The sequence below is a fragment of the Stegostoma tigrinum genome, chromosome 4, assembly GCF_030684315.1.
Source record: "Stegostoma tigrinum isolate sSteTig4 chromosome 4, sSteTig4.hap1, whole genome shotgun sequence".
Classification (NCBI taxonomy): Eukaryota; Metazoa; Chordata; class Chondrichthyes; order Orectolobiformes; family Stegostomatidae; genus Stegostoma; species Stegostoma tigrinum.
The window spans coordinates 131,606,474-131,737,167 of NC_081357.1; the positions used below are offsets into that span (position 1 = coordinate 131,606,474).

General features: G+C 43.1%; 2 protein-coding genes across 5 annotated transcripts in view; both read left to right on the top strand.

Annotated features, from left to right (window-relative positions):
- The first annotated feature begins 62,961 nt into the window (after window positions 1-62,961).
- Window positions 62,962-113,210, top strand: rab10 (RAB10, member RAS oncogene family). Of its 2 annotated transcripts, XM_048531695.2 has the most exons (6): window positions 62,962-63,405; window positions 94,242-94,302; window positions 98,673-98,811; window positions 103,534-103,623; window positions 108,246-108,347; window positions 112,132-113,204. In XM_048531695.2, the coding sequence occupies exons 1-6, from the start codon at window positions 63,279-63,281 to the stop codon at window positions 112,213-112,215; spliced, it is 603 nt and encodes a 200-aa protein (XP_048387652.1). In that variant the 5' UTR covers window positions 62,962-63,278; the 3' UTR covers window positions 112,216-113,204. The 2 variants fall into 2 exon arrangements, with proteins under 2 accessions (XP_048387652.1, XP_048387653.1); XM_048531696.2 differs by lacking the exon at window positions 103,534-103,623 and having other exon boundaries at window positions 112,132-113,210.
- A 16,414-nt stretch (window positions 113,211-129,624) lies between these two features.
- Window positions 129,625-130,694, top strand: part of gareml (GRB2 associated, regulator of MAPK1-like) — a 224,310-nt gene continuing 223,240 nt past the window's right edge. For 2 of the 3 annotated variants that reach the window (XM_059645679.1, XM_059645680.1), the window contains exon 1: window positions 129,625-129,864. In XM_059645679.1, coding sequence (XP_059501662.1) covers window positions 129,756-129,864 — 109 coding nt within the window. In that variant the 5' untranslated portion in view covers window positions 129,625-129,755. The remainder of the gene's footprint in view (window positions 129,865-130,694) is intronic. The other variant, XM_059645681.1, reaches the window with a different exon arrangement.

Genomic DNA, 130,694 nt, shown 5'->3' on the forward strand with positions numbered 1-130,694 from the left:
TTTTTTTACCAAAATGATAGCATTCAACAGCATTTTTTCTAAAAAAAATCTTATCAGACCATAACTACACAGTCATGAAGTAAGTTGGGGCCAAGGCATCATAAACCATAGATTATCAGTATGGAGATTCCAGCATCGAGCCCTGAACTGCAGGAGTTAAAATTATTGAGTAGCTCTGACAATTTTGTAATAAAAAGTGAACTAAGCTATGGACGAACAGCTTCTTCAAAGAGTTCTGACTTTAAAATGTTGTGATGTTAAATGATATCAAGGCCTCCCCATATACAATACTACCAATTGCAATTTCACTTCTCCTCATGGAACATGTTTATCAAAATGCTGTATTTCACTTCAGTCATGTTGAAAAACTTTACATGCAGAGGACCTTTCAAACTTTGAGGATGTGCATTATAAATTGCCATTTTAGCAGTTTCATTTCATTTCAATAATGAGAAGAAAACATATCATTGCAAAATAGTGCAAAGTTATGAAACATGATGCAACTAAAACAAAAGTTAAAAAACGATTTAAGTGGTCTTCAACATATAGTTTGAAGCTTAGATAATTGGTACTGTAAAGATTTATATCCTCATATGTTGCTTTTAACAATCTTCTTTGAAGTTGTAAACTTTTAAATCCTCTGACGTTCTGCTTCTCCCTCAAGTCATTGTGCTTTTACATTTGTTAAAATTTGATTATAGTTGGAAAATAATAAAGCTTTCCCTTCGGCCCAGAAATTAACAACAAAATATATACTTCATATTTTATGTAATAGCAGTAAAATAATTCAATCATTTATTAGGAGTAAATGGCTTCTGCACAGTGAACAAATGCTAAAGGCAAAACTTCAGATTTTATGAATGCATGGGACTTGGATTTGTGTAGGATTGCTAAATTTGTGTTTGTCATGCTACATACTTTGTGAAGGAATAATTGAGACATATTTCTGATCTAGGTTTTTAAAAAATTATTATTACTGCATACTCAGCATTTAAAAGCATTCCAAAGCCATTTAATTAGGTCTACTGCTAATAGGTTTTATTACAATCCCTCAGGTATATGGCTGTAAGTCACATGAGAGCGTGGTCAGTCCCACAGTTGAATCTATACAGTAATGCTACTGTCCCATGCAATATCATGATTTGGTTTGATGGTAATTTTATTATTTACAAAACAATACGTGCTGAGATAATGTCAAAAGCAGACACCTTTATTTGAACGCCTTAAAAACTAATGCTATGTTATGTAAGTCCTGATTCTTTGTTTCCTTTGGATCTTCTCCTACTCTGTTCCATCCTGGTCGGGTCTTCTTCTCTGCGAATTGGTCCTTTTCTCAAATACATAAGGCACTTCAATTTACACGCTACCATTTTCCTACATATCCTGTAATGTTACTTGTAATGCCTATCTCCCAAGCAGTTACATTATCTAGTGCAACAACAGCAAATAACTAATTCCCCTAAAGTTCTAGTGATAAATTCCATCAATTAGAATATGTAACACAACAAAATATTTCATCTTCTGTGTTGCAAATGTGTTATTGCCAGAAACCAGAAGTAAAATAAATGGGTTATTCAGAATAATTAGAGTTAAAGACTGATGAGAAAAAAAGTTGGTACACATTCAGAGGAGATCAAAAGTAAAGTGCATTCAGGAGCATACAGCAAGTTCAATCTATTTTATCTTGGAGTGAGAACAATAAAGATAAGCAACTAATTCTGTTCCAATTGATAAAAGAATCTGAAATCAGAGACTAATTGAGGAATAAACTACACATGCCGACTAAGAGAAGGCATCACGAGTTACTTGCTATTTAGTCTGCGCTACTTGAGGTAACTACAGCGGTACTGCAGCTAACAAACTTACATATGCTCAAAGTCACTCAACGCGTACAACCACGGCATACTGAGCTAGTACAATACAAAAATATTAATGTTGGACAACAAATATGCAAATATTGACTTCTATGTTGAGAATGGTAATAGTTATCTTACTGGAATGGCAATTTGGGGCAAGGATTTGATCTCTCGTTTATTGTTAGTCATAGAACATAGAACAGTACAGCACAGTACAGGCCCTTTGGCCCACAATGTTGCGTTGAACTTTTACCCTAATCCTAAGGTCTGTCTATCCTGCACCCCTACTTTATACTATCATCCACACGCCTAACTAATAGCCGCTTAAATGCCCCTAATGAGGCCGACTTCACTACTGTCTCCGGCAATGCATTCCGTGTCCCGACCGCTCTCTGAGTAAAGAACCTACCTCTGACGTCTCCCCTATATCTACCTCCACTCACTTTAAAACTATGTCCCCTCCCTCGTAATAGCTACATCCACCCCAGGGAAAGTTTCTAGCTGTCCACTCTATCTATACATCTGGTAATTTTGTACACTTCATGTTGTGGAACTTAATTTCAATGAATTTAGTAAACATGGAATGAAAAGTTAATATCAGTAATGATGATCACAGAACTACCAACTGTTGTAAAAAACCAACTGATTCACTGGAATGTTTCAGAGAAGGATATCTTCTGTTCTTACCTGGTCTGGTCTTTCCATGACTCCAGACCCACAACAATGAACTGACTCTTAACCGCCCTTTGTAGTGCTCTGGCTGATCACTCAGCTGTGTCAATCGGCAAAAAAAAGTGATTTTTCAAAGAAAATGTAGGAATAAAACTATACAAGTCGCCTGACATTGAGTTCAGAGACAGAAACAACTAAGGTACACTATGATCAGTCAACCCTGAAATATTTTCCTCACTACCATTTGAAAGTTGGACCAAACTGGGAGAGCTGTCCCACAGAGTAGCCAAGCAATATTTGCGTACTGTCATACTTAGAATAATACCTTTTAACCAAGATGTCTTGTCTTGAGATTATAGTTGTCAACCCAGCACTGACACATTTTCAATGATCTTTCCATGGCCTAACAACTAGTTAGACAAGGCTGTTGCCGTCCATGTTGAGATAGACCAATTCAAAGCTGGTCCTTTATAATCTAAAGCAGCTCAAGTTGCCATGGCCCTCCAATGTCTCACGCACCATAATTCTGCAGCATTCTATCAGCGATGTTATAGCCACTGGATCATCATTGCACAGGTGTTGTACGATAGGCAAAAGCATGAAGAAAACACATTCTAAGGACTTAGCTAACAGCAATTAATTGATTTATGAATGCAGCATGGCACAGTTAGGTTTAGAAATCTACAATCATGGAATGTTTATTTTGTGCTGGGGGGTCTTTCAGTTTTGCATTATGGCCAAAGGAGGGTATTGACAGATGATGAAGGAAAAGTAAAGTATGGAATTGTTGGAGAATTTGAGTTGTTGTTACCGGTATCGGAGTTAGGTTAGTCGATGATTAACAAGTTAAAAACAGGTTATGTTTGTTATTTCCAAACTTAGTGTTTTGCCAGTCCCTGCTCCTGCTGTGGAGCTAGTGGCAGGGTCTGTGCCCTGAGTTGGTGAGGTTGCGTAGCAGGTGACATGCATTCTGCCTGGTATTGCAGGGCTACTGCAGAGTGGTCCTTGAACTGGAGCACTGTCTGTGCAGGCCATTGGCCTGCTGCATCACATTTTGAGTGACAGTTTGGTTGCCATTAAAGGCAGGTTGCCATGTGTCCACGCATGTACACTCTAATTATCCACCATGTCATCAAAGAGCTGCTTTTATCACCCAGATGACAGCTTCGTTTTTTTTTGTGGTGACTCCATTGCAGATGGCAGAGTGGACTGTTGTGTCAATGCTGCCAAGGTATTTATGTACATGCTTTATCACATACAATAGCGTACCAGTCTTGCCTTAAGGGAGCAAATACAATGCATTTTCTTTGGAGTTGGTATGCCGCAAATAAAGCAATTGGCATTCAATTATTTGGACCTGGCACAATGGGGAAGTCAACAAACCTCATGAAGCTCCATACCCATGGTACCGAATTCTTATTTAAGGGCAAAATTAAATGTTTACAGCCATCTCAGAATACTGTGTCCTTCTTTATGGGGTGGATAAACAGGGACATGTTGCAAATCAAGATAACAAAGTGTGGAGTTGGATGAACACAGCAGACCAAGCAGCATCTCAGGAGCACAAAAGCTGACGTTTCGGGCCTAGACCCTTCATCAGAGAGGTGCTCCTGAGATGCTACTTGGCCTGCTGTGTTCATACAGCTCCACACTTTTGTTATCTTGAATTCTCCAGCACCTGCATCTGTAAATGTCAATGAATATAACTTTTACATCTGTGAAGCACTTATTCACTTAGAAGATTGGCTAACACCTTTGAGTGAGGACCAATCTGTAATAACAAAGTGGATAAATGATGTGGAAAGGCATTATTACCTATAAAGCATGTTAACATTGCAAGTAATAAAGAATTTCAATTTATAACTTGTAAAACCTCAGGACATTCTTTACCACTTCACAAGCAATGAAATATAAAAAGAAGGGATAACACAGTGTGGAGCTGGAGGATTACAGCAGGCCAAGAAGCATCAGAGAAACTGGAAGGAAAGAGAAGCGTCAGCTTTCGTGCTCCTTGGATGCTGCCTGGTCTGCTGTGTTCCCCAGCTCCACACTGTGTTATCCCTGACTCCAGCATTGGCAATTCTTACAATTTCCAAACCTAAACAGAACTTTGTTTTGCTTCTGACTTATTCCGACAAAACAAAAAAAAAGAAAAATTTGAAGTAGGAGCAGATCAATGTTTTCTCAATGTTGTACAGTCACATGGCAGATTGAATGCTCCCGTGCAAGTTGTGTGGCAACAATTGCAAGTAACCACCTGTGGTACAATTAAACAAAGAACCATACGACAAAAGAAATTAACAGAACATTGCAGCAGAAAAATAGAGATGAACAAGTACACATTCAACATTCTAATTGCTCTTCTTGCTTTCAGGCCCCCATGATCGTGCACTGACAGCAACTGGATTGTCAAATTGTTCCCAGGCCTGTGTAAATTCCATTGTTGAGCCTAATAAACAGTTTCCAAGTGAAAGGTGGTCAATAATCATCCACTAATTGCCCGGTCCATTTGAGGAATTATCTTTCCTCTGCCTAATACCTCCCTATGACAGTGTGACAGACGAGCAGCTCAGTAATATTCATGGATATAAAGACATTCCACAACTTATGGTGTCATGTTGGAGCTATAATTTACAGCACCATATGATCCAGGCATAAAACAAAACACAGAACTGCAGATGCTGGAAATATGAAACACAAACTGAAAACAGGTCTGGCAGCATCTGTAGGGAGAGAAGCAGAGCTAATGTTTCAAGTCCAGTTACACTTCATCAGATGAAGTGTTACATATTATGCTGGCACTTCTTTAAAAGAGTGCCTTTTTTGCATTTCCACATGCAACGTAAGAGCTTTGCTAGAACATGTGTTTGCGATTATATAAAGAAAAGCCTAAAAGCTAATAACAGTTTATATCCAAGGATACAAGAAAGAGAAAGAAGTACAACAGAAGAAATGATGGGCAGCATTAAATGAATGTGACAGAGCTTTTGTCTGCCAGTTGGCAGCCAACAATAGACTTTGTGTCCCCTCCTTTCGGGAATTAAGTTCCTTCCCCAAAACCAAAACAATCCCAATCCTTCCTCTTTCTCGTCCAATCAGAGGCCAGCAGATGTAGGAGGAGTGGCTGCTGCTGGAGATGACACAGAAGAGGCCTAGGGCATTTCAGTGCCACTTCCACATGGCAAACCCAAACTTCATCCAAAATCAAACTTCATGGAAACTGAAATATGACTTTGTGCAAGAAGTAATTTTGGAGGTAGTGTGCCCACAGTAAACCTTTGCCCAATCTACCACAAAGGAATGCATTGGAAATACTTCGGACTGGGTTTTACTTTCATCAGAGGGGCGAGAGTGAGTGGTCAGCTGTCTACACCCCAATCTCCTCCACTCATTTTGATCAATATACCCTTTAAATGACAGTGAAATGACAAGGACCCACATGAATGCTGGGAAGTTATGTATTGTTAATGTCCAGTTTATCCATCAAATTGGATATTCAAAGATTATTCCACTCATTCTTGTTCTAAAATTGTAAATGAACAGATTTTCCTGAAAATTCTTGATGTGGAGTGAAAATTGTATCCTGTTTTGGTCTAAAGTTGAAACTGGAACAAGTTTCTGAAAATGATTTTGTGCAATGAGACTTAGCTGTGAGTTGCAGACGCAGGAGGGCTGTCCAAGAAACTTTCCTCATTTAGCTCTACACTGATTGCACAAAGTAGGTCTAATACTGAGAATTTGAGCAGGTCAAGAACGATATTGATAGTTGTCCGAGATACTTATTTAGCAAGCTACCTAGGCAGGGTCTCATACAAAACCTTTGACATGGGAACCATATTAGTAAAGTTCTGTAATTTTCCAAACACAAAGAAATGCACAATTTTCCCTGGAGGCACTTGAAAATGTTTATATTATTGACAAGATATGAACTCTTGTGAAGAATTATTAAGACCAAGATGTCGAGACTGGATCTGTCTGAAGTGACCCTGGCAATAATAATGTGCAATTAACTGCATCCTTTTTTGATGGTTGCTTGTTTCCACAATCTTTGTGACAAGCCAACACTTACCATGCTGTTTATCAACACAGGGTCAATATAATGAGTGATTAGTACCACTTAAAGATGACACGTACTCCTCAAAACTAGCCTATGAGGTCCAATATCAGCTGGACCAGGTGCTGGGAGTTGTTGAAAATGCGCTGACCTGGGAAAAATGTGTCATTGCACAACATTAGAAAGCAAGTATCCAAGATTTCCAAATTCTGGACTGATGGTGTTGGTGAAGGAGGTGGAAGGGAGGAGAGATCTCCTGTAACTGTAGAAGGTAATATATCCTTCAGCCGTAGAGGCAACAGTCAGCAGTCAATATGGTGGGCCAAATCCCAAAGACTGAGATGCAGTGCCACAAGACGTTCCATTGTCTCACCTCAGTAAACAAGGTCAGGAAATGGATCTTCAAATGCTGCAACCTATCAACTGCCCTGCTCTGAATGAATGAATGTTCAGTGAACAGTGAGCCTCAGTGACCTTCTTTCCACAAAAGTGAACATAAAACTGCAAAATATTGCAAATATCTCCAGTCTGGAAGGAACAGGTGCATAATTGTTCATCACAGCAGTCACTGCCAATGTCAGTAGTGACCACAGCAATTTCAGTTATAGTGTCCTTACTGAAATGTGAACAGATCATTGGTCATTTCTCAACGAGGTTCTGTAAGGAGAACTGCTTGCTGAATATTCAGCGGCTGATAATGACTCTTGTTGAGTGTCCTTCTTGGCTTGTAGCCCCAACACCACCTGCTCCCTAACTCCTCCCTACTCCTCTCTAATAGCAGCGTTTGTGTTCATTGTTGATTTGCCAAGTTGTGTTAAGTTCCAAAGGAAATCTCCAGCTGAGTACTATAGTCTGGGAGGAATTGAATGCTGCAAAAACCCTTAAATCAGCAAAAGCTTATTGAACACTGCAACAACACTTCCTGTAGACCTCTAAAAATTGAAGTAATTATAGAAATCACAACTTGAAGAATTACAGCAACATGCATAATGAACCAATCAGCAACCAGCTGCAACTGGTTTATGAGAGATAATGGGAACTGCAGATGCTGGAGATTCCAAGATAATAAAATGTGAGGCTGGATGAACACAGCAGGCCAAGCAGCATCTCAGGAGCACAAAAGCTGACGTTTCGGGCCTAGACCCTTCATCAGAGAGGGGGATGGGGGGAGGGAACTGGAATAAATAGGGAGAGAGGGGGAGGCGGACCGAAGATGGAGAGCAAAGAAGATAGGTGGAGAGGGTGTAGGTGGGGAGGTAGGGAGGGGATAGGTCAGTCCAGGGAAGACGGACAGGTCAAGGAGGTGGGATGAGGTTAGTAGGTAGCTGGGGGTGCGGCTGGGGTTAGTAGGTAGCTGGGGGTGCGGCTGGGGTTAGTAGGTAGCTGGGGGTGCGGCTGGGGTCTTTCTTGCAGCTGAATGTGTGCAATGTGGAGAGTGGGTGCGAGTAGAAAATCAGCATTGCTCACTCATTGATACTATGTTCTGATGCTCCTTATATGATGGTGAATGTTGACTACATGTGTGCAAATACTAATCCCAGTGCAGTGCCCAGCATCACTCTCCTCCTAAGCAGATGTGTGCCCTGCAGATAACAAAGTGTGGAGCTGGATGAACACAGCAGGCCAAGCAGCAGCTTAGGAGCACAAAAGCTGACGTTTCGGGCCTAGACCCTTCCATGCTACTTTGTACCTCAAAGGGCACTCATGTGAAACACATGTAACAATAATCCTAATTTCTCACTTTTCCTGACTTCAAAGAAAGCAGATCACTAATCCACCACATGCAAGACATGTTGCACTCTGTCAGGAAGGATGTACTGGCCTTGGAATGGGTTCAGAGGAGGTTCATGAGAATGGTCCCAGGAATGAAAAGCTTAACATATGAGGAACATTTGAGGACTCTGGGGCTATAATCATTGGCGTTTAGAAGGATGAGGAGGAATCTAATTGAAACTTAGAGAATACTAAATGGTGTGTACAGAGTGGATGTTGGGAAGATGCTTCCATTGGAAGGAGTGACTAGGACCCATGGGCACAGCCTCAGAGTAAAGGGAAGACCTTTTAGAACAGAGATAAGGAGAAACGTCTTCAGCCAGAGAGTGGTGAATTCCCTGCCACAGAAGGCTGTGGAGGCCAGGTCATTGAATACATTTTAGACTGAGATAGATAGGTTCTTGATTATCAAGGGAATCAAGGGCTACAGGGAGAAAGCAGGAGAATGGGGTTGAGGAACTTATCAACCATGATTGAATGGCAGAGCAGATTCGATGGGCTGAATGGCCTAATTTCCCATCCTATGTGTTATGGTCTTATGCACTAAGTTATTTGCCAGCAGAGTTGCTTGTGTCATGATAATAGCATCATAAAGGTACCATCCAAATAATCCTGCTCACTTTTCCAAAATGAAGCCTATGCTTACTGAGTATACTTGGGTTTCCAAGACAGATGGAGAAGCACACTGAAAAAGGGAATTAAGAGTGAAACTGTCTTGTGTTGTAAGCAATGGGGACTTCTGCCTTTAAAATTTCAGCTTTTACATAAAGCTTTAGATTTGCTGCAATGTTGTTCAAGATTTTTCTTCAATTTACCTTGATATGTCTCTTTATTCTTCAGACTTCAAAGAGATTGGAATCAACACTATGGTTGAAATCTTAAAGTGCCCTGGACAACGCGGGCTGTACTGAGAAATCCGTGCAAATTATGTGAGAAGTTTAATGAGGCTTTTCTTAATGTCAGAAGCAACTTATTGCATTTTCCAACACAGTTCAGGCTGTCAACGAGGCTTTTGTTGGAGAGTGGCAAGATGCCTATTAATGGAGATCATTGCTTGTTATCACACTTATTAACACTAAATCTCACCTTAAAAGTATGCACTTTCCTATCGTACAATAGAACAAATCGTAACTAGATGCCAAGAATTCCCATTACAGCCATGCACATTGGCATCTGCTACATGCCTTCCTCTGTTTACCCTCATGCCATATCTCTGACCCAATTCCAGTATGTTTCTTATTTCAGTGCTACTCCTTGGAATGCACCAGCCCCTCTCATTGTAATGCTTGACGCAAGGGAAAACTGCACACAGACTGGGCCTGGCTGCATCTCAGGGCTGCTTGCTTAGTCTCCTAATGCTCATCTAACTTGCACCTCCTTGGATGCTCTCAGCCTTCTGCCTTCCCCTGCCTTGCCTTTTGGTGTAGGCCCAAAGCCAGACTGCTTGTCACAGTTGTCAGCAATCACCAGTCGGGGGGGGGGGGGGGGGCATGTTGCTGACAACGACATGACATCACCATCTTGTCTCTTTCTCCTCCTGCACCGAAAGGAAGTGAGGGATTAAGGGGGGATACAGGTTGAGGGAAAGGCGATGAAGTATTTTGAATGAGTGAGTAGGCCACATAGGGTTAGTAATTTGGGTGGTCTGGGTTGGGGGGTTAGGAACAGCAAGTGAGGGAAGATATTGCATGCAATTCTGAGAGTGGTACACCACATGCCTTGGTAGGAGGTGAATGCATTAGCAGAGACAGAGTGTTGAGATAACAGATAGAAGTTAGTGGCACCCGCTCTATCATTGACCTGTTTCCTACACTGCTAGGCATTCCTCCAAATAGATGAAACTGCAGGGATCCAGGTGGTAACTTTGGACCATCTGGTAGGGTCTGATGTTGTGGACACACTACCAGGTCTAGGGCTAATCAATAATGCCCCTCCACAACACCCTGTTCACCAGGATATTCTTTCTCTGTCTGAAAAGCAGGGCACCAATTTCCCCTTCTATTCTGAGTTTGTAGCAAATGTCACAAACTATGTAGGGCAGCCCTGGATTGCTTCACTGGATGTGTAACAGCCATTTAAAATTGTTCCAGTGTTGAGGAAGCCAGTTTATTCTGGCATAGCCCAGCAGTTACAGACTTCTTCTGGTCGCTGTGAGTCGTATAATCAAGCTAGCACCAGATGAGAGGGTCTTCACAATAGGTAGTTTGTAAGGTCAGTTGGAGACAATTGCATGAGAAAACTCATGAGGTCTCATGGAGAGAAATTTTCAAGCAACCCAACAAAGATGGCACTTAGCTAAAAAATGGTAAGATTCAACCCAATAGTTTCCAGTCCGTGACACCACCCACGCCCTCCACCACCTCCAGAACTTCCAACTCCCCGGTCCCCAACACCTCATTTTCACCATGGACGTCCAGTCCCTACACACTTGCATTCCTCATGCAGATGTCCTTAAGGCCTTCCGCTTCTTCCTGTCCCGCAGACCCGATCAGTCCCCCTCCACCGACACCCTCTTCCGCCTAGTTGAACACGTCCTCACCATCAACAACTTCTCTTTCATTTCCTCCCACTTCCTACAGACTAAGGGGGTGGCCATGGGTACCCGCATGGGCCCAAGCTATGCCTGCCTCTTTGTAGGTTATGTGGAACAGTCCCTCTTTCACACCTACACTGGCCCAAAACCCCGCCACTTCCTCCATTACATTGATGACTGTATCAGCGCCACCTCATGCACCCAAGAGGAGTTTGAACAGTTCATCCATTTCACCAACACCTTCCACCCCAACCTCAAGTTCACCTGGACCATCTTCAACACATCCCTTACTTTCCTAGACCTTTCTGTCTCCATCTCAGGCAACTACCTACAAACCGATGTCCATTTCAAGCCCACCAACTCCCACAGCTACCTGGAATACACCTCCTCCCACCCACCTTCCTGCAAAAATTCCATCCCCTATTCCTAATTCCTCCGCCTCCGCCGCACCTGCTCCCAGGATGAGGCATTCCACTCCTGCATATCCCAGGTGTCCACGTTCTTCAAGGGCCGCAACTTTCCACGTCAAGCAGATGTTCACCTGGACATCCGCCAATGTGGTATACTGCATCCGCTGTACATGGTGTGGCTTCCTCTACATTGGGGAAACCAAGCGGAGGCTTGGGGACCGCTTTGCAGAACACCTACGCTTGGTTCGCAGCAAACAACTGCACCTCCCCGTCGCGAACCATTTGAACTCCCCCTACCATTCCTTAGACGATATGTCCATCCTGGGCCTCCTGCAGTGCCACAACGATGCCACCCGTAGGTTGGAGGAACAGCAACTCATATTCCGCTTGGGAACCCTGCAGCCCAATGGTATCAATATGGATTTCACCAGCTTCAAAATCTCCCCTCCCCCCACTGCATCCCAAAACCAGCCCAGCTCGTCCCCGCCTGCCTAACCTGTTCTTCCTCTCACCTATCCCCTCCTCCCACCTCAAACCGCACATCCATTACCTACCTACTAGCCCCATCCCGTCCCCTTGGCCTGTCCATCCTCCCCCTACTGACCTATCCACTCCCTACCTCCCTACCCATACTCCCCTCTCCACCTATCTTCTCCTCTATCCATCTTCAGTCCGCCTCCCCCTCTCTCCCTATTTATTTCACAACCCTCTCCCCATCCCCCTCTCTGATGAAGGGTCTAGGCCCAAAACATCAGCTTTTGTGCTCCTAAGATGCTGCTTGGCCTGCTGTGTTCATCCAGCCCCACACTTTGTTATCTTAGTTTCCATTCTGTGATTTTTTTTGAAAAGGGAAACACTTCATAGGCTTGGTAAAATTTAACCTCGATATATTGCAATGTCTATAAAGTGTGTTTGGCACAAGATATAATTTGTCGCTAAAAGTTTATTAACCAGAATTAATGGGCCAGATGTTGCTGAAAAATGATGCTGCATTAATGATGCATATCATTATTAATGCGAAAATTGACCAGTACCTTCTCACAGTTAAGCCATGAGTTTTACCACATTTTAACATTAAACAAGCATTATCTTTCCCTTCGATTCCCTATTATTTTTACATTGCATTTTCACATTAACTACTTTTAAAACTTGCACTGAAAGTTAGGTCTGTTGAGTAACCAATCCATCTTTCTTGCTCTAAAGGGAACAGTGAAAACGGTTTCTCTCATTCCTATATGCAGGCACAACTGTTAAAGGGAACAGTGAAAACGGTTTCTCTCATTCCTATATGCAGGTACGACTGTTAAAGGGAACAGTGAAAACGGTTTCTCTCATTCCTATATGCAGGCACGACTGTTAAAGATTTTTAAAAATGCTTTATACTCTTTTCTTACCTTTCCTTTCACCTCCACACTTTCTCATAATTACATTTTCAATTTTATTTCTTTTTGTGATTTGACTTGCCCTCTTTCGCTGTTGCTTTCCTGGCTGTTTCTTACTGTCCTTAGGTATCATTGGTTAAGGTGCTGTACTGGTTACCCTTCTCTTCACTGTCATCCCTAATGCCCCACTGCCCGCCACTCTGTTCCAGCTGGTACTTTCAACCAAATCTCTCCGAGCTGAAGGATGCACTAAACCTCCAGTACAATAGAACATAGAACATAGAAAAGTACAGCACAGTACAGGCCCTTCGGCCCACGATGTTGTGCCATGGAATATTCCTAATCCAAAAATAAAATAACCTAACCTACATTCCCCTCAATTCACTGCTGTCCATGTGCATGTCCAGCAGTCGCTTAAATGTCACTAATGACTCCGCTTCCACGACTAATGACTCCGCTTCCACAACTACCCATCACAGAAAGTTATGCTGCACTCCAGCAATATCTGGCCCAATGTAAACAGCAATCCAATGCAGCAAAAGGCTGAAATGCAGCTGACGCACTGACTACTTGGCAGAAACAGAAAACAAGCCTTTGCCAAAGTGAAGTTTCAAATGGGCCATTCCAGTGATAGTTTATTTCCTTGCAATTGACAAATCATAAAAAATATTCTTATTGTAAAATAAAAGCAAAATCAACTGCTTGAAGCAGACAATTTGTTGGAAGGCATGTTGATAAAATAAAGAGATTCTTGAATCAGTGAATAAACTTGTAAAAAACAGGGTAGGTGGGACTTAGAGTCATACAGCACAGATACAAACTCTTCAGTCCAACTCAACCATGCTGACCAAACATCTCAATCTGACCTAGTCCCGTTTGCCAGCATTTGGTCCATATCTTTCTAAACCCTTCCTATTCATATACCCAGATTCCTTTTAAATATTGTTAATGTACCAACCTCCACTACTTCCTCTGGCGGCTCATTCCGTATACATACCACCCATCTTGGTGGTTAGCAGAACTGCCTCACAGTGTCAGGGACCCAGGTTCTATTCCACCCTCAGTTGTCTATCTGTGTGGAGTTTGTGTGTTTCCTCCCACACTCCAAAGATGTGCAGGTTAGATGGATTGGCCATGTTAAGTTGCCCATAATATCCAGGGATGTGCAGGCTTGGTGAATTTTTTTTTCGATTCATTTGTGGGATATTGGCTGTGCCAACATTTCTTGTCCATCCCTATGTGCCCCTGAGAAGGTGGTGGTGAGCTGCCTTCTTGAACCACTGCCATCCTCCTGCTGTGGGTTGACCCACAACGCTATTAGGGAGGGATTTCCAGGATTTTGACCCAATGATAATGAAGGCACAGCGATGGTGAGTGGCTTGGAAGGGAACTTAGAGGTGATGGTGTCCCTATGTAACTGCATTCGTCCTTTCAGATGCAAATGGTCATGGTTTGGAAGGTGCTATCTGAGGATCTTTGGTGAATTTCTGCAGTGCATCTTGTAGATTGTACATACTGCTGCTACTGAGTGTTGGTGGGGGAGGGAATGGATGCTTGTGGGTTAGCCATAGGAAATGCAAGATCTTAGGGATAGAGTGCAGGTCTGGGTAAAACGCTCTTTGGAGGGCCAACAAGGACTCAATGGGTCAAATGGCCTGCTTCCACACTGAGTGTCAGTGGGGGAGGGAATGGATGCTTGTGGGTTAGCCATAGGAAATGCAAGATCTTAGGGATAGAGTGCAGGTCTGGGTAAAACGCTCTTTGGAGGGCCAACAAGGACTCAATGGGTCAAATGGCCTGCTTCCACACTGAGTGTCAGTGGGGGAGGGAATGGATGCTTGTGGGTTAGCCATAGGAAATGCAAGATCTTAGGGATAGAGTGCAGGTCTGGGTAAGATGCTCTTTGGAGGGCCAACAAGGACTCAATGGGTCAAATGGCCTGCTTCCACACTGAGTGTCGGTGGGGGAGGGAATGGGATTCTATTTTCTATGAAAAAATTACCCCTCAGGTCCTTTTTAAATCAGTCGCCTCTCATCTTAAAACTATGCCCTCTAGTTTTGGATTCCACCACCCTAGGAAAAAGGAACTCAGACTTTTTGTCCAAAGGACAACCACTGAGCCACAATATATACTTTATTCCTGCTATTTATAATTGCTAATTATGAATTTGAATCTTAAGTTTTGTCTGCTAATTCAATACCACAATGCATAAACTCTCAGTGAGTTTGTAGTAATGAGTTCACTCTAATTAATTTAACTACACATCAGTGCATTGGAAGGTAGACTGAGCTATTTTAGGCAAAATAATCCCATACATTGTTAGAACTTGAAATGGGTAATTACCACCTGAAACCCTCTTGCTCCTAGTGATGGCGAGCCAGTTGATCTCTCAGAAGAAATTGAAAGGGCTGCAATATGTTTAGAACCACAAACCCTTAAGTCTTGTGGAAGTAAAAACTTTCTAAAGATTTAGAAAGCATATCACAGTGTTGTAAACACAGAATCATGTAATATGTTAGGGATTCTGCATGCTGGATGTAAATTTTCTGAAAATGACTTTGACATTGAAACATATAAAATAATCAGAGGGTTAGATAGGGTGGATAGGGATTGTCTTTTTCCTAGGATGGTGACGGCAAGCACGAGGGGGCATAGCTTTAAATTGAGGGGTGAAAGATATAGGACAGATGTCAGAGGTAGTTTCTTTACTCAGAGAGTAGTAAGGGAATGGAACGCTTTGCCTGCAACGGTAGTAGATTCGCCAACTTTAGGTACATTTAAGTCGTCATTGGACAAGCATATGGACGTACATGGAATAGTGTAAGTTAGATGGGCTTGAGGTTGGTATGACAGGTGGGCACAACATCGAGGGCCGAAGGGCCTGTACTGTGCTGTAATGTTCTATGTTCTATAACAGCATAACAATTGCTTTAATACGAACTTTTGTAGTGCATGCCATAACTTTTCTATTCTTCAACTATTAGTGTTTGGTGTAGGGTCAGTGTTTAAATCTAGTTAAAACCAAGACGATTAAAGCCTTTTGTTGGCTGGAATTCAGTTTGCACTACATCAGAATATCCATGAAATAACCAGGTGTAGAGCTGGATGAACACAGCAGCCCAAGCAGCATCAGAGGAGCAGGAAAGCTGATGTTTCGGGTCTGGACCCTTCTGCAGAAATGGGGGAGGGGAAGAGGGTTCTTAAATAAATGGGGGGGAGGTAGATGAAAGATGAGTAAAGGAGCAGGGAGGTGGAGAGGAGATTGACAGGTCAGGGAGGTGGGGATGGAGCCAGTAAAGGTGAGTATAGATGGAGAGTTGGGATGGGGGTTAGTCAGTCGAGGGAAGATAGACAGATCAAGGAGGCGGGAATGAGGCTGGTAGGTAGGAAGTAGGGATAGGGGTTGAGGTGGGAGCAACGATGTACAGGTCAGGGAGGTGGGAATGAGCTGGGCTGGTTTTGGGATGAGGTCGGGGGCAGGGAGAATTTGAAGCTGGACGACATGTCCATCCTGGGTCTCCTGCAGTGCCACAACGATGCCACCTGAAGGTTGCAGGAACAGCACGTCATATTTTGCTTGGGAACCCTGCAGCCCAATAGTATCAATGTGGACTTCACAAGCTTCAAAATCTCCCCTCCCCCGACTGCATCCCAAAACCAGCCCAGCTTTTCCCCGCCTCCCTGACCCGCCCATCTTTTCTCTCATCTATATGTTCCTCCCACCTCAACCCCCACCCCCACCTCCTACGTACCAGCCTCATCCCCACCTCCTTGACCTGACTTTCTCCTCTAGACTGAACAACTCCATCTTAACTCCCCACCTACACTCACCTTCACTGGCTCCATCCCCACCTCCCTGGTCTGTCCATCTCCTCTCCACCTATCTGCTCCTTTATCCATCTTCCATCCACCTCCCTCTCTCCCCAATTATTTCAGAATCTCCTTCCCCTCCCCGCTTTCTGAAGAAGGGTCCAGGCCCGAAATGTCAGCTTTCCTGCTCCTCTGATGCTGCTTCGCCTGCTGTGTTCATTCAGCTCTACACTTTGTTATCAGATTCTTCAGCACCGGCAGTTCTACTATTTTTGAATGTTCATTAATTATATTTTGTGAGTATCCAAACTCTCAGAATAAATGTTGACTATTTATTGAAGAGGGCAGAATGAGGTCTGTGTGGGAAATTAACAAAAAATTACTTTTGTTTCAGTGATGAAGAAAGATTGGACAGACGGGGGTTGTTTTTATCAAAGCAGAGCAGTTTGAGAGAGGACGTGATTGAGATATACAAAATTATAAGCAGCATAGACAGGGTCAACAGGAAGGAATTTTTCCTCTTGGTGGATGGATCAATGACCAGGGGATTGATTTAAGGTAAAAGGCAGAAGGTTAAGAGATGTGAGGAAAAACTTTTTCATCCAGAGGATGGTGGGAATCTGAAACTCACTGTCTTTAAGGGTGGTAGAGGCATAAACCCTCGTTACAATTTAAGAAATATTTAGATATGTACTTGTGATGCCAAGGCATGCCAGGTTTTGGGCTGAGTGCTGGAAAATGGGATTACAATAGTGAGATGATTGTTTTGACTGGTGTGGACATGATGGGCCCATAAACTGTTTTCTGTGCTGTCTACCTTTTTTTTGGCAAACCTTCAAATCAAGTGTCCTTTATCAGCTCGTGTATTTGTGGGTCTTCAGATGGCTGAAGAGGCCAATCTGGGATTCACAGAATCTATTGTGGGCATTGGTAAGGGGTAATGGTAGTTAGAGGTGGTGGTGGGTGGGCCTTCCAGATGTTTGACCTTGTGCAAGACTCCCTTCTGTTCAGCGGCGTGGTGGAGATTGTTTCTATGGTGTATAACTCACTGCTATATGATGTTTCCACAGTGATGGCGGTTTGTAGCCATGGCCTCTCAGTTATTGATGTTGACATGGAATTGCTTGAGATTAATCTGGATGTTATCTTGTATTTCTTTTGGTGATGAAGGACATGCTTGACTTTCCTTCATCTGGGCCTACATGATCTGTGGTGTGAGTTGGGCATTCGGAGACATGGCCATTCCATTGGAGTTGCTGGTGAATGATGATGCTAGTGATACCTCCTCCAAGACACTGGTGTTAGTGCGCTTGTCTTCCCAGGTGATTTGAGGGATGTTTTGTGTAGGGATCTCTAGTGGTGGTGTCTCAGTAGTTTAAGGTTCCCTCTGTAGGTAGCCCATGTTTCAGCTCCATATAACAGTGTGGGAAAGACAATGGCTTTGTAGACCAGAATTTTTGTCTGGGCCTGTAGTTCACGGTTTTCAAACATCCTTCTTCTGAATTGGGCACTGGCACAGCTCAGACTCTGTTGTATTTCTGCATTAATGTGGGACTTTGGGGAGAGAAGGCTATTGAGGTCTGGGAAGTGAACCATGTTTTCAAGGGGATGGTTATTGACCCTACGAGGGTTGATGGGGTTGCTGGGTGGTGGTTGATGGAGTATTAGAATCTTTTCCTTGTTAAGGGTCGGGCCTAGGAGCTCGTACACCTCGGCAAAGCCATTTGAGATGAACTGGAGATCTTCCATAGAGTGTGCCGCAATGGCTTTGTCGTCAGCATATTGAAGCTCCAAGATGGAGGCGTTGGAAACCTTGCCCTTGGCCTCGAACCTACTAAATGTCGAACAGCCTGCTGTCCATAAGTTAAATATTTGAATTCCCTTGTGCAAGTTTTAACCAGTAAGATGGGGGATGGCAGCAATGAAGATGGTGAACAGGGTGGGTACGAAGATGCAGCCCTGCTTGACCTCCATCTCCATGGTGGAAGCCTCAGGCTCCAATTCATAGTTGCTAAATGCTGTCGCGGATATGTCATCATCTTGCTCAACTTAATGGAGTAACCACATCATGACAGTATCCACCAGGGAGCCTGGCGATTAACTGCATCGAAGGATTTAGTTAGGCCAATGAAGGCTATGTAAAGCAGTTGCTTCTCTTCCTGACATTTTTCTTGTAATTGATTTGCTGGGAAGATCATCTCTGTTGTTCCTCTGAACCAGTGAAAGCCAAACGGTGATTCGGGGAGTATTTCCTCAGATAATGGCAGAAATCTACTGGCGATGACACAGGCAAGTACTTTGCCAGTAGTGACAGAAGGGAGAAGCCTCTGTAATTCCTACAGTCAGCCTTGTCGCCCTTTTTGAATAAGGTCAGAATCAGAACATCCCTGAGCTCCAACTGAGTTCTTCTTTGAGCCAAACCCTCAAGGACTAAACATGTATATATCCATGGAGCTGTGAGCCACCCTCTATTCTGACCTCTGCAGGAATCACATCAGTATGAGCAGTGTTGTTGTTTCTTAGGCTCCTGGCATTTGGTCATGCTTGGGGGTTCTTACATGTCATGTTGCATGGATTTCTGGGGGACTTGGTCGATAATTTTCAAGTTATGGTTGAGGTGTTCTGGGAAGTGCATTCTTCCCAGCAGGTGTTTATTGCCTCATTGTCCTTGAGAAGTTTTTGTCTGTCTTTAGAGTGCAAGAGGTTTAGACCATGGTAGCTTGGACTGTACACTGCCTTGGTGTGCTGAAGAAGCGTCTTTTGTCATTGGCTTCTGCCAAATGTTGGATTTCCAAGGCCTTATCACCCCACCATTTATTTTTGAGTTCCCTTACCCTCTTCTTGTCATCAATCTTAGTTTTGTCCCTTCTTTTGGTCTTGTAGTTGATGAAATTGTCTAGTCACAGAAAGTTGTTCTTTTCTTAGAGATCAGCTGTTCAAATTCTGTCTCATAGAACCAGTGCTGATGGTTTCTCACCTTGTACCTGAGAGTGTTGTTGCAGGCTCAGAGAATGGTTGATTTTAAGCAGACTCCAGTGTCCTCCTATGTCCTCTGGGGATTCCTGAGGTGGGGTTTTAGCAAGTGAGGCCTGTAGATTCTGCATGGTGACTGCATCTCCCAGGCTCTCGTTGTTGAACCTTGGCTGGGTCTGCTTTTCTGAACCCTCCTCTTTCTGTGTAGTCTGATGGATATCGTGGACTGGATAAGGCAGTGATCAGTCCTGAAGTCATCTGAGCCAATCATAATCCTGGTGACATTCATATCCCAATAGTCCCTGGAGAGAACAATGCCATAATCAATGAGATGCCATTGTTTTGAGTTTGGCTGCCTCCAAGATGCCTTGATTTTGCTTTTCTGATGGAAGAGTGTGTTTATGATGGTGAGGTTGTACTCAGCACATATTGTGAGATGGAAGGTCCGTTGGAGTTGATGTTGCCAATACATTCCCTCCTATGGTACCATTCCAAAGGTTGTGGTCTTAACCAAACCTGACATTGAAGTCTCTAAGAAGAATTTCCTTTTCCTCCTTGGGAATTCCTGACAACAGTGTGTCAAGGTTGGCATAGAAAAGTCTCCTTTACTTCCTCCTCAGCGTCAAGGGTTGAGGCATAAGTGATTTCAACTGCAGCCTTCTGGTCGTTTGTCAGCATCAGGTGGATGGTCATTGGTCAGTCGTTGATCAACATAGGACATTCAGACAGACAACTGATGGGCTGGTTCTTAACTGTGAATCCAACACCATGTATTCCAGGTTCATCAGCAGCCTTCCCTTTCCAGAAGAAGTTGTAACCACCTTTCACTTCCTCAGTTGCCCTTTGTTTACAAGGTTAGTTTCGGAAAGAGTAGCTAGGTTGATCTGGCATCTCTGTGCTGTAGATCTTCATGGCTCTATGACCAATTTTCTGAGATTCTGGTTACAACACATTGCATCTGTGTTGAGTTATATTTTACTTGATGTTTGATACTGACAGTGGGAGGCCAAAGATCTGAACCATTCCAGCAATAATTTCCTTTATCCTTTATGAAGACTAAAAATATCCACTCCTTTCATAAGAAAATTACAAAGTTTAGTACAAACAGATTAACATGTTGCTTCACAATACCAATATACTTACAGCCGCTCAATACTGCATATGTATTGGCATTGCTACATTTCCTTGTGTACTGTGATTACATTCTACAGAGTGGAACATCCTTTTGCATTCTAGTTTTCCCACGGCTGCCCTCCTTGCAAATATTTTAGACAGCAATTAAACAATGTGCGCTCAGGAATGAGGGGCTCTACTGTAGCCATGATTCATTATATTCATTGTATTGGAACTTCAACCAGCCCCATCCAAAATGGTCCTTCATCTGGTCCCAAACTGTCAGCCCTTTCTATTTTTGTTTAGAATTATACATGCATTTTTGTTAAAGAATACTGAACAACAACATTTCACAACATTCAGCTATATGTGCAGATATTTCTCACCACATGCTGTAATTTAAGAACAATGCAGAAGTGTAAGTCTAATCCCAAGCTAGGTCCTCCTTCATCGAAAGAATGCAATATCTGGGACTAAGTGCAGTCCAATCCCAGCCTTGATTGTTCTGTCTACAACTAATGTATACATTTTCTCATTTCAATGTCTATCAATTTTCTTTGTCTTCATTAAGAATTCTCACCTCAGGAATACAGGAATATTGCTGGTGCTTAAGTCAGAGATCCCAGATAAGACCATAGACCTTAAGGTAAAAGAGCAGAATTAGGCCATTCAGCCCACTGAGTCTGCTCTGCCATTCAATCATTTCACTTATGTTTCTCAACTCCATTGTCCTGCCTTCTCCCTGTAACCCTCAATCCCCTTACTAATCAAGAATCTATTTGTCTATCTCCATCTTAAATACACTCAATGATTCTCCGTAACCCTCTGTAGCAATGAGTTCCACAGATTCGCCACCATCCAGCTGAAGAAACCTCCTCATCTCAGTTCTAAAGGGTCGTCCCTTCATTTTGAGGCTGTGTCCTCAGGTTCTCTTCTCTCCTATTAGTGGAAACATCTTCTCCACATCCGCTCGTTCCAGGCCTCTCAGTAATCTGTAAGTTTCAATCAGATCACTCCTCATCCTTCCACACTCCATCGAGTACAGACTCAGAGTCCTCAACCACTTCTCGTATGACAAGACCTTCGTACCAAGATCATTCTTTTAATCCTCCTCTGGATTCCCTCCAATGTCAGCATATTGTTCCTTATATATGGGGCCCAAAAAGTAGAACATAGAACAGTACAGTACAGTACAGGCCCTTCAGCCCACAATGTTGTGCCAACCTATTATCGTACTAAGATCACTCTACCTTGCATATCCTATATTTTACAATCCTCCACGTGCCTATCCAAGAGTCGTTAAAAGTCTCTAAAGTATCTGACTCCACTACCACTCCTAGCAGCACATTCCACATGCCCACCACTCTCGGAGTGAAGAACCTACCTCTGACATCTCCCCTATACCTTCCTCCAATCACTTTAAAATCATGCACCCTCACAATAGTCATTTCCGCCCTGGGAAAAAGTCTCTGCTGTTCACTCTATTTATGCCTCTCATCATCTTGTATGCCTCTAACAAGTCACCTCTCATCCTTCTTCACTCCAATGAAAAAAGCCCTAGCTCCCTCAACCTTTCCTCATAAGACCTGCCCTCCAGTCCAGGCAGCATCGTGGTAAATCTCCTCTGCACCCTCTCTAAAGGTTCCATATCGTTTCTATAATGAAGTGACCAGAACTGAACACAATATTTCAAGTGTGGTCTAACCAGAGTTTTATAGAGCTGCAGCATAACCTCGTGGCTCGTAAACTCAATTCCCCTGCCAATGAAAGCAACACACCACAAAACCTTCTTCACAACTCTATCAACTAGGGTAGTAACTTTGATGATCTATGGACATGGACCCCAAGATCCCTCTGTTCCCTCCATACTGCTGAGAATCTTGCCATTAACCCTGTGTTCAATTTTGACCTTCTAAATGAATCACTTCACACTTTTCTGGATTGAATTCCATCTGCCACTTCTTCACCCAGCTCTGCATCCTGAAAATGTGCCGTTGCAATCTACAACAGCTTTCCATGCTGTCTACAACTCCACCAAACTTCATGCCATCGGCAAACTTACTAACCCACCCTTCCACTTCCTCATCCAAGTCATTTATAAAGATCACAAAAAGCAGAGGTCCTAGAGCAGATCCCTGCAGAACACCACTGGTCACTAAGCTCCAGGCTGAAGACTTTCCATCTACTACTATCCTCTGTCTTCTACTGGACAGCCACAATACTCCAAACAGCTCACATTACTCCAAATGTGATCTGACCAGAGCTTATATATTCTCAGCAGTATTCTTCACAGTGAGAACAGGAGTTCAGTATCTCAAAACAGAACTGTGGGAAAAATAACAAACGTTGACTTACCCAGAAACAACACCATGAAAATATAATCTGTCAGACAATTAAAATGTCCATCCTTTCAAAAAGATCTTACACAAGAGATCATGTAAGATCCCAGTTGCTGAATAAATACACAGAGAAATACACTGCAGAAATCGAGTTTATTGACGCTAACTGATCAGGAACATAAAAAAAAGTGATGAAGCAACTGATGATTTTCTGCTGTGTACCAGAGTGGGAGGATTCATGTTTTCAACTTGCAATTCTTTTAAGGCATTTACAATCTCAATTTATATAGGTGCTGCATTGACAGTAAGTATGCCCTGTAGGGAGGAAGTGAAGGATCAAAGATAAAGTCAGCTTTCATCTGTTTTACGCATCATTTAGTTTGTGGTATGAAGTCACAAAAACTAACCCTTGGGGCATCTTGTCTGTTGATTTAGTGATAACACAGTGTGGAGCTGAAGGAGCACAGCAGGCCAGGCAGCATCAGAGGAGCAGGAAAGTTGATGTTTTGGATTAGGAAAGGGTCCCAACGCAAAACGTCAACTTTCCTCCTTCCTCCCTTAGCAGAACCTCTTTCTCCTTTCTACCTATATCATGGACCACAACAACTAGATCTTCCCCTCCCACTCTAAGTTTCTCTGCAGCCCAGATGAAATAACCTGAACCCAGGCACCAGGCAGGCAACATAGTTTTTGGGACTTTTGACAATGGCCACAGGAACCATGTGTGGGGGGAAGGCTCAGCAAAGGTTAAAGTTTCTACAACTAGTACTAGGACAGAGTATGGAAAAGGTCAGGAATCTAACTTCAAGCATAGTAGATAAAGGGACAACTATAGGGACTATAGCAGAACTTCAAGAGAGTTGGGGGCAAGGGTGAGTGTATTGGCCATCATTAAGGAGAAGGTTCTGGGGAAAGTGAAAGGTCTGAAGGTGGACAAAACACTCAGACTGGATGGGTTATACCCAGAATGCTGAAGGAGATAACCAAAGAGATTGTAGAGGCACCTTTCATGAATTTCTGGAATGAGGGAGGGTCATAGAGGACTGGGAAATGTTGAAGGATAATACCCGTGCTTAAGAAGGAAGGGAGGCAGAAGACAGGAAGTTATAGGCCAGTTAGCCCGATCTCAATCATTGGTAAGATTTTAGAGTCCTGTATTAAGGATGAGATTGTGGAGTGCATGGTAAAATAGAGCAGAGTCAGCAGGGACCTTCAGCCTGAAAAACACCCTTCCACCACTACCTTCTGTCTTCTATGGGCAAGGCAATTCTGAATCCACACAGGCAAGTAACTGTGCTTCCCATGATCTTAATTTTCTGCATGAGCCTACCATGAGGAACCTTGTCGAAAGCCTTACAGAATTCCATGTGGGCAATATCCACCGCTCTACCCTCATCAATCACCTTCGTCACCTCCTTGAAAAATTCTATCAAGTTAGTAAAACATGACGTGCCCTGCCCAAAGCCACCCTGACTGTCCTTAATTAGGCCATACTTTTCCAAATGTGCATAAATCGTATCTCTGAGAATTCTCTCCAGTAGCTTCCCAACCACCAATGCGAGACTCACTGGTCTGTAGTTTCCTGGATTATGTCAATTTCCCTTCTTGAACTGAGGAACAACATTAGCTACTCGCCAGTTCTCCAGGGCCTCTCCTGTGGCTAGCGAGGATACAAAGATCTTGGTCAATGTCCCAACAATCTCCTCTCTTACGTCTTTCAAGAGCCTGAGGTAGATACCATCTCTACCTTAGGAACTTATCCACCTTAATGCTCCTTAAGAGACCCGACAACACTTCTTTCTTGATTTCAAAATGCCCAAGCATATTAGCACATGCCACATAAATCTTACTATGCTCCATTTCCTTTTTTTGGGTGAGAATAGATGCAAAGTATTCATTTAGGATCTCACCCACATCCTCTGCCTCTAAGCACATGTTCCTTCCTTTATCTTTGACTGGTCCTACATTCTCTATAGTTATCCTCCTGTTTTTAAAAGTATGTATCGAATGCCTTGGGATTCTCTCCAATCCTACTTGCTAAGGTCATTTTATGATCCCTTCTTGCTCTCCTAATTCCCTGCTTGAGTTCTTTCCTGCTTTCATTATATGCTTCAAGTGCCCTGTCTGATTTTAGCTTCCTAAACTTTTTGTATGCTTCTTTTTCCCTTTTGACTAAATTCATAACCTCTCCCATTATCCAATGGTCCCTTAATTTGCCATTCTTGTCACCAATCTGCCTACATATTTATTCCACAATCACTTGGCGGCTGTTGTGAAGCCTACGGTATAAACATATCAGAGTGATTACATCCACCTTATTTTTGAGCTCTACCCATATTGCCTCAGTAGATGAGGCCTCCAGCATGTCCTCTCAGAGTACAGATGTGACATTATCCCTGTTTAGCAATGCAACTCCTCCACCACTTTTACCTTCCTCTCTACCTGATCTAAAACAACAAAACCCTAGAACATTGAGCAGCCAGTCCTGTCCCCCTCTCAACCAAGTCTCTGTAATGGCCACAACATCATAGTCCCATGTACTGATCCAGGCTCTAAGCTCATCTACTTTACCTTTAATTGTCCCTGCATTGAAAGAAACACACTTTAACACATTAGTATAATCATGTTCCTTTACCAGTCTCTGCCTGTTCTTTCTTTCTGAGTTAATGGTCCTAGCATCTACCTTCCCCGTAATCCCTCCACTTTGTGACCTGCTGCTCTGGTTCCCAGCCCCCTGCCCCTCTAGTTTAAACCCTCCTGAGTAACATAGCAAACGTCCCTCTGAGGAAATTGGTTCTCCTCCAGTTCAGATGCAACCTTTCCCCCTAGTACAGGTCACCCCTACTCCAGAAGAGATCCCAATGATACGAGAATCTGAAACCCTGAAACCTGCACTAGCTCCTCTGCCACATGTTCATCTGACCTATCTTTCTATTCTTTGCCTCACTAGCACTTGGCACTGATAACAACCCAGAGATTACTATCCTCAAGGTCCTGCTATTCAGCCTCTTTCCTAACTACCTGTACTTGGTCTGCAGGACCTCATCCCTCTTTCGACCTATGTTGTTGGTACCAATGTGAACTATGACCTCTGGCAGCTCACCATCCCCCTAAAGAATTCTGTGCATCTGCAGTATTTTACATTTTGTCTTTCTTGTTGGTATATTTTACATGATTAGAATATGATTTGGGCACCAGACATCTTGTGTGTAAACAAAAGTATGTTGAGTGTCCCATCATTATTTGTGCATCGAGCAAATAATATATCATTCAACAGCACATGATAAGATCTGTGAAAGCATCTGAAGAATGCTCCAGCATTTCATGACAACAAAGTGTGGAGCTAGATGAACACAGCAGGCCAAGCAGCACCTGAGGAGCACAAAAGCACTTCATGTTGACTACTGTGATTATCTTAAACTTCTGGAAACCACAAGATGCACTTGATGGCAGATATCGTGTGATCTGAACCCATGCCTAGAAGAGGTTGTGTAAGTGAAAAAGATCACAATTGCCATCTACATGAAGCACCACAAGAGTGTTGAAGAAATTTCCAAAACAGTGTGGTTTTCAATTTGTCACCTTTATCACCACATTACTCTTGGAAAACACATCTAGACATATAAAAGAACCTTCATAAAAAGCTGAAAAACAAAGGAAGACCAAACATTGCCTCAATGTCACTCCAAGCTGTAACTTTTGAGGCTGAAATGAAATCATCTGCAGGGCTACACAATGGGAGAAAGTACAAAAGAAGCAAGAAACACTGTGGCCAGGAGGCAGTAAGACAACTTACTCACTGGCACACAGGTAGGAGGTGGCCAAGACTTTAACAAGCACATCCAATCCTTGTCTGAGTCATTGCAAGGATAAACTGTACTTGTAAGGGATCTAATCTTAGAAACCCTGAACGCAGCAAAAGTTGTTGGTGAAGCAAAGACTCCGAGGTCATTCATTTGTCACTGAGACCCAAATGTATAAGCAAGTGAAAAGGAGCGGAATCCAAATCTGATATACACCTAAGCTGTAAAACCAGAAAAGGTCATTGATAATACACCAATAACTTCACTAATAAGTGAGACACCACCAATATCATCATCAACTTGTGGTTTAAATGTAAAATGAAAACAATTCAATTCTTTGAGCCTATTCTGACATTCAAGGGTGCAATTACTTAGATGGGGTTGTACTATAGACCTCCCTATAGCCTGCAAGTAATAGAGGAACAGAGACATGGACAGTCTCAGAAAAATATAAAAACAACAGGGTTGTTGGAGTTTTGGGTGATTTTAACTTACCCCGTATTGACTGGGACTACCTTAGTGCCAGGAGCTTCAATGGGTGTTTGGGGGGGGAATAGTTTTGTTTTAAGGAGTGTCCAGAAAGGTTTCTCAAAGCAATATGTAAAAGTCCAACAAGGGAAGGGGCTGTACTAGTCCTGGTATTGGGGAATAATCCTGGCCAAGTGATTGAAGTTTCAATGAGGGAACATTTTGGGAACAGTGACCATAAACCATAAGTTTTAAATAACATATGGATCAGGATATGAGTAGTCCTTGGGTGAAAGTACTAAACTGGGGTGAAGTTTAACCACAATATTAAGTAGAAACTGGGGAATGCAGATTGGGTACAGCTGTTTGAGAGTAAATCCTGACATGTCACATGGGAATCTTTTGAAGGTCAGTTGATTAGAGTTCAGGACCAGCATATTTCTGCAAAAATGGAAGATGTGGATGGCACGATTTGGGAACCTTGGATGACAAGAGAAATTGTGAGCTCAGTCAAAATGAAAAGGAGGCATATGTAAGGGTTAAGAAATGGGAGACGGAGTCCATGAATAATATAAAGAAAGTAGGAATGAGGAGGGCTAAAAGGTGTAAAATGCACTTGCAAACAGGATTAATGAAAATGCACCATTCCCTGTGGAACACAATGAGACACAGATCTCCAGTTAGAAAAACACCTACCACTACACCCTGTCTTCTAATGACTAAGCTGGTTCTGTTTCCATCTCTGAGGTGGTAAGCAGGATTAACAAAGGGGAAGCAGTAGATATATTTGAATGTTCAGAAGGCATTTAGTAAGGTATCACACATTAGGCCACTTAACAATGCACTGTGTTGGATATAGTAGATTAGCTGGATAGAGGTTTGGCTAACTATTAGAAGACAGAGAGCTGGTTTAAGGGCAACATTTTCAGGCTGTCAACCTGTAACTAGTAGAGTGTCACAGGAATCAGTGCTGGGGCCACAATTATTTATGATTTATGCTGATGACTTGGATGAGGAAAGTGTCGGCAGATTTAGACAACAGACAATAGGTGCAGGAGTAGGCCAATCGGCCCTTCGAGCCAGCACCACCATTCATTATGATAGAGAACATAGAAAAGTACAGCACAGTACAGGCCCTTTGGCCCACAATGCTGTGTCGTGGAATAATCCTAATCCAAAAATAAAATAACCTAACCTACATTCCCCTCAATTCACTGCTGTCCATGTGCATGTCCAGCAGTCGCTTAAATGTCACTAATGACTCTGCTTCCACAACTTCCACTGGTAAACCATTCCATGCACTCACAACTCTCTGGGTGAAGAACCTCCTTCTGATGTCTCCTCTATACCTTCCTCCTAACACCTTAAAACTATGACCCCTCGTGGCAGTCAATCCTGCCCTGGGGAAAGGTCTCTGGCTATCGACTCTATCAATGCCTCTCATTACCTTGTACACCTCGATCAGGTCACCTCTCTCCCTCCTTCTCTCCAGAGAGAAAAGTCCGACCTCAGTCAACCTCTCCTCGTAAGACAAGCCCTCCAGTCCAGGCAGCATCCTGGTAAACCTCCTTTGCACCCTCTCCAAAGCCTCCACATCTTTCCTATAATAGGGCGACCAGAACTGGACACAATATTCCAAGTGTGGTCTCACCAGGGTTTTGTAGAGCTGCAGCATAACCTCGCGGCTCTTAAGCTCGATCCCCCTGTTAATGAAAGCCAAAACACCATATGCTTTCTTAACAACCTTATCCACTTGGGTGGCAACTTTGAGGGAGCTATGCACTTGAACACCAAGATCCCGCTGTTCCTCCACACTGCCGAGAATCCTGCCTTTAATCCTATATTCAGCATTTAAGTTCGACCTTCCAAAATGCATCACTTCACATTTATCCACGTTGAACTCCATCTGCCATTTCTCAGCCCAGTTCTGCATACTGTCAATGTCTCGCTGAAGCCTGCAATAGCCCTCGATACTATCAACGGCACCTCCAACCTTTGTGTCATCAGCAAACATACTAACCTACTCCTCAACCTCCTCATCAAATTCATTTATAAAAACTACAAAGAGCAGAGGCCCAAGAACAGAGCCCTGCGGGACACCACTCAGCACTGACCTCCAGGCAGAATACTTACCATCTTCAACCACACTCTGCCTCCTGTCAGCCGACCAATTCTGAATCCAGACAGCCAAATCACCCTATATCCCATACCTCCTGACTTTATGAATGAACCTGCCATGGGGAACCTTATCAAATGCCTTGCTGAAGTCCATGTACACTACATCCACTGCTCGACCCTCGTCAACCTGTCTCGTGACTTCCTCAAAGAACTCAATCCTCACAAAGCCATGCTGACTCCCTTTAATCACGCTATGCTTTTCCAAATAGTCATAAATCCTATCCCTCAGAATTCTTTCCAAAACATTGCTGACCACAGACGTAAGACTGACTGGACTGTAATTTCCAGGGATTTCCCTATTACCTTTCTTGAAAAGAACAACAACATTTGCCTCCCTCCAATCTTCCGGGATGACTCCCGTGGAAAGTGAGGAAGCAAAGATCTTCGCCAGCGGCTTAGCAACCTCCTTTCTCGCTTTCCGGAGCAACCAAGGATAAATCTGGTCTGGCCCTGGGGACTTATCAATCTTAATGTTTTCCAAAATTTCCAGCACATCAACTTCCTCAATCTTGATCTGTTCAAGCCTGTTTTCCTGCTCCTCAAAGTTCTTTTTCACAACAAGGTCCCTTTCCTTAGTGAAAACTGAAGCAAAAAACTCATTTAGGGCTTCCCCTATCTGCTCAGACTCCTCGCACAAGTTCCCTACGCTGTCCCTGATTGACCCTACCTTCTCCCTGATCATTCTCTTATTCCTCACGTATGAGTAAAATGCCTTTCGGTTCTCCCTAATCCTTCCTGCCAAGCCATTTTTGTGCCCCCTCCTGGCCCTCCTCAGTCCACTTTTGAGCTCCTTCCAAGCAAGCCTGTAATCCTCTAAAGCTGTGCTCGACCCTTGCTTCCTCTACCTTACGTACGCTGCCTTTTTCTTTTTGACGAGAAGCACCTCTGTTCCCGTCATCCAAGGCTCCTTAATCTTACCCCTTCTTACCTGTCTCAGAGGATCATGGCTGATCATCCACAATCAGTATCCTGTTCCTGCCCTATCCCCATAACCCTTGATTCCACTACCTTTAAGAGCTCTATCCATCTCTTTCTTGAAAGTATCCAGAGAGTTGGCCTCCACTGCCTTCTGGGGCAGAGCATTCCATATATCCACCACTTTCTGGGTGAAGAAGTTTTTCCTCAACTCTGTTCTAAATGGCCTACCCCTTATTTTTAAACTGTGTCCTCTAGTTCTGGACTCACCCATCAGCGGAAACATGCTTCCTGTCTCCAGAGTGTCCAATCCCTTAATAATCTTATACGTCTCAATCAGATCCCCTCTCATCCTTCTAAACTCAAGTGTATACCAGCCCAGTCTCTCCAATCTTTCAACATATGATACTCCCACCATTCCGGGAATTGACCTCGTGAAACTACGCAGCACTCCCTCAATAGCAAGAATATCCTCCCTCAAATTTCGAGACCAAAACTGCACACAATTCTCCAGGTGTGGTCTCACCAGGGACCTGTACAGCTGCAAAAGGACCTCTTTGCTCCTATACTCAATTCCTCTTGTCATGAAGGCCAGCATGCCATTAGCTTTTTTCACTGCCTGCTGTACCTGCATGCTTGCTTTCATTGACTGATGTACAAGAACATCTAGATCTCGTTGTGCTTCCCCTTTACCTAACTTGACTCCATTGAGACAGTAATCTGCCTTCCTGTTCTTGCCACCAAAGTGGGTAACCTCACATTTATCCTCATTAAACTGCATCTGCCATGTATCCGTCCACTCACCTCGCATGTCCAAGTCACTCTGTATTCTCTTAACATCCTCCTTACATTTCACACTGTCACCCAACTTTGTGTGATCAGCAAGTTTGTGAATATTACTTTTAATGCCTTCATCTGTATCATTCATGTATTTTGTAAACAGGTGCGGTCCCAGCAGCGAACCTTGTGGTACCCCACTGGTCACTGCCTGCCATTTTGAAAAGGACCCATTTATCACTACTCTTTGCTTCCTGTCAGCCAGCCAATTTTCAATCCAACTCAGTATTTTGCCGCCAATACCATGTGCCCTAATTTTGCTCACTAATCTCCTCTGTGGGACTTTATCAAAGGCTTTCTGAAAGTCCAGGTACACTACATCCACTGGTTCTTCTGTCCATCCACTGTCCATCTTCACAGATCCATCCTCAAAAAATTCCAGAAGATTAGTCAAGCACGATTTCCCCTTTGTAAATCCATGCTGGCTCTGACCTATCCTATTACTGCTATCCAAATGAGTTGTAATTTCACCTTTTATAATTGACTCCAGCATCTCTGCCACCACTGACGTCAGGCTAACCGGTCTATAATTTCCTGTTTTCTCTCTCCCTCCTTTCTTGAAAAGTGGGACAACATTAGCCACCCTCCAATCCGCAGTAACTGATCCTGAATCTATAGAACATTGGAAAACGATTACCAATGCGTCCACGATTTCTCGAGCATTTGTGGATGACAGAAGAAATGAGGATGACACAAAGAGTCCGCAGAGGGATATAGACAGGTTACACAAGAGCAAAGAACAATACAGCACAAGAACAGGCCGTTTGACCTTCCAAAACCATGCCAACATATTTTGCCCTTCCATACTAAAACTATCTTCACTTACAGGATCCATATCCCTCTGTTCCCTTCCTATTCATGGATTTGTCCAGGCGAGTGTTGAATGCTGCAATTGTGTCTCCCACCACCTCCTCTGGAGGCAAGTTCCAGGCACTCACCACCCTTTGTGTGAAAAACCTGCCTCGCACGTCTCTTTTAAACTTGCCCCATCGCATCTTGAACTTGCGCCCCTTAGTAACTGACCCCTCCACTCTGGGGAAAAAGCCTCATACTTTCCAATCTATCCATGCCATTCACAATCTTAGAAACTTCTTTTCAGTCAACACTCAACCTCGTGTGATCCAGTGAAAACAAACCCAGTCTATCCAACCTTTCTTCATAGCTAATAAACCCCATTCCAGGAACATCTGGGTAAACCTTTTCTATACCCTCTCCAAAGCATCCACATCCTTCCGGCAGTGTGGTGACCAGAATTTTACGCAGTAGTCCAAGCCTGGCCTAACCAAAGATCTACCAACCTGCAGCATAACTTGTCCATCTTTATACTCAATGCCACTTCCAATGAAGACAAGCATGCCATAGACCTTTTCTACTGCCTAATTTGTCTCCCTCAATGATCTATGGACTTGCACACCCAGATCCCTCTGTGTATCAATACTACTAAAGGTTCTGCCTTTAACTGTACAATTTTCACTTGAAATTGACCTTCCAAAATACATCACATGACATTTATCTGGATTAAACTCCATCTGTCATCTTTCTGCCAATGCCTTAAACTGATTTATATCCTCACTATCCACAATTTCACCAATTTGTATCACCTGTAAATTTAGTAATTACAGCAGTTTTGCTTTCTTCCAAATCATTTATGTAGATCATGAACAGCAGAGATCCTGGCACTGATCCAGCCAGAGACTTTTTCCTAGGGTGGAGGTAGCTATTACAAGGGCCATAGTTTTAAAGTGAGTGCAAGTAGACACAGGGGAGATGTCAGAGGAAGGTTCTATACTCAGAGAGTGGTTGGGGTGTGGAATGCATTGCCGGAGAGGGTAGTGGAGTTGGTCTCATTAGGGGCATTTCAGTGGCTATTAGATAGGCATATGGATGATAGTATAAGGTAGGGGTGGAGGTTAGACAGTCCTTAGGTTTAAGGTAAAAGTTCGGCACAACATTGAGGGCCAAAGTGCCAGTACTGTGCTGTGCTGTACTGTTTTATGATCCCTGTGGAACACCACTAATCACAGCACTATATTCCAAAAAAAATCCTTTCACTACCCTCTATCTCCTATGACTAAGACAGTTCTGTATCCATACAGTCAGCTCACCCTGATACCATGTGACTTCATCTTTTGTATCATTCTGCCATGAAGGATCTTGTCAAAGGCTTTACTAAAGTCCATGTAGACAACATCAACTGCTTTTCCCTCAATCATTTTTGTCACCTCCTCAAAAAACTCGATCAAGTTAGTGAGGTACAACCTCCCCTGTAGAAAACCATGCTGTCTATCACTAATAAGTCCATTTGCTTCTAAGTGCATATAGATCTTGTCCCTGAGAATCTTTTCCTATTTAGGGGTGGCACGGTGGCTCCGTGGTTAGCACGCAGCCTCACAGCGCCAGGGACCCGGGTTCGATTCCAGCCTCGGGCGACTGTCTGTGTGGAGTTTGCACATTCTCCCCGTGTCTGCGTAGGTTTCCTCCCACAGTCCAGAGGTGTGCAGACTAGGTGGATCGGCCAAGCTAAATTGCCTACAGTGTTCAGGAGTGTGTGGGTTATAGGGGGATGGGTCTAGGTGGGATGCTTCAAGGGGCGGTGTGGACTTGTTGGGCTGAAGGGGTCTGTTTCCACACTGTAGGGAATCTAATCTAATCTAACTGTCCGACCATTTATGTGAGGGTCACAGGCCAGTAATTTCCTCGATTGTCTCTGCTACCCTTTACAACATTGGCTATTCTCCAGTTCTTGGGTCTTCATCTGTGGCCAACATGGATACAAGAATACCTATCAATGCTCCAGCAATTTGTTCCCTTGCCTACCTCAATATTCTGGGATAGATCCAATCAGGACCTGGGGATTTATCTATATGAATACATTTTTAAGATGTACAATGCAATTTCCTTTTTAACAGCTCAGAAACATGACATTCCCTTCCCTGAGATCATCCTCCGCCAATTCCTTCTCTTGGTGAACATTTACACAAAGTATGCGTTTAGGACCTTACCAATGTCTTCTGGCTACACACATACATTCCTCTTCTTTGTCCTTGAGTGGGCCAACCCTTTCCCTGGCTACCCCCTTGTTTTTTACATATGTATAAAAGTTTTTGGGATTCTCCTTAAGCCTGTTTGCTAATGACTTTTCATGACCCCTTTTAGGCCTTCTAATATTTTTCTTAAGTTCTTTCCTACTGATATACTTCAAAGATTTTATCAGTTTCCGTCCTCCTAGACCTAACGCATGCTTCCTTTTCCTTTTTGACCAAGGTCATAACATCCCTAGTCATCCAAGGTTCATGTAGCTCGCCATGCCCATCTTTCATTATTGCAGGAACGATGCTGCTCCTGAACTCTTACCAACTGCTGTTTGAAATATTGCAATGCGTCCGATGTGATTTACCCTCAAACAGCTGCCTCCAATCAAAATTCTGCTTTTTCTGCCTAATATTGCTGTAGTTTGCCTTCCCCCAATTTAACACCTTCACCCAAGAACTGCTGCTATCCCTATCCATGAGTATATTAAACCTCATGGTATCATGGTCACTGTACCCGAAATACTCCCACACTGAAACTTCACTCAACTGGCCAAGTTAATTTCCCAAAACCAGGTCCAGTGTAACCCCTTTCCAGGTTGTACTGTTTACATATTATGTGAAGAAACCCTCCTGAGTGGTCCTTATAAATTCTGCCCCATCCAAGTCTCTAGCACGCAGTGAGACCCAGTCAATATTGGGGAAGTTAAAATCACGCATTGCAACAATCTTGCTGTTTTTACATCGTTCCAAAATCTGTCTACATATTCTCTCCTCTATTTCCGGCTGGCTGTTGGGAGATCTGTAGTCTCCCTGCAGCATTGTGATTTCACCTTTCCTATTCCTGAGCTCTACCCATATTGCCTCACTGCACGAGTCCTCTGATATATCCTACCTCAGTACAGCTGTGTGATACTCCTTTACCAATAAAGCAACTCCCCCACCCCTTTTAGATCCCCTTCTATCACATCTGAAACATCTAAATTCTGGGACTTTCAGCTGCCAGCCCTGTCCCTCTTTTAGCCAATTCTCTGTAATCGCAATAATGTCATAGTGCCAAATCCTAATCGACACTCTAAGTTCATTTACCTTGCCTATTATACTTCTCACATTGAAACACATGCATTTCAGACCATCTCCCCTGCAATGTTCAGCAGTGTTACCCTGTCTGTTCTTAGTAATGTCTGCCTTGGTTTTTACCTCTCCCTCAATTTCCTTCTCTACTGCCCTGTTCCTCTGTTCCCATTCCCCTGTCACACTAGTTTAAACCTTCCCCAACCATTCTACTAAGTATCCCTGCAAGGATGTCAGTCCCGGTGCTGCCCAGATATGACCCGACTAGTTTGTACAGGTCCAACTTCCCCCAGAACTGGTCCGAATGCCCCACAATCTGGAACCCTCCCCCAATGGAATATAAAGTGGGACTCTGTGAGATTATACACTTTGGCACGAAGAATAGAGGAGCTGAATATCATTTAAATGGTGAAAGACAGCAGAAAGCTACAGAAAAGAATGATTTAGGAGTCCTCATGCATAAATCACACGAAGTTAGCATTTAAGTTCAGCGTGCAATAGGGAAGGCAAATAGCATATTGGCCTTTATTTCAAAGGGAATAGAGTATACAAATAGGGATGAATTGCTAAAACTATACAAGGCAACAGCAAGACCATTGATGAAATACTGTGAGCAATTTTGGTTCCCTTAGTTAAGAAAAGATACAGTGGCACTGGAGGCAGTCTAGAGAAGATTCACTGGGGTGATAGAATATGGAGGAACGTCTTGTGAGAGGAGGTTGAGTAGCTAAGAAGGTTCAGTTCATGAATAAAGAAAACATTTTTACAAAATCTTTCCATTCTGAAGTTATACCAGATTCAAAATGTTAATGCTGCTTCTCTCTCCACACATAATTCTAGACCTGTTTTGTTTTTCCAGTTTTCTCTGTTCGTTTCAAATTTCCAGCAATCACAGTATTTTGCTTTTATTTGCGCACCTTGGGGCTGTACTCACTGTGACTTAGAAGTGTGACTGGTGATTTATTGAAACATGAAAAATTCTTAGGATAAGTGCACCTTGTGATAGAACCTAGGACTAGAAGACATAACTTCAGAGTAAGGCGTGGCACATTTAAGAGGTGAAGAAGAATTTCTTCTTACAGAGAGTAGTGAATCTTTGGAATTCTTTACTGCAGGGAGGCTGCTTCTCTGGGTACATTCAAGACTGAGGCAGATTTTAGTGATTAAGGGAATCAAGGGTTATGGGAAAAGGCAGGGAAGTGGAGTTAAGGATTATCAGGTCAACAATAATCAAATTGAGTGGCACAGCAAGCTCAATGGGTTGCATGGCCTATTTCTGCTCCCATGTCTTGTGGCCCCAAGAGTACACTGAATTCAAAAGAAAATTTAAACCAACTGCTTCATCACTGCAATTGCAGCCAACCAAAATTTTCCATAAATTTCAAACATGAATTATTTCACAGAAATAGTTTGGGCTCGATTTATTAACAAAGGCATTAAAGGGATTAAAAATATGTTGGCTTTCACTTGACTTCATTACAGTCAGGAACTTGTTCCTGGGCCTCCCACACACACAGACAAACATACATAGAGATAATACATATTCACTTTCACACAAACATGTACTTACACAAACACATATGTATTCTCTCTCTCACACACACATAGATATATACATGATGTATAGAATCATCTTCAGAATTCCAACAGTGTTGGATGAGGGCATTCGGCCCATCAGGTCTGCATCAACATCCAAACAGCATACCACCCAGACCCACACCCCTAACCTATCCTCACAACTACACTTTTCCCATTGGCTAACCCACCAAGCCTGCACATCCCTGGACACCACAGGCAATTTCCCATTGCCAATGCATTTAACATGCACATTTTTGGACTGTGGGACGAAACTGGAGGAGATGGAGGAAGCGCATACAGACGAGAAGAATTTACAAACTCCATAGAGACAGAAACCCGAGGCCAGAATCGAATCCAAGTCCCTGGTGCTGTGAGGCAGCAGTGCCAGCCACTGAATTACCATCCCACACGTATATACACACACACACACACACACACACACACACACACACACGTACGCATTCACACACATGTACGCTTTCACACACATGTACGCTTTCACACACACACACGCATGTACGCATTCACACACACACACGCATGTACGCATTCACACACACACACACGTACGCATTCACACACACAAACACACACATGTACGCATTCACACACACACACACGTACGCATTCACACACACACACGCATGTACGCATTCACACACACACACGCACACATTCACGCACACACACACACGTACGCATTCGCACACACATGCACGTACGCATTCACACACACACACGCACGTACGCATTCACACACACACACGCACGTACGCATTCACACACACACACGCATGTACGCATTCACACACACACGCGCACGTACGCATTCACACACACAAACACACACATGTACGCATTCACACACACACACGTACGCATTCACACACACACACGCATGTACGCATTCACACACACACACGCACACACACACGCACACACACGTACGCATTCACACACACACACGCACGTACGCATTCACACACACACATGCACGTACGCACTCACACACACACATGTACGCATTCACACACACACACGCATGTACGCATTCACACACACACACGCACACACACACGCACACATTCACGCACACACACACACGTACGCATTCACACACACACACGCACGTACGCATTCACACACACACATGCACGTACGCACTCACACACACACATGTACGCATTCACACACACACATGTACGCATTCACACACACATGTACGCATTCACACACACACACGCATGTACGCATTCACACACACACACGCATGTACGCATTCACACACACACGCGCACATACGCATTCACACACACAAACACACACATGTACGCATTCACACACACACACGTACGCATTCACACACACACACGCATGTACGCATTCACACACACACACGCACACACACACGCACACATTCACGCACACACACACACGTACGCATTCACACACACACACACACGTACGCATTCACACACACACACGCACGTACGCATTCACACACACACACGCACGTACGCACTCACACACACACACGTACGCACTCACACACACACATGTACGCATTCACACACACACATGTACGCATTCACACACACATGTACGCATTCACACACACACACACGTACGCATTCACACACACACACACGTAAGCAATCACACACACACACACACGTAAGCATTCACACACACACACACACACGTAAGCATTCACACACACACACACGTAAGCATTCACACACACACACACACACACACACACACACACACACACACACGCACGTACGCATTCTCACACACACACACGTACGCAGTCTCACACACACACACGCACGTACGCATTCTCACACACACACGTATGCATTCACACACAGACGCGCATGTACGCATTCACACACACACACGTACGCATTCACACACACACGTACGCATTCACACACACACACGTATGCATTCACACACACACACGTACGCAGTCTCACACACACGTACGCATTCACACACACACACACACACGTATGCATTCACACACACACACGTACGCAGTCTCACACACACACGTACGCAGTCTCACACACACACGCACGTACGCATTCTCACACACACACGTATGCATTCACACACACACACACGTACGCATTCACACACACACATATACACGTATGCATTCACACACACACATATACACGTACGCAGTCTTACACACACACGCACGTACGCATTCTCACACACACGTATGCATTCACACACAGACACGCGCATGTACGCATTCACACACACACACACACGTACGCATTCACACACACACACGCATTCACACACACATACACGTATGCATTCACACACACACACGCACGTACGCATTCACACACACGTAAGCATGCACACACACACACACGCGCACGTACGCATTCTCACACACACACGCACGTACGCATTCTCACACACACACGTACGCATTCACACACACACACGCATGTACGCATTCACACACACACATGCACACACACACGCACACACACACACGTACGCATTCACACACACACACGCACGTACGCACTCACACACACGCACGTACGCACTCACACACACGCACGTACGCATTCACACACACACATGTACGCATTCACACACACATGTACGCATTCACACACACACACACGTACGCATTCACACACACACACACGTGCGCATTCACACACACACACACGCATTCACACACACACGTACGCATTCACACACACACACACACGCATTCACACACACACACACACATTCACACACACGCATGTACGTATTCACTCACACACACATGCATGTACACATTCACACACACGCATGTACGCATTCTCACACACGCACACATTCACACACACACACGCATGTACGCATTCACACACACACATGTACGCATTCACACGTACGCATTCACACACACACACGCATGTACGCATTCATACACACGCACGTACACATTCTCACACACACGCACGTACGCATTCACACACACGCATGTACGCATTCTCACACGCACACACTCACGTAGCATTTTCACACACACACACACACACACGTACACATTCACACACACGCACGCATTCACACACACACACGCACGCATTCACACACACGCACGCATGTACGCATTCACACACACGTACGCATACACACACACGCACGCGTACGCATTCACACACACACGCGTACGCATTCACACACACACGCGTACGCATTCACACACACATACACACGTACGCATTCACACACATACACGTACGCATTCACACACACACATAAACGCATGCATTCACACATAAACACATGTACGCATTCACACACAGACACACACACGTACACATTCACACACACGCATGTTCGCATTCTCACACACGCAAGTACGCATTCTCACACACGCATGTACGCATTCTCACACACACACACTCACGTACGCATTCTCACACACACACACACGCACGTACGCATTCTCACACACACACACGCACGTACGCATTCTCACACACACACACGTACGCATTCTCTCATACACACACGCATGTACGCATTCTCACACACATGCATTCTCACACACGCATACACACGCATGTACGCATTCACACACACACATTCACACACACACATGTACGCATTCATACACATGCACGTACGCATTCTCACACACACATACGCATTCTCACACACACACACGTACGCATTCACACACACACATACACGTATGCATTCACACACACGCATGTACGCATTCACACACACGCACATACGCATTCACACACACGCACGTACGCATTCACACACACGTACGCGTTCACACACACGTACGCATTCACACACACACACGCATGTACGCATTCACACACACACAAGTATGCATTCACACACTCACGTACGCATTCACACACACACACACACATACAAGTACACATTCACACACACACGCACTCACACACAAACATGCACGTATACATTCACACACACACGCATGTACGCATTCACACACACACACATACACACACACACGCATGTGCATTCACACACACACATACACGTACGCATTCACACACACACGCGCGTACGCATTCACACACACGCATGCACGCATTCACACACACACATGTATGCATTCACACACACACACGCATGTGCATTCACACACACACATACATGTACGCATTCACACACACACGCGCGTACGCATTCACACACACACGTATGCATTCACACACACACATACGCATTCACACACACACACGCATTCACACACACACATACACGTACGTACTCACACACACACACAGGTACGCATTCAGACACACACACACACACACACGTACGCATTCACACACACGTACGCATTCACACACACAGGTACGCATTCACACACACGCATGTACGCATTCACACACACGCATGTACACATTCACACACACACACAGACACGCACGTACGCATTCACACACACGTACGCATTCACACACACACACACGTACGTATGCATTCACACACACACGTACGCATTAACACACACGCATGTACACATTCACACACACACACGCACGTACGCATTCACACATGCATGTACGCATTCACACATGCACACGCACGTACGCATTCACACACAAGTACGCATTCACACACACACACGTATGCATTCACACACATGCATGTACGCATTCTCACACACACGCATGTACGCATACACACACACATGTATGCATTCTCACACACACATGTACGCATTCTCACACACACACGTACGCATTCACACTCACACGTACACATTCACACACACACGTACGCATTCACACACACACGTACGCATGCACGCATTCACACACACACACGCACGCATTCACACACACAAATGCATGCATTCAAACACACACATGTACGCATTCACACACACACACATACGCATTCACACACACACATACGCATTCACACACACACCCGCATGTACGCATTCACACACACACACGTACGCATATAAACAGACACGTACGCATACACACACACGCATGTACGCATTCACACACACACACGCGCATGATCGCATTCACACACACACACACGCATGTATGCATTCTCACACAAGCATGTACGCATTCACACACACACACACGCATTCACAAACACACGCATGTACGCATTCACACACACACACGTACGCATTCACACACACACACCCGCATGTACGCATTCACACACACACGTACGCATACAAACACACACATGTACGCATACACACACGCATGTACGCAGTCACACACACACGCGCATGAACGCATTCACACACACACGCGCATGAACGCATTCACACACACACACATACACATGTACACATTCTCACACACACACACACCCGCATGTACGCACCCACACACACACGTACGCATTCACACACACGCATGTACACATTCACACACACACGTACGCATTCTCACACACACACCCGCATGTACGCATTCTCACACGCACCCGCACGTACGCATTCACACACACATGTATGCGTACACACACACGCACGCATGTACGCATTCACACACACACGCACACAGGTACGCATTCACACACACACGCATGTATGCATTCACACACATACACACGCGTGCACGTGAACGCATTCACACACACACGCGTACACATTCACACACACACGCGGGCGCATTCACACACACACACACACACACACACGCACGTACGCATTCACGCATACATACGCATTCACACACACGCGTGTACGCATTCACACACATACGTACGCATTCACACACACGCATGTACGCATTCACACACACACACGTACGCATGTACGCATTCACACACATACACGCACGTATTCACACACGCACGTACGCATCACACACACACACGCATTCACACACACACATGCACGTACGCATTCACACACACACGCACGTACGTACGCATTCACACACACACACACACACACACGCACGTACGCGTTCACACACACGCACGTACGCATTCACACACACGCACGTACGCATTCACACACACACACACACGCACGTACGCATTCACACACACACGCACGTACGCATTCACACACACACGTACGCATTTACACACACACGTACGCATTTACACACACACACACACGTATGTACGCATTCACACACACGTACGCATTCACACACACGCACGTACGCATTCACAAACACGCGTGTACGCATTCACACACATACGTACACATTCACACACACGCGCGTGTACGCATTCACACACACACACATGCATGTACGCATTCACACACACTCACACACATGTACGCATTCACACACATACACGCACGTACGCATTCAGACACACACGTAGGCATTCACACACATACACGCACGTACGCATTCACACACGCACGTACGCATTCACACACACGTACGCATTCACACACACGTACGCATTCACACACACACGTACGCATTCACACACACACACGTACGCATTCACACACACACACGTACGCATTCACACACACACGCATGTACGCATTCACACACACACACACACGTTCGCATTCACACACACACACCCGCATGTACGCATTCACACACACACGTACGCATACAAACACACCCATGTACGCAGTCACACACACGCATGTACGCATTCACACACACACACGCGCGCATGAACGCATTCACACACACATACACAGACGCACGTACGCATTCTCACACACACACCCGCATATACGCATTCACACACACACGCATGTACGCATTCACACACACACACGTACGCATTCTCACACACACACATGTACGCATTCTCACACACACACACCCGCATGTACGCATTCACACCCGCATGTACGCGTACACACACACATGCATGCGTACACACACACATGCATGTACGCATTCACACACACACGCATGTACGCATTCACACACACGCATGTACGCATTCACACACACACGCATGTATGCATTCACACACACATGTACGCATTCACACGTACACATTCACACACACCTACGCATTCACACACACGCACACATGTACGCATTCACACACACATGCACACATGTATGCATTCACACACACATGCATGTATGCATTCACACACACATGCATGTATGCATTCACACACATACGTACGCATTCACACACACACACGCACGTACGCATTCACACACACACACGCACGTACGCATTCACACACACACACGCACGTACGCATTCACACACACACACGTACGCATTCACACACGCATGTACGCATTCACACACATACACGCACGTACGCATTCACACACGCATGTACGCATTCACACACGCACGTACGCATTCACACACACGCATGTATGCATTCACACACACGCATGTATGCATTCACACACGTACGCATTCACACACACACACGTACGCATTCACATACACACGTACGTACGCATTCACACACACACGTACGCATTCACACACACACGTACGCATTCACACACACACACACACACACGTACGCATTCACACACGCACGTACGCATTCACGCACACACATGCACGTACGCATTCACACACACACACGTGCGCATTCGCACACACACACGTGCGCATTCACACACACACGCACGTACGCATTCACACACACACACGTACGCATTCACTCACACACACGTACGCATTCACACACACACGCACGTACGCATTCACACACACACACGTACGCATTCACACACACACACATGTACTCATTCACACACACACACGTACGTACGCATTCACACACACACGTACGCATTCACACACACGTACGCATTCACACACACGTACGCATTCACACACACACACGCACGTACGCATTCACACACACACACGTACGCATTCACGCACACACATGCACGTACGCATTCACACACACACGTGCGCATTCACACACACGTACGCATTCACACACACGCACGTGCGCATTCACACACACATGCACGTACGCATTCACACACACACACGTACGCATTCACACACACACATGTACTCATTCACACACACACGTACGTACGCATTCACACACACACGTACGCATTCACACACACGTACGCATTCACACACACACACATGCACGTACGCATTCACACACACACACGTACGCATTCACGCACACACATGCACGTACGCATTCACACACACGCACGTGCGCATTCACACACACACATGTACGCATTCACACACACACACGTACGCATTCACACACACACATGTACTCATTCACACACACACGTACGCATTCACACACACACACACACACACACGTACGCATTCACGCACACACATGCACGTACGCATTCACACACACACACGTGCGCATTCACACACACGTACGCATTCACACACACGCACGTACGCATTCACACACACGCACGTACGCATTCACACACACGCACGTACGCATTCACACACACACGTACACATTCACACACACACGCACGTACGCATTCACACACACACGCACGTACGCATTCACACACACACATGTACGCATTCACACACACACACGTACTCATTCACACACACACGTACGTACGCATTCACACACACACGTACGCATTCACACACACACACACGTACGCATTCACACACACACACACGCACGTATGCATTCACACACACACGTACGCATTCACGCACACACATGCACGTACGCATTCACACACACGTACGCATTCACACACACACACGTACGCATTCACACACACACACACTTACGCATTCGCACACACACACGTGCGCATTCGCACACACACACGTGCGCATTCACACACGCACGTACGCATTAACACACACATGCACGTACGCATTCACACACACACACGTACGCATTCACACACACACACGTACGCATTCACACACACACATGTACTCATTCACACACACACGTACGTACGCATTCACACACACACGTACGCATTCACACACACGTACGCATACACACACACACACACACACACGCACGTACGCATTCACACACACACACGTACGCATTCACGCACACACATGCACGTACGCATTCACACACACGCACGTGCGCATTCACACACACACACGTACGCATTCACACACACACTCATGTACTCATTCACACACACACGTACGGATTCACACACACACACACACACACACGCACGTACGCATTCACACACACACACGTACGCATTCACGCACACACATGCACGTACGCATTCACACACACACACGTGCACATTCACACACACGTACGCATTCACACACACGCATGTACGCATTCACACACACGCACGTACGCATTCACACACACACATGTACGCATTCACACACACACACGTACTCATTCACACACACACGTACGTACGCATTCACACACACACGTACGCATTCACACACACACGTACGCATTCACGCACACACATGCACGTACGCATTCACACACACGTACGCATTCACACACACACACGTACGCATTCACACACACACACTTACGCATTCGCACACACACACGTGCGCATTCGCACACACACACGTGCGCATTCACACACGCACGTACGCATTAACACACACGCACGTACGCATTCACACACGCACGTACGCATTCACACACACACGCACGTACGCATTCACACACACACGCACGTACGCATTCACACACACGTATGCACTGACGCACACACATGCACGTACGCATTCACACACACACGTACGTACGCATTCGCACACACACATACGTACGTATTCGCACACACACATACGTACGCATTCGCACACACACACGTGCGCATTCGCACACACACACGTGCGCATTCACACACACACACGTACGCATTCACACACACACACACACGTACGCATTCACACACACACGTACGCATTAACACACACGCATGTACGCATTCACACACACACACACACGCACGTACGCATTCACACACACGCACGTACGCATTCACACACACACGTATGCTTTCACTCACACACACGTATGCATTCACACACACACACGTACGCATTGACGCACACACGTACGTACGCATTCACACACACACGTACGCATTCACACACACACGTACGCATTCACACACATGCACGTACGCATTCACAAACACACACTCACGTACGCATTCACACACCCACCTGCACGTACGCATTCACACACACACATGCACGTACGCATTCACACACACACACGTACGCATTCACACACACACACGTACGCACACACAAGCACGTACGCATTCACACACACACACGTACGCACACACAAGCACGTACGCATTCACACACACGCACGTACGCATTCACACACACACGTACGCATTCACACACACACGCACGTACGCATTCACACACACACATGCACGTACGCATTCACACACACACACTCACGTACGCATTCACACACACACATGCACGTACGCATTCACACACACACACACGTACGCATTCACACACACACGTACGCATTCACACACACACACACGTACACATTTACACACACACGTATGCATTCACACACACGTACGCATTCACACACACGCATGTACGCATTCACACACACACGCACGTGTACGCATTCACACACACACGCACGTACGCATTCACACACACACACACGTACGCATTCACACACACACACACGTACGCATTCACACACACACGTACGCATTCACACACACACACGTACACATTTACACACACACGTATGCATTCACACACACGCACGTACGCATTCACACACACACGCACGTGTACGCATTCACACACACACGCACGTACACGCATTCACACACACACACACACACGCATTCACACACACACGCATTCACACACACACGCACGCATTCACACACACACGCATTCACACACACGAACGCATGCATTCACACACACATGCATGTACGCATTCACACACACACTCACGTACGCATTCACACACACACGTACGTACGCATTCACACACACACGTACGTACGCATTCACACACACACGTACGCATTCACACACACACGTACGCATTCACACACACGCATGTACCCATTCACACACATGCACGCACGCATTCACACACACACTCACGTACGCATTCACACACACACATACGCATTCACACACACACATGCACACACACACGTACGCATTCACACACATGCACGTACGCATTCACACACACTCACGTACGCATTCACACACACACATGCACGTACGCATTCACACACACACGTACGCATTCACATACACACACACGCATTCACACACACGAACGCATGCATTCACACACACACGCATGTACGCATTCACACACACACGTACGTACGCATTCACACACATGCACGTACGCATTCACACACACACTCACGTACGCATTCACACACACATGCACGTACGCATTCACACACACTCACACACATGTACGCATTCACACACATACACGCACGTACGCATTCAGACACACACGTAGGCATTCACACACATACACGCACGTACGCATTCACACACGCACGTACGCATTCACACACACGTACGCATTCACACACACGTACGCATTCACACACACGTACGCATTCACACACACACGTACGCATTCACACACACACACGTACGCATTCACACACACACACGTACGCATTCACACACACACACGTACGCATTCACACACACACACACACGTTCGCATTCACACACACACACCCGCATGTACGCATTCACACACACACGTACGCATACAAACACACCCATGTACGCAGTCACACACACGCATGTACGCATTCACACACACACACGCGCGCATGAACGCATTCACACACACATACACAGACGCACGTACGCATTCTCACACACACACCCGCATATACGCATTCACACACACACGCATGTACGCATTCACACACACACGTACGCATTCTCACACACACACATGTACGCATTCTCACACACACACACCCGCATGTACGCATTCACACCCGCATGTACGCGTACACACACACATGCATGCGTACACACACACATGCATGTACGCATTCACACACACACGCATGTACGCATTCACACACACGCATGTACGCATTCACACACACACGCATGTATGCATTCACACACACATGTACGCATTCACACGTACACATTCACACACACCTACGCATTCACACACACGCACACATGTACGCATTCACACACACATGCACACATGTATGCATTCACACACACATGCATGTATGCATTCACACACACATGCATGTATGCATTCACACACATACGTACGCATTCACACACACACACGCACGTACGCATTCACACACACACACGCACGTACGCATTCACACACACACACGCACGTACGCATTCACACACACACACGTACGCATTCACACACGCATGTACGCATTCACACACATACACGCACGTACGCATTCACACACGCATGTACGCATTCACACACGCACGTACGCATTCACACACACGCATGTATGCATTCACACACACGCATGTATGCATTCACACACGTACGCATTCACACACACACACGTACGCATTCACATACACACGTACGTACGCATTCACACACACACGTACGCATTCACACACACACGTACGCATTCACACACACACACACACACACACGTACGCATTCACGCACGCACGTACGCATTCACGCACACACATGCACGTACGCATTCACACACACACACGTGCGCATTCGCACACACACACGTGCGCATTCACACACACACGCACGTACGCATTCACACACACACACGTACGCATTCACTCACACACACGTACGCATTCACACACACATGCACGTACGCATTCACACACACACACGTACGCATTCACACACACACACATGTACTCATTCACACACACACACGTACGTACGCATTCACACACACACGTACGCATTCACACACACGTACGCATTCACACACACGTACGCATTCACACACACACACGCACGTACGCATTCACACACACACACGTACGCATTCACGCACACACATGCACGTACGCATTCACACACACACGTGCGCATTCACACACACGTACGCATTCACACACACGCACGTGCGCATTCACACACACATGCACGTACGCATTCACACACACACACGTACGCATTCACACACACACATGTACTCATTCACACACACACGTACGTACGCATTCACACACACACGTACGCATTCACACACACGTACGCATTCACACACACACACACACGCACGTACGCATTCACACACACACACGTACGCATTCACGCACACACATGCACGTACGCATTCACACACACGCACGTGCGCATTCACACACACACATGTACGCATTCACACACACACACGTACGCATTCACACACACACATGTACTCATTCACACACACACGTACGCATTCACACACACACACACACACACACACACGTACGCATTCACGCACACACATGCACGTACGCATTCACACACACACACGTGCGCATTCACACACACGTACGCATTCACACACACGCACGTACGCATTCACACACACGCACGTACGCATTCACACACACGCACGTACGCATTCACACACACACGCACGTACACATTCACACACACACACACGTACGCATTCACACACACACGCACGTACGCATTCACACACACACATGTACGCATTCACACACACACACGTACTCATTCACACACACACGTACGTACGCATTCACACACACACGTACGCATTCACACACACACACACGTACGCATTCACACACACACACACGCACGTATGCATTCACACACACACGTACGCATTCACGCACACACATGCACGTACGCATTCACACACACGTACGCATTCACACACACACACGTACGCATTCACACACACACACACTTACGCATTCGCACACACACACGTGCGCATTCGCACACACACACGTGCGCATTCACACACGCACGTACGCATTAACACACACATGCACGTACGCATTCACACACACACACGTACGCATTCACACACACACATGTACTCATTCACACACACACGTACGTACGCATTCACACACACACGTACGCATTCACACACACGTACGCATACACACACACACACACACACACGCACGTACGCATTCACACACACACACGTACGCATTCACGCACACACATGCACGTACGCATTCACACACACGCACGTGCGCATTCACACACACACACGTACGCATTCACACACACACTCATGTACTCATTCACACACACACGTACGCATTCACACACACACACACACACACACACGCACGTACGCATTCACACACACACACGTACGCATTCACGCACACACATGCACGTACGCATTCACACACACACACGTGCACATTCACACACACGTACGTACGCATTCACACACACGCACGTACGCATTCACACACACACATGTACGCATTCACACACACACACGTACTCATTCACACACACACGTACGTACGCATTCACACACACACGTACGCATTCACACACACACGTACGCATTCACACACACACGTACGCATTCACACACACACACACGCACGTATGCATTCACACACACACGTACGCATTCACGCACACACATGCACGTACGCATTCACACACACGTACGCATTCACACACACACACGTACGCATTCACACACACACACTTACGCATTCGCACACACACACGTGCGCATTCGCACACACACACGTGCGCATTCACACACGCACGTACGCATTAACACACACGCACGTACGCATTCACACACGCACGTACGCATTCACACACACACGCACGTACGCATTCACACACACACGCACGTACGCATTCACACACACGTATGCACTGACGCACACACATGCACGTACGCATTCACACACACACGTACGTACGCATTCGCACACACACATACGTACGCATTCGCACACACACACGTGCGCATTCGCACACACACACGTGCGCATTCGCACACACACACGTGCGCATTCACACACACGCATGTACGCATTCACACACACACACACACGCACGTACGCATTCACACACACGCACGTACGCATTCACACACACACGTATGCTTTCACTCACACACACGTATGCATTCACACACACACACGTACGCATTGACGCACACACGTACGTACGCATTCACACACACACGTACGCATTCACACACATGCACGTACGCATTCACAAACACACACTCACGTACGCATTCACACACCCACCTGCACGTACGCATTCACACACACACATGCACGTACGCATTCACACACACACACGTACGCATTCACACACACACACGTACGCACACACAAGCACGTACGCATTCACACACACACACGTACGCACACACAAGCACGTACGCATTCACACACACGCACGTACGCATTCACACACACACGTACGCATTCACACACACACGCACGTACGCATTCACACACACACATGCACGTACGCATTCACACACACACACTCACGTACGCATTCACACACACACATGCACGTACGCATTCACACACACACACACGTACGCATTCACACACACACGTACGCATTCACACACACACACACGTACACATTTACACACACACGTATGCATTCACACACACGTACGCATTCACACACACGCATGTACGCATTCACACACACACGCACGTGTACGCATTCACACACACACGCACGTACGCATTCACACACACACACACGTACGCATTCACACACACACACACGTACGCATTCACACACACACGTACGCATTCACACACACACACGTACACATTTACACACACACGTATGCATTCACACACACGCACGTACGCATTCACACACACACGCACGTGTACGCATTCACACACACACGCACGTACACGCATTCACACACACACACACGCACGCATTCACACACACACGCATTCACACACACACGCACGCATTCACACACACACGCATTCACACACACGAACGCATGCATTCACACACACATGCATGTACGCATTCACACACACACTCACGTACGCATTCACACACACACGTACGTACGCATTCACACACACACGTACGTACGCATTCACACACACACGTACGCATTCACACACACACGTACGCATTCACACACACGCATGTACCCATTCACACACATGCACGCACGCATTCACACACACACTCACGTACGCATTCACACACACACGTACGCATTCACACACACACATGCACACACACACGTACGCATTCACACACATGCACGTACGCATTCACACACACTCACGTACGCATTCACACACACACATGCACGTACGCATTCACACACACACGTACGCATTCACATACACACACACGCATTCACACACACGAACGCATGCATTCACACACACACGCATGTACGCATTCACACACACACGTACGTACGCATTCACACACATGCACGTACGCATTCACACACACACTCACGTACGCATTCACACACACACATGCACGTACGCATTCACACACACACTCACGTACGCATTCACACACACACATGCACGTACGCATTCACACACACACGTACGCATTCACACACACACGTACGCATTCACACACATGCACGTACGCATTCACACACACACTCACGTACGCATTCACACACACACGCACGTACGCATTCACACACACACGTACGCATTCACACACACGCACGTACGCATTCACACACACGTACGCATTCACACACACGCATGTACACATTCACACACACACACGCATTCACACACACGTACGCATTCACACACACGCACGCACGTATATGCATTCACACACACACGCGTACGCATTCACACACACGCACGTACGCATTCACACACACACACGCACGTACGCATTCACACACACACGTACGCATTCACACACACACGTACGCATTCACACACACACACGCATGTACGCATACACACACACACACGCATGTACGCATTCACACACACACGTACACATTCACACACACACGCATTCACACACACGAACGCATGCATTCACACACACATGCATGTACGCATTCACACACACACACACACGTACGCATTCACACACACACACGTACGCATTCACACACACACACGTACGCATTCACACACACACACACACGCATGTACACATTCACACACACACGTATGCATTCACACACACGCACGTGTACGCATTCACACACACACGCACGTATACGCATTCACACACACACGCATGCATTCACACACACACGCATTCACACACACACGCACGCATTCACACACACACGCATTCACACACACGAACGCATGCATTCACACACACATGCATGTACGCATTCACACACACACACGTTCGCATTCACACACACACTCACGTACGCATTCACACACACACTCACGTACGCATTCACACACACACATGCACGTACGCATTCACACACACACGTACGTACGCATTCACACACACGTACGTACGCATTCACACACACACGTACGCATTCACACACACACGTACGCATTCACACACACGCATGTACGCATTCACACACATGCACGCACGCATTCACACACACACACGTACGCATTCACACACGCATGTACGCATTCACACACACACGTACGCATTCACACACACACGTACGCATTCACACACACACGTACGTACGCATTCACACACATGCACGTACGCATTCACACACATGCACGTACGCATTCACACACACACTCACGTACGCATTCACACACACACATGCACGTACGCATTCACACACACACGTACGTACGCATTCACACACACACGCACGTACGCATTCACACACACACGTACGCATTCACACACACACGTACGCATTCACACACACACACGTACGCATTCACACACACGCACGTACGCATTCACACACACGCACGTACGCATTCACACACACGTACGCATTCACACACACGCACGTACGCATTCACACACACGCATGTACACATTCACACACACACACACACACGCATTCACACACACGTGTACGCATTCACACACACGCATGTACGCATTCACACACACACGCACGTGTACGCATTCACACACACACGCACGTACGCATTCACACACACACACGTACGCATTCACACACACACACACGTACGCATTCACACACACACGTACGCATTCACACACACACACACGTACACATTTACACACACACGTATGCATTCACACACACGCACGTACGCATTCACACACACACGCACGTGTACGCATTCACACACACACGCACGTACACGCATTCACACACACACGCACGTACACGCATTCACACACACACACACGCACGCATTCACACACACACGCATTCACACACACACGCACGCATTCACACACACACGCATTCACACACACGAACGCATGCATTCACACACACATGCATGTACGCATTCACACACACACTCACGTACGCATTCACACACACACGTACGTACGCATTCACACACACACGTACGTACGCATTCACACACACACGTACGTACGCATTCACACACACACGTACGCATTCACACACACGCATGTACCCATTCACACACATGCACGCACGCATTCACACACACACTCACGTACGCATTCACACACACACGTACGCATTCACACACACACGTACGCATTCACACACACACATGCACACACACACGTACGCATTCACACACATGCACGTACGCATTCACACACACTCACGTACGCATTCACACACACACATGCACGTACGCATTCACACACACACGTACGCATTCACATACACACACACGCATTCACACACACGAACGCATGCATTCACACACACACGCATGTACGCATTCACACACACACGTACGTACGCATTCACACACATGCACGTACGCATTCACACACACACTCACGTACGCATTCACACACACACATGCACGTACGCATTCACACACACACTCACGTACGCATTCACACACACACATGCACGTACGCATTCACACACACACGTACGCATTCACACACACACGTACGCATTCACACACATGCACGTACGCATTCACACACATGCACGTACGCATTCACACACACACTCACGTACGCATTCACACACACACGCACGTACGCATTCACACACACACGTACGCATTCACACACATGCACGTACGCATTCACACACACTCACGTACGCATTCACACACACACATGCACGTACGCATTCACACACACACGTACGCATTCACAGACACACACACGCATTCACACACACGAACGCATGCATTCACACACACACGCATGTACGCATTCACACACACACGTACGTACGCATTCACACACATGCACGTACGCATTCACACACACACGTACGCATTCACACACACACATGCACGTACGCATTCACACACACACTCACGTACGCATTCACACACACACATGCACGTACGCATTCACACACACACGTACGCATTCACACACACACGTACGCATTCACACACATGCACGTACGCATTCACACACATGCACGTACGCATTCACACACACACTCACGTACGCATTCACACACACACGCACGTACGCATTCACACACACACGTACGCATTCACACACACGCACGTACGCATTCACACACACGTACGCATTCACACACACGCATGTACACATTCACACACACACACGCATTCACACACACGTACGCATTCACACACACGCACGCACGTATATGCATTCACACACACACGCGTACGCATTCACACACACGCACGTACGCATTCACACACACACACGCACGTACGCATTCACACACACACGTACGCATTCACACACACACGTACGCATTCACACACACACACGCATGTATGCATACACACACACACACACGCATGTACGCATTCACACACACACGTACACATTCACACACACACGCATTCACACACACGAACGCATGCATTCACACACACATGCATGTACGCATTCACACACACACACACACGTACGCATTCACACACACACACGTACGCATTCACACACACACACACACGCATGTACACATTCACACACACACGTATGCATTCACACACACGCACGTGTACGCATTCACACACACACGCACGTATACGCATTCACACACACACGCATGCATTCACACACACACGCATTCACACACACACGCACGCATTCACACACACACGCATTCACACACACGAACGCATGCATTCACACACACATGCATGTACGCATTCACACACACACACGTTCGCATTCACACACACACTCACGTACGCATTCACACACACACTCACGTACGCATTCACACACACACATGCACGTACGCATTCACACACACACGTACGTACGTATTCACACACACGTACGTACGCATTCACACACACACGTACGCATTCACACACACACGTACGCATTCACACACACGCATGTACGCATTCACACACATGCACGCACGCATTCACACACGCATGTACGCATTCACACACACACGTACGCATTCACACACACACGTACGCATTCACACACACACGTACGTACGCATTCACACACATGCACGTACGCATTCACACACATGCACGTACGCATTCACACACACACTCACGTACGCATTCACACACACACATGCACGTACGCATTCACACACACACGTACGTACGCATTCACACACACACGCACGTACGCATTCACACACACACGTACGCATTCACACACACACGTACGCATTCACACACACACACGTACGCATTCACACACACGCACGTACGCATTCACACACACGCACGTACGCATTCACACACACGTACGCATTCACACACACGCACGTACGCATTCACACACACGCATGTACACATTCACACACACGCACACACGCATTCACACACACGTGTACGCATTCACACACACGTACGCATTCACACACACGCACGCACGCATTCACACACACGCACGTACGCATTCACACACACACGTAAGCATTCACACACACACACGCATGTACGCATACACACACACACGCATGTACGCATTCACACACACACGTACACATTCACACACATGCATGTACAAATTTACACACACACACGCATGTACGCATTCACACACACGTACGCATTCACACACACACACGCATATACGCATTCACACACACACGTATGCATTCAAACGCACGTACGCATTCACACGCACGCACACACGCATGTACGCATTCACACACATGCATGTACAAATTTACACACACACACGCATGTACGCATTCACACACACGTACGCATTCACACACACACACGCATATACGCATTCACACACACACGTATGCATTCACGCACACGTACGCATTCACACACACACGTACGTACGCATTCACACACACACATATGTACACATTCACACACACACATATGTACACATTCACACACACACGTACGTACGCATACACACACACACGCACGCACGTACGCATTCACACACACACATGCACGTACGCATTCACACACACACGTACGCATTCACACACATGCATGTACACATTCACACACACACGCATGTACGCATTCACACACACGCATGTACACATTCACACACACACACATGTACGCATTAACACACACACACGCACGTACGCATTCACACACACACACGCACCTACGCATTCACACACACACACGCACGTACGCATTCACACACACACGTACGCATTCACACACACACGTACGCATTCACACACACACGTACGCATTCACACACACGCATGTACACATTCACGCACACACGCGCATGTACGCATTCATACACACGCATGTACGCATTCACACACACATACGTACGCATTCACACACACACGCACGTACGCATTCACACACACACGTACGCATTCACACACACACGTACGCATTCACACACACACACGTACGCATTCACACACACGCACGTACGCATTCACACACACGCACGTACGCATTCACACACACGCACGTACGCATTCACACACGTACGCATTCACACACGTACGCATTCACACACACGCACGTACGCATTCACACACACGCATGTACACATTCACATACACACACACACGCATTCACACACACATGTACGCATTCACACACACGTACGCATTCACACACACGCACGCACGCATTCACACACACGCACGTACGCATTCACACACACACGTACGCATTCACACACACACGTACGCATTCACACACACACACGCATGTACGCATACACACACACACGTACACATTCACACACATGCATGTACAAATTTACACACACACACGCATGTACGCATTCACACACACGTACGCATTCACACACACACACGCATATACGCATTCACACACACACGTATGCATTCACACGCACGTACGTATTCACACACACGCACACACGCATGTACGCATTCACACACACGTACGCATTCACACACACATGCACGTACGCATTCACACACACGCACGTATGCATTCACACACACATGCACGTATGCATTCACACACACGTACGCATTCACACACACGCATGTACACATTCACACACACACGTACGCATTCACACACATGCATGTACACATTCACACACACACGCATGTACGCATTCACACAGGCACGTACGCATTCACACACACATGCACGTACGCATTCACACACACGCACGTATGCATTCACACACACATGCACGTATGCATTCACACACACGTACGCATTCACACACACGCATGTACACATTCACACACACACACATGTACGCATTAACACACACACACGCACGTACGCATTCACACACACACACGCACGTACGCATTCACACACACACACGCACGTACGCATTCACACACACACGTACGCATTCACACACACACGTACGCATTCACACACACGCATGTACACATTCACGCACACACGCGCATGTACGCATTCATACACACGCATGTACGCATTCACACACACATACGTACGCATTCACACACACACGCACGTACGCATTCACACACACACGTACGCATTCACACACACACGTACGCATTCACACACACACACGTACGCATTCACACACACGCACGTACGCATTCACACACACGCACGTACGCATTCACACACACGCACGTACGCATTCACACACGTACGCATTCACACACACGCACGTACGCATTCACACACACGCATGTACACATTCACATACACACACACACGCATTCACACACACGTGCACGCATTCACACACACGTACGCATTCACACACACGCACGCACGCATTCACACACACGCACGTACGCATTCACACACACGCACGTACGCATTCACACACACACGTACGCATTCACACACACACACGCATGTACGCATACACACACACACGTACACATTCACACACATGCATGTACAAATTTACACACACACACGCATGTACGCATTCACACACACGTACGCATTCACACACACACACGCATATACGCATTCACACACACACGTATGCATTCACACGCACGTACGCATTCACACACACGCATGTACGCATTCACACACACGTACGCATTCACACACACATGCACGTACGCATTCACACACACGCACGTATGCATTCACACACACATGCACGTATGCATTCACACACACGTACGCATTCACACACACGCATGTACACATTCACACACACACGCATGTACGCATTCACACACACACACGCACGTACGCATTCACACACACACACGCACGTACGCATTCACACACACACACGCACGTACGCATTCACACACACACGTACGCATTCACACACACACGTACGCATTCACACACACGCATGTACACATTCACGCACACACGCGCATGTACGCATTCATACACACGCATGTACGCATTCACACACACATACGTACGCATTCACACACACACGCACGTACGCATTCACACACACACGTACGCATTCACACACACACGTACGCATTCACACACACGCACGTACGCATTCACACACACATACGCATTCACACACACGCACGTACGCATTCACACACACGCATGTACACATTCACACACACACACACGCATTCACACACACGTGTACGCATTCACACACACGTACGCATTCACACACACGCACGCACGCATTCACACACACGCACGTACGCATTCACACACACGCACGTACGCATTCACACACACACACGCATGTACGCATACACACACACACGTACACATTCACACACATGCATGTACAAATTTACACACACACACGCATGTACGCATTCACACACACGTACGCATTCACACACACACACGCATATACGCATTCACACACACACGTATGCATTCAAACGCACGTACGCACTCACACGCACGTACACATTCACACACACGCACACACGCATGTACGCATTCACACACACGTACGCATTCACACACACACGTACGTACGCATTCACACACACACATATGTACACATTCACACACACACATATGTACACATTCACACACACACGTACGTACGCACACACACACACGCACGCACGTACGCATTCACACACACACACGTACGCATTCACACACACACATGCACGTACGCATTCACACACACACGTACGCATTCACACACATGCATGTACACATTCACACACACACGCATGTACGCATTCACACAGGCACGTACGCATTCACACACACATGCACGTACGCATTCACACACACGCACGTATGCATTCACACACACATGCACGTATGCATTCACACACACGTACGCATTCACACACACGCATGTACACATTCACACACACACGCATGTACGCATTCACACACACACACGCACGTACGCATTCACACACACACACGCACGTACGTATTCACACACACACGCACGTACGCATTCACACGCACGTACGCATTCACACACACACGTACGCATTCACACACACACGTACGCATTCACACACACGCATGTACACATTCACGCACACATGCGCATGTACGCATTCATACACACGCATGTACGCATTCACACACACATGCATGTACGCATTCACACACGCATATATGCATTCACAAACACACACGTGTGTTTGCACACACGCATGCACGCATTCACAAACACTCACATGCGTTTGCACAAATGCATGTATGCATTCACAAATACACAAATGCATGTGCACACACGCATGTACGCATTCACAAATACACACACATTTGCACACACGCATGTAAGCATTCCACACTCCTACCACTCTTTGAGTAAAGAGCCTACCTCTGACGTCTCCCCTGTATCTACCTCCACTCACCTTAAAACTGTGTCCCCTTGTAAAAGCTACTTACAACCTAGGAAAACATCTCTGGTTGTCTACTCTATTATACCTCTGATCACTTTGTACACCTCTATCTAGTCACCTCTCGTCCTTTGTCGTTGTAAAGAGAAAAGCCCTATCTCTCTCAACCTTTCCTCGTAAGACCTTCCCTCCATTCCAGGCAACATTCTGGTAAATCTACTCAGCAACATTTTGAATGCATCCACATCTTTCCTGTAATGAGGCGACCAGAACTGGACACAATACTCCAGATGTGGCTGAACCAGGCTTTTGTATAGCTGGAGCAAAACTTCATGGCTCTTGAACTCAATCCCTCTGTTAATGAAAGCTAACACACCATACGCCTTCTTAACAACTCTATCCACCTAGGTGGCATTTATATACATACACACACACACACACACACACACACACACTTGCACACATGCATGCATACATATGCACATACATACACATGTACACAGATGCATGCATGTAGAAATGTATATGTATGTAAACGTTCATGCATATATATCACATATACATGCATACACACATATATACATGCATTCATGCACATTTACACGTACACACACGTGCAGACATGCATTCACACATATACATGCTCACACCTGTACATTGACAAACACACAGACATATACACATACATACATAACGTCAGCTATCTCACCAAAGGAACACACAGTCCTGACGCCGCGCCGGCGATCCTCATCACCCCATGACGTCATCCATTCGGGCGGGCTGTCGATCGATGATTGACATGTGGAGACCCCACCCCTCCGTGGTTTGGAGAATGAACGGGCGCTTCGTTCTGAGTGGGCGGGGCGGACTATTCCACTGATGGAGAGTGGTTTTGAGGGGGGGGGGTGTCAGTGTTTTGGGTGGATGCCCTCCATGTGGTTGCGTTTGGTTTGTCCGAAGACTGACGTCGACGTTGAATGAAATTGGTGGTGCTGCTCCCGAATGTCTTAGCGAAGTGAAAAGAAAGGGAGAAAGAAAAAAGAAAGTTTAACTAAGGGCACGGTTACCGGCCCGTGTGCCAATTTTTATTTTGTTTTGAACAAGGCAGATCAATGGAAATTCATGGCATCTAACTTGTTGCGGCCGGAACGCTGTTAAAGTGAAAGAGCTAGAGAGGCGCCATTTTGTTCCTTTTTTTAATTATAAAAATAAGAACACTCCTCGCCCCAGCTCATCAACCTAAGGAAGGGAGGGATTATGGCGAAAAAAACCTACGATTTACTCTTCAAGTTGCTGCTGATCGGAGACTCCGGAGTGGGGAAAACCTGTGTGCTTTTTAGGTTCTCGGATGACGCCTTTAATACCACTTTTATCTCCACAATAGGTAAGTGAGGGAGAGAGGGCGGTCAGTGCCTCCGGCCCAGGCCCAGGCCTGTTCAGCTGCCGCTGTCTTGGGTGGGGGCTCTGGGCGGATGTCCGAACCACAGTTTGGGCCTTGCGCCTGATCTTACAGTTTTTTTTGTTGTATAAATAACAGGATTGTCCAGTGTAATGTAGTGAAGCCTCGGCCAGGGGGAGTTTTAGGTTTTTTGAAAAAAACTGAAAACGTATGTGTCCCTCAACATTTCTTCTGCTCATGGTGGCAGGATGTGCAGTTAAACCTGCTGAGGTTGATATTTGTCCAGAAACACCATTTGGATCATTTCGTTTGTTTTTTTTAGTGTGTATAAACTGTGTTTTGTGCCAGTATGGTTTGTCATTGCTTTCTGAAGCGCCGATTGCATTTTAAAACCAAGCTGCCGTTTTTATGCTAAACTTGGTTAATGGTATCTTGGCCTTTTGGAAATCGTTTTAAATGGTTTTAGGGCTTCTAATTTGAGCGTTTTTCTACTTTACAACAGCACTATACATAAAGCGTTCTGGTTCGAAAATTGGTTACGGGAAGGAGAAACAGTCAGAAAAATCGCCTGTTCTTAGGTTGGGCGGTTGTCACTGGTGTGCTCTATTGCCAGGTCCTAATTGTTCATCATATGTTTCAAGAATTTGGGTGTGGGGACTATATGTAACATTTCCAAGTTTGCAGATACTACAAAACATGATGGGAATGTGTATTGTGACGAGGATGGAAAGATGCAAAAGGGAGATTCAGGCAGGCTATGTGAATGAATAAAAACGTGGTAAATGGAATATAAAATCTCTTAAAATTATGGGAGACTAGGAAGTGCTGATGTGCAAAAGTCACAGAGCACGTTGTTAGGAAGGCAAGTAGTATATTGACCTTAATGTGAGAGCATTTTAGTTCAGGACCAAAAAGATTTTGCTGCCAGTTTTTGGAATCTTGATGGCAGTGCACCTGGAGTAGCATTGTGTACAGTTCTGGTCTCTTCCAAAGGAAGGATGTACTTGCCAGTGAGAGAGAGAGAGAACAAAACTGATTTGCCAAATTAATTGCTGGGATTTTATGATTGTCTAAGTAATGACGAGGCCTATTATCATTAGGTTTAAAGGAATGAAAAGTGACTTAATTGAAGGTTCTTTAAGAACTTGTCAAGATAAATGTAGGAAGGATGTTTCTTTCAGCTGACGTTGTCTAAAACCAGGTGACACAGTCTCAGAATAAGAGGTAGACCAGATAGGGCTGAGATGAGGTGAGATTTCCTAGCTCTGAGTTGTGAATCTTTGAAATTCTCTAGCCAAGAGGATGTGATGATTTATTTGGAGTGTGTTTGAGACTGAGGTCAGTAGATTTTTAGGTTGTTGAAGACAAAGGGATAAGAAGATTCTGTGGGAAAATTGCATTGCTGGAGATCATTAGTTCAGTGATTAAGCAGACTCGAGAGACTGAGTAGTTTATTGCTGATTCTCTTCCTGTTTTTAAATGTGCTTTCATTTTAAACAAAAGGATTAGTTTATTGACAATTAATTTCTTTTAAACCTGTTTAGGACAGTTGGTTGAGAAAAGGTCAGGTAGCTAAAAAGTCATAGTATGACTGGAGATTTAATCTCTGAATCTGTACATATAAATATGAAGGCTGCTGAAAATTTCCCAAGTTGTTATATTTTTTAATAAATATGTTTCATTTAAATATAGTTTGCATTTTAACTTCTCAGTTAACTAACATGGCCTAATCAGAGGAAGTGATAAATTCTTGTTGGATACAGTCTAGTTACCATAGCTCAGTTGTTAATTTGGTTGTGGGTGTGGTCAGTTGCAAACAAAGTACTATAAATCATTTCCACAGTTTGCTATTTAGCTCCTTGTGCCTCTTCGGACTCTGAATGAAATCATGGTTGATCAGGGATCTGGTGCTATGTCCGTTGCTGGACTTTATTAACCTAAGCTTTCAGTCTTAAATTTAGAATTAACAATTGACCTAGAATGGCAGAAGAGAATTTCAAGCATTTGCAAGCTTTTGTGTGAGAAAATATTTCCTAATTTTATTCCTGAAAGGTCTGGTTCTAGTTTTTGATTCTCCCACCTCTTCCTAGGCTCATCAAACAATAGTTTCTTTTAGCTAGTAAATTTTTTTGGGGGTTTAGTGTCCAGATTGCTTGTTGTGCCTCACATGTGATTTAACTAGGGCTTTGTATAGCTGTAGCATGACTTCTGTTCCTTTGTGTTGAAGTTTGCATTAGATTTGAAGGCCAGCATCCTATTAGCCTTTCTAGTTATTTTCTGGACCTGTCAGTGTCTTTAGATCTGTCATTTCTAGCTTTTAACTATTTTTTAAAAAAATGAAGTATGTTTACAGGTCAAAAGTGAGAGTTCATGTTAGGCTATGTTGAAATTTGTTTGCCAACATGAAGTCCATTTGCCACTGTTTTGCCTATTGAATTAATTGATATCCTTTGTAATTTTTACTTATACCCATCCATTTTCTAGCAAGCTTGGATTTCTTCATGTCATTTAAATTACTATTAAAGATGGTGAGACCTCTGAACCAAGACACCCAGGTACAAGTCTCACTGCTCCAGAATTGGGTAATAACATCTGTGTATGGGTGAATGGAAGATGTCCAGTTAGTTCCCAACTTGGATCCTTGCGGGATACCAATAGTCACACCCTGCCGGTTAGGGTTCCTGTCTGTTGTCCCAATTCTGTCTTTTGCTTCCTTTCTGAACGAACCTAGTCAATAATTTGCCTTCATTTCCATGAGTTTCATTAACCATTTTCACTAAATAACTTGTTGGAAGTCCATATAAGTTACATCTGTAGATATTTCCCTTTCTACCTCCGTGTCTTTTTTAGATATTTATTCCAACCACCTCTTTGTACAGTCATCTCCCTTTAATGTTGTCTTGTATGCCTCTGTAAGTCCGGCCTGAAGAGGCTCCTGTGAAATGCTGTGGCTGTTTACAGTATTCAAGGTACTGTACAAATACAGGTTGTTCCAAAAGTCTTTATCCTCAACGTGTTTACCAATTTAATTTAATTTCTAAAAACTTAACCCTCAATTTAGATAAATGTGAAGTGCTGGCGTTTTAGAAAGGCAAATTAGGGCAGGATTTATTAATGGTAAGGTTCTGGGGTGTGCTGCTGAACAGAGAGACCCTGGAGAGTAGGTTTGCAATTCCTTGAAAGTGGAGCTACAGGTAGATAGGATAGTGAAGATGGCGTTTGGTATGTTTGCCTTTATTGGTCAGTGCATTGAGTATAGGAGTTGGGAGGTCATGTTGCACTGTATAGGACATTGGTGAGACCACTATTTGAGATGTCGTATGCAATTCTGTTCTCCCTCCCATGGGAAGGATGTTGTGAAACTAGAAAGGGTTCAGAAAAGATTTACAGGGATATTGCTGGGGTTGAAGGGTTTGAGCTAAAGGAAGAGGCTGAATAAGTGCGAGTTATTTTTCCCGGAGTGCCAGGGACTGAAGATTATAGATTATAAAATTTGAGGGGCATGCATGGGCGTAAATAGACAAATGTTTTTCTCCAGGTTGGGGGGAGTTCAAAATTAGAGGACATAGGTTTAAGCTGACAGGGGGGAAAAAAATTAAAAGGGACCTAAGGGGCAACCTTTTCATGCAGAGGGTGATGCATGTATGGAATGAGCTTCCAGAAGAAGTGGTGAAAACTGGTATAGTTACAACATTTAAAACATTGAGATCAAACTAGATTCATTTAGGTTATCTGGTCGGCATGGATGAGTTGGACTGAAGGGTCGGTTTCTGTGCTGAATATCTCTGTGACTCTATTTGCTCTGAGGAAATTCTCACTAGGTGGTGGTTGAATAAGTGAATTTAAACAGTAGTTACATCTTTGGGACCAAAATGACTCAACTGCTTCATGCAGGTTATTTTCCAAGGGTTTGAATGAAGAGAGGTACTAACCATGGGGTCTGGAGTTTTCTGAAAGTTGCTAAGTGCCAAGCTAATCTGGTTTGGAGTCCTTAATTCTCACAAATGCTAGCATCATTTGCCACAAATCAAATTTGTTTGCAAATCTTGACGGTGACTTCGATTTCATACATAGAAACCACAAAGCAGACAGAAGTACAAAAGGTGTGGAAATCTGAAACAGAAACAAGATGCTGTAAATACTCTGGCACTGTCTGTATGGGGAGAAAGTTTGTTTGAAATTGATGATCTTTGAGCTTTTGCCAAAGTTAAACATGTAACAAGTTTTAAGCAAGTGAAATGGGGGAGGATTTAGTAAAAGAACAATGAGGTCTGATTTAGGAGACAGAATCCTTGGGCATTGCAAAATACAAGGTGATGTAATGTCAATCAGTACACCTGAGTTTCCTTCACCAACATCTATGGTTGCCTCTTCTCACTGTAATCCCACTGCTTAACCCATTGTTTGGGTGAACCTAATGCCAATGGAATACTTGTATGCAAGTGCTGTTAAGTAGCACAAGGGCAGGTTCAATTTATCAAAGGAAAATTTGTAAGAGGGAGAATACTGATTCTCCCATCAAATGATATGTAGACCTGAAAGCTTGAATTTTGTGTCTTTAAATGCTAAACGGGCAGAAGGCTGACTTATGCTCCGTAATCATGCTGCAATAGTGTAATTTGCTAGTCTAGTTCATTTCTTAAATGTTGACATGATGGAATGAGTTTTGAAGAAAGGAAAAATTATTTTTCTGCCTTGGGCCTGGAAGTAGAGATAGTGCCGACTGAGGCCAAATCTGTCCTTTTTGGTGGATGTGAAAAATCCCAAGAGTAGGGAAATTGTGCATCAGGTCCTGACAAATATTTTTGCCTTGTTAATTAACTGGTCTTTATTCCATTACTGTTGTAGCTGCGGTGTACTCTACAATAAAATGGTGACATTTCTTCAGTACTACTTAATTGGCTGCAAAACACTTTGGGTCATTGAGATTGTAAATAGATATAGATAAATTCCTTTATGGGAGTGAGTAACATTGTAAATACTAATGAGTAGTAAAATGAAAGAAAAATTCTCAGTAGGAACTGTTGTCTAGAGTTTAAATTAGTTTATTCTGTTTTATACATGATTTTGACATTTGATGTGGACTGTTAAGGGAACAGTCTAATAGGAATTAGTTATGTAAGTGATTCAATGGTCAAAGTTTATAAAGGTTTTCTCATGACTGGCCAAATGAACTGCAATGTTTTTTCTAGTCACATCTTTCTTTAACATTTTAAGATGAGTGCCAGACTGTTACTGGATGTCTTTCACACCAAATATGATCAGTACAGAAAATTGACTCCCAAATGAAGTGTGTGGTAGAAACTGTGGAATCGTTTTGTTTTAATGGGGTAAGAACACAGCATTTATCTATGGCTGAACGAAAGTGGGCATCAATGGGGAGGCGCTGGTGTAGTGGTACTATCACTGGACTGTTAATCCAGAGACCTAGATAATGTTCTGGAGACCTGGGTTCAAATCCCGCCATGGTAGATGGTGGAATTTGAATTCAATAAATATCATATCCGGAATTAAGAATCTAATGATAACCATGACTCTATTGTCAGGAAAAACCCAAGTTCACTAATGCCCTGTAGGGAAAGAAACTGCCATCCTTACCTTGTCTGGCCTACATGTGACTCCTGACCCCCAGCAATATGGTTGACTCTTAACTGCCCTCTGGGCAATAAATGCTGCCCAGCCAGCAACACGCTCATCTCATGAATGAATAAAGAAAAAAATTGTATTGACTTTTCTAATTCAAAATCCAAGAGTCTGCCAACTATGGGTCTTGATTGGAGCACAGGACAACTTGCATGGAGGCCAACTTGAATACTTTGGCAATCTCAGTTCGGTGAAATTGAGGCTAAAACGCTTGTGTTGCGACTTCCAGCATTACATGTTTGAATGGTGCAAGATTCAAATAACCTGATGAGCAACTACGGATGCCAAGTTCTTTAATGATTTTTAGTCTCAAGAGGATCCCCTTGTGGGTAGAAAAGTATTTGCATTCTAAAATGCATGGAGTCAGCACAGCGGAATGAGATCCCATTAGTCACCTTTTAGAATTGCTTCTTTGCTGATTCTTGGCATCAAATACAATTACCTTTTTAAACTTCTGTTAATGCCACTGTTTAAAAATTGAAACAGCCATACCATTAGTTCAAGAAATGGTGCAATGCACACTGTATTTTGTTAGAACCCGCTTAATTAAAGCATTCTATATCTGAAAAATTGCATTTTAGACCCTTATTTAAGAACAATGTAGCTGATATGTTTTATTTTGGATGCCCTTAGCTCGTTGACTTCTGGACTTGTCCAGCAATGGCTTTGGCCTAGAGGATTCTTTTTGAACCTATTGACTGTAGAATGGTTCCATGCAGTTGTAAACATATGGGGATAAATGCATTTTGGATAAATTTCTGTTGCTGCAAGCCTTTGGCCATTTTGAGATTGACATTTCAGTGTATGATGTGACTAAAAATAGGGCTTTTCCTAGCACATTAAATATAGTGCACAAAAAGAAGATATTTGGCAAAACTTTTAGCATTGGACACAGGTGGGGAGAAGTGGATGTTGTAGACTTGGATGCCTGGAATGAAACATGATGATTTGGGCACTCGGCTCCTGTTTTTAAACTATTACTGCTGTTTCTGATTTGTCTCCCTGAAGTCACTAATGTGACCAAAATTGTCCTTTCAGACAAAGAAACATGTAGCCGAGTTAGTAAATAAGGAAACTTTATTCTGAAAATTTTGACTGGAGAACCACTTTAGGATTTTTTTTTCTCTTGATGCATAGATTATCTGCTGTCTTTACTCATAGTTTCCTTTTGCAATAGTTGTTGATTTTGCTGAATGAGTAGATTAGATTAGGAAAAGCAGATTGAGAATTTTTCAGCTTGAGAGAATTTGAGGCATATTTCAGAACAAATTAGTTTGAGGGTTTGGACAATTGACAAAGTGTGGTCCAAGGTTTTGAACAGTTTCCATAAGAGTAAATAAATAGTTTGAGAGTGAACTACAAAAAAATGGGAAATGATCCCTTTTGTGCAGTATTTTGTTTTTCAGCACACAGTCCCTTTTAAAACTTTATTGTATCACCATTTACCACTTATTTGTCATTGGTCTATATAATGCCTTTCCGGGCTGCAGCAAACATCTATACCTACAATTATTGGCTGTTGCCCAGAGAAAGACAGGTCAGGTTGACAGGCTCGAGGCAGCTTGAGATTGGGTGCGGCTGTCGATGTAAGGTGAAGATTTTCAGCTCCGTTTGGAGACACGAATGTGTAGGAAATTTGTTGAAAGGAATTAGGGAGGCTGGTAAGTCAGACTCGGTGTTGCAGAGGTTTGTCGTTTCAAGGTGACTTCCAAATTCCTCACTGCCTTCGATGTCTAAGAGTTAATGTGTTGATGGTATAGTTACAAAATTTTCTGTATCTACAGTGAAGAAAATACCTTTTGAAAAATATTTTGTCATGCTGCAGTTTGGATACCTTCTTAAGCTCTGCCTGAAACGAGCTGGTATGGCTTGCTTAAACTGGGTTTGCATTTTTTTTGGGAAACATAGGACACAATTGAAAATCAAAGAAATTTTGTTATTAAAATTTACGCCATTTATCAATGTTGTCAGTGTATAAACTGAATAAACCATTTTCGAGTTGAAAATGATTGTATTGCAACTGACTATTTTGACTAAGAGCTAAAATATATTGGTTTGGCTAGCTTAGTTCATGAGGCAGTCGTGAAGAGCCATGGCCAACAGCATAGAATTCATTGATAATGGGAACTGCAGATGCTGGAGAATCCAAGATAATAAAATGTGAGGCTGGATGAACACAGCAGGCCCAGCAGCATCTCGGGAGCACAAAAGCTGACGTTTCGGGCCTAGACCCTTCATCAGAGAGAGCTCTCTGATGAAGGGTCTAGGCCCGAAATGTCAGCTTTTGTGCTCCCGAGATGCTGCTGGGCCTGCTGTGTTCATCCAGCCTCACATTTCATTAGCATAGAATTCATTTCTTGTTCTGTCTGGGGCAGCCTTGGGACCCACATCTTTGCCTTTCTGTCTCAGGAGCAAGGCAGTGAAAATAACTCTGGGTCAAATGTCTGCGGAAGTTAGGCAAAGGACATGGCTTCAGCCAGAGCATGAAAAAACAAATGAAAATTGAAATCTTGCCTTTGTTTAAATTCTAGCTTAACACGTTTTAAATTTCAATTTGTCTCAGATTGATTTGTGTGGTATCCCGTTCATCTCAATAAATAACACGTAAACCCATTCATTTCCCTATGTGGGCATTTTAGAAGTGGAGGAAGGCACTGTTGCTGAACAGTTTCTACACTATGGTAGGATGTTAAGATTTGTGAAGGCTGATTCCAGAATTCCAGTTTCCAGAATTTTCAGCATTATGTTGAAATAATATTGCGTAGGATTTCTTGACATAAATTATCGAGGAGCAGGGTGTTCTGCCAGTGCCCTAACTTGGACTTATTTTATTTCTTTCTTAAATGGTGAGTAGTATTATGTCAAAGGAGGCCATCTGGCCAGCATGTTTGTGCTAGCTTTTTATAATCTATTTTTCTCATCAACCTGTTCAGAGATGTTATTACACAAATCTTCAGCAAGTTAGACTTGTAATTGGGCTTTCCGATCCAGGGTTGGTGGGCACTACCACTGCACCACAAGAGGGCCCTCTAGCTTTTTGTAGAGTTATCAAATTAATTGCATGGACCTACTTTCTCTCATTCTCTCCCCCCCCCCCCCCCCCCAAACCAGAGCCATGTTTAAGAAATAACATTTTCCATGTGTTCATTCAGTTCTCTTCTAACTGTTACTGTTGAACTGTTTCCGCCAATGTGTTCAAAATCTTTAACAAAAACTGAAAGAACTGCAGATGCCGTAAATCAGGAACAAAATCCTTATTACTTATATAACATTTGCTGCTGTTCCCTGTGGGTTTTTTTAAATTAGCTGAAAACTGTGTGCTGTATTTGCTGACTATTCTTCCAGTTGAAATGTTTTCTGCCTTATCATACTTCTCTATCAAGTCTCCACTTGTCCTCCTTAAAGCCGAGGAAGATAACCCAATGTGTGTGCACAACTGAAGTCTTTCAGCCCTGGTCCGCTGGTTCTGGAGCTAAATTATCAATTATCAAGTATTGTCATGGTGTTGCAATAATAAGTAGGTTTGAGGGCCTTTTTAAGGTTTTAATAGTTGAAACAACTGATCATATTTTTCATTGTGTTTTAATGTTTGTCAACTCTTATGAGCATTACTTTAACCAGAGTTGAAATAGAATCTGATAATTAACAATCTGATTGCATAATTAATGTTGATGTACTACTCATAGTCAGTTATAGGTGATATTTACTTTTCATAGCTGCAACTGGTGATGAATAGTTTAAATGACTGCTGTTGGCAGTGATTTGTGTATGACAGCTATGTTTTATTTTGGAACGTTAATGTTATATTTTATGGATTTTTAAAATTGCTTTGATTCAATTTCAGCTTTGCTTTGCTGAATGTTACAATCAACAATCTGGTTTGAGAGTGGATACATTTACAGTGACTGTAGTTGCATACTAAACCTCGAAAATCAGAATAGTTGTCAATTACTGTACCCTTCCTGAGACATTGCAATTTTCTGGTATAAGATTAGCAGAATAAATTCCCACTGATCATGATGAAAAGTGTTTTAGAACTTGGTTATTTGAGTGTAAATGCAGTCAGTGACATAAAACACTACTGAGTGTTAGCTTTTACAACTGTAGCACTGTTTATTCAAATGTGATATTAGAGATTTGGATTAATATTGCTCCCAGTCCTGACTTTCAGATTACTGTACATGATTTTACATTGAATCAACTTTTCTGACCAACATTTTCCGGTGCAGACTGCGTATCTCTAAGAATTCTGTAATCTGCTTGGTAATAAAATACAATTGCTGGCCCTGCTCAAAGTACTAGATCCACTGTTGAGGGCAGTACACTTTTGAATTTCTAATCCCCAAAAGTACCAAGGCCTAGAGAAAATAAAATGGGCGACTGTTGCTATTCATTTGTCAGTGTGAAATTCATGATATTGTATCTCTGGAAATACAGATTTATTTTATGTTGTACGTGTTAAGCACAGTGATGCATTGTACATATTTTGTGATGACTTCTAGTCTAAAACATTTCTCAATTATATTGTGTGCAGAGTTGTCCTGAAATTATCACCTGTACACGCTTAAGCTATAAATGTTGGCTGGTTTAGTACTTTACCATTATGATTAGCATCTTCACTTAGGTAAAGCACTCAAATTTATAGTGTGCCTTTGTAACATTAGCATAACGTTTTACAAAAGCAGATGCTCTTCGAGAAATGTGGTGGTCTGGCAGCATCTGTGGAGAGAAAGCAGAGTTCATGATCTTTCTTCAGGACTAGGAAAAGGTGGTATAAATGGCAGTGAGGCAGGAGAGAGAGGGGTTAGGCAAAGGGATGGATAGTGGTAATCCAGTGAGGAAGAAAAGCTGATGATGAGTATCATAAGTAGGTTAATAAATGGTTGGCTGGGCTGAAAGCAGCCCATGTTGTGACAGGGCTTGGGATGTGGAGGTAGGTAAAGGATAGGGAGGGTGGGTGTTCAAGTTCTAAAATTATTGGATTTGGCATTGACTCTTGAAATTACAGTTTACCCATGATGCTGTTCTTCCAGCTTGCACTGAGCCTCCAAAGTAGTATAGCAGCAAACCTGAGACAGAAATGTTGGCTAGGGAACGTGATGATGTATTGAAGTGGAGACTTCTCGAAGCTCGGGGTAGTTTCTGCAGACAGAACGTCTGTGTTCCCGCAAAGCGGCTCCCCTGTGAAGAGACTGTTATGAGCAGCAAATACAGTGGACGAGATTGAGTGAAGTGCAGGTAGGTCACTGCTTCACCTGGAAGATGTATCTGGAGCATTGGATTGTGAGGAGGCAAGTGTTAAACAGCTTGCAGTTGCATGGGAAGGTGCCATATGGATATGGACATTTGTCGGGAATCGAAGAGGAATGGACCCGGATGTACCAGAACGAACAGTCCCTGCAAAATGCTGACAAGGGAAGGGAGGATGGTGTCTGATGGTGGCATCCTCTGGAGGTGGTGGAAATAGTGGCTTATGATCCTTTGCGTGCAGGTGCTGGTGGAATAGAATGTGAGGACCAGGGAGCATATCGGTGTCATGGGAGGGAAGACAAAGGGTGACGAGTGAAGTGTGGGAAATAATGGATCAGACAGACTAACAGGAAATCCACTTGTCTGTCTTTTTCTCTCTGATTCTTTTCCGCTGTCTGTTTGTCCTGCTCTTGCTGTGGCTCTCTCTTTCTCACTTTCTCGTTCACTCTCACGCTGCCCCCCCACCCAAAAAAAAAGCAGCTGAATTGAGGATGGCCCTGGTCAGCACCCATGATATCACTTGTGAAATCCAACAAATACTGAGAATCTCTATTTTTCTTTTTGGTGCTTTAGAATGCTTTGCTCCACAATATGTGCTCATTCCTCTCTCTTTGCTACCCATTCCATTGTTTGTATACTGCTTCTCTTCTGACACATATTTTGAATCAAATGTGTTTTTGAATTTAAATGACAAATACTTCGTTAGCACATTAGTAATTAATCTGCTTTACACACACACATAAAGGATAAGTTTGTTATAACTTATTGTTTTCTTCTTTATTGGTGTGAGTTTCTTTTTTATTGAATGCTTGTCATATTCAGGCACATAACATCCTCGAGATAATGTTAGTCATATTTCACATTTGTAATTATAGGACTTGATTTTCACATAGTATTCCCAATTTTTCAAAACGTTAGCCAGGATGCCAAGGATAAATCCCATGCTCATCAGGAATGAGTGATAGTGTGATTGCTAAATTTTTAGTTTGACATGGCAGCTTGAACAGGGATAATGGGGAGCATGAACAAAAACAGCGCCGAAGAAAAGTGACTGCACCCAAAACATTGACCCTGCTTTCTCTCCACAGATGCTGCCATACCTGCTGTGTTTCTGCAGATATTTTTGTTTTTATTTCGGATTTCCAACATCTGAATACTACTTAAAAATTTGAGGAACAGGAATGGATGTTGCTAATTTTAACTCATTTTAATGTTTGCTTTAGAACTGCTTTGGAAAGGCAGTCTGTCCCCCAGATCACGGCAATCTAGATTAAATTGAAGAGTCTAGGAGAAGTTTCACTGATAGATGGAATAGCCTTAAATTTCCACTCGCTTAAATTTCACGTTAATAGGTGGAAGCAATTATTAAACTCTGATTTCCCAAAGCCAAGAATGATTCCTTGCCCTACATTGTAATCTTGTACCTAGTTTGCACTTGAAAAAAGTAATCCATCAGTTGTACAACACTCGAAATAAGATATGACGTAATTCACTCTTGTACCATTTATTTTCTTGCGTGCTGTCTCACCACAATATATTTGAGTATGTATAGCTTAGAATCTGGAATTGCTTACCAGAACAAATTGAGGAAATACATTTCTATTCATGCAATCCTAAAGGACCTCCCTTTTATTTTGAGACTAATCTCCTAGTTCTTGACTTCAGTTGAAGGAAACATATCATCAAGTCCCTTGAAATCACCTCTGAAACTCTGGGGAATTGGAAGCCTAGATACTAAATTGCTGTTTATTTGACAATCTCCCTCTAACTCGGAATCAATCTGCTGGATTTTTGTACTTTTCAGATCTTTCAGGAATCACTGGAGTCAGGGAGTGCCCCAGAAAACCAGGAAATGGTGAATACAGCACCCCTGTTTAAGAAAGGAGGGAGCCAGTAGATAGGAAACTGTAATCTGGTTAGCCTGACCTAGGTTATTAGGTAGATTCTAGAGTCCATTATTAAGGATGAGATTGCACAGTATTTGGAAGTTCTTGGTAAGTTCGGGCTGAATCAGCAAACCTTTGTCAAGAGGAGGCCATGTCTCATAAATCTGTTAGAATTCTTTGAGGGAGTAACAAGCAAGTTAGACAAAGGAGAGGCAGAAGGATGTGATGTATTTGGGTTTCCAGAAGGCCTTTGACGTGGTGCCGTGTAGGGGGTTGTTGGGTAAAGCATGAACCCATGGTGTTAGGGGCAAGTTATCTGGCATGGAGAGAGGATTGGCCAGCTGGTAGAACAGAGTAGGGATAAAAAGGGTCTTTTTCATGATGCCAACTAGAAACCAGTGGAGTTCTGCAGAGGTCAGTGTTGGGACCCAACTACAGATGTTAAAAGTTAAGTGTTGGGGGAGGAACTTAGACCATTGTGGCTAAGTTTACAGATGACGCAAAGATAGGTGAAGGGACAGGCAGCGTTGAGGAAGTGAGGAGGCTGCAGAAGGACTTTGACAGGCTGGGAGAATGAGCAAAGAGGGGGCAGTGTACAGAATGCAATGGGAAAAGAGGTTATGCACTTTACTTCCTGGCATACAATATATTATAATTGGGTAATGGCTTAGGGAAGCTGATGCACAAAGGGACTTGGGAATCCTGGTTCAGGATTCTTTTAAGATTAACATGCAGGTTCAGTTGGCAGTTAGGAAGGCAAATGCAATGTTAGCATTCATTTCAAGGGGGCTGGAATTGAAGAGCAGGAATGTAGTGCTGAGGCTGTATAAAGCTCTGGTCGGATTGCATTAGAATGTTGAGCAGTTTTGGGCCCTATATCTAAAGGAGGAAGTGCTCACGTTAGAAGGGGCCCAGAGGAGGTTTACAACAATGATACCAGGGATGAAGGGCTTGTCATATGTGGAATTGTTGAGGACTCTGAATCTGGAGTTTAGAAAGATGAGGGTATCTAATTGAAGCTTCTAGAATACCGAGAGGCCTGGATAGAATGAACATGAGAAGATGTTTCCACTAGCAAAGGTGACCACCTGGGGGCACGGCCTCAGTGAAGGAACAACCATTTCGAACAGAAATGAGGAGGAATTTCTTCAACCCTTGGTGGTTAATTTGTGGAACTGATGGCTGTAGAGGTCAAGTTTATTCAGTGTATTTAAGGCAGATAACCCTTGATCCTCTTACCAGTCAAGAGCCTATGGGGAGAAGGCAGGAGAATAGAGTTAAGAAACATGTCAGCCGTGATTGGTGGAGCAAACCGAATGGGCTGAAGGTGTTTGGGCCTATCCTGGGGATATCCAGTAGACACGTCCTGGAGCTACTGGATCCTCCAATAACTGCACCCATCTTCCTATGTGCCAGGTATGACTCTAACCAGTGAGTTTGCCCTCTGGTGCCCATTGATTGCAGTCTTGCTAATTTTTCTCTAATATGTTATAGTCTTCTGCATTTCCTTTGAGGCAAGTATATTGTTTGGGACCAAAACTTTGCATAGTAGTCCAGATGTCAAGGCCCTATACAAATGCAGGAAGTTATTTCCACTTCACTGGATGAAATAAAGACCAACATTCTATTTGTTGCATTTGAATATGTGCTGTTCCAGTATCTAAAGAGTCGTGAATAGCGCTGAGCATTGTACAATCATCAACAAACATTCCCACTTCTAGCTGTATGTTGGAGGGGAGGTCATTGAAGAAGTTGATTTGGCCTCAGACTCTTCCTGATGATCTCTTGCCGAGTTCTGGAGCTGAGAGCATTCAACAGCTGGGACCATTTCCCTGTGTGTGAGGTTTGTCTTCAACTATCAGTTTTCTGTGATACCTGTTGACCATAGTTTTGCTTGATGCCACACTTGGTCAAATGCTATCAAGGTCTATTACTCTCACTTCACCTCTGGAATTAAATTCTCTTCTCTTGTCCGTGTTTGAACTAAAAGCTCTAATGAGGTCAGGAGCCAAGTAGCCCTGGTGGAACCAAACTGGATGTCAGTGAGCAGGTTGTTGCTAAACAGTTACTGCTTGCTAGCACTATTGGTGACACCTTCCATCACTTGAATGATGATCAAGAGGTAATTGGCTGGATTACATTTCCCTTGTCTTTTGTGTGCAGTGTATATCTGGGTGATTTTCCACATTGTCATGCAGATGCAAGTGTTATTTTGCATGTAAATTGTGTGAATTGGAAAGGGTTTTTTTCCTTATTTCAGTCATAGGATGTGGATGTCACTAGCTGGCCAGCAATTTATTGCCCGTGCGTAGTAGCTGTTGAGAAGGTAGTGGTGAGCTGCCACCTTGATCTGCTGCTATCCAAATGCTTTTCAATGTCCTTAGGGACGTAATTGCAGGATTTTGACCCAGCAACAGTGAAAGAACAATGATACATTTCCAAGTCAGAGTGGTGGGTGCCTTGTAGATGGTGGATAGGCTTTGGGCAGTCAGAAAGTGAGTTATTTGCTGTAGTATTCCTAGTCTCTGACCTGCTGCTGTGTTTGAGACAAGTCTAGTTAAAAGTCTGGTCAGTGATAACCCCAAGAATGTTGTTAGTGGTGGATTCAATAATGGTAACCTTTTGAATGCCAAGCGGTGGTGTTTAGACTGTCTTATTGGAGGTGGTCATTGCCTGACATTTGTGTGGCATGAATGTTACTTGCCACTTGTTGGCCCAAACCTGGTTATAGTCCAGATTCTGTTGCATTTGAACGTGGATTGCTTCAAAATCAGGAGTTGCGAATAGTGCTGAACATTGCACAAACATCTGCGAACATCCATACTTCTGACCTTATGATGGTGGGAAGGTCATTGGAGCAGCTGAAGATGTTGGGCCTATCCTGGGGATATCCAGTAGACACGTCCTGGAGCTACTGGATCTTCCAATGACTGCAACCATCTTCCTAGGTGCCAGGTATGACACTAACCAGTGAGAGTTTGCCCTGTGATGCCCATTGATTGCAGTCTTGCTAGAACTCCTTGATACCACATTCGGTTGATGTCCAGCTATGTGCGTATCTCACCTCACATTGGGGATGATAGCTCTTCAGCAAAGTTTCCACTCAGTTATGCTTAGTGGCCTAAGTAGACTGGATCAAAACTCTAATTCCCTCCCTAACAGTCGGTGTGCCTACGGCACATGGATTGCGGCATCTCAAGAAGGTAGCTCACCACCACCTCCTTAAAGGCAGCAAGAGACAGGCAGTAGAATGCTGATCAGTCAGTGGTGCCCACATCCAATGCAGGGATTTTAAAAAATTGATGTAGTGAACAGTAGTTAGTTACACTGGCTACAGTATAGGAGCTATAAATTATTGGCACAATGCAAAAGATTCTTGAGAGCATGAACTTTTCCATTCTGGATGGAACTATAATCAATAGGAGCAGGAATAGGGCATTCGTCCCTTTCAGCCTGTACCATATTACCCCTTTCTGTCTATGCACTTTGATCACTTTGGCAGTAAGAACAATATTTTTTCCTTCTTGAAAACATTAAATGTTTTGGCCTCAACCATTTTATTTCTGGTAGCAAATTCCACAGGCTCACTATTCTTAATAAAAAATGCTTCCTCATCTCAGTACTAAATGACCCATGCTTTGTTAACTCCTCCCGCAGCTGTACCCTGCTGCCATCTCTTTGTGATTTCTCCACTAACAGCTGATCTGTTAGAATATGTTTTCAGACATTCAGTATTGGATGAGAAGAAACTATCTTCAACTAAATGCTGAAAGGCAAACTGTTACTAGTTTTACTTATTCTGGATGTGAGATTGCTCGCTGAGCTGGAAGGTTAGTTTTCAAACGTTTCGTCACCATTCTAGGTAACCTCATCAGTGAGCCTCTGACGAAGCGCTGGTGTTATGTCCCGCTTTCTATTTATCTGATTAGGTTTTCTTGAGTTGGTGATGTCATTTCCTGTTCTTTTTCCTGGGATGGTTTTACTTATTTTTAACTCTCTTTTTCCTTCACTTTCCCTAGTAACTGACTGAGGCTGACTATTTTCATCTACAGTGTTATATTTGTCCTGTGATAAGATTTCTGTGACATCTTGAACAATCATTAAGACTGTATTTCAAATTCCACCAACCGCTGACTCAGCCTTAGTTCTATCCTCTGCAAACTTGACACCTATCAAATCTCTGCCCATATCCTAACTTGCAGCAAGTGCCTTCTGTCCTACTCTTGCTGAATTACATTGAACACGCTTAAGTAGTGCCCCTCTTTTTTTTATATAAGCGTCTCATCCATATTTTCAACTCCTTCACACCATGGCTGCTGCTCCTTTCTAATCTTTGCCGCTTTGTCTGGAGTCTTCACTCCATCAGTTCTTGCTTTTTGAGCGTTTTCAAGTTTAATCATACCTCTGTGACTGCTTTCAGTTCACAAGCCCCTGTTTGAGATACTATAATTCACTCCCTTTTATTAAGTATTCTTTACTATTTTTACCAAGCTGTGGTTGTCCGGTTCAATAGTTCCAGGCTCTGAGAGCTTGGAAAATGAATTACACTGGAACGTATTGTGTAAGATAAAGTTATAATTTTTGAGGCCAATTAGTTTTCAGAAGTGAGTCATTAGCAGTCTCTCTATCTCAGTATTGTTGTACTTGTCTGAAACTGTTATCTTTGACCTCCACTACACATTCTTGCCATCTGTTTTGCACCCTGCCACTTTGTCAAGTTGTGCTGATTTGTTTCAGATCACAGCATTCTATTTGATGTGAAGCTGACATTCTGATCCATCCATGACCATGACTACCTACTTCTACCTTTGGAACACTACCTTTTTCTGCACCACCTAAACAGACCTCCTTTAATCATTTTTGCCTTATAAATGTTACTTCTCTATTAACACTATACTCATAAGTAAAGGTCCCAATAATCCCAAAGGGCCGTAGGCTATTCTGTCATAAGAAAGAGGTATTTGGTGGTAAGTTTAACCTGAGGATCAGACTTCAAACAATGTGTAAGTTGAGAACATGGGTATTCATGGTCATCTCAGCCAGAATGCAAATTGATCCTGTGCTATAGGCATCACTTCTATTGCAAACTGGCCACCCGACCAACTGAGCTAACCAATTCCAATAATACACCCGCTCAAATTTAACTGGCATTAAATTGCTGCTTCTGAACTAGTGTACATAATTTGCTTCATGGTCATTGATTTGCACTCAGTCCCTCAATACCTCATTTAAAATCCTGTCCTAGTGATCATATCTCTACAGAGATACCAAAGTGTAGATCATGATGAACACAGCAGGCCAAGGGCAGCATCTTAGAGCACAAAAGCTGATGTTTTGGGCCTAGACCCTTCACTGGCAGATATTGAATTTTGTTGCTACTTTTTGGCGCAGACAGGCAAATTTGCAAGTTGTGAACCTGTGGATACAGAAGATTCACTGTACTTCATCTGGGGACCAAGTCCAAAAAAATTAAATCCATTCTTGTCAAGACCAGATGTCGGCAACTTAAAACTTGTGACTTAAAACAGTTGGGAGAATGGGGCCTTAAGAATGCAGAAGTGAACTGGTGATTCAGGAATATGACCAAGGAACTGTGTGGAGCTGAAAGAGATGAGAATGTTTAGGGCTGCGAAGCTTGCAGTTACAGATGGCTACGTCCCAATATCAATGTTTCGAAGAATGGTGAAACTTTTCAATCACAGAAATTTTGTAGCACAGGGAGATGCCATTTGGCCAAACCTGTGTTCAGTTTTGTCCATGAGCAGTCCACATAATATCATTCATCCACTTGCTGTCAAATCTAGCATATTTTCCCTTTTTAGATCAGTTGCTTTTTGTTTCAATTGCCTTAATTGATCCTACCTCCACCACACTTCAAGGAAGTCCACTCCAGATTTTTACCAGTTGTATGAAATGCTTCGCCCTGTGGCTGTATTGCTTATTTTATCAGTCGCCTTAAATCTGTGCTGTCTTTCTCAATCTTTTAAATTATATAAATAACTGTTTTAAAAAGAATCAATTCTGTCTCTATTGTCTGTACATTTTTGTGAGAAATTGACGGATTTGTCTTTGAAAAATGTTGAGGGAGCAGTTTAATTATTTCATCTCAGTAAGACTTGATTGCTTGACAGTGGTGCGGATGGAGAGCTTTAGTTAATGTAACTTCTTTTCATTCTTCAGATTCACACATTTAAAACTTCACCCCTATTTGAATCCCAAGATCACCCTGCATTTCATCCCCAGAAACCATTCGAATACGCAAATTAAAATATTTGTTTAGAGTGTGGAGTGATATGGCAAACCCTAAATTAATTATCATGATTACCTACGTAGTCAGTGATTGTGCTTTTGAGGAACTGAAGTAATCAGATTAAGCACAGAATCTAGTCTAAGATTGTGTATTTTATCAAGGCATTGTGATGTAGAGAGACCAATAGTTATTTCTAGCAACCTATCTGGATGCTTCATGATACATCCAGGGCAGATGAGTCTTGAACCCTGACCTGGCCCAACAATAGGAACGCTTATCACTGAGCCACAAGACCCTAATTAGATCACCATATTGTGCTTATTTACCTATATTCTTCAATTGATGGCTGCCAGATGCCACAAGAATATATCAATTGGGAAGTAATGCAGATGCAGTAGCTTGACTTTGACACTACTTTGCTCTTTTGAGATACTGAACCTTTCTGCTTCCTTGACTTATAAATATAATTACTTGTTCCAACTGCTTCCCTGACAAAGACCTGCATCTACTCTTCCTCCAGTTACTTATTCAGAAACTAGTAATCATTGCTAAAGATGAAAGAATTCTACGTGAACTTTACCTACTGAATGTTAATGATAAACAGTTTTTTTTCCTTTTGTGATATGTGGGCATTTGCAGTGAGGCCTTTGTTGCTCTTCAACATGCTTATTAAACAATTTCAGAGGACATTTTAAGAGTGATATGCCATATGGTTAACGACAGCAGATTTCTTTCCCTCAAAGGGTGATGGGTTTTTATGACAAGTAACAAGTCATCATTATGGGAGCTAATGCTTAATTCCAGTTTTACTAATTGAATTTAAATTCTACCAGTTGTGCTGGGATTAGTGATTGGCTGACTCTGAGGGGTTACCATGGACACAGCAGAAGGGCAACTATTGGATTTGTGGGAAATATTTAAAAACTGCAAGGCTTGACCGTATTCCTTTTGTAGAGAATGTTTACCGTTCTTTACTCCCAGTCTGCATATTCCACCAGAGAGTATAAGCATGTCGGACCTTATTGAGATGTATTGACAGGTAGTGAGTTCTAGTAGATTAGAGATTAGGGTGAAGGAGCTAAGGTTAAAACCAGTTAGTACACTTAATGGTAAGGTCCTGGGGAGTGTTGCTGAACAAAGAGACCTAGGAATGGAGGTTCATAGTTCCTTGAAAGTGGAGTCGCAGGATAGTGAAGAAGGTGTTTGGTATGCTTGCCTTTATTGGTCAGTGCATTGAGTATAGAGGTTGGGAGGTCATGTTGTGTCTGTGCAGGACATTGGCTAGGCCACTTTTGGAGAACTGCATGCAATTCTCATTTCCCTCCATAAGAAAGATGGTGTGAAAGTAGAAAAGATTTACGAGGATGTTGTCAGGATTGGAGGGTTTGAGCTGTAGAGAGACTGAATAGGCCCGGGTTATCATCCCTGGAGTGTCAGAAGCTGAGGAGTGACCTTGTAGAAGTTTATAAAGTCATGAGGGGCATGGATAGAGTAAACAAACGAGGTCTTTTCCCTGGGATGGAAGGGCGTTATCCAAAACCAGAGGGCATAGGTTTATGGTGAGAGGGGAAGATATAAAAGGGCCTAAGGGGTATTTTTTTTTAAATGTAGAGGGGTGGTGCTTGTATGGAATGAGCTACCAGAGGAAGTGGTGGAGCCTGGTGCACTTACAACAATTAAAAGTCATCTGAATGGGTATATGATTAGAAAGGGTCAAGAGGGATATGGGCCAAATGCTGGCAAATGGGACTAGATTTATCTGGGATATCTGGTGGGCATGGACAAGTTGGACCAAAGGGTCTATTTCTATGCTGTACAGCTCTATGACCGTATGACCCTGGCACATTCATCTGGGCGCCTGGATTACTAATTTTGTTACCTGTATTCCACAAAATGTCAGGGGCTGATGTTGTTGAAAATGGTCATTGTTTGGGACTTGTCTAGACAAAATGCCTTTAGTACTGCTACTTCTCCAGAAGTGCCAAATTGAATTTGAATTCATGTTTTTGAACTAATTTTCATTGGGGGTAATTACCTTGAAGGACTTCACTAATATTCCCAAATACCAATTTTGTCCTGTTACTGAAACAATGATAACTTCCGTTTTTACTCCCAAAATGTAGGGCATTTACATTTGAATTCATCAGGGCACCACAGTGGTTGACACTGCTGCCTCACAGAACTGGAGACCCAGGTTTGATTCCAGTTTTGTGTGACTAACTGTGGACTTTGCACGTTCTTCGTGTATTTGTGTCTTGGTGCTCCCATAGTTCAAAGATGTGTGCAGGTCAGGTGGATTAGCCATAGTTAATGCAGGGTTACAAGGATAGGGTGAAGTAGTGGTTCTGGGTGGGATGCTGTTCATATTGTCAGTACAGATGCCATGATCTGAATGGCCTGTGTCTGTAATGTAGGGATTTTGATTCTTAAATGCACAAGCCAGATTGCTGTTGGCATAAGTGATCTGTTTGCTTTTCTGCTGAAATAGTAATAGAAAATTGGTTTCTTTTAATTTCATTCCATTAACATCTCATTAAAATAACGTGATTCACCTTTTCCAAAAAGATTTCATGTTTGTGTTCTCCGGTGCATGGGTGGCAGTGGCTTGTCAGCATTTATTGCGTATCCTAGTTCCCCTCGAAGGTGGTGGTGAATCGGCTTCTTTATTTGCTGCAATCCATGACAAAGGAACATTAATAAGTAATTTGTCATTTTATCCTAATTTCTAAGCCCTGCTCTGCAATCCTTACTTTTTATTTTCACAAAATTATTTCTAAATATGCAAAGCATAATTTAATTTGACTATTTGAGTGAGCCAACCATTCTCAATCTTTTTTTGTAAGAACATATTTTTGAATTAATTTTCATGTGGAATGACTACTATAAAAGGGATTCCACTAACATTCTCCAGATACCAATTTTTATCCGATCACGGAAACACTGATAACTTTGATATTTCTTTTATTCCCAATAATGAAGTACACTTGCTTTCGGTTGTGTTGAAGTTAACCTGCATCTGAGCATCAAGAATGTGATTACATTGTCAATGTTGACCATGTGGAAAAGATTAGGCAGTTTGGCAGCAAGAAAGTAGAATACATATACTACATACAATTCATTGTTACCAGTCATGCTAACATTTTGAGTATGCCATTATGCACATGTTCAAATATCATCATTACTACCTATTTGGCCCAGATTACCCAATGATGCTGTTCAATAGTTTCATAAGTTAATTGATTGTTTTTTTTGGACCTGATCATCGACATCTTGAAGAGTAGGCTGAATGCTGTCTGAGATAACACTGTGTCAAGCTGGATGAACAGAGCGTGCCAAGCAGCATTAGAAGAGCATCAGCAGTTCCTACTACCTCCTGAATGCTGTCTGAAACCTTTTTAAGGCAACTGGCTGCAGTCTACTTAAACCTTGGCAACCAAGCTCTCCAATTACAAATTATACCAGATATTATAGTCCAGCTAGTCTACAGCAAAGGTTTCAGAAATGCAGTCTACAATTTTGTATTAGGTTTTGAGCAATTTACAGCAATAACTGAACTAGTTTTCAAACAATAGCTGATTCTATGGAGTAAGGAGTGAGTGAGTGTGTTTTCTGAGAAACACAACCATGAGTAAATAGTAACAGTTTGGCCCCTTAGCGCCTGCTCTGCCATTCAGTAGGATTGTGACTGATCCATCATTCCTCGTGACCATTTTGGATCCCTTTCCTTACAACTTTTGATTCCCAGGCTGATCAAGAATCTAGCTATCTCAGCTTTAGATATACACGAGGACTTTGCACCCATAGCTGTACATGACAAGGAATTCTGAAGATGCTGAACCATCTGAGAGAGGAAATTCCTCCTCATCTAGCCTTAAATTGGCACACCTTTATTCTGAGACTATGCCCTCTGGTCCTAGCTCCTCCCCTCTGCATTTACCCTGTCAAACTAAGAATACTATATGCTTCAATGAGATCACCTTTCTTTCATCTAAACGCCAGTAAGTCCCAAACTGTTCAGCCTTAGCTCTTAAGCCTTGGCCTTCCTGCATTGAGAAATGATCCATTTATAGAGCAAGGACATTTTGCTTGACCCTTAGGTCACTTACCTAGATAATCAATGGAAAAATTGAAGGAACATTGCGTATTTAATGTCATAACTTGTGATACTTAGACATTAAATATTTGAAAATGTTGAGAGTAAAAACCCAAATTTCTTGATCAGTCCCTGGCGATTGAGAGTACCTTCTTCCACTTTGGCTTGATTGGTTCTAAGACGACTGCAAAGTTCAATGTGTAAACTAGATATTCTGCCAGGTATACGGCAGGTGGTGCTTAAAAGGATTGAGTTGCTGGATGTCTAAAACCTCCATTTTCACCCCTGTATGTTCTGTTCATTCCCTTCGTTTTATTCCTTCCCAAATGAGCTTTTTTCCAAGTAGAATCAGTCAGTCATATTTTATCACATCTGTATTTTGGGGGTGAGAGTGCCCCAATTGATGGACGTTAATTTCAATGGAAGAAACATTTGTGTGTAAAACCTCTGAACAGTTGTTTTACCTTAACATCACCTGAGAGCGAAACACTTTTTAGTACTAAAGTACTATGTACTATTCTGTTAGGTTGCTTCTGTTCTCCTGCATTTCTATTGCTGGCCAGCTCAGCAGAGAAACAAGTTGAGAATTTGAGCTGTTGTTTGAGTTGATTACTTTTTTTGAGAAATTTGGTGGAACTGTGGCCCAACTTGTGAATTTCCCATTCTCATTAATTACCAAATTGCACTAGTATAAAGGCCTGCGCTGGCAGCTAAGACTTTTAGACTGGCACCTGCAACTTTGGCATATGCCTTTCAACACTGCTAAATTTTGTTGCAGTTATCCAATGAATGAATCAGACTTCAATCCATAGTGTTTTTTGTACTTGGCGTTCAAAATCTCAAGTAATTCTGCTCAAGGTACTTAACGACCAAAGTTGTTGCAAGAGTGTTTTGGTCTGATTGCTTTACAGAATCTGAATCTAAATTCAGTTTTAATTTTTTTGCTGACGTCAACACTTAGTGAAACATGGTCATTTCAATTTCAGGAACCCAGTGTATAGAGAAAAACACATGTAATTTTTCAGAAGGATTCAGGAGAATCTAAAGGGATTCTACAAATACATTAAGGATAAAAGAGTAAGTAGAGAGAGAATAGGACGCCTTGAAGATCAGCAAGGCTGCTTAAGTGGGGAGCTGGAGGAGATGGGGGAGATACTAAACACATATTTTGCATCAGTTTACTGTGGAGAAGGCTATGGAAAATAGAGAATGTGGGGAAATAAGTAGCAACATCTTAAAAATTGTCAATGTTACAGAGGTGGTGGTGTTGCTGGATGCCTTAGAATGCATATAGATGGATAAATCCCTGGAGAATTCTCTAGAACTCTGTGGGAAGCTGGAGAAGTGATTGCTGAGCCCATTGCTGAGATATTTGTATCATCGAGAGCCACAGGTAAGGTGCTGGAAGATTGGAGGTTGGCTAATGTGCTGTCACTTCTTAAGAAAGGAGTTAAGGAAAAGCCGGGGAACTATAGACCAGTTAGCCTGGTCTCTAGTGGGCAAGTTGAAAGGCAGGATTTACATGTTAATAAAATGTGAGGCTGGATGAACACAGCAGGCCAAGCAGCATCTCAGGAGCACAAAAGCTGACGTTTCGGGATGAAGGGTCTAGGCCCGAAACGTCAGCTTTTGTGCTCCTGAGATGCTGCTTGGCCTGCTGTGTTCATCCAGCCTCACATTTTATTATCTTGGAATCTCCAGCATCTGCAGTTCCCATTATCTCTGATAGGATTTACATGTATTTGGCAAGGCACGGCCTGATTAGGGATAGTCAACATGGCTTAGTGCTTGAGGAAAATTGTCTCGCTAACTTGACTGAGTTTTTTGGAGAAGTAATGAAGAGGACTGGTGAGGGCAGAGTGGTGGATGTGATCTGTGGGGACTCCGGTAAGGCATTCAACAAGGTTCTTCATGATAGATGGGTGAGCAAGGTTAGATCATGTGGAATATAGGGAGAACTAGCCATTTGGACACAGAACAGGCTCAAAGTTAAAAAGCAGAGGATGATGGTGGAGGATTGCTTTTCAAACAAGAAGCCTGTGATCATCAGTGTGCCATGAGGATCAGTGCCAGGACCGCTGCTTTTTGTCATTTACGTAAATGATTTGGATGTGAACGTAGGAAGTACGGTTAATAAGTTTGGAGATGTAGTGGACAGCAAAGAAGGTTACCTCCAGTGAAAATATCAATATCTGGGTGGCATTGGCACAGTGGTGTTATCTCTCTTGCCTCCTTTCTCCCCCCCCCCGTCTTCAATATAACTACCACCTTTCCATAGTTACTATCAGTCTTGAAGAATGTTTTGTGACCAATGTTTATTCTAAGATAGTAAGAACTGCTGATATTGAGTCTGAGATAACACAGTGTAGAGCTGGAGGAACACATCAAAGGGGCAGAAAAGCTGACGTTTCAGGTTGGGACCAGTCCCAACCTGAAACGTCAGCTCTCATGCTGCCTGGCCCTCGATGTTAATTCTGCTTTCTTTTGAAGGTGCTGCCAGACTTGCTGAGTTTGTCCAGCAATTTCTTTTGTTTCAGATTTCTAGTATCCACCGTTTTCCGTTTTACTTTAGTGTTGATTCTGCTTATTTTCTTAATGCCATATTACTACTTCCCGAAAGAATTCAACCAGTTCCCAATGACCGTTTTTAATAGACGTGTTGCGTTTGTGATTTTCCAATCTGCTGGGAATTTTATAAGATTAGAACCAACATATGTTATCGCTGCAGCTGCTTTCAAGACACTTGGATATGGACGTTAATCCATTATTTTCCCTGTTATTTCTTTTTTTTTTATATTGATTGTTTAAACTTTTTCCCCTCAACTTTCTATTATTATTCTTATTATTAGATTTAGATTAGATTCCCTCAGTGTGGAAACAGGCCCTTCAGCTCAACAAGTCCACACCGCCCCTTGAAGCATCCCACCCTGACCCATACCCCTATAACCCACACACTCCTGAACACTATGGGCAATTTAGCATGGCCGATCCACCTAGCCTGCGCATCTTCGGACCCAGAGCACCCGGAGGAAACCCACTCAGACACGGGGAGAACGTGCAAACTCCATACAGACAGTTGCCCGAGGCTGGAATCGAACCTGGGTCCCTGGCGCTGTAAGGCTGCAGTGCTAACCACTGTGCCACCCGGGATGCTTTTTGTGTTTTGCAGTTTGAAGGCAGATAAGTGCTGTAGCTTCCTGTTTCCCATTATTAATTCTGCATCTCTCCCTGGAAGGGGGAACACTTACTTTGTTATTCTTTTGTTTTATGCTTAGAGCAGCACGAGGCCACAGCTGGAGTACTGTGTATTGTTTTGGTCTTAGAATTTAAGAAGGAATATATAGACATTGGATGCACTTCACAAGAGATTCATTAAGCTGATTCCTTAGATGAAGCGTTGATTTGAGAAGACTGACTAAATAATTTACAGCTCAATTTATTGGAGCTAAGATGAATGAAGGGAGTTGAAACATCCAAGGTAGATGTTGAAAAGACGTTTCCACTCGTAGATGAATCTCAAATTGGTGAACATAGTTACAGAAATGGTGGCTGTCATTTAAAACCAAGATGCCAAGGGAATTTCTTCTGAGGGTCGTGAATGCCTTGAATTCTGTACCCCACAGATCTGGGGAGGTTAGATCGCAAGAAGTATTTAAAGAGGGAGTAGATTGATTTTTGAATTGAGGAGCTGAGGGCCATGAGTTGTTGGCATGCAAGAGGAATTGAGGCCAGGACAGAGATGGTAGGAACTGCCAATGCTTTAGTCTGAGATAACAAGGTGTGGAGCTAGAAGAACACAGGTCATGCAGCATCAGAGGAGCAGGAAAGCTGACATTTGAGATCTGGACCCATCTTCAGAAATGGTGGAGGGGTGGGGGCTGGGGCACATTAGCCGTAGAATGACATGGCTCATTTGAGGAGCTGATTGGCCTACTCCTATTTCTTATGTTGTATTTTTTGTCTTTTTTCTCTTTTTATCCAAATCTAATTTTAATTTATCTCTATTTGTTTAGTTATCCTTTTTGGTTTTCAGATCTTTTTCAGTCTTTAGGCCCAAAGAAATTTGGAGGGACAGGTAGTGTTGAGGTAGGGAGGCTATAGAAGGACTTGAACTGGCTAGGAGAGTGAGCAAAGTGGCAGAAAGAATACGGTGTGGGAAGGTGTAAGGATATATGCTTTGGTAGGAAGAATAGAGGTGTAGACTATTTTCCAAATGGAGAAAGGCTCCGGAAATCTGAAGCACCAAAGGACTTAAGAGAAACCAGAACTAGGACTGTTGAGGTAAATATACAGATTCATTTGGCATCATGGGGAGGCAATGGCCCAGTGGTATTTTTGCTGTACTGTTAATCCAGAAACCCAGGTCTTGTTTTGGGGAGGAGGGTAAGTACCACAATGATGCCACCCGAAGGTTTCAGGAACAGCAATTCATATTCCGCTTGGGAACCCTGCAGCCCAATGGTATCAATGTGGATTTCACAAGCTTCAAAATCTCCCCTTCCTCCACTGCAGCCCAATATTAGCCCAGTTCTTCCCCTCCCCCCAGTGCATCACAAAACCAGCCCAGCTCGTCCCCTTCCCCCCACTACATCCCAAAACCAGCCAAGCCTGTCTCCGCTTCCCTAACCTGTTGTTCTTCTCACTCATCCCTTCCTCCCAACTCAAGCCGCAATTCCATTTCCTACCTACCACCTCATCCCGCCTCCTTGACCTGTCTGTCTTCCCTGGACTGACCTATCCCCTCCCTACCTCCTCACCTATACTCTCTCTACCTATCTTTTGTTTTCTCTCCATCTTCGGTCCGCCTTCCCCTCTCTCCCTGTTTATTCCAGTTCCTTCTCCCCATCCCCCCTCTCTGAAGGGTCTAGGCCCAAAACGTCAGCTTTTGTGCTCCTGAGATGCTGCTTGGCCTGCTGTGTTCATCCAGCTCCACACTTTGTTATCTTGTTTTGGGGACCCAGGTTCAAATCTCAACAAAGCAGGTGGTGGAATTTGAATTCAGTAACAGTCTGGAATTACAGTTGACTATTGTCGATTGTTGGAAAAACTCATCTGGTTCACTCATTCTTTTAGGGAAGGAAACTGCCATCCTTGCCTGGTCTGGATGACATGTGATATCAGATCCACAGTAATATGGTAGTATGCAGAGCTGGGCTGAGAAATGACAGATGGAGTTCAACCTGGATAAATGTGAAGTGATGCATTTTGGAAGGTCGAACTTAAATGCTGAATATAGGATTAAAGGCAGGATTCTCGGCACTGTGGAGGAACAGCGGGATCTTGGTGTTCAAGTGCATAGCTCCCTCAAAGTTGCCGCCCAAGTGGATAAGGTTGTTAAGAAAGCATATGGTGTTTTGGGTTTCATTAACAGGGGGATCGAGTTTAAGAGCCGCGAGGTTTTGCTGCAGCTCTACAACACTGGTGAGACCACACTTGGAATATTGTTTCCAGTTCTGGTCACTATTATAGGAAAGATGTGGAGGCTTTGGAGAGGGTGCGAAGAAGGTTTACCAGGATGCTGCCTGGACTGGAGGGCTTGTCTTACGAGGAGAGGTTGACTGAGTTCGGACTTTTCTCTCTGGAGAGAAGGAGGGAGAGAGGTGACCTGATCGAGGTGTACAAGGTAATGAGAGGCATGGATAGAGTCAATAGCCAGAGACATTTCCCCAGGGCAGGACTGACTGCCACGAGGGGTCATAGTTTTAAGGTGTTAGGAGGAAGGTATAGAGGAGACATCAGAAGGAGGTTCTTCACCCAGAGAGTTGTGAGTGCATGGAATGGTTTACCAGTGGAAGTCGTGGAAGCGGAGTCATTAGTGGCATTTAAGCCACTGCTGGACATGCACATGGACGGCAGTGAATTGAGGGGAATGTAGGTTAGGTTATTTTATTTTTGGATTAGGATTATTCCACGGCACAAGATCGTGGGCCGAAGGTCCTGTACTGTGCTGTACTTTACTATGTTCTATGTAAAACAGGATTGTAAGAACAATTTTACAGATACAGAACAGCGTGGTGGGGGTCACATTAGAGTGACATGAACCCAAGGTCATGATTGAAGCCATTTTCATTGGGTACAGAACTGGGCTATCTGTTTCTGCACGGCAGTGTGGGGGTGTTCTGTATCTTGAAAGCTGCCTTGGAGGATGCTTACCCAAAGATTGGAAGCTTAGGAAGCTGAATGTCCTTGACCGCTGAAGTGTTCCCGACTTTGTCCACCCTATTCCAACACTTGCATCTCCACAACATAAGTAGATAGAGAGTAATTCATAATTAGAGCACTGTTTTGATTTCAGACTTCTATTCTTTTTGTATGGGTTGAACACAAATGATTTCTTACTGTAACAAATATACCACTAAGTTACATTCACAACCAGTGCTGAAGTAATTGGTGGACTGAACCATTCTGTCTTCCTTTTAAAAGGAAGATGCTGCCAACAGTAAAATTTGCATAGATTTCATATTTTTAGTATTTCCTGATAGATGGACCAGGACCACGTGGCAAATTAGTTGTTGATCTTAAGGAATTTTCTGTAATTCCTCTTTATTAGCTGCAAAATTATTCAATCATCTGAATATTTTCTTTGAGGGAAGGTACTTTTAGCTTTCGTTAATAGAGGGATTTAGTTCAAAAGCTGTGAAGTTATGCTCCAGCTATACAAAAGCCTGATTTGGCCACATCTGGAGTATTGTGTCCAGTTCTGGTTACCTCATTACAGGAAAGATGTGAATGCGTTCGAAAAGGTGCAGAGGAGATTTAGCAGGATGTTGCCTGGAATGGATGGAAGATCTTACAAGGAAAGAAAGGTTGAGAGAGCTAGGGCTTTTCTCTTTAGAACGACAAAGGATGAGAGGTGACTTGATAGAGGTGTACAAAATGATCAGAGGTACAGATAGAGTAGACAACCAGAGTTGGCCTCATTAGGGGCATTTAAACAGCTATTAGATAGGCATCTGGATGATAGCATAAGGTAGCGGTGGAGGTTAGAGAGACCTTAGGTTGAGGGTTAAAGTTCGGTGCAACATGGTAGGCCAAAGGGCCTGTACTGTACTGTTCTATGTACCCAAAATTGAGATGAGGGAGTGTTTGCATTGTAATAGCTTACTGTGTTCTGCAAGTGATGTGAAATATTTGGATGACGTTGCATTTTTTAAAAGCCCCGATTTTTGGATAATTTTCAAGTTATGTTATATTGCGTAGACAAAGGCCAAATTCATAACCTCATTAAGAATTATTTCTAACTATACCTGTAGGCCTATGGCTGGGGGTTGGGGGGGGGGGGGGGGGGGGGGGGGGTGGTGGGGGGTGGCGGCGGGGGAGAGGGAATTCTTAGTCGTCATGTGCTTCTGTGTTCATTGATTTTTATTTGCAGTTTTAAGATTATCAGCTTTGTCTTTTCTGTTTGCAGCCTATAGCTCTAATTGAGAACTTGTTTTCTAAAGTAAATAATGGCATGTTATTTATGAAATGTAAGTTTTTAAATCAAAATTTTGTATGTTTTTTAAAATGAGAAATAGTGAAGATATTAAATAGAATAGTTATAATTTTCCTGTTTTAGCAATTTGGAATCCATTTTGCAGTCAAACCCAGCAGATAGAACTAAGTTGAGTATAAACTGTTCGTCAGTCTGAATCCTAATTAATTTAAAACTCCATGAATTTTTCAAGTATTTTTAAAATTGTTGCCTTTACAATTACAGGAATTGATTTTAAAATCAAAACAGTGGAACTACAGGGAAAGAAGATCAAATTGCAGATATGGTAAGTGGTGAACTTTTATGAATTGCCGATCAAGGAAAGGTATTTTTGTGGCTTGATACATGTAATGGTAAAAAAGGAGAAAACAGTAGGTGACCACTCTATTGGTTTATAAACAGAAGTTGCTTGGAAAAACTCAGCAGGTCTGGCAGCATCTATGAAGAAAAATGAGTGTCAACATTTTGGGTCCGGGGGCCTGTAGTCAGAACCCTATAAACTCCGTTGGTTTAGTTTTCTGAAAAATACAATACATTTGAAAACTCACTTAATTTTAAGTGATGTTCAGAAGATTATTGCAATCTTTTAATATACTCCAGATTTTTCTAAACAGATGAATGCAATTATAACTATTATACCACAAACTCGATTTGACACTGCAATTTTGGAACTCCCCCTCTGTGACTTCACTTCCTCCTCCCTGCTGATTTATAGAGTACTTTTACCTCTTATGTTTTCAAGCATTGTTCTCATTCTGTTAATCAGTTTCCCAACTATGTCAGTATTTAAGGTCTGTTATTATAGTGCTCAATCAAATTTGATAGTAATATTCATTATGTACAATTCTCTCGTACACAAATTGGTCATTAGGAGGCATGGTGGCTCAATGGTTAGCACTGCTGTCTCTCAGCAACCGGGACCCGGGTTCAGTTCCACCTTTGGGTGACCATCTGTGTGGAGTCTGCACATTCTCCCTGTGTCTGCGTGAGTTTCCTTTGCATGCTCCGCTTTCCTCGCATAACCCAGAGATGTGCATTTGAGGTGGATTGGCCATGCTAAATTGCCCGTAGTGTTCAGGGATGTGTAGGTTAGGTGGCTTAAGGAGGAATGAATCTGTGGGATGCTATGAGGGCCAATGTGCACTTGATGAGCCGAAGACCTGTTTCCACACTCTAAGGATTCTGTGATTCTATAGTCTTTGGTGATTATGCTTTGTGCAAGTCTCCTCTAAATCTCCCACATATACTTTGTATTCCTTGCTCCCTGAGAACACATCCAGCTTCCTCTTGAGTAATAATCAGATCACTCCCTTTTTCTGCTAAGAGCCCCGGTAACATTAAAGCTCTATAAGCCCCCCAATAATGGGTGGGAAATTGCAAAGCAAATTTGTAAGGAGATCATTGATATCTGGAGGAATGATAAAATGTAATGAGAGGATTTTAACTTTCCGAGCATGCGTAGGACTGCCATATTGTTAACTGCTTGGATGGAGAGAAATTTAAATGTGTAAAAGCAAGTTTTCTTATTCAGTATGTGAATGAACCTACCAGAGAAGGAGCAAAACTTAACTTTCTCTTGGAGATTAAGGCAGGGCAAGTGATTGAGATGTCACTGAGGGAGCACTTTGGATCCAGTGATCATAATTCTATTAGTTTTAAAAATAGAAAAGTGGTAAGGGGAAAAACTAGAGAGGTATAGATCAGTCAGTCTGTCATTAGTTGTGGGTAAATTGTTGGAGGGGATTCTGAGGGACAGGATATTGGAAAGGTAAGGTCTGGTTAGGGATAGTCAGCGTGGCTTTGTGCGTGGGAAATTGGGCCTCCCTAACTTGCTTGATTTTGTTTTTGTTTGAAGAGGTGACAAAAAAGATTGGACTCCAATCCCTGTACACTTGCATTCCCCGTACACTTGCATTCCCAATGCAGATGGTCTAAAAGCTCTTCGCTTCTTTCTTGCCCACAGGTCCAACCAGTCCCCTTCCATTGGCACCCTCATCTGCTTAACTGAACTTGTCCTGACCCTTAACTTCTCCTTTAACTCCTTCCACTTCGTACAGACTATGGGGGTGACCATGGGAACCTGCATGGGCCCAAGCTATGCCTGCCACTTCGTAGGATAAGTGGAACAGTCCCTCTTCCGTAGCTACACTGGCACTATCCCCCACCTCCTCTTCTGCTACATTGATGACTGCCTTCTCCCACCTATCTGGTCGTCCCACTTCACTGATCAGTCCCCCACTGCTCCTTATCCTGCACTCGCCTATTACCATCCCATCTACCTTTCCCCAGCCCTACCCCTCCTCTCACTAGTTATTTCGGAGCTCCCTTCCCCCTCCCCATTTCTGAAGAAGGACCCGACCGGAAACGTCAACTTTCTTGCTCCTTTGCCTGCCCTTCTGTGTTCCTCCAGCTTCACACTGTGTTGAAGGCAGAGCAGTGGGTGTTGTTCAAATGGTCAACAAGGTGTGTGACCATGTTCAGCACAATAGACTAATTAGCAAAGTTAGATCACATGGAATCCAGGGAGGGCTAGCCATTTGAATACAAAATTGGCTTGAAGTTAGGAAACCGGATGATGGTGGAGGATTGGTTTTTGGACTGGAGGCCTGTGACCATCAGTTAGCCACAAAGATTTGTGCTGATTGCATTGTTTTTTGTCATTTTTTTTTGTCAAGGAGCAAGGTTTTAACACAAAGGGTGTTGCATATGTGGAATTAGCTGCCAGAGGGACTTGTGGAGGATAGTACAGTTACAACATTTAAAAGGCATCTGGATGTGTACATGAATAGGAAGGGTTTGGAGGGAGATGGGCCAAATGCTGGCAAATAAGGCTAGATTAATTTAGGATATTTGGTTAGCATGGATGAGTTGGACTGAAGAGTCTGTTTCTGCACTATACAACTCTTTATGACTACTTCCACACAATGTACAGTTAAGTGTGACTTTTTGAAACATTTATCTTTTTAGAAATTGAGTGACTAATATTTTGGCTGTGCAGTTTTCAACCTGACTTCTTTTGGATCAGTTATCTAATTTGTTTGTGGAGTATAAACAAATAACAATTTTAATTAACTCCTTGGTCTATCTCAGTGATATTTATTCATTATTCATCGTATTCGTTTTATTTTTGGTGAATATTATAGAATTTTTCCTTTCCTGTTGTACTTGTTCGTTTATCAGTTCTAGTAAACCATAAACACTAATATCCAAATAATATAAGAACTAGGAGCAGGAGTAGGCCATCTGGCCCCTCGATCCTGCCCTGCTATTTAATAAGATCGTGGCTGATCTTTTTGAGATTCAGCTGCACTTACCTGCCCACTCATGATGACCGTTAATTCCTATACTGTTCAAAACTTTATCTAACCTTGCCTTAAAAATATTCAGCAAGGTAGCTTCAACCGTTTCACTGGGCAGGAAATTCCACAGATTCGCAACCCTTTGGGTGAAGAAGTTCCTCCCGACCTCAGTCCTACATCTGCTTCCCTTTATTTTGAGGCGATGCCTTCTAGTCCTAGTTTCACCTGCTGGCGGAAACAACTTCCCTGCCTCCACCTTATCTATTCCCTTCATAATCTTGTGTTTCTGTAAGATCTCCCCTCATTCTTCTGAATTCCAATGAGTATAATCCCAGTCTACTCAGTCTCACCTCATAATCCAACCCCCTCAACTCTGGAATCAACCGAGTGAATCTCCTCTGCACCCCCTCCAGTGCTAGTATATCTCTTCTTAAGTAAGGAGACCAAAACTGCACACGGTACTTCTGGCCTCATTAGGACCCTATACAGCTGCAGCATAGCCTCCCTGTTTTTAAACTCCATCCCTCGAGCGATGGCAGACAAAATTCCATTTGCCTTTTTAATTACCTGCAGTCCTACTTTTAGTGATTTCATGTACAAGGATACCTAAGTCCCTCTACACAGCAGCAAGCTGCAATTTTTCACCATTTAAAACATCGTCGATTTTCCTGTTTTATTCCTACCAAAATGGATGACCTGGTTAAACTGCTCAGGATTGCCCCTTCGCTTCATAAATAAACAGTTGTAATAATTTTTAATGTGTATTTGGTACATATGTATATGGAAGTTCAATTGTATGCTATAAAAAAGGAAACAGAAGGTCAGAAATGTCATAACATGCAATAACAAATGTCTTTTCGTTCAGTATTAAAATGCCAATATAGTGTCACATTTTGTAAATGCACTCGTTGGCATTTGCAAAGTAATAAAATAATTGCATCAGTTTTGTAATTTAGGAATCTGGATTAGTGTTTTTTAGTACTGTGCTGCTCCAGTCTACTGTCCGTACTTGGTCAAACATTGCTGTCAATGGATAATTGTGCCACCGTTTCATGTATGACATTTGCCATGTAAACTTGAGCAATTTGCTTGGGGACCAGGCCCCTTTTCCTGACGTGGTTAAATGTTTGGCTGAGCTACTGACTCAAGGAATTTTAGCTTAGACTTTAATTGCAACTACATGACTTTAAAGTACAGGCAAAAGTTAGACTTATTTCAAAATGTTATAGTTTTAAGCCAGTGTTGATGTGATCCTTTTAATTTTCTAAAAGATACGTTATCGTGGGTTACATTGAGTAAATGTGCATGCAGTTTTCTTTTTAAAAAGGTCTGATAGTTGATTTTACCCATTTTGAAGGGACACAGCAGGACAGGAACGATTTCACACCATCACCACTTCCTACTATAGGGGAGCAATGGGAATCATGCTAGTCTATGACATCACAAATGCTAAAAGCTTTGAAAACATCAGTAAATGGCTGAGGAACATAGATGAGGTAAGACTACTGTTGTAATTTTATTACAAATATTATTTTGTGAAGGAGGTTCTTTTGTCATGGGTGGTTTTGTGTGCGGAGTTATTTTAAGGTTTGAGAGTTTCTGCAATGTTTTGAATTTGTCATACAAAGTTGATTTCGTGATTGAGTTGTTGCTAGCTCCACAAACTAATTCATGTGCTTACATAATTGGCGCATTCCAACATAGCCAATACAACTTTAACCAATAATAAAAACTCCAGAGGCCATATTGAAGTAATGGATATAAAAACAAAGTCGTGGTTTGGTTATGTTTGCAGTTTAATTTACCACTATCAGCACCATTTTTTAGGAAGGATAATAGAGTTTGGAAGCTTGACACCATTTTAGGTGCAAATAATAAATTTCCAAAATGCACAAATTTAAAGAGGCAGCTGGAAAATGTAATTTGTTTACATAAATTTAGTTCCACCTCAGCAAATATGTTTCAGCTGCTGTGATACCTCCACAGCCTTAAAGGTGCTATAAAAATCCAAATTGCCAAAGCAGTTGTTTGAACTAATTGGTACTAAATCATAATTTGCTCAACAGATTTTCGTATTTCAGGGATGCATTCTGGTAGAAACTTGAGAACTTGATAAAGCACTCGCCCCATTCAGGACTAAGCATTTCTTAAGCATCTTTTGTGATAATTCTAACAATGATTTTAGTTTATTGGCAACGCCTGACAGAGGTTTGGTCCGAAATGTTGACTTACCTGGTCCTCGGATACTGTCTTTTGCAGCTTCTAACCTATAGATTCTGGTTTCAAGAATCTGCAGTCCTTATTGTCTCAAATCATCCTTCTGTTCTGCTTACATTTCCACTTATCATGGCTTAATACAAGCAAAAGCTACTGTAATAATGTTTTGTGCCTTATTTAAGGTTCTAAGTGTGGGCAATTCTCTTATGTATGATGCCTGTTCTTTGTCACTTGCTATTTGTATATGACTGCCTAATGCTATGTTAATTAAGTTGTACTTCCAAAATTAGCAATTAAAACCCATGGTTTCTCTGGCTTTTGACACATTCAAGAAGTATAAGATTGGGTATCTCAATTAGTTTGTTAATTGCTTATAAATGTGCAGCACAGACGCTTAGGGTTTTAAATTAACCTTCACAATATGCTGTCAAGTAGGTGTTGAAACGTTAATATCGTGCACCATGCAATTTTTATTGACTCTTCTGGAAACAAAATTGCTTTACCTCAGTATTTAGGGTCAAATCATTAATGAAATCAAACTTGGGAATTTGATTTTTGTGGGTGGTTTTGGAAATGTTTTGTAATTCCATCCATCTGCATTTTTCTTAAAGTATGATTTGCCTCAGATGTTCATAAACCTGCAACAAATTACAATAAGCCAAATGTTTCTGGTCATTTCCTGGTATTTCTGCCCCCCCAAAAAGAGTGCAGGGTTATAAACAATGGCAACCTGGAGTGCCCCAACGTCCTGAAAAACAGATAATCTTGGGTCAGTTTCCAGGACATGATTAGAATGTGTTCCATAAAGGAAACAGTTGAGTCGATGCATAATCGCACTTCATGCTGCTTTGGTTGTATCCCCCGATGACAAATTAATTACAGATTAAGAATATTTTCTCTATAATTTATTGAGAAACTGATCTTTATTCTGCTTTCTCAACCTCTCTCAGCATCCAGATATTTAAAACATTTTCATTTTTTTGCCTCAGCTGCAGTGACTTACTGAGGGGAGGCGATGGCCTAGTGGTATCATCGCCGGACTGTTAATCCGGAGACCCAAATGTTCTGGGGACTCTGGTTCGAATCCTGCCATGGCAGATAGTGGAGTTTGAATACAATAAGAATCTGGAATTAAGAATCTAATGGTGACCATGAATCCATTGTCGTTTGTCAAGAAAAACTCATCCGTTTCATTAATAGGATTAAAGGCAGGATTCTCGGCACTGTGGAGGAACAGCGGGATCTTGGTGTTCAAGTGCGTAGCTCCCTCAAAGTTGACACCCAGATGGATAAGGTTAAGAAAGCATATGGTGTTTTGGGTTTCATTAACAGGGGGATCGAGTTTAAGAGCCGCGAGGTTATGCTGCAGCTCTACAAAACCCTGGTGAGACCACACTTGGAATATTGTGTCCAGTTCTGGTCGCCCTATTATAGGAAAGATGTGGAGGCTTTGGAGAGGGTGCAAAGGAGGTTTACCAGGTTGCTGCCTGGACCGGAGGGCTTGTCTTACGAGGACAGGTTGACTGAGCTCGGACTCTTCTCTCAGGACAGAAGGAGGAAGAGAGGTGACCTGATCGAGGTGTACAAGGTAATGAGAGGCATTGATAGAGTCGATAGCCAGAGACTTTTCCCAGGGCAGGATTGACTACCATGAGGGGTCATAGTTTTAAGGTGTTAGGACGGTATAGAGGAGACGTCAGAAGGAGGTTCTTCACCCAGAGAGTTGTGAGTGCATGGAATGGTTTACCAGTGGTAGTCGTGGAAGCGGAGTCATTAGTGACATTTAAGCGACTGCTGGACATGCACATGGACAGCAGTGAATTGAGGGGAATGTAGGTTAGGTTATTTTAGTTTTGGATTAGGATTATTCCACGGCACGACATTGTGGGCCGAAGGGCCTGTACTGTGCTGTACTGTTCTACGTTTGATGTCCTGTAGTGAAGGAAACTGCCATTATTACCTAGCCTGGCCTACATGTGACTCCAGACCCACAGCAATGTGGTTGACTCTGAACTGCCCTCTTGGCAACAAATGCTACCTAGCCAGCGACTCCCTCATCCCGTGAATGAATAACAAAGAAAAAAGAAGCAACTCTTGACCATATTCGCTTATCGTGCTTGTGGTTCCAAAATTTGATGTTTGTGTCCTTTCACACCACAAGTTATTTTGATTGTATTCAAGATCAGTAGCTTGCTTGGCTGTTTGTGGGAAAAATTGTAGAATTTGAATGAAATATTAGCATGTTAGGAAGAATGGAATTGGTAAAGTTAACAACAGAAGATTACAGAGTGCAGAGCTGGAGGAACACAGCAGGCCAGACAAGAATAAAGAGCAGTTTCTCAATAAATTATAGGTAAAATATTCTTAATCTGTAGCTAATTTGTCATCGGGGCGATACGACCAAAGCAGCATAAAGTGCGATTATGTATCAACTCACCTGTTTCCTTTATGGAACATAATTTAACCTTGTCCTGGAAACTGATCCAAGATTATCTGTTTTTCAGGATGTCAGGGCACTCCAGGTTGCCATTGTTTATAACCCTGCACTCTTCTTGGGGACAGAAATACCAGGAAATGACCGGAACCAGGAGCAGGAAAACTGGCATTTCAGGTTGGGACCCTTCTGACCCGAAATGTCAGCTTTCCTGCTCCTCTGCTGCCTGGCCTGCTGTGTTCCTCCAGCTCCATACTGTGTTATCTCAGACTCCAACATTGGTAGTTCTTATCTCTAACAGAGGGTTGCAAAGGTTTTAAACTTCTGATCAAAAATGGTGCGATAGCAGGAAAGGAACTGAATTCCAGAAATATGGGTGACTACACTTGGCAAAAGGACGTAGAGTGAACTCAAATTCAGCGGGAGTTGCTAGGTGCAGTGAACTGTTCTTGATGCTCTCTAATCGCTGGACTTGTATGTATCACAAAGAAGGATGGCAGTTGTTGGAGACTGATCTTCTTAACTGGAGGGCATGATTGCAGGGTAGTTCAGTAGCGCCGTAAAGGATTGACCATTTTTAACTTTGTCAGTATATTTTCATTAGTCAGATGGGCAGAAGTGTTCTGTTCTGTTGGCAGCTGTACAGACAAGAGTATTGAAACTAGAGCTCATAAGTGGCAAGTAACAACCATGTCACACAGGTGCCGTGTTAGCTATCTCGAGGATTGAGTTTGGAGAGGTGGAGTAATTTCTTTCCTGGTTTTAGTCCTCCATTGGCCGTTAACAAAACTTGAATTACGAAAAGGGCAGTGATATTGTCAGTTATACAGATATGAAGCTGTGTTTGGTTTCGTATCAGGGAAAAAAAAATTGCCAAGTTTATTTAACCAATAAACCATTCTAACAAGACAGATAAGTTAGATATAGGAAGGATGTTCCATGGGGTTAGTTTAAAGAATAAACCTTTTAGGACTGAGGTGTGGAGAAATTTCTTCATCCAGATGGTGACGAGCCTATGGAATTCTCTACTACAGAAAGTGGTTGAGACCAAATCATTGTGGTTTCAAGGAGGAGGTTGATTTAACTCTTATGGCTTGAAGCATCAAGGGATCTGAAGGGAGAACAGGATGAGAGTATTGAGCTCGAAGATCAACTGTTTTGAGGCGTTCAGTGGCCTACTCCTATCTTCTGTTTCTGTGTGAATAAGAATTAGTTTATGACAAATGTACTCAAGCAGAGATGCAAAGATTGTTTACAAAAGGTTCGTTGTGCGAATGGATCCAAGTACCATTTTGAAAACTAACGCATGCAAGCAAATGGGATTAATTCAGTTTAGGAAACCTGGTTGACATGGGCGAGTTGGACCAAAGGGTGTATTTCCATACTGTACGATTCAGTGACTGTAGTTGCTTTGTTTCATTTGTTGTTCTGATCGAGAAGAAAGTGGTAATTTAAAATCTCTTCTAGCAACACTAACAGTTCTTTTCCACATGGGGTTTTGGGAATTTGGAAGCATAACAGGGATGGTTCAATAATCGTAAACTGACAACCAAAACCTATTTTTCAGCATGCAAATGAAGATGTAGAGAGGATGTTGCTAGGCAACAAATGTGATATGGAAGACAAGCGAGTGGTGCAGAAATCAAAAGGAGAGCAGGTAATTGCTTGTGCAGGCTTTTGTTTTAAAATATTAATGATTATTGTGTTCTCAATGGACTTTTGCAACAACCATTCCTTGATAAAAGGGAGAATGGCAAGACCTGAGGGCTGCAGACAGATCTCCAGAATCTAACATGGTCAAATCCAGTGTCATCTGCTTCTGAGATAATAGGAACTGCAGATGCTGGAGAATCCAAGATAATAAAATGTGAGGCTGGATGAACACAGCAGGCCAAGCGGCATCTCAGGAGCACAAAAGCTGACGTTTCGGGCCTAGACCCTTCATCAGACCCTTCATCTGATGAAGGGTCTAGGCCCGAAACGTCAGCTTTTGTGCTCCTGAGATGCTGCTTGGCCTGCTGTGTTCATCCAGCCTCACATTATCATCTGCTTCTGTATTTCTTTGTGGAATGTTGGTTTTGGTTCTGTATTAACACTTTCTTTTGACTAGGAAGGTTGTGTCATGACCTCCTTCATAGACTTAATACTACTTAATGGAGTCTGATACTTCATTGCCATTCTGAGAAAATGGTGCTCTGAGGTTCTGTACTTTCAATGAAGTGTTAATTCAAGGCCCCATTTCACCCCTTAGCCAGGCACAAAAGATGTATGACACTTGTAAAAAAAAATGGAGACAGTGTCCTAGCTAAAGTTTAATTGCTTAAGTAACAGAACCTAAAGTACCTTTTTTTTAGTGTTGCTGTTTCTCAGAACTTTGAGTATGCACATTGTTTACTGTTTCCCTACAAGGCAACAATAGCTGTACTTTCATCATTCTTTTCAGTTGCTCATCTTGCATTGAAACCATGAGCCCTTTGGGACCTTAAACCCGTGACCCTTGACTTTACCTAAGATCAAACTGTAAGTGTTTCTGATTGAGGAGAATGCTTGACATGTCTTGGTGCATGTATAGTCAGTGGGCATATAAGGTTGTAGACATGCTAGCCAAGCCAATGGATTTGCTTGCAAGTATTTTGTCACCCTGCTCAGTGATATTATCAGTGCACCTCCGGTGAAGCGTCTCTGTTCTGTCCCGCTTGTTATTTATATGCCTTGGTTTTTTGGGGTGTTTGGTGTCACTTTTGGGTGACAAAATGTTTGCAACCAAACGTATCAGCTCGGCGAGCAAGTCTACAACCTCGTCTACAACCTCATCCACAACCCGAACCACAAATCTCCGACTTTAAAGTAGGCAAATATTAGGAAGAATGGTGTTATGGGATTCTACTATTTGCTGTGTTCTCTTCAGTTTGAAGTTTTTGTTTTTGAATCAATGATAAAATAAGTAATGCTTTATATTTGACACATGATTACTTCCTTTCTTTGTAATGCATCTCAGACTTGCCTCTAGTTGAGAGTAGTATTTAATAACTGTGTACATTTGCTCTAAAACTGTCGTTTTTCAACCTTGTGATGGATAGTACGTGAGACATCCCAGAATGATTCCATTTTTCAAGAATTTTCATCTGAAAATACCTATCCTTCATTTCGATTTATTGTCACCTGAAAGTGATACCAAACACCCCAAAAAACCAAGGCATATAAATAACAAGCAGAACAGAACAGAGACGCTTCACCGGAGGTGCACTGATAATGTTACTGAGCAGGGTGACAAAATATTTGCAAGCAAATCCATTGGCTTGGCGAGCGTGTCTACAACCTTATATGCCCACTGATTTATACATGCACCAAGTACAGTAAAAAGTTATGTTTCGTATGCAGTGCAGGCAGACCATAACATACGAAGAACATAGGGTGAATGAACCGAGTGAAGTATACCATGTTATGTCTGCAAAGAGGTGCACCAAAAGCAAGATCAGAGTTAGGTTTTAATTTTGAGAGGTCCAATCAGAAGAATAATAAGAACAAGGAAGAAGCTGTTCTTGAATGCCAGTAAATGCTAAATCTTTAATGCTTCTAAAGAAGCACTCTGTGGTTGGATCTCTCTTCCTCTTCAGTTGATTTTCCCTGATATTTATGAAGTCATTCGGTATAGATCAAATGTTGTCTTCAATTACTTCAATTTCGAAGTAATTACTTTTCAAACCTTTTTTTTGTTCTCGTGATTTTAAGTAGCTGCAAGTTGTTACTTTAAAATTTATACCATTTCAAAGATTTCAGTGCAGGCAGCCCAAATGAATTGTGCTTTTTAAATTTCCTTTCCTTTCCACCCCTCATTGTGTGCTGATATTTTTTTCCCCTTCAATCTCTCTGATTTTAAGTTTTCTTATGCTTCTTATGTTTATGCTTAATTTACGGTGTCCAGTCCAAATAGGGCCTTTATGACCTTTTGCAGCCCTTATGTTTCTTCCCAGCCCATGTTTTTGTTCATGCATTTTGGATGTTATTCTATATTTTCTTCTGGCGATTTCATCATCTTATCTCCCTTTCCCAAGTCAAGCTGTAAGGGATCATGTATGCAGAGCACATAAGCATTGATGAGCCCAGCAAGTGTTGTCAGGGAACTAAACCTGGCTTCAATTTCGTGTGTTTTTTGGTGGTATAACAATACTGCTTTCAATCAGTATTCTGGATGAAGCTTTGTTTTATTTTAATTCATAATCCAGCAATGCACTCTGCAGTTACTGCCTTTATATAGTCAATTTGGCTGCAGCGGTACCCATTGGGCATATGAAACCTATATCCTTTTCAGGATCTTGTAATTTGCCAGTTACCTCCTCAATATTACAAGTACAGAGTTTGAATTTTTGTCTTTATTTTGCAGAGTTAAACCAAGGTACCTTCTGTCATCTCTAGCAAATTTCAAAATAGCATATTTAGATGTTTTAAGACCAAGGGAACCATTGTTACTGTGCTGGCCAATATTTATTTCTTAACCATAATTTTTATACAATCTGCTGTCTCGTTGCTGTTGGTCAAGTTGTACCGTATGCAAGTTGGTTGCTGTGTTTTCTGCGTTGGAACAAATGATCATACTTAAGTTACTCCATTAGTTATAAAAACTGTTGGCCCTAAAACACACTATGTAAATATTCTCACAAAACTATTAGCAATGGTATTAATTTCAGGATTCTGTTCATTTTGCTTGCTCTGTTACAGAGGAGTGGGATGGATGCTTTATTTGTTAATATTACTTTGTTTAAAAAACAAGTGTGAGACATTTTGTTTTACTTTTGCTGCCTCACCTGTCTACCTGTGCTGGCATGAAGCTAATAAAAACTCAGTGGATGGGTTGCTTTTATGCCAATGGCATCAACTATCTGAAAGAAGAGGAAGTAGGTTGTTGGACGCCAGTCAACTTTGTCCCAGGACACTGCTGCAGGTGTTTGTCTGGATAGTGTCCTAGTCCCAGTCATTGTCAGCTGCAAGTATCAATGACCTTTCCTCTATCACAAGATCAGAAGTGAGGATGCTGATTACACCATGTTCAACATGCCACATGTCACTTTAACATGTGCTGCAAGACCTGGACAGCTGTTATGCAATTAATCTAAGAGACCCTTGTAATATCTTAGGGACTTGGTTTTGAATCCTGTCCTGGTAGATGGTGAAAATTGAATTTAATGAAAAATGAACCTGAAATTAAGAGTCTAACAACGACCATGAATCCATTGTAATAAAATGTGAGGCTGGATGAACACAGCAGGCCAAGCAGCATCTCAGGAGCACAAAAGCTGACGTTTCGGGCCTGGACCCTTCATCTGATGAAGGGTCCAGGCCCGAAACGTCAGCTTTTGTGCTCCTGAGATGCTGCTTGGCCTGCTGTGTTCATCCAGCCTCACATTTTATTATCTTGGAATTCTCCAGCATCTGCAGTTCCCATTATCTCTGATACCATGAATCCATCGATTATTGGAAAGTCCACCTGGTTCACTAATGTCTTTTAGGGAGGGGAAACTAGCATCCCTACCTGGTCTAGCTTACATGTGACTCCAGACCCTTTGTAATGTGACTCTTAAACTGCCCTCTGGGTAATTCAGGATGAGCAATAAATGCTGGCCTCGCCAGCGACATCCTGTTCCCATGAATGAATTCAATTTTCATACTAGCTGTGGTAGTTCATGGACGTGTATTGCTTCACTTTGACCCATGGATACTGTGTGGTACTATTCAGCATATATATAATAGATTTATATCTCACCTGTGCGTTCTTTTTGGCCTAAGGCTTATGAGCTTGCTTACTTGGGACAGAAAGAGAAATCTGGAAATTGAAATGGGGTTATGGTAATAGAATGACTAAAATTATGTTCCAAATATGTTCATTGGAATAGTAACCAGCCAGCGCTGTCCATCATACTATTTTAATGAAATTACAGGGCCAACACTCAGACCAGTCATTGTGGGATTATGATTGAAGTATTTCTAAACCATTGTCAGGTGTTTTGCTTGTGGAGTCTAACTTCAGGGATAAAATAACCCTATAATCAGATTTGAACAGTGTAATTAAACTTTACCTCTTGTTAATAACATCAACTGAATCTGTACCACAGTTACACCTTATTTCACATATGTCTAAGACTGCCGTAATTGCTGAGTATCAAATGTAAGTGCCTAATGAAATATTTCAAGGCTAACATCAATGAAAACAACTGCGTGGTTTGTTCATTTTGCACATCACTTTAATATCCTGTGTGATTTGGCTAATTTGTTTCATTCTAGATTGCCAGAGAACATGGGATTAGGTTTTTCGAGACTAGTGCAAAAGCTAATATCAACATTGAGAAAGCATTCCTCACATTAGCAGAAGACATACTTCGAAAGGTAACTATTGATGAGCTGATCTGTGTTTTGAGCAATTAATAGGCTGTTAGGTTCAGATTGAAATTCCTCAGCAACCTCTTGAAAGAACGTTGAAACTTACTGAATCAAATTGTCAGATTAGAAAATTAGCAGTTATTTAAGAATTGAAAGATGTTGTCTAACAACATGAAAAATGAAAATGAACAAGTAATCTGTAACCAGATGCAGACTGCTTGTTTCAACATGTAACAACACAGGAAATCCAAGTTGCATTTTTACTTGGTTGCGACCAGTGATGGAAGATTAGATATTCTCTAATTAACCTGTTCAGGGGTGTTATTGCACACTTCTGGAGGAGATGGGACTTGACCTTGGATCTTCTGGCTCAGAGACAGAGGCATCCACTGCACCATCATGCACTCTTTCTTTTCTACTCCTGACTCTTCCACCGGCCACGGCAAATGTTCAATTTAAACAGATTGATGATATGACCAAGTGTATGGTTCTAAGACAGTTGAGTTCAGTACTAAGAGCAGGTCAGCCAGGTTTCTTTTGGCAATAACAAGTACAACAAATGTTTTATTAACCAGCACGTACGGGACCAGGAGTGTGCCAGTTGATCAAATATTCTAGATATTCAAAAGGTACAAATAACTGCAGTAAACCCTAACCAAGTGAAGCTTCGAGTCATCAGCATCCCTCAAAAAACACTGATTTTAGAAGGGGTTGATGTTTTTAAACAGTGTTAAAACTCAAATAATGGAAATGTAATGCGGTGGGGTATACACATCACTGTTACACTATTTACGCATAAATACACGGACATTGTGATGGAATGCAGTGTTTGAGATTTTTTTTGCTGGTTTATCAAATATTTTGGTGAATAAGGTACCAGTTAAAATCAAGTTTGCTGTAATAGATTTATTACTAAGCACACTTGCTCAAGAAATGTTCAAAGATGATTAGCAATGCAGATTCTGCATATATATCACTATCCTGTTAAGAAACTAATATAAACTCACTGAAAACTCTGCAGAGTGTTAACTTTGAAGTACTTGGGTCAGGCAATAGTTAAACAAAATAAGAGAAAATGATAAGTCACAGTTGTCCCAAATGGTGCTCTGATTTCAGAATTCTAAACACAAGTTGCTGACACTGAGGTGTCTTAAAACAGTATGGGTGCCTGAATTTTCTTTTTGCTTCAGAGGTGAGCTAAATTTCAAGAAAATCCTCTTCAGGAATGCTGCTAGTGGTAAAGATGACTTCTGGTGGGTTTTCAGCACTTTCACTTTGCTGAGGGCGGTTGTAAAGGAAAGGGGAGAGATCAGTGGACTATTAATTCTCATGCAGGCCTTATTCCCTCCGAGTCCAAAAACGTAGTTGTCTTTTTCCATCTTCGAGTTGAGCCATATAAGTACACTGAATGTTTCCTTAACTGAGACTTCATCCAGGTTTCCTGATTTTTGCAGTGTAGCAGTGCTGCTCCTTAGCTCAACAAAGTGTCTTTCGTTTAAAAGCTCGAAATGTACTTGTATAGTCCACGTAATCTTTTTAACAATTTAATATTCTGATTGCTTCTATTCCTGACAGTTCTAGAATTGTTATATATTGGCTATAATGATACTACTGTAAGAGTGTATCTGTTAGTTTATACTGATATTTGAATAAATCAGTTAAACCAATGTAAAATTGGGGAGTATTAACTGTAAGTTGTGCCAAGCATATATATTCTACAGATTTTAGTGCAGGTTTGAAACGTTGCGCTGGAGGTTGGTCCAGCCTACAGAATTGGCTGTGCCTGCAAGTAAAAACAATGAGCATAAATTTCTGACACTTGCACCAATGCATGACAGATTGAGAAGACTGTGTGTAAATTAAGCTTGTTTGTAGACATACAGGAAGAAATCAGTGATAATGGGAATTTTAAGTTTGTTAATTTACTGACACTGTACAATGAAATTTGTTCAATCCAGTACTGATTTTTCTTCAGATGCTGCCAGACCTACTGAGCTTTTCCAGTAACTTCTGTTTTTGTTCCTGAGATAATTATAGCTCAAGATTGCAGTTTTTCATCTTAATTGACCTAGAGACCTTTGACAATTCTTCCAAGTTAGCAGCCATTTGGTGAGAATGTTCAGAAGAATTGGGCTTTATTTGGAAATTTGTCAACAATGCTGATCACCAGCTGAAGGATTCTCATGAAATCAGTATAAGTGTACTTTTCCCTAGCTTGAACCATTGTAAATTCTCCTAATTTCCAAGCAGTATTCTTGAATGATCAAATCTATTATTCTGATGATCTTGTTTCCTTCTCCCCAGGGCATAAAGTGAAAAAAATTCTGCAATCTTCCTGCCGGCAGTCAGTACAGTTCAATCTTTCTCTGCACTGCACCTATTGTTTAAATGTTACTTTGAGTTAAACACCAGAATCAAATGCAATACACAAGGCATATTCTGGACACTAGTTTCTGTAACGTACACTACAGTTGAAGCCATTTGTGTGCAACATTTACTACAGTTCTTTGCTGCTCTATATTTGTTTGAACTAATGAGGCTACAGCTTCCACTTTGCAAATTACACTCAATGGCCAGTTCTGCCAAATTTGTTTACATAATCAAATATGATATGCTGCTTAAACCATTGAAATAGAACAGTTAATAAAACAGTTTTTGTATGAAAAAGTGATTTAAAGGGCAATAGTCAGGTGTAGTTTTATTACCAAGCCAGAAATCACAAAAAAAGCACTTTTTAAAAGTTTTGTCCCCCATCTCATTGCAACCCAAGGGAGCAAATGGGTACAGACCCTTAGAAAATAGATGACAGGTTAGACAGCGGATCTCGATCGGCGCAGGCTTGGAGGGCTGAAGGGCCTGTTCCTGTGCTGTAATTTTCTTTATTTTTTATTGTAGACATTTTCAGTGATTTTTATTTTTTAAAGATTGGGTTGCAATCTGCAGATTGATCTGTACTGACTGGCAGGAAGATTGCAGAATTTTTTCACTTTATGCCCTGGGGAGAAGGAAACAAGATCATCAGAATAACAGATTTGATCATTCAAGAATACTGCTTGGAAATTAGAATTTACAATGGTTCAAGCTATGGAAAAGTACACTTTTATTACTGATTTCATGAGAATCCTTCAGCTGGTGATCAGCATTGTTGACAAATTTCCAAATAAAGCCCAATTCTTCTGAACTTCTAACCAAATGGCTGCTACCTTGGATGAACTGTCAAAGGTCTCTAGGTCAATTAAGATGAAACAAACTGCAATCTTGAGCTATAATTATCTCAGGAACAAAAACAGAAGTTACTGGAAAAGCTCAGTAGGTCTGGCAGCATCTGTGAAGAAAAATCAGTTAACATTTCAGGGTCTGGTGACAATTGTAAATATATTAATTTGTTTAGAAAAATCTGGAATACATTAAAGGATTGCAGTAATCTTCTGAATATCGCTTAAAATCAAGTTGGTTTTCAAATCTACTATAGTTTTCAGAAAACTAAAACAATAGAATTTACAGCATCCTGAGGAAGGGTCAACGGACTGAAATGTGAAGTCTGATTTTTTTTTTTCTTCACAGATGCTGCCAGACCTGCTGATCTTTTTCTAACAACTTCTGTTTTTGTCCTGGATTTACAGCGTCTGCAGTTCTTTCTGTTATAATTATCTCTAGTTTGAGAGGGAGATATTGCTTATGGTCTTGTTCAGAGTTTCAAGTAAATATGACCCACATGGTTCAAAATAACTCCTTAAACGGTTCCTCATAAATTTTTGCAGTCTTTAACTTTGATTGTTTTATTCTGCAGACTCCCGTAAAAGAACCTGACCGGGAAAATGTAGATATCAGCACTGCAGGTGGTGGAACAGGACTGAAGAAATGCTGTAGCTGAGCGCTCTGTGAAAATCCACTTTATGCATTCTATCTAAAATGTTCTTTCCTATTAAAACAAACAAAATTCTCATTACCCTTTCTTCTTGCCTGCTTGACACACACAATTTTGAAAACCTGTATAAAATCATGTCTGTGACTTAATGTCTCATTTTAAATGTGCGTGCTCAACTCACTACATTTGGTTGTATTATAGTTAAAATTCATTATCAAAGTAACAATGGATTCAACTCAGCAAATTGTATAAGAATAAAAGTTAGAATTAACAAATTTTTGTACAACAGTGGAATTTTCTCTTGTGTATAATGTACTTCTTAATTTGTACATTTGTGCAAAAAGTGAGATATGAGACACCCGTGTAGACTGCTTTCCTTTATAGGTTGGATTAATTTTGTCTTGTGCCTTATTTGAAAACAGGCGTAACTGAACGACTGCAGAGGCAGAAGACCATTTTTCAGACTTGGCTGTTTTAATATCTACTTGCTGTATTATTAATGCATTATAGGTGCCAGTGTCTGAACACTTTTTTTTGTGGTAAACTCCAGTATTTCTTGGTCAATATTTGCTGGTTATGCAGACTTGGTTTTTATGCTGTTGAGGAGAAAATTGGAAATTTACTAATGCATGTAATAGTGCTACTTTTTTTTTATTTAGGGTGACGTGGTTCTAATTTCTTTAAATGTGCAATTTACCGTAATTTGGGCCACCAGCAAAAATCCTGTGGGATAACTATCTTTCAGTTAATTTCAGAAAGATAGACTGTATTAGCGAGTTTTGAGAAGATTTGTAGCTCAAGTTGAGGTTCTGGATGGGAGTTTGCTCGCTGAGCTGGAAGATTCGTTTTCAGACGTTTCGTCACCATTCTAGGTAACAGTGAGCCTCCGACGAAGCGCTAGTGTTATGTCCCGCTTTCTATTTATCTGGTTAGGTTTCCTTGGGTTGGTGATGTCATTTCCTGTTCTTTGGCTCCAAATCAATCTACCATCCCCTGAGAAAAAGAACAGGAAATGACATCACCAACCCAAGGAAACCGAACCAGATAAATAGAAAGCGGGACATAACACCAGCGCTTCGTCGGAGGCTCACTGTTACCTAGAATGGTGATGAAACGTCTGAAAACGAACCTTCCAGCTCAGCGAGCAAACTCACATCCAGTAGACTGTATCCCTGAAGAGTTAGCAGTTCTGCAACCTGAAACATGTTCTTTTGTCTGCTGCCAATATTGGCATATCACAGTAGGTATCTTGTGATTGGCCTGTTGGTAATCAGTGTTTTCTCAGCCACTGACAATTAAGTTTTCTTAAGCTTTGCTATGTGCTGTGTAGTTTTCAAATAGCCACATGTGTTTTCTTGTCATTTCATTGCCATTTTTTTGTCTTTGCCACATTCTTTCTCTGCCCTTCAGTTAATGGTTTCTGCTTAAACTTTCTTGGGAGTTTTATAAGCAGTATGGTTTTAACATTTTTGAAAGGCTGCTTCCCATTTGAAATAAATGAGAAACTTAAATGTGTATATGTTGGGATTACTGGTTATGCAGTGTCAGTTGGACATGAAAAGCATGTTTCGGGCAGTGTATGAGCAGCCTTTTCTGGATTGGTCAGTGCTTTTCAAATTGAACCAATTTTAAACTTTGACAATACTGCAATGGTTATGTTCCTAATATATTGACCACAATCTACTTGTATTGTAAATTGCTTTCACCCTAATTTTTATCCCATGCTGAACATAAGGGAAAATACAAAGTAACCAATGTAATCAGTTCTTTGTTTACGCTGATGGGCTGTTGCCTAATATAGTGGTGCTTAGCCTTTATGTACAGTTCTTTGGGATCATTTGTAAACCTTGTGATGACCAACACAGAATTGAATAAATCTCATTAGCAGTCCACTCCTGCACGGGAGACTGTAGTTTAATACTTCTAATTACTAAAATTGTCAATAAAATATTTCTAGATGTTTACTGTTATGTTACTGAATCTTGAAAAAGTAGCGTATTGTTGGCTTGTATATTTACCCATATTATGCTGGTAAATCAAAAAATACTAAATGTGATGAATTAAAGTCATTTGAAATTAGAATATTGAAATTGCTAATTTAACTTGAGGAAATATTAAACTGCTTGAAATAGATTAAGAAGCTAGTACTACTTTACATCCAGTATTTGTCTTTTAAGCATTCTGTAGTTTTACTTTTAATCCACATATAGGTAGTTGAAATTAAACTTACAATTTTTTGAGTCCATTTATTATTTTGGGACTGTCCAACTCGCCCTCCATTGATTTATGATCCAATTAAATTATGGTTTGGAGAAATCATTAGCCACATCAACTTGTACCTAACCATGTTGTCAGTATAAAGTTTGTAATTTGCAAAGTGCAAAATGATTTCTGATTTAAATTGCCTTGTTGTTTGTGCCACTGGCTGAATTTGAGTTCTGGCATGTATAGGTGACCAGAATTTAAAAATATTGCTATTCAGCCTAAAATGTGCTTAATGTTGTACTTGATGTTTGGGCTAATGGTTGATGCAAGATGATAAAACTATGGCAGTATGTTTCATTTTTCATGGTATTTCTATGTTAGTATTATTTATTCGTTACCTTTTTAAACTAGAGTGACACCTATTTTGTGAAATGATAGGTCGCTAACTCAAAAATAGATTGTGTTGACTCTTAGTTAAATATAATATTGGATTAGTTTATGTTGCAGATGTTTGCTGAGGGAATTGTAATAGGGGAGACAGCAATAACTGAGTGTCTTCATGTATTTTGCAGAGGAAAATGGTGTTTTTCTCTTTTTTTTTTCCTGTTTGAGTTAGTTCTTTGGAGAGAAGTGAAGCCCTCTGAGTCCCTCACTCAAGTGGTTAATCAATCGTGAGATTAGACCATAACCAATAGACTTTGCGATGACCTCACTTGACTTTATCTGCTGGTGTTGCAAATATCCAGGTGTACCAAAACCAGGAGTGGAGTCTAATTTCCTCCCTTCTAATTTTGAAGTGCTAAGTCCAGGGAGAGACTATGCAAATGCAGCATTATGCAGGATTTGTAGCACCAAAACACAGGTCAGTGAATCTAAGCAGCCCATGCATTCCATTAATGCTGCACTTGAATCTCTGCTTAATTGTCGTGATCTAAATCTATCACTGTCTCTTGCTCGCGCTGTCACTCTCACACACATATGCACACGCACACACGTGCTTGTCTAGCTTTCTATTAAATGTATCTACTCTTCCTATGCTGTCCACATCAACCAGTCCCTGTGGTGATGAGTTCCATGATCTCACATTTAGATGAGTGGTTACTGATGAATTCCCTAATGAACAAGAAATAAATTGCTGGAAAATCTCAGCACATCTGGCAGCATATGTGGAAAGAAATCAGAGTTAACATTTCAGGTGCAGTGACCTTTCTTCAGAGCACAGAATTTCTCAAGATTTCCTATTGGTGACTATCTCCTATTGATGATCTTTACGGTTTTCTGCATAAAATAAACGTTGATAGAACAGATAAGATACTTTGTGTTAATTTAATGACCGACATTAGGTCACCTCCATTTTTTTTTTATTGAGAAGAGACCCAGCTTGTGTATCTGCAAACATTTCTGGTATCATCCTTGTTCATCCTCTGTGCACCCTTTCCAGTGTCTCTATTGTTTACGTCAAAGGTTGATTGAAACCTGATTTAGGTGTCAGATGTGGGTCTGATACACATCAGTGTGTAATAGTTGTGTGAGTAAAGGTTTTGTGCACTGAGAGCTTCTAGAGTATTTTTGGATTTGCACTCATCCAGGCAAGTGGAATAGGCATATGCTTTGTAGATGGTTGTCAGCTTTGCAGAGTCAAAATGCAAATTAGCACAGAATTCCCAGCATCTAGAATCCTGTAATTGGTCAAACCCAGTTCCTGGTCAGTGGTTAGCCCCAGAATGTTCATTCTTCATCTTTCTCAGGATACGGGTGATAGAGGCAAGGCCAGCATTTGTTGCCAATCCCAAATTGCTTTTGAACTGAGGATGATTAAGAGCCAACCATTTTGCTATAGGTCTGGAGTCATGTAGACCAAACCAAGTAAGGATAGCAAATTCCTCCTTTAAATGATAGTGAACCACATGGATTTTTTTAATGTTTTTTTATGTAAGTTGAGAATGGTCACCACTGGACTAGCTTTTAATTCGGGGTTTATTAATTTATGCCCAACCAACTGATGTAGTGGATGTGAACCCATGTCCTGCAAAGCATCAGCGTAGGCGTCTGGATAACTTATTTAGTTCCATTCCCACAACCTCACTGGCTGCCTCAGTAGATTCAACAACTGTGATGGATACTTCTAATAGTTTTAGATCTGTCACAACAGATCTTTGAAACAAGTACAATTTGAGTCTGGACCTCCTGGATTAGAGGTAGGGACATTTCCAGTTCACCTTGAGCATCAAAGCTTTAAGTTCTCCTGTGCAAGGCACAGTGGAATAGCATGTACTCTGTCTGCTACCAGGTCTTCTCAATGATGGTAACATCAAATTTCAAGTGGACATAACTTGAAGAATGCAAGCAGCAAGTATTGCTACAATTGGGTATAAAATGTTTCATTGTGAAGGGTGCTGAATATGGTGCAATCATCTGCAGGCTTACTCACTTCTGAACGTATGATTTGGTGAAGGGAATTAATCCATTGAAAATTGTGCTGCCTAGGGCACTGCCACGAGAAATGTCTGCAGCACTGTCATGGAGTTGAGTTGATTAGATTCCAGTAACAGCAACCAATTTTGTGCTGGAGGGAGTTCAAACAGTGCAGAGCTTTCCCCCATATCCCAGTTAATATTTTACATCAGTTTGCTTGCTGGCTAGTCAAGCCTAGTCTCCCTTCACATCTGGAATTGGGACTTGTTAGTCAATGTTCTGGCCAGAGCTGGAAAGAAAGCTGAGGCTGCTGAGCAGCATATTGCAGAGAAAGTGTTACCTGTGCACTGTTGACAACACTCTTTCAATTGCTTTGCTGATAATTCAGAGTTGACTGATTGGGTGATAGTTGAGTCTGACTTGCTTTTTAAGTCAAACTGGGCAATTTTCCATCTTGTTAGGTGGCTGTCAATGTTGTATTTGTTCCAGTACAGTTTGGTTTTGAGGATGCAGCTTGTTCTAGAACACACATTGCGGCTGTTCTGGAGCAGTGCTAGTATCCCTACCTCTGTCAGGAGGTCGGTTTAAATCCCAGTTGCTGCAGACGTGTGTCATTGCATCTCTGAACAACTTGTTCAGGAAATATCTAGAACACAAGTATTTACCACAACATATGGATGCTGTTGTGGCCTTTACCTTTTATGTTCAGTTAATTCAGCTATTTCTTCATCCATGTAATGTGAACCTAGCATCTGAGCTTTGTTTAAATACAAATGAAACTTCTGTGCCATTTTGCCTTACACTGACCTAGCCTGTATTGCCTATCTTTTCTATCATGCAGATTATGATCTAGCTATTGGGAAGACCATGCAAATATTTAATCCTCCAGAACACATGATTGTCACCCTACCCAATCCTGATGTGGAAAGGGCTGTGTGAAATCAATATATTAAGTACCACACATCTCAGAACATTAAAATTGCTGTCAAATAATCAGAAATCTTGAATAATTTTATTCAAGCATTGTATCTTTTTACACTAAAGTGTGGAGGGGTGAATACATTTCTCTTTTTCACTCCCGAGGTTAGTATAACAGAGTAAAAATTCAAACTCTGTCTTCCACAACACCAAACCCCTACCCATCAAATTCAATATGATCCTGACACAGTAGACAGATATGAAGAAATAAGCCAGCCATTTGTGAAATTATGCACTAGTAATGGTTTACCAAAATTCACTGGACTCTGGGGTGGTTCCCACAGATTAGAAAACAGCCACTGTTTGAAAAAGGATGTGGACAAAAAGCAGGTAACTGTAGACCATTAGCTTAACTTCGGTAGTGGGGAAAATGCTTGACTCTATCATTAAGGAAGAAATAGCAAGACATCTGGATATAAATGGTCCCATTGGGAACACCCAGCATGGGTTCATGAAGGGTAGGTAATGTTTAACTAATTTGGTGGAATTCTTTGAGGACATTACTTGCATGGAGTACAATGGGGAACCTGTGGATGTGGTGTTTCTGGATTCCCAGAAGGCATTTGATAAGGTGCCAGACCAAAGGCTGCTACATAAGATAAAGTTGTACGGTATTACAGGTAATGTATTGGCATGGATAGAGGATTGGTTGACTAGTAGAAAGCAAAGAGCGGGGTAAATGGGTATTTTTCTGGTTGGCGATCAGTGGCTAGTGGTGTGCCTCTGATCAGTGTTGGGGACCTCAATTGTTTACAACTTACAGAGATGATTTGGAGTTGGGGACTAAGTGTGGTGTGTCAAAATTTGCAGATGACGCTAAGGTGAGCAGTAGAACAAAGTGTGCAGAAGACACGGAAAGTCTGTAGGGGGATATAGATAGTCTGTGAGTGGGCAAAGGTCTGGCAGATGGAGTACAATGTTGATCAGTGTGAGGTCGTCCATTTTGGTAGGAATATCAGGAAAATGGACTGTTTTAAATGGTGAAAAATTGCAGCATGCTGCTGTGCAGAGGGTCTTGGGTATCCTTGTGCATGAATCACTGAAGGTGAGATTGCAGGTGAATTTAAAAGGCAAATGGAATTTTGTCTGCCATTGCTCAAGGGATGGAGTTTAAAAACAGGGAGGCTATGCTGCAGCTTTACAGGGTCCTGGTGAGGCCACACCTGGAGAGTGTGTGCAGACCTGGTCTCCTTACTTGAGATATACTAGCACTGGAGGGGGTGCAGAGGAGATTCACTCGGCTGATTCCAGAGTTGAGAGGGTTGGATTATGAGGAGAGACTGAGTAGACTGGGATTATACTCATTGGAATTCAGAAGAATGAGGGGACATCTTACAGAATCACAAGATTATGAAGGGAACAGGTAAGGTGGAGGCAGGGAGGTTGTTTCTGCTAGCAGGTGAAACTAGCACTAGAACGCATTGCCTCAAAATAAAGGGAAGCAGATGTAGGACTGCGGTCGGGAGGAACTTCTTCACCCAAAGGGTTGTGAATCTGTGGAATTCCCTGCCCAGTGAAATGGTTGAAGCTACCTCGCTGAATGTTTTTACGGCAAGGCTATATAAAGTTTTGAACATTTAAAGGAATTAAGGGTTATGGCGAGCAGGCAGGTAAGTGGAGCTGAGTCTCAAAAGATCAGCCACGATCTTATTAAATGGCAGGGCAGGCTCGAGGGACCGGATGGCCTACTTCTGCCCCTAGTTCTTAGGAAGTTTTTTTAATTTTTTCAAAATATTCACTATGGTCATCATTAAAAGACTAACATCATTCCAGTATCCTGCATTAAAGTATACAAACAAATACATGTAACAGGATGAGGTGGATTAGTGGAATTGAAAACACATTCAAATCGATATGTGAAAGAAATTGTGTTCTGATAGCTGATGTTAGCATACTATTGATTGTTGTGGCCAATTGAAATTACAATCCGACCTTTTCCAGAGAGGGTGCTAAAGAACTTGAAGCTCCTTTTTATGTTTAAATTCTGTGTCTGCTCCAACTTGTAACAGTGATAAGGCCTGAATTTGAAAAAGAAAACTCTTGAGAAAGACTTATTGTGCTTTATTCCATCCTGCAGGCTTTCTTGATGCAATCACCTCTGTGTAACAAACAGGCAAGCTTAACGTTTTTTTCCCTTCATCTTTGTCCTGTGCCCACTTCTTTGTGTGGGAATTTTCCTCACCTTCCTCCAGAGATAAGTTCACCTATCTCCAATTAATCCCTGCCTGAACCCCTCTCTCTGCCCTCCTACCTTTTGTTGACCTCTTACCAAGAATGTCAGTGTGACAGCTGTCTATATATTTTTTCCTTCCACAGCTGCTCTTACCTGTGTAATCTATTATAATATTGGAATTTCCTTTATTGTCACTTGTACTACGATAGAGAAGTATAGGAGTACAGTGAAAAGTTTTTATAATGGGTGCTGTTTAAAGGTGCCACCTTAAGTCACCCTGTGTTGCTGTGGAGACACAGCCCTTTGATGGCTGCTTCGGGCTCCTGCTCCAGCTTGCATCGCCTGCACGGTGCTCTGGGACTGCTTCCCCATCTGCTGGCGCAGGGCTCTTCCTCGTGCTGCTCCTGGGCTCACAGCCACGGATTGCTGCAGGGCTACTATTTGCTGCTCTAGACTTGGACTCTGGTAATGTGGAGAGAGCAGAAGGAAAAAGAACAGCTGAAACAGAACTGTACACAATATTCCGAATGCTGCAACCTGGCTTGCCAAGTTTTATTTTCTACACTCTGACCAATGAAGGCAAGCATGTCATGTACTATCTTGACCACATTATCCACTGTGTTGCTACTTCCAGGGAATTGTGGACCTGTATGCTTAGATCGTTCTTTGTGATACTTTAAGGGTTCTGCCATTTATTATATACATCCCTGTACCATTAGAAATTCCAAAATGCATCATCTTGCCTTTGTCTAGATTAAACTCCATCTGCCACTTCTCCACTAAAGTCTCCAGTTTATCTACAGCCTGCTCTATTCTCTGGCACTTGTCCTCACTATCTCCATCTGCAAACTCACTATTCACATTGTCCTTCAAATCATTTGTGTACATTACAAACAACAGGAGTCCCAGCACTGACCCTTGTGGAATGTTACTAGTCACAGATCTCTAGTCTGAAAACCCCCCTTCCACTACTACTGGGCGGCTGAATTGCAATGAAGAGCCATGTCGACAGCATTTGTTCAATTCCTCCACTGATCGCGGTTTCTGTGGAGGATTCTCCTTCTCAACATCTTTCCCCCTCCTGAGGTATAGTGACCCTCAGGCCCCACTACCAACGGTCGCCTCTCTCGAATGAGAGTGCGGTCCTATGGTCTGGTAATACGATGGAAAATGCATTTGCAAGGTGTAGAGCTGGATGAACACAGCAGGCCAAGCAGCATCAGAGGAGCAGGAAAGCTGATGTTTCAAGGAGGGTCTCAGTGGTCGAGGTCACCTTGTTATCTCAGATTCTCCAGCATCTGCAGTTCCTGCTATCTCATGGTAAACGCATTGTTTAGTTTTATTTACTACCACCATACTGAAACATTCACTGCTTCCATTTCAAATCAATCCTGATCAAACCCCCAAACTAAGTTACACCTGATTAGAGTAGCAAATGGGAAATGAAGCTTTGGTTTTTGCCAGAATCATCACAAAAGTTAAAGATTTTAAAGAAGTTTGCAAAATTCTCCAATTTACTTTTTGATTCAGATTGAAGCACAGACCTGCTTTCTCCACTTTGGAAGGATGAACATTGATTACAAGTGGATTCTAGGTGCAGATAAACAATTAGACCATAGAACAGTAACAGGCCCTTTGGCTCACTGTTGCGCCAAACTTTTACCCTAATCCTAAAGTCTATCTAACCTCTGCCGCTACCTTATACTATCACCCATATGCTTATCTAATAGCCACTTAAATGCCCCTAATGAGGCTGACTCCACTACCCTCTCCAGCAATGCATTCCACACCACTACCACTGAGTAAAGAACCTACCTCTGACATCTCCCTGATATCTACCTCCACTTACTATCAAACTATGCCCCCTCATAATACCTACCTCCACCTGAGGAGAGAGTCTCTGGCTGTCTATCTATACCTCTGATCATTTTGTACACCTGTATCAAGTCACCTCTCATCCTTCATTGTTCTAAACAGAAAAGCCCTAGCTGTCAACCTTTCCTCATAAGACCTTCCCTCTATTCCAGACAACATCCTGATAAATCTCCTCTGCACCTTTTCCAATACTTCCACATCCTTCCTGTAATGAGGCGATCAGAAGTAGACGACACTCCAGCTGTGACTGAACCAGGCTTTTGTATAGCTGGAGCATAACTTCACAGCTCTTGAACTCAATCCCTCTATTAATGAAAGCTAACACACCATACGCCTTCTTAACTCCTCTATCCACCTGGGTGGCAGCTTTTAGGGAATTGTGGACATGAACCCCAAGATCCCTCAGCTCCTCCACAATGCCAAGAATCTTTCGTTAACCCTGTATTCTCTTTTTAAATTTGTCCTTCCAAAATGAATCACCTCACACTTTCAGTGTTAAACTCTGTTAAACTCACTGGCATACTGGTTAAGGACCGCAGCTTGTAGCAACTGCTGAGGAACTGCCATCTTCAAGTTTGAAATGTTTATCTTTAGTGCAGAGAAGAACTGGCTCCTTCCTTTCCAGCGATCCAATCATTTCTCCAACAAAAATATTACCCTGCCCCTCACTAGCACTTAAACATAGAACAGTACAGCACAGTTCAGGCCCTTCAGCCCACGATGTTGTGCAGATCTATTATTCAACTAAGATCAATCTACCCTGCGCATCCTACATTTTATTATCCTCCGTGCGCCTATCCAAGAGTCATTTAAAAGTCTCTAAAGTACCTGACTCCACTACTGTCTCTGATGAAGGGTCTTAGCCCGAATCGTCAGCTTTTGTGCTCCTGAGATGCTGCTTGGCCTGCTGTGTTTATCCAGCTCCACGCTTTGTTATCTTGGATTCTCCAGCATCTGTAGTTCCCATCATCTCGTGGCTGGAAAACGTCAATTTATATGCAGAAAATAGGGAGGTGGGTGCGGTAGGGAGTGAACGATAGGATAGAGCCCAAAGAGAGAGAAAGACAGTTGGACAGACAAAGGAGTTGCTAATGATCAGGCTGGGAGGGTGAATAGTTAATGGGGAATATTAGTGGCTAACAACAGGGGATGTGTAGTGGCAGGCTATGTGGTAACAAGGCCTGGTGTGTGGGGTGGGGGGCTGGGACATGGGGGAGTTTAGGCCCTAAAATTATTAAAGTCAACATTGAGTCCAAAGGGCTGTAGGGTCACCAAGCAGAAAATGAGGTGTTGTTCCTCCAGCTTGCGTTGGGCTTTGCTGGAATATTACAGCAAGCCAGAGACACAGATGTTAGCCAGGGAGCAGGGTGGTGCTTTAAAGTGGCAGGCAACAATTAGTTTGGGATCTTTTTTGTGAGCAGAATGTAGATGTTGCTTTACCTGAAAGGTATGTTTGGGCCCATGGATATTGGGGAGGGAGGTAGTAAATGGGCAGGTGTTGCACCTTTGCTGGTTACAGGGGAAGGGGTTGTGGGGCTTTGGGGAGGTGTTGGGGGTGAAGGAAGTGTGGACCAGGGTGTCCTGGAGGGAATGTTCCCTCCAGGAAGGCAAACAAGGGATGGGAGGGAATATGTATCTGCTTTTCCCGCAATTTTTTTTTTTAAAGCTTCTTTTCCCATTTCAGTTCACATTCAAAAATCAGACAAATTAAAAGATTATAGTCTTTATATAAGATAGGGCAGGTAACCCAGCTTGCAGTGCATACTATGAGCACTACACCCTGCATGTTTGCCAGGTACTCCTGCCAAAGTCTCCATGGCCCCTTTTACATTGTAGTACTCTGGCAGCTCATTTCCATCAATGCATTTGGAGATCCATCTTCAATTATCCAACTGTCCTCACTGCTACCTGAAGTCAACATTACACCTTCATGATGCTCAGCCTGGTGCCCTCTGTTATCCCTGTGGAGGTGTGATGTTGATCACTGCCAATAACCCCACCATACTGTCTGATGCTGTTCCACATACCCCCCTGCCATGAACACTTGAAATCTTGGACCTTGAAATCCATCCTGTAACTATTTATGTCCCCCCTCTATGAATGCCCTGATTCCCAAAACTTTGATTCTGCCTTCTGACAGTGAACCCACTTATGTCTGTATAGGCTCCCGCACACTTCTGCCCTCCATAATGATCATTGGACTGATCCCCAGGACTATATTTGCTCCAGACCTCAGACTAACTTCTAGCAGTCCCTAGATATTACTGACAAGACCCAGATAATTGAGTTGCAGCTCCTAGTTTGACTATACACAATTCCACTGGCTGCTGGCACTTGGCCTACAGAACTAACCATTGCCAAGCCCCTGGAGTGAGTGGGGACTGTGCTGATGATTGGAAGTACAGGGACACTCTGACCAACCTGAGATCACGCCCTGACATGCTGTTAGATGCTGAGCAACATGGAGATGCCTTAGATCTATCCAGGAGCTGAAGTCACCAGGTACCTACTCTGACTTTGACATTTCTTAATATCTAGCCAGTTTAGTGTGTTTGATAGGATAGGAAGCTGAACATTATGAGATCAGTTGTGGTGGAAATAATGTATTTAACAAGTTTTAATCCCCTTAAATTGGCTATTTGCCAATACCTACTGAGAAACTCAGCTCATCATGTGGCAGAAGCATAAAAGATGCAGTAGGATGCTCCTGACATTTGATAGATCCCACCAGACTTCTCTTCTGTTTCTGCCATACTTCTCACCAGATGCCACGTCATTCAGTGCCTCCATCCATTGTGAATATTTTTTTTAAAAATGCATATTTCATGCAGTACTGGTTAGTTGCCACTGTATGTCACTAATGCACTTGCTTTAAACTATAAACTCAATAATTAATTCTGAATCTTTGCAGCCCTTTGATTTAGCTTCTTAGTTACAAGCTTGAGTAACTTCTTATTCCCCTATTACTCTGATAACAAGGTAGTGAAAAATATATCTCCTTTTTCTGAAGTTGAATGAAAATGTTTCATCGCTGATGAGCTAGAGAAATCTAATAATCTGTGATCTACGCAATGGCAGTGTTGCTCAGCATTATTGATGGGAAATTGCACAACACTCCCATATGATGGGAGATGCACACTTAAAGGTGAATATACAAAAGTTGCTGTTTGAGGTGCATTGTTTCACCATTAGCTCTGTAAATACAGCTTTTTGGCTCTCCATTGAAGTGTTTTGAGTAGAATGGAAAGATAAGAAATAAAAATCACAACGTTGTTATCCCTAGTACCTCTTTACCAAGTGTTAAGAAACATTGCCAATCATCTCCAGCAATAAAAATTAACTCTATGGAGTTTCATTCTTAAATCATAATTAACTTTTCCTCACTGGATTAAAAAATACGTTCAATTTGTTTAAACCTCATCTTTGTTTCTCTTTTTGTATCTTGTGTGACATTCCATTCATCCACTCTAATCAATATGTCATGTGCAGTCCTTGTGATTTTAATTTCAGTCCTTCAATTTGATTAGTTAAGGAGATGCACAGTTGTTCGCCCTGATCATTTATTTTCCAATCCTCTGTTTCTTTTGATCTGTCTCTATCAACATAAATTTTAAACAATTTACTCTGCAAAAAAATTGAAATAGCTAAATTTTCACCAGCAACTCTAATTACCCCTTAGTGCTCGTAAAAGTTTCCATCAAATATATGGAGCTGCAGGACAAAAATCTTAAAATTCAGTTTAATCATAAAAAAGACTTTTTTTTCTCTTCACAAAAATAACCACTGTTTCTTAATGCAATCTGCAATAGCTGAAGCAAATTGTGGTTCATTATTTTCATGCTAAGTAGTATCATAAGCTCCACAAATTTACAATTTCTTTTCCAAAATGGGTAGATAGATGCAACAATTACACACTTTTTAAAGTGGCAAGCTCTCGTATTGCACTGTCTAAATTTGATCAGCATTTTGGAGCTTTGCCCTGGTAAAAGAAAATAAGATTAAGATTTTAAAAAGCATATAGTAAGAACTCAAACAAGAAATTAAAGCAGGACCCAGCTACACAGTCCCATCAGGCTTGCTCTGTCATTCTCTTCTGAATTTGATCATCAATCACAATTCTGTTTTCCTACCTGTTCAGCAGTCATTCAATTCCGTTTGAATCCAACAGCTTCCTAAGGTAGAAAATTGCAAAGAGAGACAGCCTTCTGAAAGAAGACATTTTCTTGCTCCTAATCTCAGTTCTAAATGTCCAAATCCTTATCTTGAGACAATGTCGCCAATTCCCAATTCTCCAGCCAGTGGAACAGACTCTCAGAATATCATAAAAGAAATATATTGTGGATATAAGAGATCTGAAACAAAACACAGAAAATGCTGGAGAAACTTCAGTTTATCAGTGTCTGTGGAGACAGTAAAATAGAGTTAACATTTTGAGTCTGGTAATGACTCCCCTTCAGAACTGATACTGTCCCTTCCTGTAAGCAACTTGAAAGGACAGCCCTGGTTGACGAGGACTGGGATTTTGACTGATCTGTATGCAACTCCCTGACTGACTGTGAATTCATGGGCTGTTTGCACCGGACATGCAGGATTGACAGAGGCCCACCTTTTGGACTGCATTGATATGGAGCCCTTGATCCTCCTCAACCTCTGAGTTGAGATCAGAATGACTGATTGAGGAAAGACCCCCAACTAATGCTAATCCCTCTTGAACTGACTGTGCACTGTTTCCCTTTGTCTTTGTGATATAGCCATTTGCTTGAAGCATCTTCGAAATGTTACCACATGCTGTACATATGACATTGTCAAATATTCCTCATTCTTTTTCATCCCTTCTTTGGTTCCTTGCTATTTCTGAATTTTTTTTGCATATTCTACTTTTAAAAAATACAAAATACACTTTCTGCCATTTCTTTATTTACAACTATCATTTGTCCTATCTCAGTTTTTAAGGAACTCATGTTTAGAAGCTAATAATTCTTCATATCCGTGTGCAGAAGCTGGTAAGCTTTATATTTCCTACTAGTTTGGTCTCATTTTCTATTTTCTCCCCCATTTTCAATTTTCTTAATCTGCAATTTTACTACTCTTGATAACATTGTAAGTATCTTCCTCTATCCTAATACTTTATTCATCTTTTTTAGTCAATCACAATAGATCACTTTTGTCATGGAGCTTTATTTCTGAATAGAATGATTATTCATTTAGAATTATGAAATATTTCTTCAAGTGTTCACAGTGCACTGTTTCCCTTTGTCTTTGCAGCTATTTTCCAACCTTTGTAAGTCAACATGCCCTGCATACCTATGTGATCAGTTTTATTTAGACTTAAACATAATTTTTCTTCCTGCTGTGAGGTTATGCCCTTTGGCAGGAAGAATAGATGGTCTGAATATTATTTCAGTAGGGAGAAACGTCAATAGCAGAGGCACAGAGGGATTTGGGATTCTCCAGCACGAATCACAGTAAACTTGCACCTAAGCTCTGGCCAATAGAGAATGCAAATGGATTGTCTGCCTTTACTTTAAAGGGAATTAGTAAAACTGAGGACCCTGTATGCTTTATTAGCAGTTGTCTCCACCTGTCGTGCTACCTTCAATGATCGTTGCACATTCGCAGGAAGGTTGAGTTGGGAAACTTCTTGAAAGGGCAGATTTGTCTCCTTTAAAAGAGGCTCTGCTTGCCACACTTCCATTCTGTGGAGAGGGAGAGTGAAATGGAGTCAGGCCAACTGACTCCAGAGGTACGACCAAGACAACTACAGATGCAGATTGATGGTCAGCAGCTAGGATAAAATGCCAACTTGTGTTGACTGGGACATTGGCCCAGTTTTAATTATGAGTATCAGCCCTTCAGTCATGACCTCCAACCTTCTCAAACAAAGAAAATTACAGCACAGGAACAGGCCCTTCGGCCCTCCAAGCCTGCGCCAATCAAGATCCTCTGTCTAACCTGTCATCTATTTTCTAACGGTCTGTGTCCATTTGCTCCCTGCCCATCCATATACCTGTCCAGATACATCTTAAAAGACGCTAACGTGTCTGCGTCTACCACCTCCGCTGGCAACACGTTCCAGGCACCCACCACCCTCTGTGTAAAGAACTTTCCACACATATCTCCCTTAAACTTTCCTCCTCTCACTTTGAACTCATGGCCCCTAATAATTGAGTCCCCCACTCTGGGAAAAAGCTTCTTGCTATCCACCCTGTCTATACCCCTCTGTATTTTGTAGACCTCAATCAGGTCCCCCCTCGATCTACGTCTTTCTAATGAAAATAATCCTTATCTACTCAACCTCTTTTCATAGCTAGCACCCTCCATACCAGGCAACATCCTGGTGAACCTCCTCTGCACCCTCTCCAAAGCATCCACATCCTTTTGGTAATGTGGTGACCAGAACTGTACAGGGTACTCCAAATGTGGCCGAACCAAAGTCCTATACAAACCTCCACCTCAGTCCCTAATCACTGCTACCCACTAATCTCCATGCCCTCCTGCAGGTCTCATGTTCCTGCTTGCTTCCCTCCATGACTTTTCATATCACCATGTGATATGAAACCCTCCTTGTGTCCCAGCTTCCTATGAATCCTCCATAGTCACTCAGCAGTATCCACCATATGGAGATCTGGTGATACTTTGAAATGGACATTGGGCTATGAGATTTTTTTTAGTGGTTATCATTGAAATACACCATGTGAAAACCTCCTCTTCAAAGAAAGTCCTTCCAGGAAAACGTTTCCTCAAGAGGTTAACCTCATTTAAAAGAGGATACCTGTTTCACTAATCACTCCAAAGTCAGATAATCCTTTAAACACCTCTTAAAACTGTCAATCAAAATAGACGTTGAAGGGGTCTAGGCCCGAAACGTCAGCTTTTGTGTTCCTGAGATGCTGCTTGGCCTGCTGTGTTCATCCAGCCTCACACTTTATCATCTTGGATTCTCCAGCATCTGCAGTTCCCATGATCTCTGAATCAAAATATATTCACAGTTTTATTTTGAGATAGGTAATCTTATATCTTTTAAAACTCAGCCAAGTATTCTGAATTGTCTCATGATAAACTGTTGTAACTCAGAGACCATGGAACCTTCTGAAATTGCAAAAGCAGACACTTAAGGTTTTTTCCAAAATATATGCCATGAACAGTCAACCAATGTACTCCTGTAGCAGGTACCTGGTGTCTTTCTTTAACTGAAAGCTTCTGAAAATGTTTTATTTTTACTGACCCTTGGACATTTAACTTACTTAGTTCATGATATCAAAGCTCCTGAACAGTGTTTTCTTTAGTTTTGAATGCATAAGAGCATTTTATTTTCTAATGAGAACTGTAATTTACCTAAAAGCCTACACAGCTGTTCCAGGTACAGCTCCATTTGCTGTCGCAAGGGGAGAATTCTGTAATCCATCACAGAGCAAAGCTGGAGCGTGACGGGAGCAGGGGAGGGGACTGGGGAGAGGGATGGGAGCAGGGCAGTGGGGAGGGGAATGGAAAGCTGAAGTGGAGCGGGGAATGGGGAGTGGGAGGGGAGCAAGGGAGGGAGTGGAAGGGGAGCAAGGGGGGGAGTGGGACTGGGAGGGATTTGGGAGCAGGGAGTGGGAGGGGAGCACGGGACGGATGGGGAGTGGGGAGTAGGGGAGGGACTGGAAATGGGGAATGGGGAGTAGGGGAGGGGAACAGGGGAGGGATCCGGAACGGGGACGGGGAGGGGGAGTGGAGGGGGACGGGACGGATTGGGAATGGGAAATGGGAGTGGGTGGGATTAGGGACAAGAGAGAGGGAGGTAGTGCGGAGTTGCCTGCCGCTAGGGCTCTCCTCTTCTCCCGGCCCGGGCTGCAGTTCGCTCCGAGCCGGGGCTCCCGGTTCCCGCTGCTGCCGGCGGCTCACGCTGTGATGCCAGAAAATGGAGAAGGCTCCGGGCAGCGCTGACCTCCGCTGGAGCTCGGTGTCTTTACCCCTGGATCTGATTGTCGGCAAATTCCGCTTACCTACCCTGGCCCGGCTCAGCACAGGTAAGGGGAGGGTATTGTTCATTACTCAGAGCTGGGAGGGGTCTGTCCCTGAGTGTGGCCCTTCGGCTGTCGGGCTAGAATCAGGTGCAAGAGTTCCCCATTGACTCTGTGACAGGAGGGACGTGGAACGTTGCTGCTGGCGGAGTTTAGCTCCAAGCTTCACCGTTTCTCAGGCTAATGTAATCGGGAAATAAAAATATTTGAGGTAGATTTCTTCCCAATTGCGTCGTGTTTCGCGGGTTATAACCACGGACCATGCTGCTGTAATAACGGGGAAGCTTTCCGCTGGGGACTGGGAAAGCAAAACAGCATTTGCATTGACAAACTGTGCCAAGGCTTCTAGTTGTAGTGAGACAAACAGTTCATTGAATCCAAAAGTCGACTTCCGTGGTTAGCCCTGACTTTCTTTCAATGATTAAAATAACTTGGCGCCGCACAGTGTCATGTTCAAACCGGAGGAGAAGTATAGCCGGAGATTTTACACCAACAGGGTTTGGGTCATTGTGCTGATAAAGAAACAAATACATTTTGTAATATTCCTCCTGTTAAAGATGCACGGATTCTTGGCACTGATTATTATGAGGGAGGGTAAAGCAAGAACAATTCAAACTTTTGTGTTTGAGTATTTAAGGATTGCTTTTATGCAGCATTGTTCATGATTTGAAGTTTGATTTGACGGCATAGTTGTTTTGTTCCTATCCGCACTTGACAGTGCTCTGTGGTTCTAGTTGTGAATGTAACCTGAGCTCCCAAGGTGTTAAGTTGTCTCACCTTTTTTGGGTGATGCCTGAAATTGCTGAAACGGGGGTAAACCCCACAATTTGCTGAAG

Excerpts from the sequence above, each read along its gene's own strand:
- rab10 (XM_048531695.2), top strand. The coding sequence starts at position 63,279 with ATGGCGAAAAAAACCTACGATTTACTCTTCAAGTTGCTGCTGATCGGA. Across the intron at positions 94,303-98,672 it reads AAGATCAAATTGCAGATATG|GGACACAGCAGGACAGGAAC; the intron begins GTAAGTGGTGAA and ends CCCATTTTGAAG. Across the intron at positions 103,624-108,245 it reads AGAAATCAAAAGGAGAGCAG|ATTGCCAGAGAACATGGGAT; the intron begins GTAATTGCTTGT and ends GTTTCATTCTAG.